Below are 129,726 nucleotides of genomic sequence, written 5' to 3'. Positions count from 1 at the left end.
TATATTATAAAGCTGAATTATACCTATCTCAATATTCTATTAAATTGATGCATTCATGTTTTAGGTTTGTCACACCATCTTAGGCCCTGCAAAAGGCCTGGGGCGTCATGTACAAAGAGTGCGGCCCACAAAAAAAACGTGAGTACGCCACTTTCTACGCTCACGGTCGGATGTTCAAAAAATTATTTGAACATGGAGGAAACGTGATGTCAATAATAAGTTCACTACCACACGTGAATGACACGACAGTCTCCACATCACCAAATAAGTTGCACAAGAGTAGAACTGCAACCATTTCACAATTAACGATGTGGTCTGAACATACAATTAAAGGTAGGAGTGCAACAATGGAACCCGCAAATCACAATGGCAGCCTTGGCTCTGTTAGAGGAACCTGCTGATGCAGGATCAGGAGGCAACGAGTCTTCAGGGACCACACTGACCTGCTGGTCCAGGATCATCAGCTGGTTTAGGTTACCAAGATGATCCTTCGGGATCGTTGCTCTGAACTGGACCAAGCTGCTCTGGTTCAGACCAATATGATGCTTTCTGCGGGAGCTGCTGACAGGTCGGACATCTCTCAGTTGCCAAGACGACCGTATGGAACGACTACTCGAGATAAAAGCCAGATGCTTAAAATATCCCATAACTGTATCTGAACAGACAAACATTAAAATTAGTGCTGTCAAGCAATAAAAAAATTGAGCGATTTATTAATTTAGATCTGTAATTAATTAATCTAATGAATCTATTTTTTAATCTCACCTAAAGATTGTTGAGAAAAGCCCTCAACTTGAGGTGTTTTCCTTTAAATTCATAACATTATTGTGGCAGATCAAAAGTTTGATATATAATAACAAAAAAGGTGGCTTTATAAAGTCATTTATTTATTGTTTTAACAGACTTCATCATTCGCCCCAAATCCCTCACCAAAACCGCTCACAACTTCACTCTTACTGTTGACAACTCCATTCTGTCCCCTTCCACTCACATCCGCAACCTCAGAGTTATTCTGGACAATAACCTCTCCTTCCAACACCATGTCAACCACATCACAAGAACTGCTTTCTTCCACCTCAAAAATATTGCCCGTCTCCGTCCATCACTCTCCTTCTCTGCCGCTGAAACTTTGATCCATGCCACCTCAAGACTCAACTACTGCAATAGCATCCGCTATCATGGCTCATCTTCCAAGGTCCTCAATGAACTCCAATACATCCAAAACTCTGCTCACCCACACCCGCTCCCGTGACCACATCACCCCAGTCCTCCAGAAGCTCCACTGGCTCCCCATCCCTCAACGGATCCATTTTAAAATCCTTCTCCTCACCCACAAAGCCCTCTACAATCAGGCCCCATGCTACCTCAACGACCTGCTCCACCGACACACTCCCTCCCGCAGCCTCCGCTCCTCTGATGCCAACCTACTGTCCCCTCCAGTCAGAACCAAGCACCGGACCTGGGGTGACAGAGCCTTCTCCTTCGCTGCTCCCACCCTCTGGAACTCCCTCCCCCAAACACTGTCTGACTGTACAGACCTCCCAATATTCAAATCCCATCTCAAAACTCACCTTTACAGAACTGCTTTTAATGTGTGATCAATGTTCCGTGTCATGTAGTGTCATCATGTACTGTCCTGTGTCATGTAATTTTCCTATGTGTACTGCTTTTATGATTTTTATACTATTGTAAAGTGTCTTTAGTGTCTTTGAGTGTACTGCTTTTATGATTTTTACTAATGTAAAGCGTGTTTGAGTGCCTAGAAAAGCGCTATACAAATAAAATGTATTATTATTAGGGCCCGAGCACTTACAGTGCGAAGGCCCTATTGTATCTGTAGGAATTCTTATTATTATTCTTCTGACGAAAGGAGGGCCTTTTTGCGCCCCTAAACGTGCCCCAAAAGTCACCAAACTTTGCACGCAAGGCGAAAAAATTTGATATTTTATGGTTTGCATTAATGGGCGTGGCAAAATGGCTCAACAGCGCCCCCTAGAAAACTTTGTGCCTCAAGCCCACAATACGGAAAATCAGTACACACATCATGTCACAACTTTTTTTTTTTTTTTTTTTTATATTTTTATCCCGGTTTTTTCCCCCATTTTATCACCCAGTGCTCCTACCTAAGTAACAGTCCTGGGCATTGCCATCCTCTACCAACCCCGGGAGGGCCCTGCACTGAGCTCAGGTCTCCTCCTTAACCTGAGGAGTGAGCAGGCCGCATCTTTTCACCAGACAGGGTGGAGCTTCTCCGGCCGGACGTAGCGCGTGGAAAGATCACATTATTCCGGCCAGATCCTCCCCACCCCATCTGGCGCCCCTGCCTTTAACATTTTGAATTGTACAACAATTCTGTTTTATTTTCCAATTATATTTGACAAAATGTGTACATTTATTAAAAACAAAACAGTTACTGGCAGATACAAATAAAAGTAAGTACAGAAACAATCCTATCTTTGCTTTATGTAACAGGACTTTCCCAACAGGCTGGCTACTGTGTGTGAGCAAAGGTCTGGAGCGGCTTGCCTGTCTGGCTTGCTGTACATTTGGGATGAAATGCATAACTGATGCTACTACAATTTATTAATAACTGGCCGGTGGGACACCCCCAGTGGCGCCATTGCTTTCTTTACTGACAAAATTCAGAAAATCAGACAGTCAGTCAGTGTTTCTACGGTAGACACAGGATATGTGCCACCTCCATGTCCAATGAGAGAAACCATGACACAATTCTGTCTAATCATTCATAAGAACCTGGCTGACACCATACACCATTTGAATTCCACCCCTTGCTGCCTTGATACTTTGCCAACAGGGTTTTTTAAGAATGTTGAACATTGTATGGCCTCAGGGCTTGTAGACATTGTAAATACGTCTCTGCTTTCAGGTATATTTCCTCTGTGCCTAAAAACAGCCGTCATTAAGCCACTTTTAAAAATGAACAGTCTAGACAGGTTACTTTTGAACAGCTATAGGCCCGTATCAAACCTCCCCTCTCTTAGTAAAATCATAGAAAAAGCTGTTTGTCAACATCTGTGTAAGCTCTTAACACAAAATAATTGTTTTGATGTTTTCCAGTCAGGTTTCTACATCACAGCACCGGACCAGCTCTAGTAAAGGTCCTTAATGACATCGCTCCAATACGGATAGTGGCAACTTTTCAGTCTTGGTCTCACTGGATATCAGGAGCAAAGGGTCTGAATACTTATGACTGTGTGATTTTTCAGTTTTTCTTTTTTTAATAAATTAGCAAAAATTTCCACATTACTGTTTTTTCTGTCAAGATGGGATACTGTGTATATTAATGAGAAATATTTTTTTTTTATTTTAGCAAATGGCTGCAATAAAACAAAGAGAAAAATGTAAAGGGGTCTGAATACTTTCCGTACCCACTGTATATCTTGATTGACCGGTTGAAGTACTGGGTGGGACTTTCTGGCACAGCACTTGACTGGCTGGAGTCCTATCCAGTGGCGATTTTGGTCTGTAAATTTTGGTGGGGCCATGCTGGAAAATCTTATGCAATCAGTATCAAGTGAGAGAAGGGACCACAGCACCTTTGACCACAAAATTGAAGCTGAATAATGCCATCATCACACAAACAGTGCCAATCTAACGACATATATTATCATATCAATAGCGCTACCAAATGGGCAGTGTTCAAGAGCTCATATCAAATACTCAAGATCGAAACAGCAACGTGACAACAATAAAAACACAATGCACAAGCACGACCGTGCACGAGCATGGCGTGTACGGCGCACATGCAATACACAGCAATTAATAAAGCCACCACAGAGAGTATACCACAGCCAAACAACCATTTCAGCACCACAGACAGGTAAACAGCTCCATCAGCGTCGGGGAGCCCACGTGAGGTTGTGTCCCCCCCACACCCACACCCACACATGTATCGCCAGTTGCGCATTACACAAAGTCCACTATAATTCAAAGAATATAAGTACATGGTCAGTTCCACTATAAAAATCTGTTAGACTCACCGGAACTCACAAGGAAAGCAGTAGAGCGCCTTTTTTGACGAGCTCCCGGTTAACCAGAGTTTCCTTTGAACCATTCCTTATTAAATGTCCTGGTTTTGTCTTTTCCGGCTTGACAAATGGTTAAATCATCCGGTCGATGTGGTCCCAAACGTTTTATTTCCAACTTCTGCTCAATTGATAAAGTGCTAAATCGCACACTCACCAAATAATCAACTTCATTCAAATAGAAAGAATGAAACGTCACCTATCAATCAAAGTACGTAGCCGGCGTAAGTCGCGCGTCGCCGCGTAACCTACGGCGTAGGTTACGTAACCCTCGGCGTAGGCTCTGCGTTGGTGTAACGCAGAACCATAAATCAGCCTTTATTCTGGCGCGGTTTGAAAAAGACAAGCGAGTGATTATGTACATTCACTGAGTGAATATTATGAAAGTAAAATATATATTTCTCGCTAGAAATAGTTTTTTTTTTATTCAGTCCGCAAATGACGGCGAAAAGCATTCTGGGAAATTCTGGGAACAGCCAATCACAGAGTGAGCTGTTTGACCGCCGTCTGCTTCAATTCAGAGCAGCCAATGAGAGGCGCTCTGGGGCCCTGAGCTCGCGGCCCCACTGTCCAAGCTAGTGTGTGCGCTGTACACGCGCACGCGCGCGCAGCAGTTCACCAGTAACAACATTACAGGCAGAGGGGCCAGCTCCGCTGAGCCCCACCGAGCGGAAACAGAGGAGGCTGGATCAGGCAGGGGCAGGGCGAACTATTTACACACAGTTACACTACAAAAAGTGTCAGCAGATCAAATTAAGTTGCATCAAATGAAAACTGCGGACATTTCATTGGAGACAAATTTATTATGAACTTATGTTTAATGACACATAATCTTCCCCTGCGCAGCTGCGCACTCTGGTGGGGCCGTGCCCCACCGGCCCCTAATGCAAAGACGCCACTGGTCCTATCTAAAAGACAGGGACTATTTTGTGTCTTTAAGTAACTACAAATGTAAGCTAACATCTGGAGTTCCTTAGGGTTCAGTTATGGGGCCTCTGTTGTTTAAAATATATATAGTCCCAGTTGCTCAAATTATGAAAAAGAATAAAATGTGTTACCATAACTACACAGATGACACACATCTATATAACCATCTCACCAGGAGACTATAATCCAATTCAAACATTGATCAATAAAACATAGTGGACTGCCAAAAGGGCTGGTGAAGGAAAAACACTCACGCACACCCATAGCACACATACACACACAAAACAAACATTTTGTTTGAAGATTAAAATGCATACATATTCTTTAGGTTTTACCAAACTTGGTATTAACCATTGATATATGTGCAGACAATAAAGAGAAAAAAAGGAAAATAGATTAAAGTCAGCACTCAGCCTTAAACCACATTATGACAGTGGTGGAGTCAGTCTATTATAACCTAAAGAACACATTGAGGATAAAAGGGCTGATGTATCAGCAAGACTTAGAAAAATGGTCCATGCTTTTATTTTCAGCAGACTGGACTACTGCAATGCTGTTTGTTGGGTGAGTTTATCAGGAATTTACCACACAGTAGTAAGGAACAGAAGAGGACACAACTTTATTAATCTTCATTTCTTCTCAGTCATCTCATTCTTCCCACAATGCAATGTCTCATTCCCATGCAGTACACAGTGTAACAGCGCCCTCTATAGGTCCTCAAATATGACAGTCAGGCAATTGCAGTGCAGGCATATTATTGTAAGAACTATTCATTGCATGAACACAACATCTTCCCCTCTTCAATAAAGGATATTTCTTATACCATAAAGAGCATTTCAATGCAGGAAAGAACATTTGCGTACTACACTCCGTACTATGTATGGAACAAAAAGTAAGAATAAACTTGAACTCTCACAGATTTATGCATTTCTATTCACTCTAATGTACATTTTCACTTAAATAGAATAGAATAGAATAAAATGTATTGATCCCCCAGAGGGGAAATTCACTTGTGCAGCAGCAAACATACACACTCGATAATTTTTACAAAATATACACGAAAGTATGAAAAGGAATAAAAAAGTACATTCTAAAAAAAATAACCAATAAATAGTTATGTAATTAAAAAAGAGCAATATAAAAAATGAGCAATGTACAAAAGAAATACTAAACCTGAAAAACGAATAATATATACATGTGCAAAGAGACAAAAATACCAGTGAAGTATTAAGAGGGAGAAGATTTTGCACTTTCAGAAAAACAGGTTATTGCACTTGAATTACTAGAGTTGGTTGTTGTAGAGTCTGATGGCTGTGGGGATGAAGGACCTGCGGTAGCGTTCCTTCTTCCAGCGGGTGGAGCAGTCTTTGGCTGAAGGAGCTGCTGAGGCTCCCACAGTGTCATGTAGGGGGTGAGATGGGTTGTTCATGATGGAGTTCAGCTTGACCAGCATGCTCCTCTCACCCACCTCCTCAGCAGAGTCCAGAACACAGCAAAGAACCGAGCCAGCCCTCCTGACCAGTCGGTTCAGTCTCTTCCTCTCTCTCTCCGAGCTAGAAGATAGCAGACGCTACCACAGAGTCAGAAAAAGTCCTTAGGAGCTCCCTGCACACGCCGAAGGACCTCAGTCTCCTCAGCAGGTGGAGTTGACTCTGGCCCTTCTTGGTGTTGTACCAGTCCAGTCTGTTATTGAGGTGAACACCCAGGTACTTATACTCCTCCACCATCTCAATGTCCAGCCCCTGGATGTTCACCGGTGCACGAGGCAGAGGGTTCCTGTCGAAGTCGATCACCATCTCCTTCGTCTTGCTGGTGTTGATGCGCAGATGGTTCATCATGACATGACAAACATAACAAAGTTCTTAGTCCAATTAGGGGTTTCTAGTCCTGGCAGGTCTGAGTGGGGTTCCAGAGTCAGATTCAGGTGGCTTGTCAGTCCTTCGCTCAGTACAGTGTCAGAGTCAGGTTCTGGGGTCAACTCTGGCAGTGCAGATCACCGAGAGACTCTTCCATCATCCAGCAGATAACTGTCTGAACTGATCAAGTTCCCCAAGGCATCTTTCAAACACAAACAATGCTTCATCTTTTATGAATTTAACATTGTGTTCACTTTCCATCAATTTTTCCAAGTCGTTCTTCTTCCTTCTGACTTTCTCCTCTGGGGCCTATAGCCTTTTGTGTGGGCTTTGATGCCCTCTTTTGGTCATCACTCGCAACCGTGCTTTTTTCTGCCATATCGTTTCTTTCAGAAATCTTTCACACAAAAACTGTCACAATTCCTCGAATTATCTACAGCTTCTAATTCTTCTTATGCATCCACAAACACGTTTGAAAGGAGTTTCTCATGTGTGCATGTTTTATTTAATTAAAACTCAATGGCTTTCTGGGCTGAATATAGCCGGTCCAGTGATTTTGATGTGATGGTTGGCGTTAGCATTGCCAAAAGGCTAATAGAGTCAAGGGAGAACATCAGACATTATCCTGGAAAATCTTCGTTCAGACATGCTGACTTCGTCAGACACGCACTTAATGCTAGATCCCATCGGTTAGCCCCATAAGTAAGCTTTGCTGTCGTCTCCTCACTCCGCAGGTCCCCGGCATTTTACAAACTGTCCCCGCAGTTCCCGAGAGCGGCACCTTGCAGAGTCTTTCCACTTAGTGGCAGAATTTTTTTGACTTGTGTGGGTGCAGCAGCTGGCTGCCTCACTAGCTTTGGACCTTAAAGTTCCTTAAAGGTCTTAAAGCAAAGTTCTTGTTTTGTATCTTTACTCCAAAAAGGTGAAAGATTATACAAAATACAGAACCAAATCCTTAACTTTTTTAAATAAAATAAAATATGCTGGTCAAAAGATTGTGTTGCTCTAAGGTATAGTGACTTCTAAAACTTTCACTGAGTTAACGTATATTTATTATACATGCAGCAGCCAATAGAAATGCAGTATTTTGCTTTGTCAATAGTCACTGGTTAGAACAAATATGAACCAAAGGAATCTTACAAAAAGGTATTCATCATTTTAAACATAAATAACATTTATCCAAAATGGCTAAAACAAACAGTGCATCTTCTGTAATTACTTCTACATTAGCTCTGTCTTTCGTTAGGATTTCAATATCCTTCTTTTTACAGACGAAGAGTTTGTGGGAGACCCAACAGGGCCTGGTACAACCAGGAACAAAGGACTCTATAGTCATAAAAATCATCACTTTCATCATCATCATCATCATCATCATCACGCTCTGAGAGAAAACTTTAAGACTGGGATGTGTGAATTAACTTGACAAACCTTCAATGTGACTTCCCATTCTTTGAAATTAAAGTGTATATCTCCAGTTCACCACCATGAGTGAACTATTCGGTTGTTGTTGGTACTAAGCCTTTTTAAATTATATCAGGTCCTTTATTAAGTCACAGGACCAATGTAACCAGATGCCTTATGTGTATTCGTTAAATTATAATAGGCATGAAAACCATAATAATACTATATATTTATATATATATATATATATATATATATATATATATATATATATATATATATATATATATATATATATATATATATATATATATATATATAATGTTTATTTGAACTTGTAATAAATTTCCCTTGAATTGATCCATTTTTTGTTTATTCGATATATTCAGAACAATCCAGATTAGAATCTACATTCAGATAAGAGATTGATAAATACAATGTATAGAATTTTTCATTTGTAACCAAAGGTTGAGCCCCCTAACGAGTTAATTAAATTAAGTAGGAACGCTACATGTGTGTCCTTGTGATAGACTATGTCCTTTCCTTTCATCTGCAGTGTCCTCAAATGGACTCATGACTCGTGCACTGGATTAAGCAAGTATAGAAATTGGTTGTCTGAGTGCATCTCCTAACATCATCCCCATCTCAGCTCTTTCTAGAAGTTAATTTCAGCAGCTTTTTGTGTGATAGATGAAACAAACATTCAGAGACTGAAAGAACCTTACACCTTCCGTGGGATACTGCCAGCTAACCCAACAAAGCAGCACACCCGGGAACACTGCCGCACCAGGATCCCACAACCTACAAGTTGCTGGTGCAAGTTGAGTGTTCTGAAAAAATCCTTTTCAGAATCTGATCCCGATGAAGAGCCACTGTTTTAAACATCAATGCTAAATGTGTGGAGGATTCAGCGGGTTCACATTCTTAGAGACTGTCTGAGTGACCCAGAAGTTGCAGAGGGGATCCTTTACAGACATGGTGGCAAATTACAGTTGAACCACGTTATGGGGGAAGAAGCAGCTGTACCCATTTAGATCCCTGTCCAAGGCACCTCTCAGCAGGAGGGCTTTCATTTCCACGAAGCGAGATGGGTGACAGGAAATCAGGGCTCCACAGAACTTTTCCAGGCACAAGGTATGATTGGAGTTGCTCGGTGGAATTTCCAACGCCTTGTGAGCCTGAAACTTTCATCAGTTTTTAATACAATTGTAATTGTAGAGCTATACAAATTCTCAAAGGAAGTGACAGGACAAGCCAAGTACGGTACTCTGTCTCACTTACATCACAGACTGACATGGAGAAAGGTTTGGACTGCAGTATATGGAGCCTGGCTGCCGACCTATTCTTCTTAATTGGGAGAAGCACAAAGCTCAAAAATTGCCTGTTGTTGGGGAGGAAGAGCATTTCTTATCTGCGTCACCTCCTTCCTGGGAATCAGCCCTTGACCCACCTGAAGAACTTAGGGAGAAACACTGTGCTCACATAAGTTTTATTGTGGTACTAACAAATATCCTCACTCTCTATTATATTACTATATTTAAACTGAATTGTCCAATGTTTCAGGGTAACACCTTTGGTGTTGCTTCCCTTGGCTCACAAGCAATGATTCAGTTCAACTTTTCATCACCTTTAATTTATATGAGCACTGCATTCAGAAAAACAGAAGTAAGAAGGATTAGCTCATCTCTATTTCATCCTTTCCATCAGATGTCCCAACAAATGTAAATGTAAATGTAAATGTACTTTATTTGTATAGCACCTTACATCAACCTGAAGGTGAACCAAAGTGCTTTACATAACATACAACAAAATAAAACAAGAATAAAACATATGAACATATAAAAACATCAAATATAAAAAAAGTGTCGCCACACTACTGGGTATTAAAAGCCACCCTGAATAAATACGTTTTAATTTTAGATTTAAAAACGCCAAGGACAGAGATGGTGCGTAACTCACAGGGGAGCTTATTCCAGAGCCTGCGGCCGGCAACTGAAAAAGCTCGGTCCCCCCAGTGCTTCTGCTTTGAACTGGGCACTTCCAACAAACGTTGGTTGGAGGATCTCAGAGCTCTACCAGGCTCACGCACCGTTAAAATCTCTGATAAATAAGGAGGGGCAAGGCCGTTAAGAGCTTTAAAAACAAACATTAAAAGTTTACAACATCACCACTGCCTTGTGCTGCTTCTCCATGAGCAGCTTGCACAGGTCCCATCAAAGTAGGTGGTCTGCTCTTCGTCCTGGACCATTCCTGGTGGACAAGACCAATCATAAGAAAGGTTATGCCACTGATGCCTTCTGGCAAAGCACCACGGACAAAAATACTTTCTCATAAATGTTGATGCAAAGTATCCTGCTCATGTTCAAATTGCCTCCAGGAATCCCAAAAACCTCCTACACCCCACCACAAAACAGCAAATCTCACGCTATGTGAAGCACATGGCCAAAATAATAAACACAAGTTCATCCATTAACACCAGCACAAAGAAACTTTTGGAGACCCAGCAGCTGTGGCAACAACAAAGTAGCTGGAGTTCTTGTTCTGCACATTCAACATTTGCTCGTCCACCTCCTTCATGGACACGTGGCCTCGAAAAATGGCAGCGACTGTGAGGTAACGGCCGTGGCGTGGGTCACAAGCTGCCATCATGTTCTTGGCATCAAACATCTGCTGGGTGAGTTCAGGAACTGATAGAGCCCTAGAAAAGATAGTTCAATTATAAGTTATATCAAGTTTAAAATGAATTGATTACAACACAAGTGTTAGTGTTGAGCAGCAAGATCCTGCTTTTCCACCTGTACCGTTGACTCCCTCGACTGGTCAAGGGGGCAGAACCTGGTGTAATGACCATTTTTCCAAATTCCAAAAGTTTTCCACCTACAAGGTTTTGTCATTACTTCACAGGTGGGCAGGAGTGAACCAACACAGACCCAAATTACTAATTTGCAGGCAGTGACATATGCATTTAGTTGGTGATTTATTGAAGAAAAGCAGTTTTCTTTTGCAGGTGCAGCTCTGTCCTGTTTGTCTGTGTGATCTGTTGTGCAGTCTGGTGAGAACTGTTTGCCCTCCCCTTCCTGTGCCTCCTCTTTCCTGTCACCTATGCCCTCTATATATGTTGAACTCTGATCACCACCACCTAGTGTCCAAATGATGTAACCAAAACCCAATAATTAAATTAATTAAACTGCCAACAATAAACATAAACATAAATGGCTCCTACACCTGGCATGAAGAAGTGCAGTCTAGGGAAAGGCACCATGTTTATGGCCAGTTTCCTCAAATCAGCGTTGAGCTGGCCCGGGAAGCGAAGGCAGGTGGTCACCCCGCTCATGGTGGCTGAGACAAGGTGATTCAGATCACCGTAGGTGGGAGTGGTGAGTTTCAGTGTACGGAAGCAAATGTCATACAGGGCCTCATTATCAATGCAGTAAGTTTCATCTGTGTTCTCAACCAGCTGGTGGACGGAGAGTGTGGCATTGTAAGGTTCCACCACAGTGTCTGACACCTGAAAGAGCAGAGGGAACAAAAAGACCGATCAAAGGGAAGAAAATTGAATGGCATTAAATGGATAAAGAAATCAGACAAAACATCAAACATTTAATGTTGACTTTTATGTATGCATGGTATAGACCTTGGGGGATGGCACAACGCTGAAAGTGTTCATTATACGGTCTGGATACTCCTCTCGGATCTTGCTGATGAGGAGCGTGCCCATGCCCGAGCCCGTGCCTCCTCCCAGGGAATGTGTGAGCTGGGAACTTCTCACCACATCCAGGACCGAGTCCACCAGCTCAGCTCCCTCAGTGTAGTGGCCTTTGGCCCAGTTACATGCAAATATAGATATCTTTCCTAGCTGCTATACAAGAATCGTCTTTATCTAATTCTTCAGAAAAATCCCTTACATTTTTGATTAAACAGCAGAGTAATTACATCATCAATATTTTCACCGAAGACAAAGTTGTCGGGTTTAAACACCTGTCCAAATGCACCAGACCTCACACAGTCCATTGTGCCGGGCTCCAAGTCCACGAGTACTGCACGAGGTACAAACTTGCCACCTAATAGAGAAAAACAATTTGCTTCATTCCATTTTGGTATTCATGAAACTAGTGTTTTGGAAATACTGACCAAGTAAAGAATCTGTTTTTCAACCCACATCCGTCCAACAAAACAATCTTTCTTTCAAGATGGATGAAATGAAAAAGTGAACCAAGCTGGGTTAAAATATTTGAACTGTTTTGTATCAATTATGAGTCATAATGAAGTTTAAAAGTTAAATGAAGACAGTTAAATATCCAGACTTTTCACTTTTTTTTCCAGACTCAATCACTAATTCAAAACCAAATAGCATGTACATACAGTGGGGCAAAAAAGTATTTAGTCAGCCACCAATAGTGCAAGTTCTCCCACTTAAAAAGATGAGAGAGGCCTGTAATGTTGATGTTATGATTATGTTTTGATTATTGTTTCATTCTGTTCCGTTTGTATTCCCACTAAACCATACATAATGGATGGTTAAAGCAAAATCCATGCTTACTTATAACTTTAATGTAGGCTATGAACATCTCACAAACATGTTGTACTGACCTGCATCACTTTGTCTACAGTGTCAGATTCTCTTCTCTGAGCAGTCTCTCTGTCATTGTAGAGCTATTTGTGCCACACACCATCCTGTCTCTGATCAATGAGTTGCCGCTTTTTAAGGCGGGTTTTCAGCTCATAACCGCGTTTTTTACACCGTTTTGTTCAGCAGGGCGTTCATTTCATGCCCGCTTTTTGGTCCTTCTAGCTTGCCATACCGAAGCAGCAGTATTTGGTATCGAGGCTTCGAAGCGTGTGTCGAGTAGGGGAGGGGTTGCGCAATGAGTGTATCGAAGCTTGCTTCGTTCAGGGTCGGAGCTGAAAATTATGACGTCTGAAGCCTCGCTGTACCACGTGACTGATTCAGGACGTGGTTCTATTTTTTTTTTTTTTGCATGACCAAAAGCAATCAAATCACTCTGTGTATCATTCGTTCATTCGTTTTTCAAAATAAAACCAAAAGTAAGAAAACTAACTAAAATAAAAAAACGAAAATAACGACCTTTTCCCGTTTTATCCATTTTTGATCTGAAGCAAGTTCATTGATCTAGTCTTTTCGTGTGTGTGTGTGTGTGTGTGTGTGTGTGTGTGTGTGTGTGTGTGTGTGTGTGTGTGTGTGTGTGTGTGTGTGTGTGTGTGTGTGTGTGTGTGTGTGTGTGTGGTGAGCCTTTGTTTCCCACACAACTTTATTAACAAATACAGTAAAACAAAAACGGAAACCAATAAATAATATGGGTTTGCACTAAATTTATTCTTCTAGTCGGGTCAACAAAGTAAGCGTATGTGTGCAGTGGATCCATAGATATATATATGTATATATGTTTAAATATATATTTATATACATGTATATATGTCTATGAGTGGATCTACGTGTTGAGCCAATCACTGCCACGTCTTCATGCATGACGTCATATTCAGGCGCCGCATCCTTCATCGTTAGCCTCGTAGACATATCCATGTATATATGTCTATGGTTACCCTGACATGATAACATTTTAGATAAAAAACATTAAGTCGCTACTCTTTAAAGTTTATGACTATATCTGCGCTTTCAAGGCGGAAAGGTGGCGCACACGGGGAGCTGCATCACGAAACGAAGAGCGATGAAAGTGATGTAAGCACGTGTTTACAGGCGGCATTTCTGATGTTTATATAACTAGTGTTTTAAAAAAGAAAGTAACGATAGAGGAGCTGGGAAGATGTCCGGGCAGAGGAGCAGGGGCAGGAAGAACGGAGTCCCAGACCGGTGAGTAGTGACTGCAGGAGTACTCTGATTTCAGGTTAAAGAGCAGCACGAAACACGAAAATTGTAGGAGTTTGGGAACAAAAGAGCTGAAGAACGCTTTTTGTGGACGAAGGAAACACTTGTGTTGTTTATTTCAGTCTCTCGTTTCACCTGCCCGAAACCGACAGTAACAGAACACTGACTGAAAACTCATCGTCATCAGTAATAACTGCTAGATTCTTGTGAATTCTAACCTACTGAAACTAAACAGTGTCCGTGAGTGAGTGGTCACTACAAAATAACATTTTGTGTAGGTACCGATCCCACTGTCAATATCCAGGATGTTATCAGCCAATACGTGATAGCAATCCATACCTGACACTAGGGATGGGCGGTATGGACTAGAAAATGTATCACTATAATTTCTGGCATTTATCCCGATAACGATAAAAATGACGATTAAAAAAATACCAATTCAACTCCACCTTTGTAACTATAAATCTATCACCACATTCAGTCTTTGGAGCCCCAAAAACACTGCTCTAAAAGAATACTAAATGCTACTAAACTACACCAATTAAATGGAATTGATAAAAACTAATTAAATGAGTTGCACCTGTACTGCAAAACTGGAATGACTCAGATCCGCCATGTTTGTTACACAACCACGTATCAACGGGAATTTATCTTTCTTTCTTTCTTTCTTTCTTTCTTTCTTTCTTTCTTTCTTTCTTTCTTGCTCATATCTTTCCTTCCTTCCTTCCTTCTTTCCTGTACGTTGTGCGTCGATTTAACGCTGTCTTCGCGTTACACAAAAACGTCATCAACGGGAATTTATCGTTTTTACTGCGAGATTACATTCCTACCTGACACCGACCTGATACCAATCTAATACCTGAAAACAGTCAGAGGGAAGTCTCGGTTTCAGTTCCTGATAGTTACATATGTCACGTCTTCATTAGTAGAAGTATGTTTGGGCTAGTCTCCGTTTCCAGGAACGGCCTGTGAAAGTGGCCTTGAGGACAGTGGAGCCAGGCAGTTTTCAATGGGGTGGCCAATTCAATTAAATTCAATTTTATTTATTAAAGAAGTCAAAGACATCTTCTGTGAATATTACAAATTACAGCAGGTCCCCGTTTCATTTTAATCCTGGGCGAATGAGGCAATAGATGTAGGCAGTGCATTACAGATAGATTTTTTAATTTTTTATCAGTGTGTTTGTATGAACCTACAGTGACCATATTTTTGCTGTCTCAAATATTTATACTCCAACAAAATAGTCCAGGTACACAGCCGAAGATGCAGGTAAACACAAAACGATAAGATATTGACCACTTTGGCTGTCACTTACTGTCCATCAGGTGGCTGGACTACACGGCCGTAGGAAGAAGACTGGACGGGACTCGGTTCATTGCCTTCAAGGTTCCTCTGAAACAGGTCAGTGGTGGATCAGACCAGGTTTTTGTGAACCAGTCGGTTCTAGTTGTCTGATGAGTTTGTGTTTGTTTCTCTTCAGTCTCTGAAACGTCAGCTCCTATCCTCAGATGCGTTCGGGCCCTGGGACCTCCTGGACACACTGCACAGACATAACCAGGACCTGGGCTTAATTGTTGACCTGACCTTCACCACGCGGTACTACAGCCTGCAGGTGGGCACACATACAGTTGAACAGTTTTGTGCCAACCTTGGAGCCGGCCCACCTGATTAGCTTCTCCCTTTGAGGGAGAGGTGGTGTCCAATCCATAATCCTCAGCTCACAAGGGACCGATGACATTTACCTGTATCAAGCTAATCTGCACCCTAGTACTCCACTTTTTACCCAGAATAGGTCTCATATGGACCTGCTAGCTGAGGTACTTAAACGAATAAAATATGATGATTGGTTTCAGTGAGACACTTATTTAGAATTCCTTAAAGTCAGTTTCACACCTGATGAATAAAAATCCATCAGAAATTAACATCCTACTGTGACTATGGGGCTATGGCTCTACAGGTGATCAGAATAAAACGATGGAAAAATTCACTGAAGAAATTAATGTCTGTTTTTTTTAGGATATTCCCGATTCACTGACGTATGTGAAGATCTTCACCACTGGTCATGAGGTTCCCAGCAATGAAGTCATCCTGAGCTTCAAACGCACCGTGTACAGATTCCTCAGAGAAAACAAGGAGAATGGTGAGAGTGTAGAACCACCGAATGTCAACAGCTAAAGAATCACACAGTTGTCTGGAGGTACTGGTTCCAGTTCAGCAGTTGTCTGGAGGTACTGGTTCCAGGGTTCTGATGTCATTGACAGATGTTTGCAGACCTTTATGTTTGTTGAATCAGGTGTATTGAAGCAGGAAAAGATCCAAAAGATGCAGAAGATTTGCCTCTAGAGGACCAGAACTGGGCTTTACTGGTTTAATTGAAGAGATGCTGCCCTGACCACTCAGATGCAGAATCTTAACAGTAGGACTGCACTTTGATACACAAATTCCAAGCATCAGAAAGTACAGGGGCATTTTCTGAACACTTTCCTAAACTTGACCAAGAATTTTCATTTTGGTCTCATGTGTCCAAAGGCCATTGTTCCAGAAGTCTGCTGGTTTGTTCATATCTAGTTTTGTGGACCTCACTCCTGCTTCCATGTTCTTTTTAGACGGTTTTCTCCTGGAAACCCTTCAAAACAAATCATACTTGTTCGGTCTTCTCTGATTGTGGTGTCATGGATTTTAACATCTCACATGCTCAGTGAGACCTGTAGGCTCTGAGATAGAGCTGTTGGGTTTTTAATCTTGGGGTAGGACGACTGTCTTGAATGTTTTCCCCTTGTGAACAATCTGTCTCACCTTGTTTTCCAGATAAACTGATCGGAGTCCACTGCACCCATGGACTGAATCGTACCGGCTACCTGATCTGCAGGTGTGTACTGGTCAGCTGCAGCATTAAGGGGAACAGTGCGCAGAGACTAACACGCGTGTTGTGACCTACAGGTATCTGATTGACGTTGATGGGATGGACCCTGAGGACGCTGTGAAGTGTGAGTGTCTGGGTTAAATGGGTTGTCTGTGAGGAAGAAAGATTTGAAGTGTTGATGTCCCATTTCTGTAGTGTTCAACTCCTCCAGAGGTCACCCCATAGAGAGACAGAACTACTTGCTGGACCTACAGCATGGACCAAAAAGGAGGTAATAAACGTAATTTCTAAATAAAATCATTGAAATGTGTATTTTTCAACAACTGCATAACTTCCTGAAGCTAATAACTGCTTTGATGACTATCATTCAGGCTTTCAGCCACACCCCAACACGGAGACTGCCCTTGTTAAGGTCTCCAATGACATGGACATGGTCAACCATAAAACCATATTACTAGACTGACTCATAACCCGGGTAGCACTCTGCTGGTACAGTACTTAAAGGGAGACCTATTATGGCATTTAATGTATATTTTAAACAGGCCTTGAATGTCTTAAAAACAATCAAAAGCTTGTTTTTTCTACATAAATCAGAAATTCCGCATGTGGGCCATGTCTCTAATTTTACCGCTTCTAACCTCCTTCTCTATGCTGGATTCTGAGGGGGCGGGGAGGCTATGATAATGAGGCTCTGCGCTGATTGGGTGCCTGAATGACGTGTAGCAGGGGAGGCACAAAGCATCCGGGCAGAAGAGCAGTGGCTGCGTACACTATTAAAGCGATGCGAGCGAGCGTCAGCGACAAAATCAATTCCATTGCTTTATTTTCTATTGGACTGTCCTAACTGGCCGCGAGTTTAATGGTTTCAGTGTGGACAGAAAGTGTCCGATGTCACGCAGCTCGACACGATAGTCGGACGCTCGCATGCATTTATGACACAGTGTTAAATCGGCGCGTACCCTACGCCGTAGGCTCTGTGTTGGTGTAACGCAGAACCATAAATTAGCCTTTAGTTCCCTGACCGGGTCACCTCGTCTTCACACTAATTCACACAGGAAGCTTTAATTGAATTCTAAACAGGTACACCAAAGTTATTTACTCCGATTCCTCATCATTTCATTTCTTATGTTACAAGACAAATGAATCATGTTAACTGTAAAGAAATCACAACACTGAATTTTCACAAATGGCAACTTTATTGTTAAAAAAAAACAAAAAAAAACGTGAGTTGTATATAAATAACATGTATGCACTACTCCTGGTTCAAGGAAGGACCGTGCGTCTTCTGAAGGTGTCTGAACAGCTTCAGGTGCATTGCTTGGAAGATCTGAAACCATAAACGGAAAAAAATGTATTACGGTACTAATAGAGCTCCGGTGTTACCTAACGGGTGAGTGGCTCCATTAGGTAACACCTGAGCCACCGGAGCCACTCACCGGTCCGGTCCGGTGAGTGGCCCCGGTGCTCCAGAGTTAAGCTAAATACTTAGTCCATGCAAAGATCATACTTGTAGACAAATATAAATAACAGAAAAAATTAACGTCACTTACCGCTGACTCGTGGGCAGTCGCCGGGTCCGTACTGTTGGTACTGATCCTTTTATGAGGGTAAGTGTCGATGCAAAACCTAATTTTTACTGTCCCCTCGCTGTGGAAACAGCCACACGTTAACCCACTTTGGAACAATGGTGGAAGCTCCGGCCAGCTGAGTTAGTTGTGGGCGTGGTTTCAGCAGCGGAGGTCGACCTTTGGAAATCTGCTCCCGTTGTGACGTCACGACAGGAGCAGAATCTGAACGGCTCGTAAAAGTCACATGACACAGGAAGATTCATCCGGGCGGGGTGTACAGACACTGCAGAATTTGGTTGCTTTCCTCCTTCTCTGTGTTGGCAGGCTGAGGGGAGACCACTTTATATATGTTAAAGCAAGAAAAAACTTGTTTTTCATAATAGGTCTCCTTTAACTGGTTTGAGTCCAGTTTAAAAGACAGGGGTGTCTTTGTGTCTATACGCAACTATTAATCCGAATAAAACAAAAATAACCTGTGGAGTTCCCCAAGGGTCCATCCTGGGGCCTCTAGAGTTCAACATCTACATGCTCCCGCTCACTCAAATTCTGAAAAACAAAAAAAATATGCAAGCAATTATAACATAAACAATGGCAGGTAAAACACTCCCCTAGTGGGAGAGAAATCTTAAGCCAAACAGTGGCAAGGAAAAATTACCCTTTTTAGGAGGAAAGAAACCTTGAGCAGGACCTGGATCTTAACCCTGCTGCCGAAGGCTCTGGGCATAGCAGGAAAGGGAAAATACGAAAGAGGATGAAGAACAGAGAGAGGAGAGACATAGACAGAATGACTAACTGGTGGACAACTGGGATGACTATATAAACAGATGTAGACAGCAGACACTGGGGTGGTCAGAGAGTGGGACTGCAGGTCAGCATGCAGCTCCTGAAGCTCTGGCCTGCAAACATGTACAGAAAAGAAAAGGTGGGGGCAGACCAGCACAACAAACTACAAGAACAATGATGGTGATGAGATACTTATAATTAATAACTGAGGGTGGATCTGAAGAAAGGAAAGGGAAGAAGAAAGAAGTAGTACAGCACGCTACAGATCCTACCATTCTACTAAGGATGATGGGATGGATTTCAATGAAAACTGAAATATTTTTGTCATCTGATGTTTCCCACCAGTAACAAGGGCATCATGGAGTCTGAGCATGAGCCAATGCGAGGACAGGCAGTCTACCGACCAACAGATGATGAACAGCACTGTGATGAGTCTGGATACCACAGGTGAAGCCGTCCTGCTGCATGAACTAAGCATTTGGAGAAACAAGCAGATCTGTGATGAACTCATGTTTAAAATCTGACCTGAAATTCAGAATTTGTCCAGATGTTCACAATCAAAGAAAAGTAAGACACTACCAGGTTATTAGTTCAAACAAATCAATAATCCAAGATTAATGTTTAAAAATAACTTCTTATGGGCATGTCAGTAGTGGCGATTCAGCATATTTGGCTCAAAGGGCCATAAACCACCCAGCCTGAACCACAACCAGAACCACCTCAGACAGAACCAGAAACGGCCGAAATACAATCAGAACCGCCCTGAACACAACCAGTATCACCCCAAACAAAAGCAGCAAGAAGGAACAAATGGGCAGTAGGGCATGCCCATATCAAAATTTCCTGAAATGTTCTGGTTATTATTATTGTTGGTGGTGGTGGTGGTAACTGTTGTATGTTCCCTAAAACTAAACAAAAACATTCTTTAAGTGTCAGGAAAACATTAGAAAAATAAGAATGACACTTTGTCCATCCTCCTCCAGGTCTCTCCCTCCACGAGGACTGAACTCCCGGCTCCCTCACAACTGGCATCGTCCTCATCATAACAGGCTCCTCCCTTATTCTCCCGTAATCCCTCCCCTCCCTCCGTTGCGTCAGTATCGACCAGAGCCCCCCCTCCTGAACTCTCAGTGGAGGAGACACCCCGGCTGGGAGGATGAATGGTGTAGGACCCCACGATCAGAACGTGGACCTCCCATCCTCCCCCGCTACTCAGCCAACTGGACCACCTCGTCCAACGATGTTGAAGCAGATGATTGGACATGCCCCAGAATGAGACCCTCATTCAGATACACACAGAGACATCCTGACCCGTGACCACCTAGCCCGTGATCTCAGAACACATGGATATGACGACTTTGTCCTGCGTGTGAATAGTTCATCTGATTTTATGCGGCAGAGTTGAATAGTCTGATGGATGAAATCAGTCAGATTGAAGGTCCGTTTCATCGAACACATTGATAGTTTTTAGTTATTTGTGGTTTTAAACACATTGATAGTTTTAAGTTTTTAGTTATTAGTAGTTTTAAAAGACACCTAGAGTTCATTTTAAATGATTTTACTGTAACGATGTTGAAATAAATACATTGGATCAGAACTGTATTCAGTTCTTCTTAATTTTTTTCTGGTGTTGATCTACTTATTTATTTTTTTAATTGAGCAGTGTTGAGTTGTAATCTTCCTCTGCTGTTTTTAAGACACTAAAGAATAATCCATAACTGGCTTGCAACTACCTTTTCCAGAATTTTAGATACAAATGGAAGGTTGAAATTGGTCGATTATTTGCTAAAATGTCTGGTTCAAGAGAAGGTTTCATAAGTAAAAATTTAATTACTGCAACTTTAAAAACCAGTGGCACAAATCCTAAATTTAGGGATAAGTTGATCTTGCCATGCCAGTAAGAGAAAGACATTTTTGTATAGTCGAGTCGGGATGGGGTCTAACAGACCCGAGATGGTCAGCTCAGGGAGGTCTACATGATCGAAACGGTCTAGAGTCAAGTCAAAACCTAAGGAAGTTGCTAAAGCTGAAGAAACTGGAGGCTGGAGATGACTAGAAGTGGCTGGAGCCTGGATCCTGGAAGTTTGAACCAACCTGGAGCTGGCTGGCTGCAATTGAGAGAGGGAGCCACATTTAGGGCACCTAAAGTGGCCATGGTACCAGGGGTGCGTATGTCCAGGGGGCGTGTATTGGCTCTATTATCTGAGGACGGGGTTTTTAATAGTGGGTCCACCAGTTAGAGTGGTGTGGTGGGTAGCTGTCAGGGGTTCCCCACCCAGCTTAAACCCTAGGCATGAAGCTCTCTTTTGGGCATTACAGGTTTCCCCCCGGTCCTGGAGCGAATTATTACATGGCTCCAAAAGGGAGTCCTTCAACTTCCTTGTGGCGCCAAGCCCCAGTGGTCAATTGATGCACTGCAATTTTTCTTATTTCAGCGTTCATTTCAATCGAGAAGTTGGCGGTTATGTGTGACACAAGCTACATAAGGGTGTGGGCAATCCTGTTCTTTGACGCCCGGTGTCCTGCATGTTTTAGATATTTCCCCTGCTTCAACACACGCTGATACAATACCTGTGTCATTAATAAACTTGTGCAGACCTTGATGGCATGCTGACGTTCATTAATTTGATTCAGGTGAGGTGAAGCAGAGAAACATCCCACTCCCACAATACCCACTCATGGGCTACATTCACACTGCAGGGCTTAATCCACAATTCTGATTTTATGCAAAGATTAGATTACATTTAAAATGCTTTATTCATGTATTCATATATTTTAAAAAAATGATATATGTTATCTATTAAATTGTTTATGTATTAAAATGCATATATGCTTTAGGTTTTTACCAACTTGGTATTAACCATTAAATGTATGCAGACAAAAATAAAAATAAAATTTTCATTAAAATAACACAGAAACTTCAGAACCCACAGAAACTGACTAAATGAAGAAAAAAAAACCATACAAACCTGAATGTCGCTTTAAAATGTCAACATCACTACTACGGATCATTTTGTTTCATTTCAGTGAAAAGCCTACAGATGTTAATGACTCCTGTACTTTTTGTAACAACGAAACAGAAAGATCTCTGCATTTATTTTTTCACTGACATCCAAAGGATTTTGGAATGATCTTGAGTTTCATTTTTTCAATGCTGCTAAATCTGTTTATTTACTTAACATTAAAGATATTTGTGGCAGGGTGGAGGAGCCACTCAGCGGATTGGACACAGGTGTGTCCAATCAACCTCTCCACCCTGCCTGCCTTCTTAAGGAGCAGCTGCACTTCAGAGATGGCTCTGCTGGGAGAAGGTGCTGCTGCTGGAGAAGGCTCTGCTGCGCACGTGTGTCTTGGGTGATGGAAAAATAAAGGAGTTCTGCACTGAAACCTCGTGTCCCCTCCGTCCTGTCGGTCGGGCCCCGTAGCACTAGCCCTGCTACACTGGCGCCCAACGTGGGGCCCGACAGGAGGGAGGCACGGAGCGGGAACCTGGAAGTGCTGGCCCATGCCCTGGCGGACCTGGCAGCCCTGCTTCAGGGCCAGGGTGAGCAGCAGCTCGCGGCGCTGGAAGCGCTGGTGGCGCCGCAGCCAGTAGGCCGGGAGGCAGAGGCTGCGGGACCCGCGGAGCGACCCACCCCGGCACCACGCCTGAGGTTCGCCGCGGCAGCGCTGGTGGTGCTGCAGCCGACAGGCCGGGAGGCAAAGGCTGCAGGCCACCAGGCAACGGCTCCTGAGGCGGCGCCTCCGGGTGGAGGAGCCACTCAGCGGATTGGACACAGGTGTGTCCAATCAACCTCTCCACCCTGCCTGCCTTCTTAAGGAGCAGCTGCACTTAAGAGAGGGCTCTGCTGAGAGAAGGTGCTGCTGCTGGAGAAGGCTCTGCTGCGCACATGTGTCTTGGGTGATTGAAAAATAAAGGAGTTCTGCACTGAAACCCCGTGTCCTCTCTGTCCTGTCGGTCGGGCCCCCGTAGCACTCACCCTGCTACAATATTATTTGTTACTTTGATTATCCTAAAGATCATGCTCTTGAACACCTATTGAATTTTATCATTATTTACGCTAAATTCTTTATTCACAAACAAAAATTTGCTGGTGCTACTCTTAAATCTGCCCCTTTTCTACTAGAATTAAATTCTCTCATTAAATCTCTTTGATAAACAACAAAAAAAAGCAATATATTATCAACTATGAAAAGTTTTCCCCTGTATCCTCTGACTAACCTTTTATTTATAACTGTCTTGACATTTCCTTATTGTTTTCTATGCATCTGATTCTATTCCTCATACTTGTTTTATTTATGTATTCTCTATTTATTTACTTACTCTATTATGATGACTGTTACCTTCATTATCTATATTATGACTTCTTATTCCTACTAGATATATAATATAATTTACTCCATTGTATGTGCTGTTCCACACTATTGTATACCTTGTTGGTGTTTGTATAGCAAAATTTGCTAATAAAGTTTAAAAAAAAATGAAAACATTCAGTGCAAAGCCACTAGAGGGAAACAGTGTGAACAGAGACTTGAATTTGTTTTTGCAAGTTGCACCGCAGTCTTCACAGTCTGAACCAAACTCTGTGCTGTGACTTCTGCAAGCGAACCAACACGCGACGCTGCATTTCCCGAAGAAAGCACGTCGTCGTGACTGAAATAAGTCTCAGGTAACGTAGAAAACTTACCATGTGGGGAAGTGCCTGAAATATATGCTAAGCTAAGCTGTTTTCAGACACTAAGGCTAACATTAGCTGTTCATATACTAAAGCAGGTGCAGCTATTTCACATTTATTTTATCCTGGTATTGTTTGCGTTTATATTCCGACGTCTTTCCAAAAATAACCAATTAACAGCCCGTTTCCCCATGAAATTCACTGAGTAAAGAAACTTAACTTTGCAAACCAGAGGTTGTTACCGATCGTGGTAGCATTAGCCATTTGTCATGACATGCGTTTGTTTTCTCATGAGCCACGCACTCCTATTATTGTTCATTTTATTAAGTGATTGTGACAGTAGACTGTATGATAAAGGTGTTTTTATTCATCTCTCATGGCAGGTATCAAGCTCCACGTCTGATTTCTCAGCGGGGGACATAACCAGCTCGTGATGTTTAACCCACACATGCATCATCACCAGCAGCAGCAGCAGCAGCAGCTGCAGCAGCACCTGCGGCAGCTGCAGCAACTTTTCCAGCAGCAGCAGTCGCCGCAGCAGCAGCAGCAGCAGCAGCCCCACCAGCAGCCCCACCATGTCCCGCACCACCACCAGCCGCAGCGGTAAGCTCGTTCACTCGAGACCGGGGATTATTCCGGGCCTTCGGCGTGCTGACGTCTGAGCTACAGCTGCCAAAATTAAAGTTTTGTAAAACTATTAGGTAAACTGGGATTTTTCCATGCCCTGTATGTTATCCTGTAAATTAAAATTAGTATTTCTTGTGTCGTGCAAGATTTATGGCTTCAGATGAAAAAAAAAAACATACACAAATGAGAGAAAAAATAAATAAATTCCGGCTTATGTCATTAAATCTGTACTAGAGCTGAACAGTTCGGAGTAAATTCCCAATTGCTGCTTTACTAACAAACATTGCAATTCAATGATTTGACTGAAGCTTAAATCAAGTATTCACTCTGCATTAACCTTGAAACATCCTCGTGTTCGTTTGTCTGGTGCACCATAAGAAAACCAGTGAAATAGAATCAAAGTTAATACAAGCTTTTATTATATCATGCACAACCAGCCGGAGGTACACTTCTCTCAAACCACATAGGCAGGAGAGAAATGCACATAGTGGTCATCGATTTATACTAAAAAGGGAGGGGTTCTTTGTACATGAACCCCATCTGCCAAACATATCAGACCTTCAGCGTACCTGTTTATTGCTTCCTACTTAAGATGTCAACCCAGATAACGGTTAAGACCCATCAATGTTAAAGATCTGTTTCTCTTCATTGCCTTCACTTATACACACACAATATCTGAACTATTTTAATAGCCTAGTCATAAAACAGGCGCTGTCCCTGCAACTAAAGAAAACAGCTGAACTATAGCTGAACTCCTGAACAGGAGGAACTCTTAAACAATTTCATAAAATCCTAACAGTCCTAAAAGTTTCTAAAATATGTTGGATCATTGTCACATTGACCTGTGTGGTAAGCAGGAAGGTTTGGCTTTCGTAGGTAGTGATCCTTCATTTGAAAGTCATAGTTGATGAAGTGCAATGTATGACGCAGGTATGGTACAGTACACTTTAATATTGTAGATGGGCAATACATCTTACAGTCAGCAATGTTTGACAATTACATTCATGACTCAGTTGTCCTTCTTGAGTGGCACAGATGCCTGGCATGTCTTTTATTCAGAGTTCGGATAAGGTTTTCAAAACCATTTTTACTCTGTGTTGATAAATGGCATGACCTTAGCCAGGAAGTAGTTAGTTGGTTATCTCCCTCTGACTTCATGAGACTTTTTTTCATATGGTGTTACCATAACAAATGACTTGGACATCAGGGTCTGTTTTATCGTTTGGCAAAAAAAACACTTAGTGTTTTTGTTATTTATTTTTCCCAAAATATTTCACTTTTATTTTACACTGGCTCGTGGTGTTGGAAATATTTGGCAGGGTTGCCTCTTACTGTGGCCTTTAGATTGCGCTGCATTTTTCACAGTGCTCTTTTCTGCTGTACATCTATTTATCAAATCAAAAAATACTTCCAAAGTCTTACTTTTCTTTGGACATTATGTTTTATCTGTGCTTTTGGTTTGAAGATTTCCCTGAAGATTACAATGAAATATAATGCTTCTCCTAACCTTCAAGAGCATGGCCATTTTTGATTGATTGGAGTGATTAGTATGTGAGGAGAATGGTCCTCCACATTAGTGGGCACAAGGAGGACATTATGATTTTTATTACCACATTTTTTCTTCCAATTAATTTGTTCAACTAATTGTCATCCCTAATCTGTGTTGTTTGTCCTCTCTCCTTTTTTAATCACAGTTAAATCTCAGAATAATTTATTCTTTAGTTGTATATATCAGATGCTCCACACACTTATCCCACATTTGAGAAAAAGAAAACATTTAGAGTTTTGAAAGAATAATAGAGGCAGTCATTGTTTGCATGTTCAGGGTGTTTGTTTGTGTACTTCAAATTAAATTCAAATTCCAAAATTCTTAATTTCCCTTTGGTGATTAAAGTGTTAATTACTTAATTAACAATTGTCCATTTTAAGTCAAATAAACTATTCTCTTGTTTTTAACTCTACAATTTGATTGTTTCCTTATTGCTAAATCTTATTGGTACATACAATTAAGAATGTAAATGTTTTTAAGAAGAAGGGCAGAGCTGTTTTATAGTTGTATATCTTCAGTCAATGTATGCCTTTTGAGATGATGTTGCATGTTTACTATCGCTGTATATTTGTTCCCAAGGTCCATGCCTGTTCCTCCTCAAACCGCTCCTTCCCCTCGGATGGTCAACCTGTGCCAGGCAACCCAAACAACCATCATCGGACCCAATCCGATGCTGCAGGGCGCTCTACTGATGCAGCAGATGCAGGGTACAGTCTGAATTTGGATTACTGTCAAAAGAAAACTTTCTCTGGAATAGGACAAATAGATTTATAGAGGCAGCAGAAATGGCTGTCAGCTTTTTTAAATAATTAAGAGTAGTAAATGACTAACAAAACTCATGTATTTATCTGCTTTCATGCTTTACTTTCCTCCAGGCAGCATGCGGGGCTTTGGGATGGGTGGGCAGCAGTTCCGACAGTTCTTTGCTGCAGGGACCAGGTCGTCCCTGCTTGGGCCCGTTCCCATGGGCATGAACATGAAGTCCTCCATGAGGGGTTACTCAGCTGCACGACCCTACAACCCACATGCTCGCTACTTCAACACCACCGCAGCCTCCTCCTCCTCCTCCATCTCTACCACAGTAATAACAGCATCATTTTGATAACTAATATTTCCAGAAGTGTACAGTCCAACTAATGTACCTTAGCTGTCAATATGTAATTGACATACAATTTCACTATTAAAAGGACACTTTGCTTTGTTTTTTTAAGATTTCCACGGTGGAAAATTACTGTAATTGTAGTCAATCTGAATCACTATTCTTCAAAGAAATTCAGGGCTTTTTGTGCATAACATAAGAACCTGACATGAACATCTGAATTTCAATTCTTTTTCTTTTTTTATAGCGTCTGTTACAACACAAGTTGTCTCTAGGTGCTTTGCAGAGACCCAGAACATGACCCCCTAGTCATTATTACATAGACAAACACATTTCATAGGAATGAATGTTTCATTGTAATGAAGGGATTTATCATACAAGAGGAAGATGCATTTGGATTGCTTTGAACAAATATGTGTAAACATTAGTCTGACCATCTAGGATCCTAACATTTCATGTCTGTCAGATATAATTTTATTTTATTGTAGTTGTAAATAGAGGACTTACAGAGGACATATTATGGATTTTGATCCTGACTCATTGATTGAACACCACAGTAGAGCAGTTTTACTTTGATAGCAGCTCAGAAACTCTGGGTTTTCTAATTTATCCAATATTTATTCCAATTGTCCAGTCTGGTTACTAGGGATACATTTATGGTCGATCTGTGCTTGGAGTTAGTGGGTCAATAAGCAGATGCAAATTCTGCTTGTGTTAGCTGAAAGTTAATTTGAGCAGAATTGTTTGGAAGCTCCTGGTATAACTAGTGTTTGACAACTTTTATCTATTGCTACCTTTTAAAAAAACATTTAAATTCTCTAAAAACTGGGAATATAACAGTTTAAGATAATTTTGAACCTTTGAATGTCAAGAAAAACTTATGGCCCCTTTTAAATCTATGGTTTCAACCTCATTAGAACTCTTAGATTTGTGTTAATGTTCCAAATTCATCCCCATTTCAGTCTTCTGCTGTTAAAGCCATATTTGACTTAAAAGACTGGTCCCTTTTTTATTAAAGGTTTATTTGGAGTCTTGTGGTTTCTGTGTAGGACACGACGGCTCGTATCCCAGACAGAAAGAGGGACAATGAGCAGATGGCAACAGGAAGCACAGAAGATCAACCAGCAGCAGCAGCCAGCGGCACTAATGAAGATGGTGACAAGACTCAAACTGGTAACATTGCAGCTTAGGCAGCCGAGAGATATGTTGCCTGAATGGACATAGTATAATGGACTTTCTTTTTGTCTGGGGACATACATAGTATCAGTTGAGAATGTATTCATGTGAATACAAAGCACTAAAGAATCCGCAGTGAAAAGTAATATTTTATCTTGATTCTTGCATCAGATGGTGATGTAGGAAGAGTGGATGAGCAGATCTCTGAACAACTTGAAGAGCCTGCAGTGAAGAGGCAGAAGACCGAAGGGTAGGGAAATTATTAAATTACTTCTCAAGTGATTTTTTTTCCCCCCCTTTTCCACTTTTATGGAAGATTCATATTTTAACTGATATTTCTGTGTCTGCAATAACTTCAGACAAAATGGAATTCTTATTAAAACTATGCACCTTATATGCGCTATATCAAAACAATGACAAAAAGAACAGTTTTGTTTCAAGTGTGTAAATATGCATCAAGATTTTAATAAAATAAAGTACCATTTGTGAGCAGTGTCTGGATAAACATGGTAATGTAACGCTTTCTCCAGCTGCACTGCTGCTGTTTTGGTAAAGAAAAAGGGGAATCCTGAAAAAAATGAGTTGACACTGGAAAATGAGGCAGTAGAAGAGAAGCAAATTTCTTCTAATCCACTAAATACTTTTGTTTGCATTTGTCTTTTTTTTTGTTTGTTTGTTTGAGTTCCAAACTTAACCCAGCACAGCAGTCTGCTCCACTTCAGCCACCATGACTTGTAGGAGCAGGGATGTATTGTCTCACCTTGTCACCATAGTGGGTGTCTGTGTGGAGGTGTGTCTGTGTGTGGGTGTGTCACTGGGGCAGAGTGGTTGACTGATTAATATCACCTGCACCTGCAGTAATCAGTTTTGTTCGTTAGAGAGTGAGGGAGTGAGGGATGCCCCATTGAACTGGCAGCACTGGCTTTGCATCTTTTCTGATCGAAGCGTGTCGGACAGATCCCTGCATTCTCTCTCTCAGTGACTAATTCAAGGTTGATAGTCACCAGCAACATGACTTATTCTATTGTATATGTCTGTCATTGCACAAGCTCGATGCCAAAGCTTAAATATACAGACATCTCCAGGGATATTGAGACGGTATTACCTTACTGTTGTAAATACAGGGAAAGCAACTCATGTTATTTGAGTTAAGGGAGAAGAAGCACTAACCAGGAGGACATGGTGGAAACCTCCTTGGGCAGTGATGCTTTGTCGTTGATCATAACTTTATTCTTCTTTGGGTCAGGTCAGAGAACCCCGATGAACAGTGTGTTGTTGAGACTGAAACTACTGCCGCTCCAGAGTGCAACAGCAGCCCTGAGGATATCCCACCTGAAGGTGAAACATACAAACCTAATGACTGATCTATGAAAATATTGTGAGACACCTAGAATATAAAGAAAAATGAATATGATGTTGATGAGGTCTGTACTATTTTTCTGTTCTTCTTTTTATCCAGCCTGTAGCATTCAGGAGGATGAAGGCTCCAGCAGGGATTGGGATGTTGTTGAAGAAGTGGAGGAAACCAGGGGTGATCAGGTGAGAGGAGTGTTTACTTTCCTATGGAAATGACCAGTACTCGAGTTGAGGGGGGATGAGGGGGGAGGGCATCCCCCCTGAAATAAAAACGGTCAAAATCATCCCCCCTGTAAAACTGCCATCCCCCCTTTCCATCCCTTATGTCATTTCATCAATGAATGTGGTTTTACTGCTATTTCAACATTTAGAGTCATCACCAGAAAAATAACTTTTTTGACAATTTTCACCTGTTTCAAGTAAATTTTCACTTGAAATAAGTAGAAAAATCTGCCAGTGGGACAAGATTTATCTTCTAATTGCAAGCAAAAAAAATATTGTTCCCCTGGCAGATTTTTCTACTTATTTCAAGAGAAAATCTACTTGAAACAGGTGAAAATTGTTGTTTTTTCCAGTGATGAGTCTTGTTTTAAGTGTAATAAGATTTTTTACTAAAATGAGACATTTTAACTAGAAATAGGACAAATATTCTTATTTTGAGTTTTTGCAGTGATCCATTTTACTGTGAAGGACAGAGGCTTATTGAGTAGTTCAGATAAATAACTGTTTTCAAATAACTGTTTTTTATTTTTGTGTTTTGATGTATTTGATGTAAGCCCAGTGGATATTTAAAGCTTACAGAAGGCTGCATTTAACTGCTGCTATGTCATTCCTGCAGGTGTTTTGGTCACTGCTATTATTTGTAATATATTATATTATTTGTAATGAGCACAAATTATCTGTCCTCATATGATAAAATCCACCATCCCCCCTGATTTTTTTTTTACAACTCGAGTACTGGAAATGACAGATGCAAAATATGACAAAACCACACAGCTGATAGGATTTTTGTGCAACTAATTGCAGCAAGTGATGCCAAAATGTAAGGTAACATGTCAATCTGATTTTCTTATCCTCTCTGTAGGCTTACAGTTGTTTACCATCCCAGTCACCCCATGGTGAAGAGGACCAGCAGGTAGATTTACTAGCAGAGGAGACGCCACAGCCCAAAGATGCCTCTTTGGCTTCAACAGAGCCTCAGGAAGAGGAAGAGGAAAGTGTAGCAGAGGGTTCAAACCGGTTCTACTGCTACCTTTGTAGCACCACATGCTACAACCAGCAAGTAGGTTGAACGGATACATCCATAATGCACGGCTTTTTTATAGAGGAATTAAATTGTTAGAGGATTCTGTCTTAAGTTGTCTCTTCTGTGTCTGTGTGTGTGTGTATGTTGTAGAACTTCAGAAGTCACATGAACAGCATGTCTCACCAGCAGCGGATGATGGAAATCCAATACATGAGCAACGCTTGCCTAGTGACCCTGCTGCCACGAATACAGGAGTCTCTTCAAGAGCCAAGCAAAGATGGGTCGGTTTAAATGCATACATATATATGTTTTCTTTGTGTTCTTTTGTATTTTTGAATTTAGAAATGTGAGGTTAAAAATATGACATCCATCATGTTCTTTTGCAGAGAGAAAAAAGCAGACTCGAAGTGCTGGTGTGCTACATGTAACACTCACTTTACCTGTAGCGTCATGGACCACCGTCGCTCAGAAGAGCATAAAGTAATCATTCACTTTACGGAAATGTATTATGTCTTGAAAAAGTTTAATCTTATTTTGGTTTGATAATCTGTTCTCCCTCATTGTCCCTTCAGCTTGCTAGTTTAACAGATGTTTCATCCTGTACCATCTGCAAGAAACGCTTCAAGACCTCACAGAATTTTTTGCAGCACTTGCAATCTCATGAGCACAGACAGAAGGTAGAGAAGATGCATCAGCAAGTGTTTTGCCAGATGTGCAGACTAAATATATGTGCTTTGCCACAATGTTGCAACTCACTGATGGGTTTGTCATGGTTTAATAGCTTCAGGAGAAAGGCAGCGGAGCCTTGGCCAAACTGACTGCCATGGACACAGATGGCTTTTCATTAGAGGAGGAAGAGGATGGGGGTGAGGAGGAAGGAGAGGACAGGCAGAGGAGTGAAGGAGACCAAGGACAGACACAGGTAATTTAAATATCTGTTGTTCCTTTTGGAAGTATTTTCCTTTGCTTGTATAACAAGATGTATTAGCCACTGTCAGGTTAATCTAATATACAAAGTACAACTATCCTTGTTACAGGATGGCTGGGCTTCCATTAAAGAAGTGACTCTAAATGACATGGCCAGTGATGAGCAGTATGACCCTGAAACCAACTATGGTTGGTGAATTTTAGTTCATTCTGATTCTTTTTTTTATTTGGTTCCATATGGTGTGTTTTGTGAAAATGTCCTATCTGATTATATTTGACAGGATCCAGCTTTTTAGTTCCAGTAGCAGGTTTCATCTGCACACTCTGCAACAAGTTTTACCACTTTGATTCTTCTGCTTTGCACACTCACTGCAAATCACTGAAGCACTTTGAGAAACTCAGAGTAAGTTTTGATTTATCTTCCTGATTTTCTGTGGTCTGAATATTTTATGTTTATTGCAGTGTTTTTGTGCCGTTGTTTCTCAGGGGTTGGCGAGTCAAAAAGTAGAAGCCGCTCAGTCGTCAGAAGCCGCTCAGTCGTCAGAAGCCGCTCAGTCGTCAGAAGCCGCTCAGTCGTCAGAAGCCGCTCAGTCGTCAGAAGCCGCTCAGACGTCAGAAGCCGCTCAGACGTCAGAAGCCGCTCAGACGTCAGAAGCCGTTCAGTCGTCAAAGTCCATTGTACCATCAGATAGCTTAAGGTCTGCAGCAGCAATTCTGACAGACTCTTCAAGTGAAGATTTGCTCTCCGTTGGCACTGGTGTAGCTGCTGACCTAAACTCCATGCAGCCCACGGTAACAGACACCGGACTGGAAACCCTGAAAGAAAACGAGCTGGAAGAGAACAGAGAGGAAACTGACCTTACCTCGCAGGACTTGACCATCTCAGCAATCAGCTCTGGCAACCTAAATGAAGACATCAGCCTTGATCACAAGGAGGAAGACAACGAATCCAGCACATCTACAGCTCAAGAGACTCCAGTTGAGAGCAGAGAGGAGGCAGACTCAGGGCCAACAGCAACTAATGAGGATTCCAATGAAGACGAGCAGGAGAAAGACACTCCTGCCGGCCAAGGGAAAAGAAAGCCTAAAACCCCAGCCAAACGCAGGTCGGGTAGGTTCACAAACAAACGCTGAGTTAAAGAGATAATGCGGAAAAGAAACCACATCAGAGGTGCTTTAATGGAACTGAGACCAAGAAGTTAACAGCTCATCCTCTCTTCATGATGAAATGTGAGAACTGCAGTAAATGGGAAGACTGGCAGGTGAATCATAGTAGAACAGACTTCTCATAGGAAGGTCAGACATTGACAGCTGGAAATGAACATTAATCACTGTAAGTAAGGCTCTCTGTTTTGGCTCTCAGAGCAAAATGTTTACTTGTGTAGGGCATCCTCATAATTAGAAAATAGCAATCAAAACTTGATTTATAAAAATAATTTCCATGTCGGTCTCCTTAGTCACAACTGCAATGTTATCACCCAGGTTACAAATGCATTTCTTAAATGAAGAAAAGATTATTGTGGTGAATGACCACTTGAAAACAATTACTCAGTCATATTGTTGTGTCAGTTACTTAAAACAATTTACGTATGTAGGTTTGTATGCCCATTGGGGATAAATAAAAAATAAAAAAAATTGTGTTTCAATTTTCCTTTTAAACTACTGAGGTAACAGCAAAAAGGTCATCGTCTTTGATAAACTTTTTTATGCGGGGAATGGAAGTTTGATTTGAGGTAGGGCTGGGCGATATGGACCAAAAGTCATATCTCGATATTTTCTAGCTAAATGGCGATACTCGATATATATCTCGATATTTTTTCTGTGCCTTAATTGGGGTTTCCCCCAAAGCATTATAGCATAGCATCTCTGTTAGCTTCATTTTTTTCTGAGACAAACCCTTAAAAAAACAGTCAGTTTTAATACAAAGCCTCGTGCCAAATGTCACACAGGTACCTTTGTTAACAGAGGTCTGCACAATATCAAAATGTATAAAACAAATGAAATAAAAATAAACTGCCTGCATATATAGAATAAAAATGCTTCTTGAATAAAATAAAACAAATATCCCTTTCCTGCATAACAATTAAATTAAAATACACTGTGCAATTAATACAATGTAGACAGTAACAGGCAGACTTTTCCACTGAGGTTGACAGTTGTGCAAATAACAAAACATTTGTGCAAATCTCAAATAAAATATTCAAGTCAATTTGTCACAAAATAAGCTATATCAAAATCATTAAAAAAAAAAAAGATTTTTATTTATTTTTTTTTTAAATCGATATAAACGATATTGTCTCGTACCATATCGTGTTTGAAAATATATCGATATATATTAAAATCTCGATATATCGCCCAGCCCTAATTTGAGGTATTCTACCAAAGTCATTGGTGTTGGTTCTGGTCCATATAAAATGGTTAGAACTTTTTTCTAAGCTGCCATTTAACCCAAAGCACCACAGTCCTGAAGGGGTGGGGGGGGTTCAGGCCCATAGTATTGATAAATATAGCATCTGCAGAAATGGTAAGACAGTGCAGTTTGGTTTGAAATGACACGTTACTTCCTTCTCCATCGGTGTGTTCTGGAAATATTTCATCCACCCTGTTTTTAGAGGATATTTAAAACCACAAAAGACTGGCATGTAGCAACTCATGTAGTCATGGCAATGAATCTAGAGTTGTGTGGAAAAGTGTTTGCCCCCTTCCTGATTTCTTATTTTTTTGCATGTTTGTCGCACTTAAATGTTTCGAATCATCAAACAAATTTAAATATTAGGCAAGATAACACAAGTAAACACAAAATGCAGTCTTTAAATGAAGGTTTTTAATATTATGGGGAAAGAAAAGTCCAAACCTACACAGCCCTGTGTAAAAAAAAGTTAATGCCCCCTAAACCTAATAACTGTTTGGGACACCCTTAGCAGCAACAACTGCAATCAAGCGTTTGCGATAACTGGCAGTCTTTTACAGTGCTGTGGAGGACGAATTTTGGACCACTCATCTTTGCAGAATTGTTGTAATTCAGCCACATTGGATGGTTTTCGAGCATGAACTGCCTTTTTAAGGTCATGCCACAGCATCTCAATCAGATTCAGGTCAGGACTTTGACTAGGCCACTCCAAAGTTTTTGTTTTTCTTAAGCCATTCAGAGGTGGACTTGCTGGTGTGTTTTGGATCATTGTCCTGCTGCAGAACCCAAGTGCGCTTCAGCTTGAGGTCACGAACAGATGGCCGGACATTCTCCTTCAGGAATCTTTGGTATACCAGCAGCACCATATTTTACCGTTGGTATGATGTTCCTTTTCTGAAATGTTACTTTTGCGCCAGATGTAAGGGGACATACACCTTCCAAAAAAGTTAAACTTTTGTCTCGTCAGTCCACAGAGTATTTCCCCAAAAGTCTTGGCGATCATCACAATGTTTTTTGGCAAAACTGAGACGAGGCTTTATGTTCTTTTTGCTCAGCAATGGTTTTCGTCTTGGAACTCTGCCATGTAGGCCATTTTTGCCCCGTCTCTTTCTTATGGTGGAGTCATGAACAATGACCTTAATTGAGGCAGGTGAGGCCTGCAGGTCTTTGGATGTTGTTCTGGGGTCTTTTGTGACCACTTGGATGAGTCGTTGCTGCGCTCTTGGGGTTATTCTGGTCGGCCGGCCTCCTGGGAAGGTTCACCACTGTTCCATGTTTTCTCCATTTGTGGATAATGGCTCTCACTGTGGTTCGCTGGATTCCCAAAGCTTTAGAAATGGCTTTGTAACCTTTTCCACACTGATAAATCTCAATTTCTTTGTTTCTCATTTGTTCCTGAATGTCTTTGGATCGCAGCATGATGTGTAGCTTTTGAGGATCTTTTGGTCTACTTCACTTTGTCAGGCAGGTCCTATTTAAGTGATTTCTTGATTGAGAACCAGTGTGGCAGTAATCAGGCCTGGGTGTGGCTAGAGAAATTAAACTCAACTTTCCAAAGATACATACAGAAGGGAGTAGATCATTTGGTGAGCTGGAGCACTGGGAGTAACCTGGATCTGAATGTCAACAAGACCATAGAGGTCATCATGGACCCCAGAAAGAATTAGCCTACACACACACCCCTCTCTTCATAGGTGGAGCTGCTGTGGAGATCACTCAAAGTACAAAGTTTCTGGAGGTTCATATTTCCAGTGACTGGTCACTGGAATACAGCCTCACTGTCAAAGAAAGAGGCTGCACTTCCTATGTCGGCTGAGGAGAGCTCACCTACCACCGCCCATCCTCACCACCTTCTATACACGATCGAGAGCATACTGACCAACTGCATCTCCATCTGGCATGAAAACTGTACGTCAGCCAATCGAAAAGCCCTGCAGAGAGTAGTGGATGCTGCAGCCAAAGTCACCAGCACTTCCCTCACATCCATCGAGGACATTGCACACAGTCGTTGCCTATTAAAGGCAAAAAAAATCCTGGCGGATCCCACCCATCCTGACCATGGAGAGTTCTCCCTCCTGCCCTCAGGCAGGTTTCTGAGCGACAGGTGCAGAACAGCCATGACAGTTTTTTCCCCCACTCCATAAGACTTTTAAATAAACAGAACTTGTTCCCTGTATTTCCTCAACAATGTACAATCTACAGTACTGCACCAAGCTCTTTAATCTCTGTATATCCTTATGCACTTTTGAGTACGTAGTGTTTTAGTTTTTAGCCTAGGGTCCTTATTTTTTAGTGTTTAGAGTTTTGAGTGTTTTCTTCTTTTTTTTTTTTGCTTGCTTTGAGCCAGTGGCAACAACATTACGTTCCACTTGTACTTTGACTTTTGGATTGACAATAAAGTGAACCTTGATACCTTGATGTGATAAACCACAGTTAACAGGGGGGTAATCACTTTTTCACACAGGGGCTATGTAGGTTTTTTTTTTTTTTTTTTCCCCTTAATTATAAAAACCTTCATTTAAAAACTGCATTTTGTGTTTACTTGTTATCTTTGTCTAATATTTAAATTAGTTTGATCTGAAACATTAAACAAACATACAAAAAAAAGAAAGGAAGGGGGCAAACACTTTTTCACACAATTGTAAATGGAACGGGAGACAGAAAAGGACATGCAAAGGATAAGCAAACAAAGCTGTATGTTTTCTTATTGTATTTTTATTCTGCTACTGACAAAATGAGATGGGGAAAAAACCCAGGTGTTTTCTAGCTGCTGGAAGTTAAATGTATTTTTGAATGTTTGTTTTCTGTTTGGGAGTAATCTTAATTTATATTAAAATGTCTGACAAATTCCCTGCCTTTTTGATTTTTTCATGGCTTACATTAGACATACACAGACACTCTCCAAACATAATCACTTGTACTAAACAAGATCATAAACATGAACCACACAGAACGATATGTTTTTGACAGTCATGCAGAAAGGTCAGACAATTCAACACACTGACATCTAGAATGATGTATTTCTATCCTCTGGAATAACATACAGTTGTTATACCACAATTATTACAGAGTAAATGTTGAAGACATATGTGTCGTAACATTAACACCAGAAACACATGTCATTATTTCCCTCTCTTTAATGGGGATTTATTCAACCACTTTTATCTTGTACCCCTACTTCATTTGCAAAAATATCTGTCCAAGTCTAAGGTGTGATGAGAATCTTGATCTAGAGACATAGCCTTTCACACCGCAACACATTTGACTTGGGGTATTTTACATCTATAATACAGTGTTGTGATATGCAACTTGTATAGCTGATGTATAGATCAGTTAATGCCAACCTGGTCAGGAAAATGTTAGCATGTCAAACGTTCAAAAGAGCAAAACTGGACATAGTTTATAGAAAATGTAATGGGGACATTAATTCATAAAAGAGACTGGCATACGCTATGGTATCAAGGGTGACTAGTCCAACAAAGATTCAGAGCTGAATCACTAGTCTTGCATATTTCCTTCCCTGCCTATACAAAACACTGAAGTCCAGATGTTTTGTCACTAATTTTGTGAGCCCCCGTTTTCCTCATTTAGGTCTTCCTTGTTGGGTGAGGAGGAGGATGTCTCCTCCGCAGGATGATGCAGCTGCTCCTCCTGGTTTGGGGGCCCAACCAGCTGGGCTCTGAATTCCAGACGGGCTTGCCGATTTGACTCCAGCAGTTCCACCAGTTTTCCATTGAGTGAATCATTGCGATCTTCTATGTCGTCTAGATATGAGTTGATCTGATCTAGCATGGAGTTTATTGCAGTGTACTCTGTGGAGAGATAGCCGATTAGTCTGAAATTTGTTTATTTCAAAGAGAGAGGAAATATGCTTTGTGATTTTTCATGTACTTCAGTGCATTATATAACAATATTGTACATGTGAAAGTATTGCAAAAGTAAAAAAAAAAAAAGGCTAAATTCAGTTAGCAAAGCCCATAGTTGACACTGCCCCAACTGTTTGAAATCTCAATATTAGGCCAGTTTTTGGCTTCATCTCTCATCCATATCACCAAGTCTGATATTCAGACCTAACTAGTGATAAGGTTTTAATCAAAAAGCTGAACAATACTGAGAACTGATTTGGTCTTATGAGAAAGGGGTCCTACATGTTTCAGACAGAAGTAACATGAGATGCTGCAATGTACAACTATAAAACATATACATTCAGACACATAATTTGTATGCTGATAATATCCAGTACTCAAGCTGTAAAAAAAAAAATCAGGGGGGATGGTGGATTTTATCATATGGGGACAGATAACTTGTGCTCATTACAAATAATATAATATATTAAAAATAATAGCACTGACCAAAACACCTGCACGAATGACATAGCAGCAGTTAAATGCAGCCTTCTGTAAGCCTTAAATATCCACTGGGCTTACATCAAATACATCAAAACACAAAAATAAAAAACAGTTTTCTGAACTTCTCAATATGCCTCTGTCCTTCACAGTAAAATGGTTCACTGCAAAAACTCAAAATAAGAATATTTGTCCTATTTCTAGTTAAAATGTCTCATTTTAGTAAAAAATCTTATTACACTTAAAACAAGACTCATCACTGGAAAAAACAACAATTTTCACCTGTTTCAAGTAGATTTTCTCTTGAAATAAGTAGAAAAATCTGCCAGGGGAACAATATTTTTTTTTGCTTGTAATGAGAACATAAATCTTGTCCCACTGGCAGATTTTTCTACTTATTTCAAGTGAAAATTTACTTGAAACAGGAGAAAATTGTCAAATAAGTTATTTTTCTGGTGTTATTTTTCGGGTGTTGACTCTAAATGTTGAAATAGCAGTAAAACCACATTCATTGATGAAATGACATAAGGGATGGAAAGGGGGGATGGCAGTTTTACAGGGGGGATGATTTTTACTGTTTTTATTTCAGGGGGCCATCCCCCTTACACTCGAGTACTGCTGATATCACTATCTAACGCTGTTGTCAGCATGTTTTTGGTGGTTCGTCTTGCAATAGTCACGTGTTCGTCACGTCATGCAGAATGGACCTGCATTAAAACGTTACCATACACCCATTTATTAACTTCAAAGAAAGCGTCAATTTAGATTAAAGCATGGTTTTATGATCCTATTCATAAGTATTATTTTATATTTTCTTGACTTAGGGAATGAGCACAGAATAAGTGAAAACATTACCCTCGTCGCCAAATTCATCGTCGTTTTCGTCGATAATCCCACCATCAGCAGAGATGTTTGGATCCCCATTCGGTCCAGACATTATTTAAATAGTCCCCTTTATTACTACAATACAAAACAGCTGCAGTTAACACTGCCGTAGTAAGCTAGCGGCCAGAAAACTAGTATAAGTCAAGTCCCTCTAAGAGAATGGGGATCTCTAGAGTTAACAATTGCAGCTTTTAATGTTCATCAAATGTTAATTGTAGAATGTCCAAATGAGGTTTGAAAGAGGGATTTCAAACGCGGCTTAAGCGCCAGCTTGACATCCGAAGTCATATATTGTTTACGGAACCAGGAGGGATGGTGGGCGTGGTTAAAGTCTACTGCGAGATGGTTTACTCTAACCAAATTATCTGCAATTTATTACCTCATTAAAAAATATGTTGTTTGATGTTGAAAATAAAAAACTGGAAATACGTTTTAGAATAATATTGTTAATTTACATATTTAGGCATGAACGTATTCATTTAAAGTAAATATGACAGCTTCTCACTAGTCAACTACATTTATGGGTTAACATAATATATACAGAGTGAACACTCTTACTTCTATCACTCTTTGAGCCCCGTCAAGCTGCCAGTCAGGTGACCTGCCTGTGTCTGATCAGAGAAGTTTTATTTGAAACTGATCTGTATCTGTATAGAGCAGGGGTATTCAACTAGATTCGGCCGGGGGCCACATCTGCAAAAGGACTGTATGGAGAGGGCCGCACAATTTGAAAATTTGGGGGTTTTCAAAAGGTATTTTGCACTCAAAGACGAAGACTTATGTAAATATAATACATTTGTATTATACATTTGAATATATCTAGTTTACATATGAATTATGTATTAATTGTCTCCAGATATAGTCATTGTGAATGTGAAATATAATATTCAAATAAAGAAATATTATTTTAAATGCAAGTTCATTTTGAAACCATGCATTGTGCAAACTTAATGAAGTTGATATTGACCAACTTTTAATAAAACACGCCATAATGACAAAGCACCACTTTCCACCAAGATTTCCTTATTTGAATATTATATTAAGCATTGAGCACAAGCATTTCAGTCCATAGTAGCCAGTTTGATGTTATAAATAAGCAACTAAAATATTAACCATAAGCTCCTTTATTAATGACACATCTGTGCATTATATCAGCAAAACAAAACAATCACATGAAATTATAGGAGGCTTAGAAGTTCCATCTGAAATGCAAAGTCCTCACTTATTCAAATGAAAAAAATGTCAGGCCAACCCTAGAAGCCTAATGATGTCAACAAGTCCTCTGTATAACGGAGGTTAATAATAATGTGACAAACATTAACACTGTGCAACACTGGCAAAAAATCTGAAACAAAAAAAAAAAAAAAAAAAAAAATTTCAACAAACAACCCCTTTTTTGAAATATGACCAGGGCAGGGGCCACATAAAAGCTCCTGGCGGGCCGCATGTGGCCCGCGGGCCGCCAATTGAATATCCCTGGTATAGAGTATCTTTGGTCTGATTTAACCCTCCTGTTGTCCTCATTATCATACACCCTGTGTCCTCCGGGTCAAAATCACCCGTCTTCACTAAACCCCCATTATAAGCAGCTTAATTGAATTTTAAACACCAAATTTCATCTTGCTTGAAGAAACAACTTGTCATTCACATAACAAACTATTGAGATAGGCTTTTGTTATTGACCAAATATTTGTTTTCCACTTTAATTTGAAAATACATTCTTAAAAAAATCAGACAATGTGATTTTCTGGATTATTTTTTTTTTTCATTTCGTCTCTCATAGTTGAGATATACCTGTGATGAAAATGACAGACCTCTCTCTGCTTACGAGACATTCAGGTCGGGTTGATCTCTCTCCAAATCACAAAGGCATTGTAGAAGGAAACATCAATGAAAGTGGAAGATGACCAGAGGCCAGCGTGCAGTCATCCTTCTGCAACTGCAGCTTGTTTAGTTCTGCTACTTATAAGTAGCAGATCAATATATTGATCTGACACTGATCAAAGACACCGCAATCCGTGAGAAGAACACCTAATTTGTCTTGTTTACTTCTGCTACTGATTGATCTGAGACACAACTAAAACATAGTAACTGTGGTGTGGAAATAACTGTGACCATGATTTCAACTCTATTTACCTCTCGAAGACCACGTTTGTATATTTTTTTTGTACAGCTTGTTTCATTCTGTTCCGTTTGTAATCACACTAAACCATACAGAATGGACGGTTAAAGCAATATCCATGCTTACTTATAACCAGTACTGGAGTTGAGGGGGGATGAGGGGGATGGCGTCATCCCCCCCTTAAATAAAAACGGTCAAAATCATCCCCCCTGTAAAACTGCCATCCCCCCTTTCCATCCCTTATGTCATTTCATCAATGAATGTGGTTTTACTGCTATTTCAACATTTAGAGTCATCACCAGAAAAATAACTTATTTGACAATTTTCATATGTTTCAAGTAAATTTTCACTTGAAATAAGTAGGAAAATTTGCCAGTGGGACAAGATTTATCTTCTTATTACAAGCAAAAAAAATCTTGTTCCACTGGCAGATTCTTTTACTTATTTCAAGTGAAAATCTACTTGAAACAGGTGAAAATTGTTGTTTTTTCCAGTGATGAGTCTTGCTTTAATTGTAATGAGATTTTTTTTTACTAAAATGAGACATTTTAACTAGAAATAAGACAAATATTCTTCTTAAGATTTTGAGTTTTTGCAGTGATCCATTTTACTTATCCTGTGAAGGACAGAGGAATATTGATAAATTCAGAAAACTGTTTTTTATTTTTGTGTTTTGATGTATTTGATGTAAGCCCAGTGGATATTTAAAGCTTACAGAAGGCTGCATTTAACTGCTGCTGTCATTCCTGCAGTATTTCTGGTCAGTGCTATTATTTGTAATATATTATATTATTTGTAATCAGCACAAATTATTTGTCCCCATATGATAAAATCCACCATCCCCCCTGATTATTTTTTACAACTCGAGTACTGCTTATAACTTTATTGTAAGAACGTCTCACAAAACATAGTACTGACCAGTGTTACACTCAAATGTGTCCCCTGGCCACCTTAAACTAGGAACCACAATCCTGTTGTTACACAGCTTACATGGTAATGTGAACAAAAGCAACATTTCACTTTTTATACTGTTGGGGCAAATCTAGAAAAAAACAGAAAACTGGGTCTCTTTCGTCTCTGTCTCCTCTTCTTCATATTGATTTAATTGCATTCTCACGTATGACAAAGTCCGATAATAAAGCGCCACCCTTTAGCTGCAACACCTTACTTTGATCAGTAGGTGGCTTGTATATAACGCTGCTACGGAGTCTGCGCAGTCAACCACGTGTAGGCAACATCGTACAGTGGCAGATCGATTAATCCAGGTCTGGATAGACTGTGGATATGGAAGAATTACCTGAAGAAATCAGAGTATTCCTTATCAATCACCCGCTTTTTCAGCTGACAGGTGACAAAAAGGTTAGTGAGCAAATTTGTCATATTACACGAAATGCACATACTCCTCCAACCTGCTAGCTGTGTGCTAATTTACTTCCAGAGACAAGTATGATATATGTAATTGTGACTGGACTAGAAGGTTGGCACTTTTAGCAAGGCATCAAAATAAACTACACAATTACTACCATGCAGTTCAGCGTACATGTCTCGACTTTTAAAATGGTTTTCAGATCAAATGCACTCTGAATGGCCATGAGCTTCCTTGCGACCTGGGGGAGCTGCAGAGTTACACCGGGGGGAAGAAATATCAGAAACTGAAGGCAGCAGCAGAGTTCAACTTCAGCCTATATGAACCACATCTTGTGCCGAGCACGAAGCAGCCGTAAGTAGAGCATTGCTTTAATTTAAGTGTTTCCTGACCACTTAAACGAGATAACTGCAACTGTTATGCCGTATTCAGCACCCCTGCCGTGAAAAGCACCCCCTCAATATATATATATATATATATATATATATATATATATATATATATATATATATATATATATACACACACACTCACATGAACACATACTTAGGAGTTTATATTCAATGATAAGTAGACCAAGAAAAAAAACAACACACTGACACTTCAATATATTTATATATACACACTCACACAAACACATACTTAGGAGTTTATATTATATATATTTACAAATATTATGGAAGAAAACACAGTAAGCAGGCTATTAATTAATGACATCAATAACCATTTACCCGATTTTTGTTATCTGTGACTGTGATTGTGGGAAAGTATGACTATTGTGGAATCCATGAGTGCAACAATTGGGCTGTTCTTTGTAATACATTGTTTAATCTTCCTTGTCTATTTTCTAGTAATAGGCTCTTCTGTAAACTGTCCCTCCGACATCTCAACCGGGAACCGCACCAAGTTTTAAAACACGTCAGTGGGAAACGCTTCAAGAAAGCCCTTGCTGAATGTCAGTGCATCACTTCACTCTTTGCATGGATATTTTGTCACGGAATATTAGTGCATTTCCCCATAATATTAACTGGTTTTCTGCTACATCATTAACTGTAATCTGACATATTATTCACAGTAATGTTCAAACACAATGGTCTTAAATTGATAAATTCCAGTCTCTGTTGGTAAGTTTTCCATCCAGCACTTTAGGAATTGAATGGGTATGTTGAAAAAAAATTAATAATAATGATTGTGTGTGTAATGTCGGTGTATGCACATTGTCTACTTTTGTGACTGAGATAAATATCAGTTCACATTTAAAGGAAAATGAATGTGGATAAGCTTTTAATTCCAAAAGTTTCATACACTCTTGCCACTGTATATTAATAATGGAAAAAATAATTTTGTACTCGTACACGTACATTTGGTTCTACAGTTTGGAAAGTAATTTTTAAGTTGAACCGGATAACTTGAGTGGCATCAGCACACATGCAATGTCCAGGTGTCGTTATCGGAAAAGTGACTGAAATATTATGATTAGCCCATCCCTCTTTATTGGAGAATTCAATTTTGACTTGAGTTCTAATATGACCGTCTACATTTTGCTCTAGATGAGGAGTGTGTGAAACAGGGGATTGAATTCGTTCCAGCCAGACTGAGACAGAAAAAGCCCAAACACAGAGAAGAGGATTTCAATCGAGAGAAGGTGTCGAAACATTCAAAGAGCATGTGGGCACCGAATTCCAGCGATGAAGGGAGCAGTGACTCGGATGACAGCATGAGTGATCTTTATCCTTGTAAGTATATATCGAATGCATACACTTATCCAATTAATTCTTTTTTAAAGGTCTTTGTGGCACTATTGGCCTTTATTGAGAAACTAAGTAAACAGGAAACGGGTAGAGAGAGGGGGGAGACATTGCAGTATTGAGCGACAGGCCGGGACTCAAACCTGTGCTGCCCACACGAGGACTATAGCCTCTACAAATGGTGCCTGCTGAACCCACTGAGCTGTCCACGGCCCCTTTTTATAGAATTATTTCTGTCCACTTCTGTTTACCTGAATCAGCCATTCCATTGTACTGGAGTTAGGGATGGGAAGCGAGAACTGGTTCTTGTTCAGAACGGGTTCCCAGTGTTTCAATTCCTTGGAATTTGTAAACGATTCCCTTTTCCATACCAGTGGGAACGGAACGTATGACGTCTTCACTTGCCTTGCGTAAGCTAGCAGCAGAAGCTAGCAAGTCTGATTACATTTCAGGCTGTCCTGGCCTGGATAGTTGGGGGTCCTGCTCCAGGTCTGGATAGTTGGGGGTCCTGCTCCAGGTCTGGATAGTTGGGGGTCCTGCTCCAGGTCTGGATAGTTGGGGGTCCTGCTCCAGGTCTGGATAGTTGGGGGTCCTGCTCCAGGTCTGGATAGTTGGGGGTCCTGCTCCAGGGTCATTTTTTTCCATTTTACATGAGCTCGGGCTAGGAATGGGCGATAGTTTACCGTTCACGATAAACCGTCAAAAAAATTCCCCACGGTAAGAATTTGTCATCTTGCGGTAAAAACGATAAATTCCTGTGGATGACGTTTTTGTGTAAAGCTGATTTATGGTTCTGTGTTAAGGTACGAGGAAGGGAGGAAGGAAGGAAGGAAGGAAGGAAGGAGCCAGAAAGAAAGAAAGAAAGATAGATATGAGCAAGAAAGAAAGAAAGAAAGATAGATATGAGCAAGAAAGAAAGAAAGAAAGAAAGAAAGAAATGAGCCAGAAAGAAAGAAGGATAGATATGAGCAAGAAAGAAAGGAGCCTGAAAGAAAGAAAGAAAGAAAGGAGCCTGAAAGAAAGAAAGAAAGAAAGAAAGAAATGAGCCTGAAAGAAAGAGAAAGAAATGAGCCAGAAAGAAAGAGAGGAAAAAAATGAGCCAGAAAGAAAGAAAGGATAAATTCCCATTGATGACGTTTTTGTGTAACAAACATGGCGGATCTGAGAGCGAGATAGATTTATAGTTAAAAAGATGGAGTTGAATTGTTTTTTTTTTTTTTATCGTCATTCTTATCGTTACCGGAATAAATGCCAGAAATTATCGTGATACACTTGTTTAGTCCATACTGCCCATCCCTAGCTCGGGCCCAGATAACCCAGCAGCGTTTCTGGATGTTGTTCATAAACGGCTTTTGCTTTGCATGGTAGAGTTTTAACCCGCACTTACTGATGTAGTGACGAACTGTATTTACTGACAGTGGTTTTCTGAAGGTTTCCTGAGCCCATTTGGTGATATCCTTTACACACTCATGTCTGTTTTTAACGCCGTCTGAGGGATCGAAGGTCACGGTCATAGAGTCTTGGTTTCCGGCCGTGGCGCTTACGTGCAGTGATTTTACCAGATTCTCTGAACCTTTTGATGATATTATGGACCGTAGTTGTTGAAATCCCCTCTTAAACTGTTCAACTATTTTCTCATGCAGTTGTGGACAAAGTGGTGACCCTCGCCCCATCCTTACTTGTGAATGACTGAGCATGTTTGGGGAGGCTCCTTTTATCCCCAATCATGGTACCCACCTGTTCCCAATTAGCCTGATCACATGTGGGATGTTCCTGATAGGTGTTTGATGAGCTTTTCTCAGCTTTCTCAGTATTTTTTGCCACCTTTCCCAACTTCTACTGGATGTGTTGCAGCCATGAAATTCTAAGTTAATTATTATTTGGCAAAAAAACAATTAAGTTTATCAATTTGAACATTAAATATGTTGTCTTTGTAGTGTATTCAATTGAGTATAGGTTGAGAAGGATTTTCAAATCGTTGTATTTTGTTTTTATTTACATTTTACACAATTTCCCAACTTTAACCGAATCCGGTTTGTAGATGCAGGTTGGTTATAATCCCCCCCTGCGTTTTAGCATGCTCTAACCCTCCTGCATGTTGCTGCAGCCTCCATGTTCACTTTAAAAAATCCAGAAGAGGAAACTGTAGAAGGTGGTGGAGATAAGGAGGAGGACGACTTCCAAACAGACGAGGATGAGCAGATGGAGATGGAAACACAAGAGGTACAGAAACGCAAAAAGGTATGTGTAATGGATATCTGAATTAACATTTCTGTTTAGAAGTTTGGTCCCCCCGCTTAAGACGTTGATGCTTTGATTCTTATGTCCTTCAGGTACAAGGCCGTGGATTTCAGAAGAAGTTCAGAAATGACCGGGGACAATCCAGACTCAACAAATGTGGAAAAGTTTATGGAAAAAATGGAATATAAAAATTTGAAAGCATCCGATTCTGATTTTTGTCTGTTATCTGTGTCCCGCACACTGTGTTGCTGAGTTACAGCAAGGGTTCTTTACATACAGTGCATCCGGAAAGTATTCACAGAGCTTCACATGTTACAGCCTTATACTTAATTTGATTAAATTCATTTTATTCCTCAAAATTCTACACACAACACCCCATAATGACAACGTGAAAGGTTTTTTAAGATTTTTGCAAATTTATTAAAAATAAAAAAATCATATATACATAAGTATTCACAGCCTTTGCTCAATACTTTGTTGATGCACCTTTGGCAGCAATTACAGCCTCAAGTCTCTTTGAATATAACCCCACAAGCTTGGCGCACCTATCTTTGGGCACTTTTGCCCATTCCTCTTTGCAGCAGCTCTCAAGGTCCCTCAGGTTGGATGGGGAGGCGTCGGTGCACAGGCATTTTCAGAGTTTCAGAGTTGTCCTTTCACTGCTTTGAAATCTTGCCTGTGTGCTTAGCGTCGTTGTCCTGCTGAAAAATTAACCGTCGCCCCAGTCTGAGGTCAAGAGCGCTCTGGAGCAGGTTTTCATTCACGATGTCTCTGTACATGGCTGCATTCATCTTTTCCTCTATCCTGACTAGTCTCCCAGTTCCTGCCGCTGAAAAACATCCCCACAGCATGATGCTGCCACCACCATGCTTCACTGTAGGGATGGTATTGGCCTGGTGATGAGCGGTGCATGGCTTCCTCCAAACATGACGCCTGCTATTCACACCAAACAGTTAAATCTTCGTCTCATCAGACCAGAGAATTTTATTTCTCATGGTCTGGGAGTCCTTCAGGTGCCTTTTGGCAAACTCCAGACGGGCTGCCAGCATGTCATGTGAGTGGGCGTCGTGCTGTGTGTCTGGATTTAAGATGTAGACCTTTGTATTTGTGGTTGAGGTTTTTGGAACCCTTGTTTTTCTTACTTTTACAATTGTTCATGTTTTAAGGAAACCATTATCTGGAGAGTAACTGAATATATCTACGTTGCTTGTCAAATTATTCTTCTGACGCAGAGTGTATACTTTACATACTTCTGTCAATCTGCCAATAAACTATTTGCACATCTGCCGTCTTTTAATGATAAATCACCACATCCACACACGTAGCACTTTTGGTTAAGTTAAGTGCAGATGACGTTTCTAAGGTCGAAATGTGCTGATTATGCTGACCCTTTTCTCAAAACAAAGTTTAAACATCACACCTTTGCTTTCTCACTTGTTTTACTTTTGTTTTAGTAATTCTGGGAGAATAAGTTCTGCTTTATTGGACAACATCATTTAAAGACTGAACATCAGTGCTATTTTATTTTCTTGTGTATTTTCCAGGCGTATTGTTTTATTGTCTTTAAAGGAAAAGTTGAATACTTAAGTTAATTTTCTGTTTGATAGTGAGTTCATAACGGATCACTTTTATTGAACTACAGGAACATTTGTTCGCTTCGTACAATAAAAAGAAGACGTGAGGAACATTTTTGATGGGATGAAAGGTTCAACGCATTTAAAAGAAGCTCTCTTTGAACTTAGGTAATGGTTTATGCACAAGCTCAAAAATAACCCAATTACATATGAGCCTGTTAGAAACGGCTCTCAAATCCAGCTACTCAGCACAAATACTGGGAGCAGACGAAAACAACGGGTTGAATTTGAGCAGTTAAAATGTACCTGTCAGCGCCTCTAAAATCAATAAAACAACCAGATACCGTTGCCTAAGTGAAAAGTCCTGATAGAGGCAGTCAAAACTAAAGATATGGCTCTGAAAACACTAAAAACATTTAACGGGGTTAGAAAACTCTATACTTAGAAACTGTAATTATTACTTTATGTTTGTTTAAAGAGAAAAAAAAAGGTAGTGTTGGCGCCCATGATGAATACTTGCTCATTTGTGGCCATTCTAGGTGCAATGAAACAATGGCGCCAATTTTATTAAGTTTTGAAAAAAAGTCTGATATGTTTCGGTCAAAATACAGTGAAAGGTTTATTATTAGAGCACAGTTCAACAACAAGGTGATTCAAAGTGCTTTTACTGAGACGTTAAAACATCCATCCATTCATCCATTAGGCTATCCATACCCGATTTACCCTTTGCAGGGTCAAGGGGGTCAATGAACCTACTACGTATGTTTTTGGACTGTGAGAGGAAGCCGGAGGTCCCTGGAGGGAACCCACGCAAGCACGGGGAGAACATGCAAACTCCACACAGAAAGAGTCGAACCGGGGACCTTCTTGCTGTGAGGCAACAGCACTAATCACCAAGCCACCGTGCTGCCCTAACGTTAAAACGTCACATTTAAATAAAAAAAAAAAAAGAACAACAGATAAAAACCCCAGTTAAAATATGATCAAGTTGTGAAACTCCAGCCTCAAAGTAACAAATTTGGAACTTCATTCAGATGAAGCTGCTGAGAACAGGTGAGCCTTCAAGCTGGATTTAAATAAACCGAGTGTTTCATATACATACGGTATATAATATGTATATATATATAACTGATGCTGCATTGTATTTTTGTTTAGTTTAGTGTGTTACTTATGTACTTACAAGTACTTATGTACATTGTTAATTGTGTTTTTATTATATATTGTATTTGCCTTTGGAGGGGACAATGGTTAAACAGTCATCGGTTCTTGTGCTTTTTCTGTAGCAGAGAACTACTTACATGAGCGCTCCGCTCAGATGATGGCTCAGGGAGCTCTGACACCTTAAAATGAAGACTTTCTAGCAACTTGTCATTTTCTTTTATCCTGGAGGTGAGTTCAAATGCTCCTTGCTTCACTTTTTCTAACCCCATTGTCAAGTTTCTCATCTCATCGAAGGATGGCACGCAGGTCTTTGCATAAATGGACTCCATCTCTCCGTCCGCCCTGAAGGACTGTTGCAAATCTGCAAGCAGGTCGTTACAGTCACTGAGCTCTCACAGGTTTGTCTCAGGAAAACATTTTTAAGTTACCTTATTGAGAGCTGAACTAACTAAACAGACTTCCATACAGCGGGATTTACTCTTCAGGTCGGTAGATGGCGCTCTAGCGCTTCTGCGGGTCAGACTAGATGGCCGGCCAGCTCTAGGAAGAGTCCTGCTGGTTCCCAGATTCTTCCATTTACAGATGATGGAGGCCACTGTGCTCATTGGAACCTTCAAAGCAGCAGAAATGTTTCTGTACCCTTCCCCAGATTTGTGCCTCGAGACAATCCTGACTTGGAGGTCTACAGACAATTCCTTTGACTTCATGCTTGGCTTGTGCTCTGACATGCACTGTGGGTCTGGGACCTTATATAGACAGGTGTGTGCCTTTCCAAATCATGTCCAATCAACTGAATTTATCAAAGGTGGACTCCAATTAAGCTGCAGAAACATCTCAAGGCGGATCAGTGGAAACAGCATGCGCCTTAGCTCAATTTTGAGCTTTATGGCAAAGGCTGTGAATACTTATGTGCATGTGATTTCTTAGTTGTTTATTTTTTATAAATTTGCAAAACTTTCGAAAAAAAACTTTTGTGTGTGTGTTTGGCAGCTAGAGTTGTTTTCTAATTTGCAGTCAAATGTGTTTATAAAATAAAACTATTTGGATTTTGCAAATATTGTACCTTTTTTTCATCCATCACTGTAACCATCACTAATAGAAAAGACATGATATTTGTATTTTGATCTTGGATATTTGACATCCAGATATAATAAAATGTTTATTGTTACAGAATATTTTTATTAAAAAAAAAAAAAAAATTCGGCAGTCAAACTTTTCCACCATGAAAGAGAATTAGACCTAAAAGACATTACTTTGTAACTCATTTATAGTATTTTAATGTTTCAGAATCCTTATCAGAGAAGATTAAAACCACACCATGAATCAGTTTAGCAAGTTCAAACAAACTAATTGCATTTTATTAGCCCGTTTATTGGTCATAATAATATGCATATACCGTAATCCAAATTATGTTTGATAGATCAGTTGTCACAAGACCAATGGGGAAAAAGTCCCAATGTAAAAAAAGCCACAAACTGATGCTAGCCTTGAAAAATGATATCCAAAATAACGACGAGCGACTGTCTTTCATTCTTATTAGGATAACCTGGGGGGGGGGGCTTTTACACATCTGCCCAGGAGTTTGTACTATCTTTTATACAGTCCACTTCAACTGATCTTTGTGCAGCTGAAGTCGTGAAAAAGGTTTGGTCACATTTTATACAACTGCCAAGAGAGTAAATATTTTCATCAATAATAATAATAATAATAATGATTGGATTTATATAGCGCCCTTCAAGGCACCCAGAGCGCTTTACAGAAATCATTATTCATTCATACACATTCTCTCCGGTGGTGGTAAACTACATCAAGAAGGGACTATCTCTGTCCAACATCAGAGCAGCTCGGAAATATCAAGTACAATATTTAACTGATATATGATTGTTCCAATCTGTCACACAAATAGTTAAAATTAAAGAAATGCCCCCATTTAAACTGAAATGAACCCTAATGAAATTTACAAAGTCTATGTTTTTTTTAGTTTGACTCCAAAAAATGAGGCGGTTCTCAGTCAGCTTCTGATGTCACAGACTTCAACAGAGGATGCTCCAGTGTCACGGCTCCAGCTGTCAGATAAATCCACAGCCTTAACAGGTATCATTTTGAGCCGAATTGAAAGAGTAAGGACAATACTGACCACCACCGTCATAAAAGAAATATTGAAAATCACAGATGTAAAAGGAGAATGTTAGTCCAACAGGTCATGATGTCTGATTATGTCAAAACTCTGCACTTATATGCAGGGTTGGATTTGAGGCCATTTTGAAGAAGCATTTTGTTTCACAATAAAAGTTATTCATAGTCTTCTAAGGTCAGATTGTCATGTTTTATAATCAAACTGTTCCAGACAGCAAGAACTCTTTTTTTTTTAACTCAACTATATAAAGTAATTCATTTAGGCTGAATTTCTCACAGTAATAGGCTATGAGCAGTGATAGAAAACTATCTATCTTGTTATTGTAGTTTTGTGTAAACAAATTCTGTGATGTTTAATGTGGAAGGAAATGCACACACTCCCCAAAAACTTACCATCTTTGAAACTTAAATGTGTATTTATAGAAATATATAAAGTTGATGGAGATTAGAAAGTGAAGCGCATATACTGTATGTCCTGAACACTACTGATGATGCGTCCAGTAAATTCAATTCTTCCTGCGAATCGCCACAGCAACCAGCGCAAGCCCTGCCACAGCAGCGGACCACAAGCTGCAGATATGTAGCTGGGGATGGAGGAAAATAACATCTTTTCAGGGTCTGAGGATCTATCAGGGAAGGAAAAGGTGCTTGAGGGAAGAGAGACAGGGGCCTCGGATTGACTACTTCCTGCGGAAGGGGTCAAATCAATCGAGTGAAGCTCATGAAATGGATGAAAACCATAGTTTGGAGGGCATCAGCAGCACCCCCATCACGGAAGAATTAGTGGTGGAACCCACCCAAACTTGACCAGCAGTCAAACGGAGACTTCCAAGCTACAGACTGTGTGTGAAGTGGCCCAGTGCAGTGGAGAAAAAGCTGTGGGAAACGGTGAATAGTGATGAGACCCTGTCCCTTTAACAACTTTTAGTCACTGTGGAGAAGAAGTTTGAGTAAATGGGAAACATCATCTATCAATATGGAGCAGAACGCTTTGGTGTACTAGAGGCGAAAGTCGCTAAACAAGCAACAGAAAATCAAGTGCCTTGTTCAAGGAGGAGGAGACAACTCAGGAAGCTTTGGAAGAAGGCCTTGGAAGTGGAAAAGGAGGGCATAAGCACCCTCCAAGCTGATATTAATACACGTCTGGTATCCCTCCGCAGAGCAGAGAATCGACGAAAACACCTGCAAAGAGCAGCATCTGACAGTACTGCATGATGTAGTCCAGCAAATCCAGAAGAGTGTGCTCATGGTGACCACTCCTAACACAAGAGTGTACTTAGATAGACCGAACAGGTCCCCAAAGGTGATGCTGAAGGTCGTGAAAGTCCTACTTCATAATGGAGATCGAGTACTAGAGACTAAAGGCAGAGTTATGGTTCTGCGTCAAAACAACGCCGTGCCTACGGCGTGTGGTACGCGTCAACGCGTAGCACACACCGTCACTGACGCCGTCACTGACGCCATCACTGACGCGCACCTCCCAAAAATTGTAACTACGCGTCGAGGCAACGCAGAGCAAATGCAGACGAGAGGGCTGTGATTGGTTCGCTTGGTAGCAACGCATTTCCGGTTTCCGGTTTGAAGCAGTCGTGAACTTTCAGCGCTCTTTTCTTCGTGTATGTGTGATTTTTTTTGTTTTGATTTTTTGCACAATAGTTAATAAACCATTCAGGAAAAGATTGTGAATTAGAAAGCCTGAGCCTGAAACACTCAACCTTTGGACTGTTCACCAAGATGTAGTGCAGCTTCACGGTGCTTCAGTTGCATTTCATGGGTCCTCCCTGCCTAAACCTGGTGAGAAGTATCACATACGTCAGGCACTTACATGTGATACCCTGGGTCTCTCCTACTCTACAACGGAAATACAAACACCTCCGCAACTTACCTTTACCTCATGTGGATCACGTCCAACCCCTTCTGCTTATTGGATCTGACATGCCTCATCTCCTGACGCCTATAGAGCTGGTACGTTTGGGCCCACCAGGAGGACCCATTGCAGTCCACACCAAACTTGGCTGGTCTTTTCAAGGTCCCACCAGCACTGACCAAGTTCCGTCAGAGCAGCAGTGTCTGTTCACCTTACAGACCAGTGAGCTCTTCAAGAACGTTGAGCGTCTTTGGCAGGTCAATACGCTGCCCTACGTGAGCGAGAAGCAGGTAACCCGATCGAAGCAGGATCACCAGGCCTTAAACCTACTCCAGACATCCACTGTTAGGGTCACTGTTGATGGCACACAGAGATACGCTAAACCGCTGCTTCGTCGAGCCAATTCCGCAACTCTCCAGGCTCCTATGGAGGCAGTGTTGCCGAGCCTTCTAAGTACAGAGCGGAGACTCGCCAAAGACTCTGACCGTGCCAAAGTATACTGTCAGGAGATCCAGAAATTGGAGAAGATGGGCTATGTAGCGGTGGTGCCATCTGAGATAGCTACAGCAACCCCAGAATCGTGGTTTATACCTCACCATATGGTGCAGCATAACAACAAAGACAGGATTGTCTTTAATTGCTCTTTCCAGTACAAAGGGACTTCCCTCAATGACATTCTTCTCCTTGGACCTGCCCTAGGTCCATCGCTGCTAGGCCTCCTCATTCGGTTCCGGCAGTATCCAGTTGCTGTGAGAAACTGGAGGTATGTGGAAAGCGTGAACAATCCTGCTGATGATATCACGCGGGGCAAGACCTTGAAGGAGCTGTCTCGACCACACCGCTGGCACCAAGGCCCGAAGTTCTTGCGTCACACTGAGGATCATTGGCCAGCTAGCCCGTCAGCCTATCCAGAGCCAGAGGATAGCGAACCGAAGAAATCAATTTTCTGCTGCCACGTGACAGTCAATTCCAGTCCTCAACTCCCTGATGTCAGCATGTTCTCCACATGGAAGGACCTCATGCAGGCAACAGCACGATCCCTACATGGGATGGCCGATCCAAGCTCTAGCTCACCTAGTGAAGCAGCTGATTACACCAAGGCAGAGAATCTCCTTCTAAACCAAGCGCAGTCCGAGTCATTCCCGGAGGACGTCAAGGCATTCATGTCTGACCGATCCCTACCAACCAACAGTCGTTTGGGATCCTTATGCCCCGAGTATGGTAAGGAGACAGGACTCCTCAGAGTCGGAGGGGGACTTCGACGAGCTGAGCAGCTCAAGTCGGATGCCATCCACCTGGTCGTATTAGACCCAAAGCATCCTCCAAGTAAGCTCATCATCCAGGATTTCGAAGAGACTCTCCTTCATCCTGGACCAGAGAGAGTGCTGGCTGAACTGTGTCGCCGGTTTTGGATTCTGTGGGGAAGGGAAGCAGTCAAGAGGTGTCGATTGTTTCGCCCCCTTTACTGTCAAGATTGGACGTCAGACAGAGAATCGCTGGGGCAGAGTCTTCAAATGCATAACTACTAAATGTGTGCATTTAGACCTCCTAGAAAGCCTCCAGACTGCGGCCATTAAGGTCAAGGATCGGACCTACATCCGACCAGTAGCTCGCTTAGTCCAGCTCCCTAAGCTTGAAGATGATGAAGTCGGGGATACACTTACCTGAGTGACCTTTCAGACTGAGTGTCCATGCAGACACTCGGGGGCGGCTGTGTTAGAAAGCCCACACTGTTTACGTTGTTACTAGTTCATAGTATTTTATATAATTCATTTTTCCATTGTGGTTTGAATTGTCCTACGTCACTGAACTCACAGGACCTTACCAACGGTCCCTGAATGCACCACAACCGTTATGTGCCGACGCCGTCGAGTGAAGGCAGTTTACTTTTTCCTTCATGTGGCTGCAGATAGATGGTGCTCTTTTCTTTGTCTGTTTTAGCCATCTGCCTGTGTTTTGAGTTTATTACTGTGTGTAGATGCCTAAAGGTGAGCTTATTGACATTATAAGGTGAACTGAACATCAGCAAGTTTATCCATTCACACTTTGTTTAAGCCACAGTTAAATAAATTCATCTGACCTGGAAATCCGTATCCGTGTCCTTTAAAGGAGCTTGAGGCCGGATTGTGGCAGGATTTATGAAAAAAATTTGTATACATTTTAAGTTTTCTAGTAATAATGTCAGATGAAGCGTTCCAAACCCAAAAGAATGAGCCCTCTAGTGTATCTCTCCTTTGCCTTGAACAGGCTGTGTGCTGCAAAATGTGCTGCAATTCGGGCCCAAATTTCCCGCGCTGGGCTGCGGATGTGACGTCACATGACGCTGCATGCACGTTCTCCCCCGTTCTCCCGTGCCGGCTTCACTGTTGGCTGCAGTACCCCCGACGGCCGTCGTGGTGAAAGGTGGCGCTAGAGTGTCTCATTTCTTAAAAGGAGCCTCATGCTCCTTTAACTTGGACACACATCCGTACCTTGCCGCTCTAAACCTGATATTTCCTGGAGACCCCAATTCTTCTTTTTACCAGCATTCGACCCCCCAAAGCATCAATTTGAGTCCTCCAATGTGGAAAGAGATGAAAAAATTGTCCACCGGGCGCCAACAGCCTCAGCTCCCGGGTCAAACGGAGTCCCATACAAAGTGTACAAGAATGCACCAGCAGTTTGTAGGTTCCTTTGGAGCCTCATGAGGACAGTATGGCAGATAAGAAAATACCCAGAGTGTGGCATAGGGCAGGTGGGATCCTTATCACCAAGTAGAAGGACGCAACAAACATTGGCCAGTCCTGCCCCATCGCCGTGTCCCCCCAACGGTGTGTCCTCTTGCCACTGCTCTTCCTCCTCTACACCAACAACTGCACCTCAGGTTTGCTTCTGTGAAGCTCCTGAAGTACGTGGACGACACCACCGTCATCGGCCTGATCCGGGAGGGTGACGAGTCCGTGTACAGACAGGAGGTGGAACCGTTGGTCCACTGGTGCAGTCAGAACCACCTGGAGCTGAACCCGCTCAAGACTGTGGAGATGACAGTGGACTTTAGGAAAAACAGCACTGTCTTCACCACAGACTCCTTCAGGTTCCTGGGATACACAATCTCTCGGGACCTGAAGTGGACAACCCACATTAACTCTGTCCGGAAAAAAGCTCAGCAGAGGTCTTGGTCAATATCTGTCAAGGTTTCACAAAATTGTCTTTGGTATCATTTTAAAGGTGACCTTTAAAGCATTCATTCAAGCTAAGATGTGCATCTTTCTGACCAACATAGAGGTCACTGCAGCTCTTTAAACTATAAACAACACACATTTTTACACAATTTTCACCTGAATGATATACTATCTTTTAGCCCTGTGTCATCTAGGAACAACAGAGACACAAAATACAAAAACTGGAATACTCACAGGACCCCTTTAAAATGATACCAAAGACAATATTGTGAAACATTGACAGATATCCTGTACATGAGTCTAAACCAGGATATGCACCAACATCTTAGACCATCTGCCTGGAGGAGATCAAGGCGTACTGGCTTCCCATCTCCTCCTGGACAGAAAACAAAATCTCCCTGCTAACTTACCAATGCGTCCATGGCAACGCACCCCTTTACCTCAAGGAGCTGATCCATACTCAGACCCCCACCCGCATCCATTAAGCAAACAAGAACAACCTCCTCAAACCCACCAAAACTAAACTAGTCACTATGGGAGACCGGGCCTTCTGCTCCGTTGCCCCTAACCTATGGAACACCCTCCCCGCCCACCTGAGAGAACCACAGTCAATTGACTCTTTCAAGAGTAGACTCAAGACCCACCTTTTCAGGAAATCATACGCTAGCTATGATCTATGATTTGCCATTGATTTTTATGATCTTTTTAATGACTTTTTTACCTTTTAGTGACGATACTGCTGCTTGTGTTGAGTTTCTTGCCTTGAATGCTGGGAAGGAGAAGGAGGGAACGATGGAGCGTGAGATTGACAGACGGATCGGCGCAGCGTCCGCAGTTATGCGGTCGATGTACCGGACCATCGTGGTGAAGAGGGAGCTGAGTCGAAAGGCAAAGCTCTCGATTTACCGTTCAATCTACGCACCTACCCTCACCTATGGTCATGACCTTTGGGTAGTGACCGAAAGGACAAGATCGCGGATACAAGCGGCCGAGATGAGTTTCCTCCGCAGGGTGGCTGGACGCTCCCTTAGAGATAGGGTGAGGAGTTCGGTCACCCGGGAGGAGCTCGGAGTTGAGCCGCTGCTCCTTCACATTGAGAGGAGTCAGCTGAGGTGGCTTGGGTATCAGATCCTCCTGGACGCCTCCCTAGGGAGGTGTTCCAGACATGTCCCTCCTCCCTAGGGAGGTGTTCCAGGCATGTCCCACCGGGAGGAGACCCCGGGGAAGACCCAGGACACGCTGGAGAGACTATGTCTCTCTGGCCTGGGAACGCCTCGGACTCCCCCCGGAAGAGCTGGGGGAAGTGTCTGGGGTGAAGGAAGTCTGGGCATCCCTGCTGAGGCTGCTGCCCCCTGGATGGATGGATGGATGGATGGATGTATGGATGGATGGATGATGGATGGACCAACAGGTAGATGGATGGATGGATGGATGGATGGATGGATGGATGGATGGATGGATGGATGTATGGATGGATGGATGGATGGACCAACAGGTAGATGGATGGATGGATGTATGGATGGATGTATGTATGTATGGATGGATGGATGTATGGATGGATGAATGGATGGATGTATGGATGGATGGATGGATGGATGGATGAATGCTGTAGCACGTTGAGATTCACTGAATGGAAAGTGCATTATAAATTAAATTTATTATTATTATTATTATTATTATTATTATTATTATTATTATTATCTAAAATGTAATTTTCTGAAGGGGGTGGGTAACTTCATGAGCTGATAACTATGATACAGCTGCCACTCAGGAAGGGTTATCATACCAAAATATCATCTATAGACATGGATCTTTTCAAAAATTATAAGCAAGTTTTGTCCCCTTGAGTGGTGCTGCTATGTGGACTGTGGGAGCCCGGTCCCCGGTCCCTGCTCTGTGCAGCCTACGTGGCATGCAGCGGTTCGCGGCCCCGCGGGCTCCGCTGCGCCTCGTCAGATCGCGGGGCATTGTGGGGCGGAGGCGGCCTTTCCCTGCTCGCAGATCTTCAAGTAAACACCGGGGGAGGATCAGCCTGCACGCACCCTGCAGAAACGAGACAAGAAAAAAACACCAACACCCAGAAACAAAATTGTCTTTAACCTAGCGTGTGATATTACAAACCTTAATATTTCACAAATAATGGGGCAGGAGGATCTTATGAACAAAGCCGAAGACGTGGCAGACCAGGTGAGTTGATTACGCTAGCCTCGGTTAGCATGTTAGCCGCTAACTAGTTGGAAGATTAATCAAAGTTCAGCTTTTGAGGGATTCATTTAACCTCCTTTCTGTGTGTGTGACGGGTTTCAATTTATTTCCACAGTTGGTGTGAACACAGCGGTCCATCGCTGTTGTTTGACTGGTCCTGTCATGTGTCTTTGGTTTGGTAGCATTAAGAAACAGAGACAAGACCATTTGTTTTTAGTTGGCAGTAAACACATTAAGTTGCTTGCTCGTTAATGCTCGCATGTAGGCTTATTTGTACCTGCTTGGTATATTAAACCGTGTCACAGTCTGCAGTTGTGAAATCACTTCGATTAGTACACAAGTGTGTGCCAACATGTTGCTGGTAATTCTTCAAACAAATGTCAACTTGTCTTCACTTCGTGCCACTGTGGCTTTTCTCAACGTAGACTTGTATTTCTTTGGCTTTTTCAGAATCAGAAGAATCAGAATCATGTTTATTTGGCCAAGTCAGGTCAAACAAGATTAGGGTTGCCACCTTTCAGAAATAGAAATAAGGGACGCCCTGATTTCAGCAGCACAGGAGCCAAAAAAAAGCCCCAAAACTTCTAAACTGCATAAAAATGTGTTTATTTTATATGAAAAAAACAAAATGCTTTGAATTAAAGTTTAAAGTGCTATAATAGCATTGAACTTGTATGACTGTATAGATAGCCAAACATACTAGCAACTGAAATATCCTCCTATTCTACGTACGTCCACATCAGCCAAGATATATAATATAGTTACAGGGGAAGAATATGGTGTAAAAGTTAATTTATTTCAATAATTCAACTAGAATATGGTGTAAAGGTTAATTTATTTCAATAATTCAACTAGAATATGGTTTAAAAGTTAATTTATTTCAATAATTCAACTATGGTGTAAAAGTTAATTTACACAAACAAAGATTTTGCTGGCCTTAATGTTTCCTGTGTTTTATTTTGTTCATTATTGTTAAATTTAGTGTTGATGTGTGTGTGACAGACGTGTGTATGGGGCGTTAATAAAAATACGGGACAAATTGTGTCCCGTATTAGTTCAATACGGGACGCAACATTTTTTTTCTCAAATAAAGGACAATTCCGTATTTTACGGGACGGGTGGCAACCCTAAACAAGACAGGGAATTTGACTCGGTTATTTTCGCTCGCTGTACAGTAGATAGGTAAATGACAGCTCTTATTAACATGCATACATATATTCTGTCATTCATATATTCTGTCTTCTTTTGGGGGAGATTATAGCCCATTTGGGGATGGGCTGATTCTTATGTTCGTTGTTGTGCAGATCTGGAAGTTTTCATGAGATTTGTTTCCACATCCTGTGCCTTCTGTTAATCCAGTGCTTCTCAATCCTGGTCCTCGTGGGCCCCTGTCCTGCATGTTTTAGATGTTTCCTTGCATCAACACACCTGATTCTAGTTAAAGGTCCTAATTAGCTTGTCACCAAGGTCTGCACAACTCTGTTGATGACACAGATACTTGTATCACGGTGTGCTGAAGCAGGGTATTATCTAAAACAAGCAGGACAGGGGCCCACGAGGACCAGGATTGAGAAACACTGAATCTAAGAGTTACTAGTTCACAGGGGCCAACTGTGCTATAGTTTTGTGTTTTTATATTAATACCAAAAAGAAAAACAAGAAGGCAGCAATAATGCCATTATCTGCTCTGATGGGAGTACTGTGAGTTTAAGCATCAAGCCATGGAGTCACCTTTTTATATGATGGTAGCAGATGAGTTGACTGAATTCAGTTCACATGTCAGGAAAAGCAACAGCTTTCACCTGACTCACACACACAGCTCCTGTCACGAGTGTTGCAGAATCTAGAAATGTAATTTGTGCTTAAAATGACATGAAGATGGATACAGAAACGTTTGCTTTGGAGGGCTCATCCTTCACTAATTGCTACTGGACCTGCATTTTAACACCTTAGAATTGTCTATTTCTAGACTGTTGCAGGAACCCTGGGCTTGTACGGATTGGCCCTGAATGTGTCCATTCATGTCTCTCAGAGCAGTCCTAGTAAGATTTGGTGGTCGCTGATTGGCTGTTAGGGTCTGACTGCTGACGTGGACTGCTAAATGGGAGGAGCAGAGGGCAGGGCCCCAGAGCTCTGTTGAGTAGTGTCAGAAGAGTTTTGCATAATAGAGGGTCCTAGGGTGGTGTAATTCTTTTGCACATCTGCCAAGAACATTTTTTCTTTCATTTTTGTACTGTCTATACATTTTGCAGCTGTCTAAAAAAAAAATCTAGGTTTAAAACTTTGCTTAGGGCTATTCCACTACAGAACCCTGCCCACATTTTGCTTTCTTACACATATTCTATCCAATTGCTGTAAAATTATTGAGAGTTTTTATTTTATACTATTATTATAAACAAACCTATAATCTGATTTTTCATTCACAGGGAAGTTTCTGAACTTCCTGTTTTTTTCATGACAAATATTATAAATGTTTAAATTGCAGATTGCCTGACTTATATGTATGTTTTGGAATTTATTCGGTCAGTTGGGATTCTTTTTTTTATTTGCAACTCTGTGAAACAAAGCCAAGCCAATATTGCTGCTTTTGCAACTGTTCAGAGGCTTTTGATGAAATGTTGCTATGGGGATTTTGTGCGTGGTATTGTTTCTTTTTGGTTTTCAGTATGGCAATCACTGCAGCAGCAACATCCTTTCATTATCACACTTTCAAGGCAGTCCTTGATGCAATATACATTTACTTAACATGTGATTAAAGTTGAGCTTTCAGTTCCCATATAATGTTGTACACTTTTGTTATATCTTTTGGATAAATTATGATGCTGTGTCCAGAATGTACTTGACCTGAGATCACCATGTTCAGACTGAATGAATGCACCACTAATCTTTCAATCCACCCACTATCTATCCTATCTTGGGTCTGTGCAGTCTGTTGGAGCGTAGTGCAGCATTTATAGATTCAAAATTATGGTTGTTTATTTATTTTTTATTTTCTATGTTGCATACCAGCTTTTATGCAAAATAATGGTATGTATTCAGGTGTCCTCGTATTATTAGTGTGATTATGCAGAACTCGGTTATACTAGATTTTTCTCTAGTTTAAATTATAATTTTTTTTAAATGCATTTATTCTCTTTGTTTGCTAGTTCCTGCGGGTGACCAAACAGTACCTACCCCATCTGGCACGTCTGTGTCTTATCAGCACTTTCCTTGAAGATGGGATCCGCATGTGGTTCCAGTGGAATGAGCAGAGAGACTATATTGAAGCTACCTGGAACTGTGGCTACTTCCTGGCTACATGCTTTGTGCTCCTTAACCTCATCGGACAACTGGGTGAGTGAAAAGGAACTGGGATTGAAGTGGTTGAACAGAGAGGTTCCAGATCATTTCCCAACTTTGGCAGTTCACTTGTTGAAGTATTGTTGAGCAAGATACTGGATTCTCCACACACAAAGTAGTGAAGAATTACAAGTGTTATTTTTGGACAGTTTTTCATGCAAACGAATCCCAAGGTTTGCAACAGTATGGGGGTTGTCATTTCCGCAGTTTGGACTTTAAAATTCTCCACACATTGTTTTGGGGACACATCCGACCGGGTAGGGAGGCATTAAGGCCGGAAGTTGATTTCATTATAGAGGGGTCTGATGGCTAAAGGCTCTGCCACCATTTCTAGCCCTACAGACTCTTGGAATAGCAAGTAATCCTGCATTTAGAGAGCTGAGTGTTTGCTATGACAGGATGGAACTATGAGGTTTTCCAAATACGTTGGAGCTCTATCGTTGAAGGCTTTTAATTAGGGTTGTCCCGATCAGGATTTTTTAGCTCCTGATCTGATCCCGATCACTTGAGTTTGAGTATCTGCCGATCCCGATTTTTCCCGATCTGATCACTTTTTTTGGCTCCCGATACATTTCCAATACTTTTTCCCCGATAAGACACATTTTGGCAATGAATAAAAAAAAAAGAAGGAAAAAAAAGAGGACTAAAACTAAATTATCCCAAGTTTCTTTTATTGTCCATTGGAGAACAACATGGACATATATTTGAACAAAGCTTATCAGCACTGGTGCCACAAAATGTAAAAACATGAAATTGTAAACTAAAACAAAAAGTGCAGAATAGTGCAATAACAAAAATAAATACATTTAACTTCAAAAGAGGTAATTGAATAACATCCAGTCAAACTCACAAACACAAGAAAATTAAAATACTTTTTGGCTTAACCTTAGTGCAACATTCTGAATGGCATGAAATGAATAGCAGCAGCTTAATGCAGCATGAACATACCTTATATAAAATTTCACAATTCAAACATGTAAACCATGTTAGTTTCGCTTACTTGGTCAGTGATGCCGGCCGCCGACTGGAAGTAACGTTAAATGCAACGATATATAAAACGATTTAATATATATTAAAAACATTAATAACTAGGTATGTCCCGATACTTTTTTGGCCGATACCGATGTTTTGAAAATGCTGTGATCGGGCCTGATCGATCGGGAAAACACTACTTTGAATGTAAGAAGTCATATTTTGAATTGGTGAGTCGTGATCTCGGTTCCCACTTATAGTTAGTACTCATGCTGCAGCATTTTGGACCAGTTTAAGGTTTTTAACATGACTATACAGCAAGAAAGAAATCTATTACAATAATCCAGCCTAGAGGTAACAAGGCACGCATTTATTTTTCCTCTTAAATCAGGATGTTTGTAGTTTTCCTATTAACCAAATGAGAGAAAGCTAACATGATCTGATTTATATGAGAATTAAAAGACAGGTCTTGATAAGAAATAGCACAATGAGTCCTAACAGCAGAGCTAAGGACATGTGGTCACGATTATCTGTACAGCTCAGCGGTGCCTCCTCGAGTTGCTAGAGATTAATTACGATAACTGCAGTTTTATCTGAACTAAGAAGCAGGAGATTAAGTCATCCAGGTCCTCACATGTTTAATGTATGCATCCATTAAGGCTGTTGGATCTGCATGACAATGAAAGTTGATGTTGATAATGGCGTCCGTATTAATGGTGCCATCGGTCTAAACCGGAGTCAAGTTCTCTCGTCTGATTTATGTCTGACCTGGCAATAATGCTTTTTCTGATTCTGATGTTGTATTTCGTAATGGTGTTTCCTAAAGGCACCATATATGAGGAGAAACATATCAGTCTAAGAACAGAAACCTCTTGTACTCCAACTGACCCCAGTACAACTCGAACAATCATTTACATGGACAATCTAAAATGAATCTGACCATTACGACTTGGAATAATTTTAATGCCGTTCCTTTAATTCCAACAACCTGCTCCAATCTACTAATGAGAATATTGTGGCCTGCTCACTCAGGTTACATCAACAATCTTCCTTGGTGTAATTATTCATGAAAGTTTAAGCTGGAAAAACCACATCAACCATGTCTGTAAAAGAAATATCTAAATCTAAAAGAAAATTGTCTCCCAACTCTTTATTATAGCTTGATATATCCATATCTCACTTACTGCAATATTATTTGGCGAGCTACCTATAACACACATCTTCATAAACTTCATATGTTGCAAAAAAGATTCTGCAGGATTGCCACACATAGTAATTGGTCTGCTCATTCAATATCTCTCATAATGATATTTGTAGATTTGTTATTTTTTCTTTAATCATGTAGATACCATGTATTCTATTCATGCTGCTGTTTATTTGCTTTGTTTTTGTTTTTAGACTGCAATCATGTATTCTGCATATTTTAAATCTTTGTACAATCTTTTGCTGTATTTTACATAGGCAGAGGCCTCATATAAGCCCCTTGGGCTTTTTGCCTCAGCCTAGGACATTACAAATCACTCTTTTACATTTGTATTTTACTTGTTCTGTTTTTTATACCATGCTGAATAAATACATCTAAATCTAAAATCTAGTAGTGTCAAATGCTGCACTGAATCCAAGAGAACAAGAACCGTGACCAATCCACTGTCATAAGCCATGAGAAGGTCATGGTGACTATGACCAAAGCAGTTTCTGTGCTGTGATATCCAAATCCTGATAGAAGCCCATTATTGCATTACACATTCATAACACAACTGAAGTTTATCTAAGCGTTTTCTGCAAAAAGAGTCAAATACAGAACACATTCATTCCTTTCATTCATGTAAGAACCAGATTCTGAACCTGGAGTGACCACATTGTTATCAATGAATGCTTAAGACTGTTTTTTTGTAAAACGTATCCTGGGGTTCGTGTGGTTTAGCCTGAGACATGTTGGAGCACTGAGAAACAACTTTTGGGGATTTGGGACTGTATCAAAGGAAATCTTCAAGAGTCAAGAGCCAGGCCATTTTAAACATTTATGTCATCTTTTTCTTTACAGGTGGCTGTGTCCTCATCCTCAGTAGAAATTTTGTACAATATGCTTGCTTTGGATTATTTGGCATCATTGCGTTACAGGTGAGAACACCTTTTATTACTGGCACTTTAAAGTGTGAAAGCATCATGATTTTTGGTCTAATTTAATAATGCTTTATGTTTCCCACTAGACTGTTGCATACAGCATTTTATGGGACCTCAAATTTTTGATGAGGTAGGTGTCACTCAGCTCTCACTGTTCAATACGCAATAAAACAGTTTGTTCAAATTTGTCTTCCTCCATGAACTGGACTGTGTTTTACACTGTAGCCTTAGCCTACCATCTGACCCACACTCACACATGCGTAGTAATGCATCTCCAAATTACTGTTCAAGTTATGTGATTCAATTGCACAAATTATAAGTGTTGAAATTCTGAAAGAGTTGGAGACAGAGGGCCATTAGCATTTGGATGACTGTGATTTAACTGTGGCAGTGTTCTGGTTTTCCTAATCTACTCCACCAGTAATTACTGTGATCAAGACCTGTGAACATCAACAAACTTGATGATTCATCTGTAAAATGCAGATCAGCGTTTCAGTTCCTCTTTTAGTGTGTGCTGTGGGCTTAAAACAGATGAGGTATTCACTGTTAGCACGTAGTTGCAAATTTACTTATTACTTGACAGTCATAGTTTTATGGCAGCTCGGTTGTATTACATGAATGACTGGGGAAAATTACCTTTTTTTTTATCAAATAGGACCCGCACAGCTTCATTTTAGACTGAGATCATTATCAGATGATTAGTTTGGTAAAGTGGCTTCTCCAACCAATACCTGTGTTTTTATCAGATCATGCTAAAACAAAAATCATCTCTTCCCTCCCACTAGAAACATGGCCCTTGGAGGGGGTTTGCTCCTGCTGCTCGCTGAGTCTCGTTCGGAAGGAAAGAGCATGTTTGCTGGAGTTCCTTCCATGGGAGAAAGTTCACCAAAGCAGTATATGCAGCTAGGTGGCCGAGTACTGCTGGTGCTCATGTTCATGACCCTGCTACACTTTGACTCCAACTTCTTCTCTGTGAGTCCTGATACAACCGAGTGATAAAATGTGTTCTGTTGTACCACATTTGATTTGATAGGAAAGATCCAAGCCACCTTGAAATGACCTGTTAGGACTTGACGATGACTAAAGTCTTTAAGCAATTAAGATCTATACAAGTAGCTTGGTGTGTTTTAGCCAGTGACTTATAAATCAACATTGTTGGTTAATATTTGTCTTTGGTTTACTTTTGTTCAAAGTTGGCTGCATACTGTGTACATTTAGCAATCTAATGCCCCCTTAGCTGTGATTTTAATCCCATCTGAATGCGCCATGTCTGTTATTTGTGAAGTAAAAATTCCACTGCAAATTACCTACCTATTTCACTAAACACTGAGGTCATGAGATAATTTTAATCTCTCTTACGGTGCGTAATCTCAAGGCTTCAAAGAAAATACAGATTACGTTTAAGTGAAGTTTACTGTTACCATGGCAACTTAAAACGTAGACTGATGAGTGATCTTCCGATTTTGTCACTTGTCAAAATGTAAAGTGTCCTCACTTAGATCTAACTCTTGTCTGATCAGATGTTTTTAACTTAATGTTCAAATTTAATGTTAAATCAAAAGTAATAGGTTGATAAAATGCAAGGCCTCAACAGCACTTGTGGGAACAATGACTGTCAAACACAGACTTTGCCTATCCAGCACGGATGGACTGAGCTAAATACAGAAGTCAGGGTGTAATTTCAGAATTAGTGCAGGTCCTACAGTTAATTTTAATTCAGTACATCAGTTTCAACTGCAATTAGGATACCTACAGGGTTTTTATTTTTGTATAAATCCACCTAAAAATGAACATTAGTGATGGCTTTGGCTGTCTGACACTTATGGTGGCTGGCAGTTTAATTGCCTTCTAACGAAGCTAATGATAAGTCAGTATTGGGGTTCAGATTCCAATAATTGACAAAAACAGAGGTAATTGGATCTGCAAGTATTTGTCTGTGTGCAATTTAATACACAGTTTTTACCAACAGAAACCAGTTTATTCCAATGTTATTTTACACTGGAATGCTCATCATGCAAGGCTGTGGTTTCTAGAGGTTGGAAAACGTTGCTACATGTAACATGAGCACCCTTATTTGTATTTAATGAGCTATCAGGTGAAAGGGCATAAGTTGTTTATAAAGTCAAAGGGGAGGACAGGGGTACCACAGGAGCCAACTCTGGAGTTGGCTTTTCAAAAACTAGAGAAATTTCTCACGGAAAACAACAGCAATAATAAGCAAAACTGTACAATTCGTTATCCTGGAAAAGCCCCTGATTGTCAGTAAAAACTTTGCATTTTACCCCCTAATTGAACACACAGTTGGCAGGTTCAGAAAAACATCTCTGAAACTGTTTTTTTAACTTTACCAAACAAGACTGTTACTGAACAAATGGCGTGAATTCAGCTTTACTATTAATATTTGGGCCTCTGACATAATTTCTGACTGGTATCAGAACAGTTCAGAATATCAACTGATACTCCAAGCCCACATATCAGAATCATATCAGAAGGAAAATGTGGTATCAGAACATTTCTAGTCCATATCAAACATTTATAAAATGTTTATTAAGTAATTTGACATTTTGTTCTTCTCTATATTACCGTATGTGGTACATGTAATATTTGCCTGTTCACACTGAGGATTAACATGCATAATGGCCGTTTTTCCATTAAAAGTGAACATCAGTAATTATAATTGTGATTGCACCTGAAAGATATTTAGCTTGCACTAAGATTACACTGATCTGGGTTTTATTTTTATGAACTTTAAGCTGTCAGTTTTTGAGCAAATCACACAAGAAGTACAATAGTGCTAGTTGTGACAAATGCCTGAGTTCATCTTCATAGATTTACCAACTGCATTCACTCACTGTTTTTTTTTTTTTTTTTTTACCATTTTCCACAGATCCTGCAGAACATGGTGGGGACTGCTCTCATCATCCTCGTGGCCATCGGCTTCAAAACCAAGCTTGCAGCCTTGACCCTCGTCGTGTGGCTTCTGGCCATCAATTTCTACTTCAATGCTTTTTGGACCATCCCTGCTTACAAGCCCATGCACGATTTCCTCAAGTACGACTTCTTCCAGACCACCTCAGTCATTGGTGGCCTGCTTTTAGTGGTGGCACTTGGACCTGGTGGAGTCTCTATGGATGAGAAAAAGAAAGAGTGGTAGGTGAAAGGCGAGAGAATCGCTCTGCACCACTAATTTCCCCCCACCAACTGGGACACAAAGACCTTCCCTCTCTTCCAGTTCTGCTCCACCAGGGTACATGGGCCTTGTTCGTTTTTTTTTTTTTTCTCAATATATACATATATCTATATCTATTTGGCCAAATCCAGAAAAAAATACTTCAGCCATCAATGGACAATTTGTTGTCGTTTTGTTTTTTCCTAACTGCTAACTTTCTTTCTGTTTATTTTTTGTTTTCATTTTAGTTTTTTTTTTATAACTTTTTTTCATGACAGCAAGAACATTAGTTGCCCGTTTATTTCAAAACACAAAGAGAACAGATGCAAAGCTTTTTGTTCTGTGTGCACAAGAAGAATGAAAATGATTCATTGTACTTTACAGGTGTAATGTAATAAGTTATCATAGATTAACTTTCATATTTTTTAAATAAACGGGCAAGTTACAGTGCAGCCATTTGTGCATCCCTGATGGTTGCAAATGATTTCATCCACTGGGTTCTTGGAGTGTCAGAGACTCGACTCAGTCTTTTGACCTTGGGCACTGATTTGACAACTCGCCTTAAAATCTATAAGTTATGTCTCTCCAGCTATATAGCGTCCATTCAATGGGTACACTTTCAGTCTCAACTGACTGGCAGCTCATGTTGGTGGGAAATGAAATCTGGGTATGTACTTCAACACAGGTCAACGCGGTTATTAAGTCCAGATCTCCTTATTAGGCACTTTTGCACTGTTCATCATCGGCAAATGCCTAACTAGTGAACTATATGTTATAATTTTTTTTTTTTTTAAGGGTAATCATAAGAGAGGTGGAGTCTCAACAGATGTGAAACATCATATTTGCATTTCTAGAAGAGCAAAGATGGCTAAGCACTCACTGGCCAACTGGACTTGCTCAGTGCTTTTTGCCTGGTGTGAGAAAATCAGAAAAAAAAGAAGAAAAAAAGTATTCAGTGTAATAATTTTCAGAAGTTTATATTGTATTTTTGATCATGTTTTTTTTTTGATTTTGGAAGTTCATGGCGAAGAAATAAATCTTCAAAAATATGAAAACACTGGCTCATAGTTTTTAATGCTACGCTTTCAAAGGATATTGAAGAACAAGAGAACAACAAACGCATTCAAGTGTAAGCATACAGTGCGGTTTAAACAATGTTTGAAATTGTCCAGCGTCTAAGAAAATGTCAATAAAATGAAATGACTGTAAATGATTAGTGGCATTATGTTGGATAGATGGTGGTTTCAAAAAGACTCAATACTCAACTTTCCTAGACTGACTTGGCAAAACAGCGATGGAGAAGTTATTTTCAGGATTGCTCAGGTTTAAAGGTTTTTTTTCTCTCTAGACTTTAGCTTTTTCCAAAGATGTTCAGTAGGATTTAGACCAGTGCTGATAGGTCACACCAGATTCATCCACTGTTTTGTTTTTCACCATTTGTGCACAATTGGTTATTATCCTTTTGAAGGACTATGGCTCTGCAAATGAGACCAAGCTTTCTTACACTAGGCACCACATTTTGCTGCAGAACGCCTTGATGATTTAAAGATTTCGTCGTCCTTTTTCAGCACATCCAGAAATGTTCTATTTGGGCTCCTCTGTTTGTTTGCCTGATATCTCCATCTTCAGTATCCTTCCGCCAAACCATCTCAGACTAGCCTATCCAACCCTGACTCTTCCTCTGATGTACTTGACTGTAATTTTTGAAGATTAATGGAAGAAAACCTTTATTTGTCCCACAATGCTGAAATTGATTTTCAGCAGGAATAGAATAAGAATGCCAAAAACTTGCAAAATGATTTAAAACAAATAAGAAATTAAAAATATTAATACAATAAACGTATATCTAAATATACTTTGAGAATGTGCCCATAGGTGTGTATGACATGGACATAAAAATATCACTAAAGTGATTACGGTATATTGAACTTGTGATGATTCACATTATAATACAGTACAGCATGATTGCAGCAGACGGATGGTGGACATATGTACAGTGGCAACAGTGTTCATCGTAGAGCCCGACAGCAGCAGGAAGGAAGGACCTGTGGAATCTGTCTTTTACAGAGTGAGGGTGGATCAGTCTGACACTGAAACTGCTCTCCAGAGCAGACGTCCTGCAGGGGCTGTGACTCGAGATCCAGCATAGACGTCAGTTCGACCATGACCCTTCTGTGACCCACCTCCCGGAGTCCAGAGGACTACAGTACAGCCTAGGACAGAGCTGGACTTCCTGATGATCTTGTCCAGCTTCTATCTCTCTCCCTCTCTGCTGCTCCAGCAGACCACACCTCACAGGATGGGTGATGCTATTACAGAGTTAGAAAGTACTCCGACGTCCCAAAGTACACCTTTCTCCAAGCCATATAGAAGGCTTGATTTAAACTGCCATTATGTAAACTTTTCCCCCTGCTGTCAGTGCTCTTCTACCACAGAAAACTCCAGAGTTTCCATATACTGCCCCATGCCTATGCTCTCTTCTTTACCTCCATTCCACACTCCCCATGCTCTTTATTATTAGAAAAAATATATAAAACATGCATTCTGCAACTAAACTAACAAATGTTATGGTAAATGTTACATCCTGGCTTAACAACTGTTACAACTGAATGTTTCTAAGACTGTTTGTACTGTATGTTCTTTTCCAAGGTTCATAGTCATGTTGTAGAACAGGATGTTCTCATCTTTGGAGAGAGACTACAGGTTGTCTCAGAGTACAACTATTTAGGAGTACACATTGATGCTAATCTCAAATTAAAAACCCACATCAAAAAAGTCTGCAATAAGGTAAAGTTTAGTTTATCAAATTTCAGGTTTACCCGAGACTTTCTTTCAACTGAAGCACTGATTTTAACTTGCATATAGATAACAAGTTTGACCCCATTTCTAATGAATTTTTAAACCTTTTAAAGGTATAGTCTGTGATCATATTCAAAAACATTTATTGTTATACTGGGTGAAATGGTCCTTCCATCCTGAGAGTAGCCAGTGAATAATGTGTTCAGAAAAAGGAAAGAAAAAAATCCGACCTCTCTGAGAGCTTTAATCCTGTGAAAACTCTGACCAATCTGTTTTTTGCGCACCGAATGGCACGGATTGGTCAGAGGACCAGAGGATTGGCAGGGGGGAAAGAACCAATCAGATGCCTTCATTTTAAGTCCCGCCCACGCCCCCCTCTGTCCCATGCGCGCACTCTGCTTCCAGCTGCCTCCAGCCCCCGTGTCCACTTCCCACGGGTCCTCCTCGGCTCAGTGTCCCAGTGTAACCCCCCCCAGTATGGGGGTCCGTGGGGATGGAGGGGTCTCCATCCCGACGAGGGCGGAGAGCGCCGGTGTGGGTGGCGGTTCGCTGCGCTGACAGTGCAGGCTCTGTTGCCATGGCTACGCCGTAGGGTACGCAGCGACGCGCACCATTCTGCGTTGGTGTAAGGCGGAACCATAAATCAGCCTTACGGCGTACCCTATGCCGTAGGCTCTGCGTTGGTGTAACGCGGAACAATTAAATTCAGTGTGTGCTCTGTGTGCTGTTCTGAACTCTTCTCTGTTGCGCTCATTTTGCTGGGATGTCGGGTCCCTCCGCCAAGACAGAACTTTTGCGGTATGCGTTCATTGTTGTGTCTAAAAATGATGCGCAGTGCTCACCCAATCAGAAACGATACAGATATTCTGTGATATTTTTTTATATTTATAAAAAAAAAAAATTATAAAAAAAAATGATAAAAGGGCAGCACGGTGGCTTGGTGTTTAGCACTGTTGCCTCACAGCAAGAAGGTCCCTGGTTCGACTCCCAGGCCCGGCAGGGTCTTTCTGTGTGGAGTTTGCATGTTCTCCCCGTGCTTGCGTGGGTTTCCTCCGGGTACTCCGGCTTCCTCCCACAGTCCAAAAACATGCATGCTAGGTTAATTGATGATTCTAAATTGCCCGTAGGTGTGAGTGTGAGTGTGCATGGTTTGTGTGTATATATGTGGCCCTGTGATGGACTGGTGACCTGTCCAGGGTGTAACCCCTGCCTCTCACCTGAAATGAGTTGGGATAGGGTCCAGCAGCCCCCCGTGACCCTGCAAAGGATAAAGCAGGTATAGATAATGGATGGATGGAAAATGATAAAAAAAATAAAGGATCCCCATAACTTTGATTGGGTGGGCAGGACGCCATTTTTGGTACTGTATCCAGTTATATAATAGATCCATGGGTAGCATGGGGTTTGTTGAAAATGTGCTGTCTAAAAGGTCCTGGAAAACTCGAACCCAAAGTTTGTGGGGGCGTGACTTTGGACGGAGCGCTGACGGGAGGGTGAGGAGGGGGCGGGGCTTAGAGGAAGTGCCACTTTCAAATCTTGCTAGCTCTCCAACATCACGGACTATACCTTTAAACTGCCTGGATTTTAAACATGTTACACAGCCCACTCACAACAGAGGACGCAACCTGGACTTGGTCATAACTTACGGCCTGTCCACTGGTGTGCCCTCTGTTGAACCATGTAATTTAATATGTTTGGCTACTTAATCCCCTTGTTTACTATGAGAAGTGTTTAGTTATTAATCTCAGTCGCTTTAATTGTGTACCTATACAAGCTAAATATGATTGTATAGGCAGCTGTCCATGCTGAAGCACTGTCAGGTGGGAGTCATGGGATGCCATTTTAGTTTGGAGGTTTCATTCACTAACTGTGGTTTTGTGTGTTTTATATGCATGTTGTTTGGTCTTCCATTTGCGATGGTTTTCACAGGTGATGTTCTGGTTGCTGATGCACCATGAGTGAGAAGATTGTAGCAGCTAAAGATATATCTCTGTGTTGTTGTTGCACAGATTGTCAATCAAGTTTGATTGTCCAATTTAAATAAAGTTTGATTCTCCAATTTAAATAAAGTTTTGAGTTGAACCAGTCAGCTCAGTCAGTCTGAACTTAAAACGAGGACAGAAGATTTTACTGTCTGATGAATATCACATGTGAAGAACTATTTATTATATGTCCTCCACAGTCCAGGATATTCAACCTAAGCGTGATTTGACACACTTTGTGAAGGATGGGAGGTCTTCAAGAATCCAGGATTACTGACTTTCTCAACAGAATCTCCACCACTGTGTGAATGGGAAACAGTTAATTGGGCTTAATTTTTACTGGGTATTTTATAATAAACTTCTTGATGTTTCACAATCAAACAAAGTTGGTGATGAACCTGTAAATAGCAAATAGTCCAGAAACAGTGACAATGAATTTCCAATTCCTGACAGTTTACCTAGATTTGTTGAAAAAAAAATCACACTTCTAATCTTGGAATTGCTGCTCACAAAATGTAAAGAATATGTACTGCTCAAAAAAATAAAGGGAGTACTTAAACACAACAGTATGAATAAAATGCAAGATTTTATGGAAAGAAAATGTATGGAGCTAGAACAATCTCAATAATCACAAAGATTTGCAAATGCACAATACAATTCTAACGTGCGTAGGACAAGATGCATAATTTTACCTGCACCCTATGATTTTATTTTCGACAATTTTAACAGTAAATTCAAATCAAGTCTCGACTTAGTGGTTCCACTTTTAACGAAAATTGTAAGAAACAAACCAACACCCTTGTGGAGAAATGACAAAATTAAAAAACTGAAAAGAATCTGCAGGAGCGCTGAAAGGAAATGGAGAAAAAGCAAACTTACAGTTCACTACGAGATACTTCGCAAACAACTCATAACCTACAATAATGCAGTTAAACTGGCAAGAACTTCCCACTTCATAAAACTCATAACCGATCATAAAAACAACCCCAAAATCCTGTTCTCCACCATTGATCTTTTAATTAACGCTGATTTTAACAAGTACTTCATAGTGCCAACAGCTTCCCTATGCGAGGACTTTGCAGACCACTTCAGGAGCAAGATTGATGATATTAGATCAAGTATTTTATTACAACAGACCGCAGTATGTAATGCACCTGAACAACTGATTTTACCTGAAGAAACACTGGAGAGTTTTGTTTTGGTTGACGCTAATATGTCTCTATATCTCTTTAGACAGGTGTCTTTCCTGCTGCCTTCAAAACAGCAGTTGTGAGGCCCTGTCTGAAGAAGAGTAATCTAAATCCCTCTTAATAACTACCGACCAGTATCGAACTTACCATTTTTAAGTAAAATCTTAGAAAATTTGTTTTTTATCCAACTCAGTGAATTTTTAAATAGTAATAATGTTTTAGAGAAATATCAGTCTTTTTTTAGGACCAACCACAGCACCGAGACGGCTCTGTTAAAGATTGTTAATGATATCAGGTGTAACATGGACTCACAGAAACTTTCAGTCCTGGTGCTACTGGACCTAAATGCTGCTTTCGATACAGTAGATCACCTCACTTTGTTAAGTAGACTCAGAAACCTGGCGGGCCTCTCTGGTACTGTTTAAACTGGTTCAGCTCCTACCTCAAAGACCGACAATTTTTTGTAAGCATGGATGCATGCTCCTCAGGAACCTACAAAATCAAGTGTGGGGTACCCCAAAGTTCGATTTTAGGCCCAATATTTTAAATGTATATATGCTTCCGCTTGGGGATGTAATCTGGAGGCACGGCATCAATTTCCATAGTTATGCTGACAATACACAGCCGTGTCTCCTGAAGACACAAAACCAATTGATACCCTTCTTAGCAGTATTTTAGATATACATTCATGGATGACAGAAAACCTTCTACAGCTCAATCAGGACAAAACAGAAGTTTTAATTATTGATCCTGAAGCCAAGAGAGAGAAACTTTTACCACAAATACAAGATTTTAAATCATCACATTGTGTAAAGAACCTGGGTGTTATTTTTGACTCTGAGCTGAATTTTATTCCTCATATCAAAAACACAACATAAATAGTTTTTTATTACCTTAAGAACATTTTATGTAAAGCGCTTTGCGTTGCATTTTTTATTTTGTACGAAAAGCGCTATACAAATAAAGGTTGATTTGATTTTGAAGTTAATTATTTCATAACTACAAGAAAAAAAGCTGTTTTGTAAAGTGTTATCAAGCATATGGTCACAAGGCATCTCGACAAATGTAACAACTGTGTTGAGCTTAAAATGTCACATGGCAACATAAGGTGACCTGATGTCTCAGCATGTGCCACCAGGGTTTGTTAAGCAGCTGCAAGCGAAAGCAACAAAATAGCACCTGGTGTATGGAGTAAAACATTTTTCAATTATATTTGGCTGATTTAACCTGTCTTTAAAAGTCAGATTACTCAAGATAACATAAATTATTACATATGAAATAAAATGATTGAATTATTAAAATAAACAACCAAAACTACAACCACAACAGCCACAACTACTACTATTACAACTACTTTTATTATAAGTAGTAGTAGTATAGTTATCTTTAAAAGCCAATATAACATAATCATATGCCAGAAACATGCTCAATTGCTGGTGAACAATTTCTGCAACACTACTTTTGTCTTATCTACTTGTCTTTGTCCGTTGTTGTTTTTCGCCGGGAAAACGAAGTGTTCCCATTCGGATTTGAAGTATGCACAAAACAAGCCTGTTTATCTATCTATCTATCTTTTAGTACAGAAATGTATTTGAAAAGCATACTATTTTTTGTTGACAAAAAAGATCAAATACTGTATATGGTACAGATGTACAGTATAAATACAGAAATCAAGTATATCAAAATATATTGTAATATATATTTACACCACTTAATTTTAAGCCCTAGGGGGAATAAGAGTCTATATAAAGATTTTGAATACATTGCAAGCAGAGATCTTTTGATGACTTTTGGTTTGTTGAATTGAATGAATATATTGTTTTAACTACTTTTCAAAAAGCAATAAATTACGGTTTCTTACCAGTAAATTTAAATTCATGGATAAAGAATTTTGCCACTATAAGAATTAGATTGATACAGTAAATACAAGTGTTTTTTTTCCCCTTTTAACTGTTTTCCAGGAGACCAAACAATACATTCTTCCACCGCAACACAAAAACGTCATCAGAGTGTTCATTTATGAAAACACATAGGTATTGCCAGAATTCTTTTACTTTTCTTTTCTTTTACTTTTCTTTTCTATTCTTTTTAACAAGGCAGTGTCAAAATAAAATGTATTACAGTTTCTGGACATACAGAACAAAACTACAATTTGAATCAATTAAAAGTAAAAGTAAGTAAACTGTATTTATAAAGCACATTTAAGACATATTTAAGATATTACCGACCAAAAGGGCTGTACATGATAATAATCATTAAAAAAAAAGAAAGAAAGAACATTCAGTGACAACAAATAAATCACAAATTTGACCTAAAATCACAGATACAATAAATTACAGGATTAGGGGACTGGGAAAGCTAGTGAATAGAGGTGAGTTTTTAATCTAGACTTAAAGGTGGAAATAGTGCGGGCACATCAAATGTCTGATATCGGTAACTGGTTCCAGCCACAGCAAAGGCCCTATCACCTTTCAGTTTCAGCCGTGACCGCGGCACATGTAGTTTTCTTTGACTAGACTAGGACCTCAGGGAGGGAATCATTGTCTTTTTGACTCTATTTCTGATGTAATATTTAGCTGGGTAGAATTTATGAATGAGCTTAAAATAAATGTCATTTACTTTGTTTGTCACAATTTGTATATTTGTATATGTGCACTATTTTTATTTTTTTTATTTTTTTTTATTCTTCATTTTCAATGAATATTGTACATGCGCTCTAACTATAGCCACTCACCCTTTAAACATGCCTTTGTGGAACCACTTCTCAAAAGACTTAGCCTAGATCCCACCGATCCAAGTAGTTTTAGGCCCATATTAAAGCTCCCATTCCTGTCTAAAGTAGAGAAAGTGATTTCTGAAGAATTATGTAACCCAGGTGCTAAATGAGCAGTTATTTCATATTTATATTTTTTTATATATATTTATGTTTATATTTATAAACTCATTTCCAGCTCATTCAGACCCCGTCAGTGTGACGTCATGTGACTAGCGTTCAGCCAATCAGCTGAGCCGCTCCGCTATTTACAGGAAGCAGATGCTCTCATTGTGGATGAATGGGGGCTGATGCACGGAGCGGAGCGGCTGCAGGTTAGTAAACGGTTGCTGGCGTTTTCACAATAAAGTGTTATATGACGGTTAACAGCCACTTTGTTGCCAACTGCAGATTGTCCACTGGCTGTCGGGAGGTTGTCGAAGTCTGAAACCTGTGAATACTTGATTGTCTGTCAGAAACCTGTTGAATACTTGACTGCCTGAATTGGTGAGTTGTGTTTTAAGTTTAGTCATTTAGTTTTTTTCCGAATGACTGAGTTACCTGAACTTTAACACTTCCAGTAAGGCATGTTTTGTTTTGGTTTGTTTTGTTTAATTACTGGGTCTTTTGTTAAAATGTTTGTTTTATGTTGACGCAGCGTGTCAATCAGCTGATTGGTAACAGCTGATGCTGCGGTGAGGAACGCACATTCAGTGCGCAAGTACTGTTTAGTTTAAATGCTTGAACTATTTAATCAGTACATTTATGGATGATAAGATGACCAGCAAATAATTATTTTCTGTGTTAATGATAACCTGTAATAAGAGCTCTGGCCTTATGTTTGACCAGGCCAGGTTTTGTGATCCCGGATGGTGAGCTATTCCAGAATCCAGTGATCAGGAGTCCACGTGGAGGAACCAGGAATCATACTCAACAGTAATTGTGTCTGCCACAGCGGTAGGCCACTGCAGCAAAACTCCCCCCCCATTCATCTCTTCTGCCCCATTCACTCAACCAAACGCTTGGACCCAGCACCCAGATTGACTAATTGACTGACTGACTGACTGCTTTGACCGGTGCTGAGGACCAGAACTGTGAAGAACAGAACTGTGAAGAACAGTGAACTTTATTTTTGGAGTGGGGAACCCACATTAATTTGTTTACGTTTTCGTGGGTTGTTTTGTTGTTTTTGGGATGGTTTTGAGTTGTTGTATTTTCTTTATTTCCACACTTGAGTAAACAGTGTGGAACAGAACAGAATTGAAACTAATGGTGCACCTGACATAAGCTAACTAAGCTGAAGTCATTGTTTATATTTTTTTGTTAATTTGAATTTCAATTACTTGAAGAAAGTTTATTTTTTTACGTGGCCATATTTATTTTTCAACGTTTGAGTAATTTAATTTGTGTTTTTCTAATACACGGTACCTAAACTGAAGCCATCTGCCTCTGTGTCTTCATTCATTGTGCATCATACGTGTTCTCCTCGGCTGAATCTAGTCTTCTGAGGTTACTAGCCTACCTCTAGCTATTTGCTACATTTTTATTTCAGTAGTTACAGCCAAATATATGCTACACAATTCTGGTGAGCTAGCCAGGAGAACCAGTTATGATGTGCAATGATCAAGATACCCTCACAATACAGTTATGAATAAGCACTAAGTTTATTCAGTCAGAACACTATCAAAAGATGGAGGTATTTGACAACCTTGGTATTAAAATTCCTAATGCTGTGTTGGTCAGTGGAAACACTAAGGATCTATCTGACGTAGAAGAGGTCATAGATTTTCTGAAACAATATGGGGTTATTGGTAGAGCAACAGTAGTGGATGCAATAGAGTCCGACTTTCACGAAAACTGGGTTGTAGAATACAGTTCAGGAACTGCTGTTGTAACCTTGGAGTCCCTACTACCATACACATTTGTCACTAAAGATGGGAAAAATACTTATCAGATCAGAGACCTGTCGAGTATGTATGCTGAGAGGGAAGGAGACAAAAAGACTCAAGCATATCTTGAAGACCTGAAGCAACTAGCTAAAGTCAGTGGCATGAACTATGCTGAAGTTCTTAAAGGCATGATGTCTCACATCAGTAAATCCATCACTGCTCTTGAACCTGCCATTACAGCTGAAGAGGAGGAGGAGGAGGAGGGCGGCGCCCCAGAGATAAAATCTCCACCCCAGTCACCCTGGAAAATCTCTCCCGGAAGTGCAGCCCATCCAGTCTTCAAGCCCTTGCCCAGAGCTCAAAGTGCTGGGATAAAATCTAACACTATCGCTGCTGATGACGTCAATCCACCCGAAGTCCAACGGTATGTCGTTGAGCACATAGTAAAGAGCGAAGATACCTCTATGCACATGCTTTCATCCCAGAGACTTCGAGTTTTTTCAGGCAAAATACAGAGGCCTCCACAGGAAGCAGACTATGATACATGGCGTTCTAGTGTTGACTTACTTATGAAAGATCCTGCTGTATCAGATCTTCAGCGGTCTAGAAAATTGCTTGAAAGTCTTCTTCCACCAGCCGCTGATGTTGTCAAGCACTTAAGTCCTGACACTTTGCCTGCTGTATATTTACAGCAACTTGACTCAGCTTTTGGCACAGTTCAAGATGGTGACGAGTTGTATGCTAAATTCATGGATACATTCCAAGATGCAGGTGAAAAGCCATCAGTCTATTTGCAGCGTCTGCAGGTAGCTTTGAACCTTACTGTGAAAAGAGGTGGTGTACCTGTGAGGGAAGTTAATAAACATCTGCTAAATCAGTTTTGTAGAGGCTGTTGGGATAACTCACTCATCTCAGAGCTTCAGCTGAAGCAAAAGAAAGCAAACCCCCCTTCTTTTGCTGAACTTTTACTGCTTCTCCGAACAGAAGAAGATCGTGAAGCAGCTAAAAATCTGCGCATGAAGCAACATCTTGGTGTTACCAAGCAGAAAGTAGCATCTCATCGTCATGTTGTTCACGATGATGAAGAGGAGAAAGGAGCCTATGCTGCACTAACGACACTTACCCAGCAATTGGCAAAGCAAATGGCAGATATTCAACGCCAGTTAGCAGCTCTTACAGCTAACCAGCACAATGCCAAACCTGCTTTTACTTCAAAATCACATCCTAAGCAGGTTGAGAGACCAAAAACTGAAAAATCTGCAAAACATGTGCCATTATCCCAGAAAACCCCAACTTTCAGACCAAAACCAGGTTACTGTTTCAGGTGTGGGGAGGATGGCCACATCAAACCTCAGTGCGATGGTGAGCCAAATCCTGCATTAGTTGCAGAAAAAAGAAGAGAATTCAATGAAAAGTGTCGCAAATGGGATACTCAACATCCCTCAGCTTCCAACAATGCTTTAAACTAACCACAGTTCCTATTACAGGACGAATGGGGACTGGAACTGATGAAAAATGTCCTGCTAACCGTCAGCACAAGCGCTGTGCTAATAAGCAGTCGACGGTAAAACACCCACTTGTTAAACTGCCTAAAGGTTTAGTTGGTTCAAGATGCACAGCTGTCATTAAAATAGCTGGTGCTGACCGCAACTGCCTTTTGGATACAGGTTCTCAAGTCACTACAGTCCCAGTGTCTTTTTACAACCACTACCTGTCAAGATCAGCCAGTAAAACCTCTTAACAACCTGTTAGAGGTTGAGGGTGCTGCTGGACAGTCTGTGCCATATTTGGGCTACGTGGAGCTAACAGTTGGCTTTCCCAAAGACTTTCTGGGAGCAGATATTGACGTACCAACCCTTGCTCTTGTGGTCCCAGATTTGCGCCCTGAAACCCCATCTCAAGTCTTGATAGGGACAAACACTTTGGATGTGCTCTATGAGCAATATCTTGATGGCGACGCTACACATCAGCAGCCCAGTCTTTATGGCTACCAAGCCTTACTAAAAACGCTTGAATTACGGCACCAGCAGAACAAAGAGGGCAATGTGGGAGTGGTGAGGATGCTGAGCAAGACACCGATACTCATCCCTGCCGGCCATAGTGTCATCCTTGAGGGATTAGCCAAAGTTCATACTCTTGTGACAGACCGGTGGACGGTGGTGGAACATCCCACTCAGTCATCCTTGCCTGGTGGCCTTTGTGTCAAAAGTTGTCTTGTTACTTTTCCTTCTACTGCACCATACAAAATACCTGTTATGGTCACTAATGAGACAGAGCAAGCAATTACCCTTCCATCCCTCAGTGTCATTGCAGAACTTGGAGCTTTTCACAGCATAATATTGCAGCATAGTGTCACAAACTTGCCTGCTCCTGAGAAACCCTTAAAGCCAGACTTGAACTTCCACTTTGGTGACTCTCCACTGCCATCAGAATGGAGGGAGCGTATCACCAACAAGCTCCTTGAAATGCCTGAGGTATTTTCTCACCATGACTTGGACGTTGGGTGTACAGATAAAGTAAAGCATCACATCAAACTAAAGGATGACACTCCTTTCAAGCATCGGGCCCGGCCTATTCATCCTCATGATATTGAGGCAGTGCGTCAGCACCTTCATGAGTTGTTGGAGGCTGGTGTCATAAGAGAGTCAGAGTCACCCTTTTCCTCACCCATCGTAGTCGTGAGAAAACGAAATGGAGCTGTACGTCTATGTATAGACTACAGAAAGTTGAATCTGCAAACAGTAAAAGATGTCTATGCCCTACCCAACCTTGAAGAAACTTTCTCAGCATTAACAGGATCCAAATGGTTTACCGTGCTTGATTTAAAGTCTGGATATTACCAGATTGAAGTGGAAGAGGCAGACAAGGCTAAGACAGCCTTTGTTACTCCACTTGGCTTTTGGGAGTTCAATCGCATGCCACAGGGCATAACAAATGCACCTAGTACGTTCCAGCGATTGATGGAAAAATGCATGGGAAAATTACACCTGAAGGAAGTGCTGGTCTTTCTGGATGACTTGATCATCTTCTCTGACACTCTAGAGGAGCATGAAATCCGGCTGATGAAAGTACTCACTCGGTTAAAGGAGTATGGATTGAAACTGTCGCATGAGAAATGCAAGTTCTTTCAGACGTCTGTTCGATATCTAGGGCATGTGGTTTCTGAGAATGGGGTTGAAACAGATCCTGAAAAAGTCAATGCTTTAAAAACTTGGCCAATTCCCCGAAACTTGAAAGAGCTGAAGTCCTTCTTAGGCTTCTCGGGCTACTATCGACGGTTCATTAAAGACTACGCCGTCATAGTTAAACCCCTTAACGAACTCACTCGTGGTTATCCACCACTGCGAAAAACTGCAAAGGTTAAAGGGACAAGCAATCAGTATCATGATCCGAAGCAGCCATTTGAAGGTCGGTGGACCTCTCAGTGTCAAGATGCTTTCTTAACTCTCATTGACAAACTCACCACTGCTCCAGCCCTTGGGTTTGCAGACCCAAAGCAACCGTACATCTTGCATACTGATGCCAGTACTACTGGGCTGGGAGCCGCCTTATATCAAGAGCAGGACGGAAAGCTGAGAGTTATCGCTTTTGCCAGCCGTGGTCTGTCTTACAGTGAATCACGATATCCCGCACATAAACTTGAGTTTCTGGCACTCAAGTGGAGTGTGACTGAAAAGTTTCATGACTACTTGTATGGAGGTCAGTTTACTGTAGTCACAGACAGTAATCCCCTCACATATATACTCACCTCTGCAAAGCTAGATGCAACCAGCTATAGATGGCTGGCTGCTTTGTCAACTTTCAACTTCAAACTTCAGTACCGCGCTGGAAAACAAAATCTTGATGCTGATGGACTCTCTCGGAAACCTCATGGGACTTATCTGGATGATAGCCAGTCTCAGAAAGAGCAGCATCGCATAAATCGCTTCACTCAGGAACACCTGGCTGATGCCAATTCCACCGAGGTGCTCTCCTCAGATGTTGTCGATGCTATCTGCCAGGGTTGCCTGGTCAGAACTAATCTTGATTCTGTCTCCAGTCAGTGCAGTCTTACACTGGTGGAGTCTCTTGCTCTTTCTGCAGCAGCAATTCCGGACAGTTATGTCTCGGAGGATCTGACTGGTTTACCTGTCATTCCATCGTTATCCCATCTCGACCTCAAAGAAAAACAGCGAGCTGATCCATGCATTCGTGAAATCATCTTCCAAATAGAATCTGGAGAAAAGATCCCTCCAACTGTAAGGACAGAACTCCCCGAACTTCCACTTCTGTTGAGGGAATTGAACAAGCTTGAGTTACAGAATGAAATTCTGTATCGGCGAAGGCAAGAAGGGGAACAAATATCTTATCAACTGGTTCTACCTGAAGATCTGAGAGCACTTGTCTTACAGAGCTTACACAATGACATGGGTCACATGGGCATAGAGCGAACTCTAGATCTTGTCCGAACACGTTTCTTTTGGCCCAAAATGGCAGCAGCTGTGCAACACAAAATCAAGACCTGTGATCGCTGTATACGCAGGAAAGCTTTGCCTGAGAAAGCAGCTCCACTGGTGAACATTAAAGCAACCCGTCCTTTGGAGTTGGTGTGTATGGATTTTCTCAGTCTTGAACCCGATACCAGCAACACTAAAGATATTCTTGTGTTAACTGATCATTTCACCAAGTTTGCAGTAGCTATTCCCACTCCCAACCAAAAAGCAAAGACTGTAGCAAAATGCTTGTGGGATAACTTTATTGTTTACTATGGTATCCCGGAGAGGTTGCACACTGACCAAGGGCCCGATTTTGAATCTCGCTTGATTAAAGAACTGTGTGAAGTTTCTGGAATACAGAAAGTTCGAACCACCCCATATCACCCTCGGGGAAATCCCGTTGAAAGATTCAACCGAACATTGCTCAATATGTTGGGGACTTTGGAAAATAAGCAGAAATCAAAGTGGCGAGAGTTTGTGAAGCCCTTGGTCCATGCCTATAACTGCACTCGTAATGAGGTAACTGGGTTCACTCCTTATGAGCTCATGTTTGGACGATCACCTCGACTTCCTGTTGATTTGGCTTTTGGTTTACCTGTGAGAGATCAGCCCAAATCTCACTCTCAATATGTGCAAGATCTCAAGAGCCGGTTGCAAGAAAGCTACCAACTAGCTTCTCGGAATGCTCTGAAAACAGCAGAAAGAAATAAAGTCCGATTCGACAAAAAGGTGACTACTTCAGAACTGGATGTGGGTGACAGGGTCTTGGTCAGGAATGTGCGTATCCGTGGCAAACACAAACTTATGGACAAGTGGGAGGCTGACATCTATGTTGTGATCAAGCGGGCTGGAAAGCTTCCAGTCTACACTGTATGTCCGGAAACCAAAGACGGCCCTAAACGCACCCTGCATAGGGACCTTCTTCTTCCTTGCGGGTTCCTCCCTGTGACAACAGCAGAAGAACTCTCTCCGCCTACGCCTGTCCGCCGGCCACGCACACGTCGTCATTCAGCCAACTATGAACCTGACACTGTTGATCTAGACTTTTGTGATGACGAGACTTTCAACACTTGGGTCTCTAGAAGTCATTTTCAGCCGACAGCTAAGTTTACTGTGGGAGGGCATTTCGATGCTGAAGAGGAGATTAAGACCCCCAAAGCTGTCGACCCTGCCTCTCTATCATCCAAACTTTCATCACCGTCACCCTTGGGCCCTCCGCCCACAGCGGAGCATCTGCCTGAACCCATTACTGTGGAGGAAACCATCTTACCTGGATCTGTGGAGGAAAACAACTTACCTGGATCTGTGGAGGAAAACAACTTACCTGGATCTGTGGAGGAAAACAACTTACCTGGATCTGTGGAGGAAAACAACTTACCTGGATCTGTGGAGGAAAACAACTTACCTGGATCTGTGGCGGAAAACAACTTACCTGGATCTGTGGCGGAAAACAACTTATTTGACTCTGTGGAGAACTTTCCCACTGATACCCTACTCGACGAAAACCTACCTGAACATGAAGTGCCTGGAGAACTAGTATTGGACCCCGCTGACATGTCTACTGAACCTGTTACAAATCCAAGTGACACCCCTGAGACTGAAAGCTCCCTCAGACGTTCACAAAGAGACAGAAAACAACCAGAGAGGTTTCAGTACCATCAGTTAGGCCATCCTTTAATTAATATTGTACAGTCTCTTTTCCAAAGTTTGTCTTCAGCCTACGCTGAAGCCTTGAGTGACAGTAATGGTTCCAAGTCCTTTCCTACTTCAAAGATCCATGTAGTATAGCCTCTTAGCATGCAACGGGACGTGCATGGATTTAGAGGGGGAGGATGTAACCCAGGTGCTAAATGAGCAGTTATTTCATATTTATATTTTTTTATATATATTTATGTTTATATTTATAAACTCATTTCCAGCTCATTCAGACCCCGTCAGTGTGACGTCATGTGACTAGCGTTCAGCCAATCAGCTGAGCCGCTCCGCTATTTACAGGAAGCAGATGCTCTCATTGTGGATGAATGGGGGCTGATGCGCGGAGCGGCTGCAGGTTAGTAAACGGTTGCTGGCGTTTTCACAATAAAGTGTTATATGACGGTTAACAGCCACTTTGTTGCCAACTGCAGATTGTCCACTGGCTGTCGGGAGGTTGTCGAAGTCTGAAACCTGTGAATACTTGATTGTCTGTCAGAAACCTGTTGAATACTTGACTGCCTGAATTGGTGAGTTGTGTTTTAAGTTTAGTCATTTAGTTTTTTTCCGAATGACTGAGTTACCTGAACTTTAACACTTCCAGTAAGGCATGTTTTGTTTTGGTTTGTTTTGTTTAATTACTGGGTCTTTTGTTAAAATGTTTGTTTTATGTTGACGCAGCGTGTCAATCAGCTGATTGGTAACAGCTGATGCTGCGGTGAGGAACGCACATTCAGTGCGCAAGTACTGTTTAGTTTAAATGCTTGAACTATTTAATCAGTACATTTATGGATGATAAGATGACCAGCAAATAATTATTTTCTGTGTTAATGATAACCTGTAATAAGAGCTCTGGCCTTATGTTTGACCAGGCCAGGTTTTGTGATCCCGGATGGTGAGCTATTCCAGAATCCAGTGATCAGGAGTCCACGTGGAGGAACCAGGAATCATACTCAACAGTAATTGTGTCTGCCACAGCGGTAGGCCACTGCAGCAAAACTCCCCCCCCATTCATCTCTTCTGCCCCATTCACTCAACCAAACGCTTGGACCCAGCACCCAGATTGACTAATTGACTGACTGACTGACTGCTTTGACCGGTGCTGAGGACCAGAACTGTGAAGAACAGAACTGTGAAGAACAGTGAACTTTATTTTTGGAGTGGGGAACCCACATTAATTTGTTTACGTTTTCGTGGGTTGTTTTGTTGTTTTTGGGATGGTTTTGAGTTGTTGTATTTTCTTTATTTCCACACTTGAGTAAACAGTGTGGAACAGAACAGAATTGAAACTAATGGTGCACCTGACATAAGCTAACTAAGCTGAAGTCATTGTTTATATTTTTTTGTTAATTTGAATTTCAATTACTTGAAGAAAGTTTATTTTTTTACGTGGCCATATTTATTTTTCAACGTTTGAGTAATTTAATTTGTGTTTTTCTAATACACGGTACCTAAACTGAAGCCATCTGCCTCTGTGTCTTCATTCATTGTGCATCATACGTGTTCTCCTCGGCTGAATCTAGTCTTCTGAGGTTACTAGCCTACCTCTAGCTATTTGCTACATTTTTATTTCAGTAGTTACAGCCAAATATATGCTACACAATTCACTTCCTTTTTTGGAGAAGTACAACATCTTTGACCCTTTTCAGTCTGGTTTCCGTAAGCATCACTCTACAGAAACTGCCCTGTTCAAGGTATCTAGTGACATTATGATGTCTGCAGACGCTTGAAATGCACTGTTCTGATCCTGTTGGATCTTTCCTCGGCATTTGACACTGTCAATCATGAAATCTTGTTAACAACACTGAGGGATTTGGTTGGAATGTCTGGACCAGTTCTATCCTGGTTCATTTCCTATTTGTCAGGTAGGAGCTTTAGTATTTCAGTAAAACAGTTCCTGTCTGACTCTGCTGATTTGCTGTGCGGAGTACCTCAGGGTTCTGTTTTGGGTCCACTTTTTTATTATTATATGTTACCCCATTGGGTTAGAAAATCCAGGAGTTTTCTGATGTTTCATATCATTTATTTGCAGACGATATCCAGCTGTACTGCTCTTTTAAGGCCTTTTAAGGGATTCAGAAATTGAACTCCTAGATTGAGTTCCTTGTACAAATAAAACAATGGCTCGGAGCAAATTCTCTGCAGTTGAACTCAGATAAAACTGAAGTGCTTGTCACTGGCCCTGTATGTCATTCAAGCTATCAGCCAGTTTTTATGTGATTTGAGTGTCTCATTTTAGTCAACCCTGTTGTGCAACTCATAGGTAGCTTGGCTGTCCAGTTATCAAGGCTAATGATAATTCTATTAAAGAATTATTAATAATTAATAAAGTTGACTATTTATCAAATTGTATTATCAAAAATGATAATTCTCGTAGGGGCACCACCGCCGGGGCCTTACTTCCGGTGGGATTCGATAACTAACAGCAGAAAATCAGTCTCATTATGATTTGAATTATCCTGCAGAACAGCAAATCTTACAGAATAACAGTGAAGGCGTGATATCCGAACACTAGGCTCTGCTTAAACAAATCAATTTGTGACCAAATCTTGCATGAAATAACACAACCACTCATAAAGAAATCAATCAGAATTTATTTACATACGGGTGTCAAAAGATGATACACGCAACACCCATATAGACCTGATGGCAGAAATGGCTTAAGTATCATAAAACAATTAATTAACTAGAAAAACAACAATCAATAAAATGAAACATAAACGTTAAATGCATGGAATGAAAAAAAAAGAAGAAATCAAGCAATAATAACGAAGATACAGAACATCTACAGTTCAACGGGGCTTCTGTGGTCTTTTAAAGATGGACGCGCCCTCTGGGCCACGTGCAATCGGACCGGATGGCGAACGCAGCATTTAAAACATGCCTACGGCAGAAAACAACGACTACCAAATAATCAAACATGATAATGATAACAATGATGATGTAATCTCAACTCTGAACACAGATTTAGCTCTGTAACACGTTCTTAAGTTACTGATAAACAGAGATCCCGACTTCACACAGTTCTGAACCGTTCTTAGTCCTACTGATCTACCGTTCCCGGGCTCACGTTTCCTCGGGGATCCGGATCGGATGCCTGCGGGTTCGTGACTGGGCCGTCCCTTCCCCTGAAACGGATTAGACAGCGGCGGGGCCGCCTCGTGCCGGGCCGTGGTTCCGGACCAAACGGAGGCTCACACGCATTCCTAGGCGCGGCGGGGGGACCGGTCTCTCCTTGCCGTGCTTCCCTCTCTGCGCCGGTCGCCGACGCGCGGCCGTCCGGGCCCCGGGAGAGCTCACGCCGGGCGAGACGCCGGCCGTCCGTCCCCGATCCCTGCGCCGGTTGGCAGACAGGGGCTCAGAGCGGGGAGGGGGGTTCGGTCTGAGTCGCAGCTGTGTCCCGATCTGGTTGCCGGGAGCGCGTGGGCGTCGGAAGCTTGGATCTGTGAACTTAGAGGACAGAGTTAGTGGAAGCCGGAGGCTCCCCGGGGGACCGCCGCTTCAACGACCGGACCCCGCAGGGCCCGGTCCGGTGCGGGCCTCCTGCCTCCCCCCAGCCCGGGGGGAGAGAGAGGAGATGGGATCCTTTGGCCTGGCCAAAGATCCAGCGCCGATGAGATGAAGTTGAGAAGAGCGAGAAGAGGAGCAGCGGCTTCAACGGCCGGACCCCGCAGGGCCCGGTCCGGTGCGGGCCTCCTGCCTCCCCCCAGCCTGGGGGGAGAGGAGGTGGGATCTTTGGTCCTGCTGCTCAGGAAGAGAGGTTGATCGGAAGAGAAGAAGAGGAGCAGCGGCAGGGGTTTTGATCCTACACGCGCTGCGGTGACGTCATCGGTGCCTCATTGCGATTGGATGTGCGCCGCTTGTAGGCGCCACCCCCCCCCCCGCAAGGCATGCTGGGGGTTGTAGTTCAGGCAACGGCGCCATTTTATGAGGCACATTAAAGCGGAAAAGGGGGGGGTTCAAAGAAGCAGTACCATTTTGAGGTCTGGTTTTAGGGCTCCGCTGGTCCCGACCCCTGCTTAGGTGTCATAAAAACCCCAAGGAAGTCTGTTTTCCCTGGCAGAAACCCTGCTGGGTCCTTGTTTTGATCTCCGGCCATGCCGTGGGGGTCGTAAACGGACTATCTCGACCCAGGCCGAGATAACCAGGAGTTAGCAGCAGGGGGTCGCAGGACTTCAGGAAGAAGGGGCAAAGTCTGGTTTTACAGGTCCTCATAATCACAAAATATTCATACATTTATAAGTCCAGATGATCACTGGGTGCGGCCCAACAATCCCCCCTTTTTAGATTTGATGAAGGACTGCAGGGTCCGCGTCGGAGCTAAAACAAACGGTCAGTCCATGTGATCATCAAACTCTGAGGGCTTGAGCTGGCCTGGTTAGTCCACTAGGCGAGCAATGCACAAAAATACGAAAAGAAAAACATATTTGAAGCAATAACATCATTCATTTACCTAACACAGTGATATCACTCTTAAAGTGCAGTAGACGAAAGATAAAAGGAGGGGTTAGTTAGGTTTCAGGATGTACACTGTACCTAAAATCAAAAGCCAACAATTTAACCACTCTTTGATTAATTGCTAGGCGACAAAAACACACAAATTAACTTATGTCGGCTGTGGAAGCCTGGAAATTGTGTGTAGGCGTGAATTTTCTTTAACGCCCCAAAGTATCCTACCCCCCTTTCAGGTGTGGAGCGGACTTCCACTTCTGGGTCAGAAAAATTGTGAGGGGGCCGCTGCATACAAGGTAATGCAGCTGTTCAGTGTTCTTTTGCTAAAAGGTCAACCGTGGGACCCCCCTCGCTCTGAGGTACGGCGTCTGCGCCTTGGTTGTTCTTCTCTGGTTTACTTTAAGAAAACGCTGAGCTGCTTCTTCAGCGTCAGTAACAGTGAAAACTGGGAAGGGCCGCAGCTCCTTTCGGGTAATTAATTTTTGGCTTACTCACGGTGGTGTCTGACCAGGGGGCTCAGGGGGATGAGATGACCGGGCTCACCACTTTTGGGTCCAGCCTAAGAACAGACTTGCCTGTCGGTCCATCTCCATCAGCCTGGTCACCTCTGCTGGTTCTCTGTCCACTGCGATGAGCTCTCTGCCATTAATAACCACACCTCAGCTCACGGTCCAGGCCCCAGCGCTTCGCTTGGGATTCTGGCAAGAGATTACACTTATTAACGAAGTCAGCTCACGTTATCACCCAGATTAGAAGAAATTAAACCGATAACAAACCCTGAGAGACTGGGGTATTGGTTATAACCTTAGAAGCAAGAACCAACTGAAAGGAATTAATAAAGTGAATAAAAAGGGAGGAATCTTTAAATAACTTTAAATTAAAGATTCAACTTAAAACACAGTAGAGATTAATCTGAGAAGATTAATAACTCACATGGGGTAATCAGCAACAGTTCAATTAATAGAATTAAAGAAATTAAGTCAACCATTAGTTTCCATGGAACCTGGTTGCAAAAGGAAATTACTCAAACAGATTCACAAAAATTGAGTGGTAGAAAAAGTTCAGGTTAATAAAATTAACAGAACTTAAAGCAAACCCAACCATTACCTTCAGTGAAGCAGTAGCATTAGCTTCAGTGAAGTAAGGTTGCAGAGGAAATCAATCACAAGATTAATAATCGTGTGATGAAAAATAAAAGTTCAAATTAATTAAATTAAAGAACTTAACAAAGCAACCAACCCTTAGTGAGGCGAGGTTGCCATTAACAGGTTTTAAAATACCCGTAGGAATCAGATAATGAGAGGGGAATAAAAATAGAAATATTTTCTTTCCCGATCAAAATTTAATGTTGTTATTTCATACAACCTGGTCACAAATATCGTTATTATCGAGAGCCTCGCACGGGGGCTCCATTTATGTTGTGCAACTCATAGGTAGCTTGGCTGTCCAGTTATCAAGGCTAATGATAATTCTATTAAAGAATTATTAATAATTAATAAAGTTGACTATTTATCAAATTGTATTATCAAAAATGATAATTCTCGTAGGGGCACCACCGCCGGGGCCTTACTTCCGGTGGGATTCGATAACTAACAGCAGAAAATCAGTCTCATTATGATTTGAATTATCCTGCAGAACAGCAAATCTTACAGAATAACAGTGAAGGCGTGATATCCGAACACTAGGCTCTGCTTAAACAAATCAATTTGTGACCAAATCTTGCATGAAATAACACAACCACTCATAAAGAAATCAATCAGAATTTATTTACATACGGGTGTCAAAAGATGATACACGCAACACCCATATAGACCTGATGGCAGAAATGGCTTAAGTATCATAAAACAATTAATTAACTAGAAAAACAACAATCAATAAAATGAAACATAAACGTTAAATGCATGGAATAAAAAAAAAAGAAGAAATCAAGCAATAATAACGAAGATACAGAACATCTACAGTTCAACGGGGCTTCTGTGGTCTTTTAAAGATGGACGCGCCCTCTGGGCCACGTGCAATCGGACCGGATGGCGAACGCAGCATTTAAAACGTGCCTACGGCAGAAAACAACGACTACCAAATAATCAAACATGATAATGATAACAATGATGATGTAATCTCAACTCTGAACACAGATTTAGCTCTGTAACACGTTCTTAAGTTACTGATAAACAGAGATCCCGACTTCACACAGTTCTGAACCGTTCTTAGTCCTACTGATCTACCGTTCCCGGGCTCACGTTTCCTCGGGGATCCGGATCGGATGCCTGCGGGTTCGTGACTGGGCCGTCCCTTCCCCTGAAACGGATTAGACAGCGGCGGGGCCGCCTCGTGCCGGGCCGTGGTTCCGGACCAAACGGAGGCTCACACGCATTCCTAGGCGCGGCGGGGGGACCGGTCTCTCCTTGCCGTGCTTCCCTCTCTGCGCCGGTCGCCGACGCGCGGCCGTCCGGGCCCCGGGAGAGCTCACGCCGGGCGAGACGCCGGCCGTCCGTCCCCGATCCCTGCGCCGGTTGGCAGACAGGGGCTCAGAGCGGGGAGGGGGGTTCGGTCTGAGTCGCAGCTGTGTCCCGATCTGGTTGCCGGGAGCGCGTGGGCGTCGGAAGCTTGGATCTGTGAACTTAGAGGACAGAGTTAGTGGAAGCCGGAGGCTCCCCGGGGGACCGCCGCTTCAACGACCGGACCCCGCAGGGCCCGGTCCGGTGCGGGCCTCCTGCCTCCCCCCAGCCCGGGGGGAGAGAGAGGAGATGGGATCCTTTGGCCTGGCCAAAGATCCAGCGCCGATGAGATGAAGTTGAGAAGAGCGAGAAGAGGAGCAGCGGCTTCAACGGCCGGACCCCGCAGGGCCCGGTCCGGTGCGGGCCTCCTGCCTCCCCCCAGCCCGGGGGGAGAGGAGGTGGGATCTTTGGTCCTGCTGCTCAGGAAGAGAGGTTGATCGGAAGAGAAGAAGAGGAGCAGCGGCAGGGGTTTTGATCCTACGCGCGCTGCGGTGACGTCATCGGTGCCTCATTGCGATTGGATGTGCGCCGCTTGTAGGCGCCACCCCCCCCGCAAGGCATGCTGGGGGTTGTAGTTCAGGCAACGGCGCCATTTTATGAGGCACATTAAAGCGGAAAAGGGGGGGGTTCAAAGAAGCAGTACCATTTTGAGGTCTGGTTTTAGGGCTCCGCTGGTCCCGACCCCTGCTTAGGTGTCATAAAAACCCCAAGGAAGTCTGTTTTCCCTGGCAGAAACCCTGCTGGGTCCTTGTTTTGATCTCCGGCCATGCCGTGGGGGTCGTAAACGGACTATCTCGACCCAGGCCGAGATAACCAGGAGTTAGCAGCAGGGGGTCGCAGGACTTCAGGAAGAAGGGGCAAAGTCTGGTTTTACAGGTCCTCATAATCACAAAATATTCATACATTTATAAGTCCAGATGATCACTGGGTGCGGCCCAACAACCCTAAGAAATCTTGGTCTTGTCTTTGACAAAGACATATCATTAGAATACCACTCCAAACAGCTGATGATGAACTGTTTTTACCATTTAAGGAATATCTCCAGACTAAGAACAGTTGTTTGAAAAAATTATCTTGAGCTAACTCTCAGCAGTCTGACCAGCACTTATCCAGCTGGACCCTCCTAAGTGATTTTGTGCTTGTGTTGTTCTCTCAGATGTAAGTCGCTTTGGATAAAAGCGTCTGCTAAATGACAGTAGTAGTAGTAATTATTCATGCTTTTTTGTCGTCACGTTTGGACTACTGCAACAGTTTGTTTTCTTGCTTAAACAAGAAAGAACTGTCTCGTCTTCAGCAAGTCAAAAAAATTCTGCAGCAAGACTGCTGACCTGCTCTAATAGAAGGGTTCACATCACCCCAATTTTAAAAACTTCACTGGCTCCCCGTCGTTTTCGTTTTAACTTTAAAATCTTGGTCCTGACTTTTAGAGCTCTGCATGGTCAGGCCCCCTCCTACATCAAGGACCTACTATGCCCCTACACTCCATCTCGGAGGCTGAGATCATGTGACTAGAGCCTGCTCGTGGTCCCTCGTACCCGCTTTAAGACACAGTTTAGTTTATCACTAAATCTGCCTATTACCACCTGAAAAACATTGCTGGAATTAAGGGGTTTCGGTCTAAACAAGACATGGAAAAACGTACTCATGCATTCATTTTCAGTAGGTTGGATTATTGCAATGGCATCTTTACAGGCCTTAACAAGAAATCTATCAGGCAGCTGCAGCAGAGTCCTTACAAACACCAGGAAACTGGACCACATTACACCGGACATGAAATCACTACACTGGCTTTCTAGTGAGTCAAAGGACAGAGTTTAAAATCTTACAGCTGGTCTACAAAGCACTAAATGGTCTTGGACCAAAATACATGCTCCATCTGTTAGTTCCTATGAAGCTCCCAGACCCCTGAGGTTCATCTGGATCTGGTTTGTTGTGGTTCCCAAGAACCAGAACCAAGCAAGGTGAGGCAGCGTTCAGTTATTCTGCTCCTCACCGGTGGAACAAACTTCCTGTAGACCTGAGGTCTGCTCCAACTGTAGATCAGGGTTAAAAACATTACTTTTTACTGAAGTGTACTCTTAAATTAAATACTTATCTGCTGTACTCTACTGCCCTTACTTCTTTTTATTATTTTACCTCTTTTCTTATCATTTTATTTCATTGTATTTGTTATTTACTGTTTAATTGTCGCTTGCCACGTTTAATTTTGATGTAAAGCACTTTGAATTACATTGTGTTGAATTTTGTTATACAAATAAACTTGCCTTGCTCCTTCCGGGCCGTCGCAAAATTAAAACCCACCTGTTTCTCTGACCTTTTAAACATTAGTAGAAAGGGTTGTTTTATGACCATGATGTTAATTTTATGTACTTTTATTTTAGGATTTTTTTTATCGGTATTGTATTGTTTTTATCGCATTTCTACTTTCATTGTAGTGTTTTATTCGTGTTATTATAAATGTTGTTTTATTTTTTGTGAAGTACATTTTACTTACTTTACTTTTTTTTTTTTCAAACTTTATTTAAAAGTTCCAATCACAGTCAGAACATTGACCGTGGAAACAGTCAGGCATCAAGGAATTAAATCAACAAATACAGTATGAGACATAAAGTGGATGAAGTGCATAAGTCATTATAAGTAACATAAATATAATAAAATAAATGAAATTAAATAAAAAGAAAGAAAATGGCAGGACCTATATTATATTTCTCCAAATATTTCTTCAATTATGTTAACAGTGTGTATACATTTTTTATTATCAATTCTTTTAATACATTCAAGGTAGTTATTGAAATCAATTTCAAAAACAGGAAAGAAAGGTCGACCTTTGGAAAATTTGGTTTTATGTATGTGGAATTTTGCAATTAGAATAATCAGATTAATTAAGTGTTGCATTTTCTTATCTTTATTATTATAGTATAACAGTATATCTTTGGCATTCAAATTAATTGGTATGTTGGAATGTGATGTGATGTAAGCTTCATTTTTTTTTCCAAAAAATCTGGGAAAAATGACATTCAAAGAAAAGGTGCCTAATCGTTTCCACTTCAGCATTACCAAATACACAATTGGCATCAATATTGACAAATTTTGACACAAATTTGTTAGTGGGGTAAATGTTATGTGTAATTTTATATTGAACGTCTTTAATTTTATTGGAGATAACAAATGTATGTGTTTTACTTACTTTACTAACTTATTTGAAACGTCACACATGACGTTGCGATTGTTGTGGATTACGCAACGCCGCGTGGGGAGGAGTATTCAGTTCCTGCAGCTCTTCACACCACGCTGGACCCACGGCAGCCAATATTGTGCATCGCTCCTTCATTAAAATACCTCTGTTGTGAGTACATTTGATCTTTACCTCTGTAAATGAACATGCACGATTATTGTAAATCACGACATCATGCTCTGGTTTGTATCCCCGGCGGTTTCAGATGTCGTAAATGGTAGCAACAGTTGCTGCAACAACATGCTGTTTAATATCGCAAACTTAAATCAGTATAAAGCTTTACTGTGGCTGTGTTTTAGTGATTTGATTTAGGTTTCTACGCCACTTGGGTAGCAACAGAAGCAGCCGCGGTCTGTTATTATATTATATTATAATTATATTAAAAGGGCGTTTTCTTCCGCAGAATGTTCTGTAGCTGCTGCAACCTGTGGAGATCCATCCTCTTTTCCTTTTACTACGAGCTGATACTAAATGACAATACTGTCTTTTTATTACAATGCTATTAAATGATTTACCTGAGCCTAAGAAAATTATGTTATAAAATGTACACAAATCCAATATAAAAAGGAAAAAAAACTTTGTGTTTAGTGGCTAAATTAGCAGAAGATCCTTACACCAAAAGTGACGGTTGAATGTGTTGGTCAGTTAAGAAATTATTTTAGCAGAAGTGTCAACTCCTTACATAAACAGTGACTTGTTTATAAGGTTGTTATTTGGGCGCAGCTCTTTTTTCTATTGCTGATTTAATATTATCAAATGTTTTGACTTGGGTTATGTATTGACTTTAACTTCCCTGTAAATAAGTGATGGAGCTGACTCCCTGCTGTCATTTCTTCTGTTGTTTTTCTGTCTTTTAAAGCTGAAAGGGATCATCATGTCTAAAGGCACGGTGGTTCTGGCCTACAGCGGCGGACTGGACACATCCTGTATCCTGGTGTGGCTCAAGGAGCAGGGCTACGATGTCATCACATTCTTGGTAAGACAAATGTGCGCACAACAGGTGGCTTATCTGCCTTGTCAAGCAGCTGCTTTTGGCAGTTAGGTGTATCTGAAGTTTCATGGTTTGCTGGGTTCAGACAGCTTATATAATTTCCCATGCAGGTCAGGAGGTAATGATTTTCTAGGGGTTATTCCCCCAAAATAAAAAACTGTCAAAGCAACAGAGTTTGTTATCTCTCATCACAGGATTTGGTTTCATAATGCCAGCGTAAATCTAGCTGGATTTACTTTTTTGCCACTGGGCAGAAGAGAACTGCAAGGCCTGCAGATTTCATTGCAGAAGTTCATTCAATGGTTTTGTGGTTCACTGAGGGGGGATGGGTGATAGTTGAACAGAGCTGATCGTGCAAAGAAGGATGCTCGATAAAATGGAAAACTATGCATCCTCTTCACAATATAGTGATTTTAAACAGTGTCTTCAGTCAGAGGCTTCTTCAAACCTGCTGCTCTACAGACCGCTACAGATATAACCATTCACAACAACTCTTTGCAGAGACTTAAATAGTGACAATTGCAAAATACCATTTCCCATTTGGTTATTAGGTGAGTATAATTGATTTGAATGCAATGCATATGTTCATGATGGATCATATTTAGCATTTTGTCTAATTTTGCAGATTTATATTTGAGTGCATACTTGTAAGGAAGGGTTCTCTCTGATATATTCTAAATGTTTCATTAGAAATATATATATATATATATATATATATATATATATATATATATATATATATATATATATATATATAACTTGTGATGTTATAAATTACAAGTTTAGTGTTATTTTTTTTTTACATTTCAACATTGAGTGTGTTTCTTCTTAAAGCTATTTGTGTGGAATGGATTATTGTGAAAAGCAGGAGGGATATTAATCTTCTTTATGTCCTCCGTTCTTAGTTTCAGCTGTAATAAGGTTTTCTACAGCCGTGATGTGAATTTTAAGATGGTGTGTTGTCAGATATAACACTTGCCTAGGCATGTTCCTATGTGTTTATGCATTTATTAGTTTCTCTGAAATAAAATGGCCATATTACTTTTTTTTTTTTCTTTTTTCTGTAGGCCAACATCGGACAAGATGAAGACTTTGAAGCTGCACAGAAGAAGGCAGAAAGCCTTGGTGCAAAGAAGGTGAGGGACAATGAAGTAGTGTCCTTGGTGTGATTATGAGAAACATTTCATCCAGACCTTTTCTTATTTTTCTTAAATGTTTGATTTACCAGAAGCTCATGACAAATAGTCCTTTCTTTCAGTTCATCCCCAAAGTTCAGAGTCTTGGATGTCGAGACTTCCTTTAGTGGTTGAATTATGAAGAAAATGGTCTTTGTTGCCAAATTTGCCATAATATAATGATTGCAATCCCACTTTTATTGCATGATGAAAATCAATAACATCTTCTCTATAGATATTTTTTTTTGTTTACATTTATTTCACAAAGTCCTATTTGTATCTTTTTTTTTTAAAGGGAAAATGTCCTAAATGATTCACTAAATATGCCTAACATCTAACAGTAAAAGACCCAAAGAGGTAACAGAGTTCTGCCCTCTGTCCGTGCGTCTGTTTCTCTTTAGGTTTTCATTGAAGACCTCCGTACAGAGTTTGTGGAGGAGTTCATCTGGCCTGCAGTTCAGGCCAATGCAGTCTATGAAGACCGGTACCTGCTGGGAACTTCTATAGCAAGGCCCTGCATTGCTCGTCGTCAAGTTGAGATTGCACAGAGGGAGGGTGCCCAGTTTGTCTCCCATGGTGCCACTGGAAAGGTAAGCTAGACAAATGACAATGTGACTACGCCCTGCTAGAGAAGAACATTAGGAAACTGCTAATGCTTATGAATTTTTCATTATATGAAATGATTTTTTTTTTTTAAATGTGATAGCTATGATAGTTAAAGCATCTCCTAAAGCTTAAAAAGATCAAAAAGTGTTTTGTGGATTAAAATGAAGCCCGTACATTAGCTTGATCCACTTGTAAGAAGTCCCAAATATCCTTTTTTAAACACAAACAATGTAACTAGGTCACTGGAGAATCTGGGATACAGGTTTTTAGGGTTGAATATTAACAAACTGCATCAGAATGTTTGAAATCTACCCTGCCTCTGCTGATGTTCATAATGCTCCGTGGACACAAATTTGAACCCACTTTAGCAAAACCATGCAGATCATCTGTTGCTGCTTTAATACCACTTGATCATTCGGAAATTGAACTTTTCTATGTCTTATGCCAGGGTTAGAGGCTGGAGCTGACCAAGCGCCAGCATTCCAGCCTCCGGGGTTCTTCTTATGCAATCTACAGTGGTTGTGTTCTGATATAATAAAAAGAAATATGAATATGATACAATTATAAGACATACATATTTTAATAAAGGAAATATTAACCTAAGCTAATACTTTTATTGCAAAACCTATGTAATTTGGGCTTGTTATCATATGAGTCAAATTGGCTCGTGTTTGTGTCAGGGTGAGGCTAACGTCACATACCTCGGCTACACAACCCATGACTGAGAGACATAATACTAATGCCATGCCGATTGGACGTAGCCCGGATTAACAAGGCCCGGATCAATTGTTTGGGGACAAAGGCCCACTGATGTGAAATGGGCGACTGGAACAAGAGATACATGTCCCAGAGAGGATAATATCAGAAAGCTACTACACAAATATATATGTGTGTGTGTGTATACACTCATATTTACACTCCTATTTAGGTTCACCGCTTTATTAGGAGTTCACTTTATAGTTTCCTTTATAAGTGTACATAATAAAGTGGCCGGTGAGCGTATATACAGTGTATATGTTACATTGAGACACTCATTTTTGTTTTAAATGCAGTGTCTGCCTTTTTCCTGCAGATGGGGACAAATACCACATGATACAAAGATATTCTATTTAAATTTCCAAAAGTGGGGCTTTACTATTGTTTTTGAGTGAATATTTCTGTAACTTTAATTAAGGAAATTAAGCTATCACCCACATCTTTTTATCAGTTCCCTCTCATTTTAGTGATAACAGAAAAAAGCAGCACATTTCTGAATGGACATAAATTATGTTTTTTTCTTTACCATGAAAGGATTTAACTTAAACTCTTTATATTACACATGGATATAAAAAAATGGAATTCATTTTTATTTCATATCTTTCAGGGAAATGACCAGATACGATTTGAGCTGACATGTTATGCTCTGTACCCTGAGGTCAAGGTTAGTTTGCTGTTTCACCGTGTGAAGAGTCTGTCCTTTAGGGTTAAGTAATATTACTGAAGCTGCCTCTGTTTTTGTTCAGATCATTGCACCATGGCGGATCCCTGAGTTTTACACTCGCTTCAAGGGAAGAAAAGACCTAATGGAATATGCACAGGTAACATAACTTATCAATAGTTTTTTAATATCCAAATATTGAATAGTATAGAGTATTGGATATAATCTCATTTATAAATCATAGAAAGTGATATATTACACTGTAATTATTTATTTCATAAAAACTAAACCACAATGCAGAAGCAGTATCTGAAAAAAACACAAAAACATCCGTACTGCTTCAATATAAATTAGAAGGGTTGCTGTCAGTCAAGTGCTGCTCATCAAATCATTTGGTTAATTGATTGTCAACAAGTGTCACCATCTCTATAAAAGCAGACATTTTGGCAGTTTTCTGTCCTGAAGCATTAAGGCACGTGTTAACACAATGCAATGGTGGAATGACATCAGTAATAATCTGAGAGAGGCAATTGCTGATGTCCATTAATCTGGAAATACTGTAATGGTAAGAACATTTCCAAACAATTTGGCATGTCCATTCTAAAGTATTAGATCGTGGGCTGCCCCCCCCCCCCCCCCCAATACACATCCCGGTGCCTCAGCAGAGCAAAGTCCATCACCAGAGACAACACCCATCCTAACCACCACCTGTTCGACCCGCTCCCCTCTGGCAGACGTACAGGTGCACCAGAACTAAGACAAACAGACTCAAAAACAGTTTCTTCCCCAAGTCCACCACCTTCCTAAACACGCATCTGACCACCATACCATACCAAATCTTCTGGTCATTAAATACATTTTTTTTTTCTTATCTTGCACTTTATATTTATTTATTTATTTATTTATTTATTTATTTATTTATTTATTTATAGTTTACTTATCTTTTACTTATATTAGGACCAGCACCTGTGATGAAGCACCTGTAATTTTGTTGTTATGAAATATGAACAATGACAAATAAAGAATCTTGAAGTATTACAAAAAATTCAAGATCATTGCAGATGTTCCCAGTGGTGGACATGCTACCAGGTTCACCCTAAGGTCGGACTGTGCAATGCTCAAGGAAGTAAAGACAAACCAATGGTAAAATCCCAGACATCAGCTGCCTTGTCATGTTTGGGCATCCGGTGTAAAACCTAAGAGACTGGACTTGGAACAAGGCCAACCTCTTCCTCAGTCCTTTCAGCCTTGGTGTCTCCATTTAATTCAATTTTATTTATACAGCGTCTATTGCAATAGAAGTTGTCTCTAGGCACTTTCCAGAGACCCACAACATGACCCCCAGGCAATTATTACATAAACATAAACAGTGGCAAGGAAAAACTCCCCTTTAGGAGGAAAGAAACCTTGAGCAGGACCTGGATCATGAGGGGGTCCCTCCTGCCGGACACCGGCTGTACAGTGCAGAAAAAGAGAGATCAGACAGAGAGAATGAAGAACACGAGAGAAAGAGGTCATGCTGAGCACTAAGGTGAAGGTGCCTGCAGGTTTTAGATGTTAGATGATTTAAAGCGATGGAGCCACTGGGACCAATTGACTTGGCAACTACCACGCCATGCCACCTGGTGGCGGTTGTGCACCACTGTACCTGTTTGCCAGAAATAAATAACAGAAAAAGAAGACTGCAAAGACACCAAGGCTGAAGGAGTTGGGATGGTTTCTACATTTCCATTTCCTGTTTGCATACACTGCAATTAATGAATTAATGAACAATAAGAGACAACTCATAACCGAAAGGGACATTGAGATGGTTGAACAACATCATGTCCTGCCCACAGCTTATTTCCATCCAGTAGAGGTTCCCTGAAAATGTTTATTGCATGGCCGTTCCTGGTAGTGGAGACACACACCTATGATTTAGACCCCATACAACTACCCCAGGCCCCTGCTAATGGGAACAGGCTTAATGTAAGTACTAGTTTACATATTAGAACTTGAAATTCATGATAATAACATTTGTAAAAGACTGAACAAGTGTGAAAGATTCTTCTTCTAAGAAGGAACATAGCGGTATGTCAATGTTGGTTGGTTCTTAACAAACTTGACTGCTGGAAAAAAAGTGCTTTGCAAGTGAAAAAATTGGGCCATAATGCACAGCGCCATCTTTGGTAGTATATAAAAAAAACACTGGATACCAACTGTCAAGCATGGTGGAGGAGGAGTCATGGTTTGGACTTGTTTTGCAGCCACAAAGTCTTGAGCACCCTGCAGTTATTGAGTTGAGCAGGAACATCTCTGTACACCAAAATATTCTATGATCAAATGTTAGACTAAAGGCCAATCCCAATACACCCCCTACTTTCTACCACTAGCCCTAAAAATAGGTAGGGCCCTTCTAATCCTCCCTAGGGATTGGGACACCACTTGCTACGTCACTGCGTGGTCACGTTCAGGTACGTATGCAACTGCGTAGTTACGTTTGCACATACGTCACACCATATAAGGAAGCCGAGAGCTAAAAGCAAGTTTTAATTTCCGCTGTAGCGCTGTTATTATGCCACTTTATTAAGTTTTAATATTTTTTCAGGCGTAAAAGTAACCGTTAAGATCCCCAACCTGGGCTCAGTTTATCCAAATTAAGAAATGTTTTAAGAATTGAACTGTTAAGAAATTTGCTCCGATGTTTTCGGGCGATGAGAAAAGCCGCAAGCTCAGGAGCTGATTTATGGTTCCGCGTTACACCAACGCAGAGCCTACGGCGTAGGGTACGCGGCGACACGCACCGAACGCAGCGCGTCACTGCGTAACCTAGTTAGCTAGTGAGCATCTGAAAACCCTTGCTCTGAAGGGCTAGATTGATATCCACTACCACTCGATATGGCCACTAGCCTAGATGCAAAGAGGAATTGGGACACGACTACCATCACGGGAACGCTCAAAATTTAGGGGTAGTGCTGAAAAGTAGGGGTAGTGGGAGTATTAGGACTGGCCTTAAACCTGCTCAGGGATTAAATCAGTTGAATTGAACTGTGGATTCATTTCCATTAAATCTTTTGGCTTCCTGGATTTACCATGGATACCATGGATTTAATTAAATGAAAACAGTGACTTTCATGCCACAAATGGCTCCGAGATCGTCACAGCAGAGCACTGCTTTCTGCACAGTAATTTGTCAAGTGTTTTACACCTGACGCAACACGCATGCACAGGGAGAGCAAGCAAACCTCCAGAAAGTTCCCAGCTGGATTTATTTTTGATATCACTGGATTACATTTGATTGAAACTGACTTTATTTTGTAGAACTTGTTTATTTTCTATGTAATCTAACCTGAGACAACCTTTGTTGTGAAGTGGCACAATATGAATGAACTAAAAACCTGAATTGATAACATCAGATGCCTAACAGTTCAGGTTTCTGCTACTAAATAGCATTTTACAAGCTGTGTTGTGGTGTTATATGTGGTGTGCTATTGTTCAGCTGAGGTTCTAAGTACCTAAGTATAAGAAATAAGAAGTACCGGATGATTCTTTTATTATATACTGATAGGTAAAACTTTTAAATTGTACTTCAGCATTTCAGAATGTATTCTATCCATATTGTTACACAATCTTCTTTGGATTAAGGTGGTTGAGTTTTTGTTCCTCTTCCACATCTGGTTGTCTCCCGTGCTTTTAAATGCCCCTGTATTCCACGTTAAGATCTTTTCTACTTCCTATCTGAAATATAATTTCACCCATGTGCATTTCATCTTTCTAGGATTACATTATGCAAACCACACACATTTCCTGATTATCCACACAGTTTTATCTGATCCTGGCCAGTTTTTCCCACTAGAGGGTGGTCATGATGTCGTGACATTTCTCTATTGCTGGCTTGTGGATTGCTTGTGAAATAATGCAATCCTAAAACACTGACTGTTCCTTCAAAGATACCCAAAAGTTTTGATGTTTGTTTTTCTGTTTGCATTGTGGAAAAAAAAAGAGTGAAGAGGAAATAGATGCATTATGGTTACACAGTACATCAAAAACCGGCTGAATGAAATAATTTCTCTGTTTAGTTGTATAGAGAACTTTCTCATATAAGTATGGTTCAAATCAGTTGTGTGTCTTTAATGTACAGTTATAGTTCAACAAACAAAATGTAACATATCATCTCCTTTGTAGAAACATGGTATTCCAGTGCCTGTAACTCCACGAGCACCCTGGAGCATGGATGCCAATCTCATGCACATAAGGTGGGTCGAACTTTTGTCTGTTAGATGAATGAAATTGTAACTTTATTAATATTTTTTTTTCTTTTACAGCTATGAGTCTGGCATTCTGGAAAATCCCAAGGTAAGGTCACAACTGTGTCAACAGATAATATATTAACTTACCTGACCCTTCCTCATCTTTTCATACTTGATCAGAGCAGGGTTATACAGTATAGGCTTGTAAATTAAATCCCAGAGACATAATGTTCAATTCAATTTTATTTTATGTATATAGTGTCTATAATTATAACACAAGTTGTCTCTACGCACTTTCCAGACACGCAAAACATGATCCTCGAGCAAATATTACATAAACAATGGCAGGTAAAAGTGTGTAGACATGACCAAATGAATCACACTAAATTTAAACACCACTGATAGAACATGATTAGAAAGATACATCTGTCTGTTGATAACAGTACATTTCAAGACCCCCTTTTCAGGCAAGAAGTAGAAGACCAAGTATTAATTTTTTTTTATGAAATGAAATGCATCATACTTTTGGAATGGCAGAGCAGCAAAACTTCTCTCTTTTCTGCTGACCCATGGCAGATCCAGACGGGACAAACACAACTCTTTCTCTAACAGTACCACGGGTTAGACATGAGTTTGATCTCGGCGGAGGTCAGAGGTCAGTGCTGTACATACAGGTTGCCCCAAATGACCTCCGTAGCTTCCATCCTTGGGTCAATGTGTCTGTGTCTCTTTCTCTTGTCACCCCGGGTCCTCGCCGGGCCCTGGGAAGAGCTTGGGACACACAGACACTGACTTGTCGTCAGCAACGCTTTGACTAATTCCCAATTTCATGGGAGCCGGGGAGGGGGGAAGGGTTAGGGCGTTGCACCCAGCTGGGGCCTTCTAAGTTCCAGCCTCAACTCCTCGGGACTTCATTGTTCCACTTGTTGCGCTGCCGCAGGCTGCAACGTGGGAGGGGAGCCACTTCATCATGACACCGTGACACCAAAATGTCATCAGTAACAGTAAAGTACAAAGACAGTGTGCCAGACAGATGAGTCCCCAATGCACAGGGTGTCATGGAGAGAAGAGGGGTCCCGCACTGCTCGATAGGAGATGCAAGGGCAAGGCCACTGTAACTCACAGACCTCTGTCACTCACTCAGTCTCTCTCTCTGTCCCTTTCCCACCCCTTCACTACCTCTTTAGTGGTTGTCCTGTGAAGAAATGTTTTGAAAAGAATGAGACTCCTGAGCTCAAAAGCATAGCGATGTATGATTGTATTGCGTAACTGATTTCATTCAGGGTTTTGTATTGGACCATTTACTCCAATATTGAATCCATTAATGGCATTAAATACAATAAAATATTTATGGTGCAGAGATCTGAAGTGGTAAACGGATTTAAATACATTACAGGCACAAAATTGTATTTTGAGCTTTGAAAGAATTTGAATAAGTTAGGGAATTTCATTGGCCACAACCTCTAGTGGTACTGTTTATTAGATTTGTTTTTTCAATCTTTCATTAAGATTAGTACACAGCCAAGATATTGAATTTTAAAACTTCTTACCTCTTCTTTAAAGTATCTTAATATGGAGCCCTCTAGGGGACACAGTGGAGAAAAAAATAAGTAACTTTTGCGATATATTGCAACATATCTCAGATAATGCAAATATTTTTGCGATATATTGCAAAAGTCCCCTTTTTTCCCACCGCGTCCCCTTGAGGGATCTGTATCTGAGTGTTTGGGGAAAAAAGGAAAAACAATTACTGGTAAGGTTTTCTATTCATGGCTGATATAATTTCTCATCTTTTACATTAGACAATAATTTTTTTTTCCAAATTCATGTCATGCCACATCTTTTTAGTGACTAACAAGTCTGGACTTTGGTATCATGTGATATGTGCAAAATGTGGTTTTGTGTTTCCCTGATGGAAAACAAAAGATGTTTAGTGAAAATCTGTTTCTCTGAACTCTGTAAGTACTGTTGATTATTTTTGGTGCCCTCACAGATATGCAAGTTACCAACCAGTGTTTCACACAGGAATACACTCCTGCAACATCAAGGACATTGGGTTTTTTTTTAATTGTGGGTTTTTAATAAGGCTCAGACATGCTCTCTATTTACACTTTAACCCAAACAATGTAACATTTATGAATTCCACAATATATATTAATTTCATTGCTGAGACAACAAGTCTTTTTTTTCCCCCACTTTGCCTCAATCAATCTTCAGTCCCTTAGTCCCCTTTTAATTTTAGTAATTTTTTTGTTATTATTTATGATGGGAGATTATGCATTGCTTCTTCAATAATTTTTCTGAATATATTCAGTAATAACTCTGTAGGATCATGTCTGTTTTTTTTAATACTGTGAAGTATGAGGTTAATCTAAAGGTCACAGTGATTTTAATACTGATATTTTCCCTTGTCTCTCGGGTACAGAGACTTTTGCAGAATCTCAACATTTCTTTATTGTTCTGTAGATGATTACACCCCCAAATACTTTTATATCAGTTTTATATCTCTTTGGTCAGTGTTTCATCCAGTGTAACCCCCTTCCTATTGTTAGGTCTAAAGCCTCTGTGGTATATTCTTATACATCATCTTATTACTGACCTGTTGCCAATTAACTAAATCAGTTGTGAGATGTTCTGAATTTCTTTAAGCTGTATAGGTTTTCCTTATTGTTTTCATAAGATTCAAAATCAGCAATTAAAACAAAACAAAACAAGACAACATTTTTGGAGACCACTGGACCTGAGACAATAATTTTCCCTATTTGATATGCTGTCTTTGGACTTTTTTCAATAGAATATGGTGTTTACATGCTATAAAAAAATCCAAAATGAACTACTAAAACATAATAAAGTCGATTTCTCGCTAGCATTTTCAGACTCAACATATCAGATTTTGATCTATCTTGAAGGGCATCTGAAAGAGGCCACCTTGTCCTTAGTATCTCCTTGGTGTATCAGCCTCTGTCTCCTCTCTAGTTACAGCCCTAAAGGCTAAATCAGACCTCGACCATTCAAATGCCGCTCTCCCCCCACCTGTGATACAATGGTCCCTCTTTGCTCAACACTGTCAGATTAGGAAATGTCTAAATGGTCACTCATATGTTTTCCTGTAGATAAGAGTCAGTAGAGTTCAGGTTACTCTGTGATTAACACTGTATCCTTCCTGATGACCCCAAACCTTGTTCTCTTTGCCACAACTGCCTCAAGACTTGTATTTACTCATCTCCATTTGAAAGCATTAACCTATGTGAAGACATGGACTCAGTAATACTTCAGCTGCTAGATTTGTCAGGGATTCATTCATAAGAGTAGGCAAAAGGCAACATTTTCAGAAATCATTCCCTAAGAGAACTCTTTCGATCATATTAAGTATTGCTACTTTGTTGTAAATGTCAAATTTTGATCAATTTCCAGTAGGGATGGGCGGTATGGACTAAAAAATGTATCACGATAATTTCTGGCATTTATCCCGATAACGATAAAAAAATACCAATACAAAAACGTCATCAACGGGAATTTCTTTCTTTCTTTCTTTCTTTCTTTCTTTCTTTCTTTCTTTCTTTCTTTCTTTCTTTCTTTCTTTCTTTCTTTCTTTCTTTCTTTCTTTCTTTCTTTCTTTCTTTCTTTCTTTCTTTCTTTCTTTCTTTCTTTCTCTCTTTCTTTCTTTCTTTCTCTCTTTCTTTTTCTTTCTTTCTATCTTTCTTTCATTCTTTCTCATTTCCTTCTTTCTCATTTCCTTCTTTCTCATTTCTTTCTTTCTTTTTTCTCTCTCATTTCTTTCTTTCTTTCTCATTTCTTTCTTTCTTTCTTTTTTTTCTTTCTCTCTCATTTCTTTCTTTCTCATTTCCTTCTGTCTTTCTTTCTTTCTTTCTCTCTCATTTCCTTCCTCTCTTTCTTTCTCTTCTCTCTCATTTCCTTCCTCTCTTTCTTTCCTTTTCTCTCTCTTTCCTTCTTTCTTTCTCTCTCATTTCTTTCTTTTTCTCTCTTTCCTTCTTTCTCTCTCTCTCTTTCTTTCTTTCTTTCTCTCATTTCCTTCCTTCCTTCACGTACGTTTTACATGGATTTACCACAGAACCATAAATCAATTTATGGAATTTATCGTTTTTACCGCGATTCTTACCGTGGGGAATTTTTTTGACGGTTTATCGTGAACGGTAAAATATCACCCATTCCTAATTTACAGTAATTTTTATGTTCTGGCATTCATCAGTTGGGATAAGCGCTATGCCAATTCTTGGACATCTCCCTGTCCTTAACTTTCCTCCATACATATATTTCCTCCACATAGCACCAGTCAGTTTCAATCCTTAGGCAGCCTGATACTTGTTTTGACTTATCAACATATCACTTCTGTCTTACTTATAGCCTCTGTCAGTGAGTTTCCTCAGGCCCACTTAGTTCTTTGATCAGGGAGGTGACGGGCCACCGCTCGCGTTGACCAGAGGTAAGGGAGCGAAATAGCACTGAGCCTCGACTCACCTAGAGGAAATGAAAACGTGTTTGCTGCCGGTTTGCATGACTTGGTGGAAAGATGGATGGTCAGAGAACAGCCTGTAGGGGTAGGAAGTGAGCTTGTAGGTGTATGTAGACTTGTGAATGTGTGCTTTGAAGCAAAGAGGTCAGAACTTGTCATGTGCCCTCGGTGCCCTCAGGCCTGATAGGCTTGACCTTTGATACTTGGCAAGTGCTCTCTGTGTCCATCTCAAAATTGCTGCAGCTTTGTCTGCTATCTTCATTAAATTCATCTGAAGCTCTAGCATTAACTCAGACGCATCGTTTTTAGGAATATGAATATCTGTCCAGCGTATCATGTGTATATTGTTTTATTCTCAGCTCAGTTTGCCATTTTTGCATTTTAATAAGATGCACAGACTTGAACATAGTGATTTAAGTGTTATTTCCAATCCGGTGGGCCAAAGATGTTTTCACCATTTCCGTCTTTTTACTCCTCCTCCCCCTCTTCCCTCCTGCTACCTCTGCCTCTTTTTTGGACCTTTTGGGTTTGATTGAAAACCAATGAGGCAACTAATAAGTGGAAAGATAGAAATCTACTTGCTTTAAGTTCATGCGTCAGCCTTCTTTCTTGCTGTATGGGGCTCGTTTAGCACAACAATATCACAGAAGCAAAGACTGCCAAAGGAGCTGCTCCACGCTACATGATGGTGCGCTTCACGCCCCATTTCCCACCAATACCCTCGGCCCCCCGCCTTCTCTATCTTTACCTTTTCCTCTTTTTCAGGGCCACGGCTTTGGGACAGGTCCACCTGCAGGGGGTTTGAATTGAAATGCATTGATCTCCTGCTAACTGGAAACAACCCTATTCCCTTACGTTTCTTTCTTTTCTTTGCATCCACCAGTCCATAAGTTTGAGCATTCACCATAGGAACATCCATGAGTTTTTGCGAATTACACAATGTGTACGTTTAAAAAGGTGTTTTAAGACTATTCTTTTTTTTCCTTGAGGGGCCTTTTCAAGCTACAATGGATTTACGGTGTATTAATTTATTGCAAATGAAGCTGCTCACTCATAGGATTCAATGATAATTTAAACTGTGAATTTTTTGCAAAAAAGTCAAATGAAAACTATAAGTCTTCCCTTTATGCATTTTGACATGATTACCAATATAGAGGTAAAATATGAGAACTTTCTTTCAAATATTGTTTATTTCAAGAGCTCCAGTGTGCTATACTGTGTTTTATTTGAACATTTGAAAATCTAACTACAGAAAAATATAATAATTGTGTCTTTTCTGGCTGCACAGAGTATGCATCAAAAGGCTTTTTAGAGTCGTCATTTTGTCCCTCTTCTGTTCACTCTCATTTGGCATCTTTCAGGGCACTGAGGCAGAAAATAAAGGAGAGGGAGACGGGCGCTTTCCCAGTCAATTTTGGTGTTTAGTTAAAAGGAAGGAAAGCGATTGCGGTGCTCGTTTTCTCCCCACTGAAAGGCAGCGACCAGATGCCGATTAGTTATTGTAAGATGATTTGGCGTCTGGTAAAGCTTTCCATTTAAATGCACCCAGTAGTTATTTTGCAAAGTCTCCCCTGCAATTTGCCTCAGCTCAGGAGGCATTGGCCATCGTCTTGTCCTAATGCTGTGTAATTGTTGCCCCAGCACGATGGTGGATGGACTTGTCAAAACGTCACGCTCTTTTAGGCACCAAACATGACTGACTAAAATCAGGTACAGCTCCCAACAAAAATGACAAATGTATGTCAAACAGTACATAGCCTTTTTTTTTTTCCCCTTTTTCTTTCAAGCTTTCCTGTCTGATGTCCATATAGGAAAGTCCTTTATTTAAAAATGAATCAGAATCAAAATGTCACTCAGAAAGTAAAAACTTGAAAATTGTAAAATTGGACAAGGTGAGGACACTATTCCACTTTACACTTGATGGAAGTTCTGTCATAGTCCCAGGTGCTTTGGGACTTGTCAAGTTGACATTGCTCTTGGGAATCTGATGGTCACTGTATCCGGCTTTAACCCATCTTGTCCAGTAGTGAATGGACTCATGGGAAAAATTAAACCAAAATACGGGGGTTCCCTCAACTCTTGTTGTTTTTTTTTTAGTTTTATATGATTACTGTTAATAGTATTCTTTTCCCATTACCGATCCTTTGGTAGAACCACTCAGAATTCCTTGTTAATTATCAATGGATACAAAGAGTGTGAAATGGAGAGAATAAGTGTGTGTCTTTGTTTGTTTTTCAGAGTCATGCTCCAGCTGACCTTTACCTGATGACCAAAAACCCAGAAGATTCTTCAAATGTCCCAGATGTGCTCGAGATCGAGTTCAGAAATGGTTAGTATGTTAGCTGCATTTACCGCGTGTTGTTTCCTCAGTCAGTCTGTGTTTGTCATTAACCTGCTCATTTCTGAAAGTTGATTCGTCATATAAAGTCAAATGAAAAAGTAAATTCACAGTTTCAGTTAGAACATTTTACATATCACGACATGATAAAAATGATAACCTGGTCTTTACTATGTCTTAATATACGGCAAATCCTTTAGCAAATACATTCCAAAATTTGGCAAATACATGCTCACATATAATACTTTATCAATATTAACATTAACAAAATTAAGCCATAGAGAAGCAGTGTCTGAACATTCAATGGACTGTACCCTGTAGACAGCAATAACTTGAAGTAACAATCTTCTTTTTGAAGTTGTCAGTCTCTCACATCATCGTAAAGGAGTTGTGAGTCACTTTTCTTTTTACACAAATCTCTACATTGGGGTCTTAATGCCACTTCCAGACAATTTGGAATCCTTCTACAGTGCTAAAGATTATATACAAGGGATATCATTAAGAACACACTGTTACCTAATTTGTAGAAGTAAAGGACTGATATATTAAACTGTGAAGTTGAAAGTTAACAGAGAAAAATGCATTTTAAAAATCATGTAAGTTTGGAAGTAATATATTTCATTTGACCTCTATTGTATAACCCTCTAAGAACACTTTATAATAATAATATAATATTATAAAGAGATGCCCAACCATTTCCTTTAAGAAAGTTATGTATTTTACATTTAAGGTTGAATTAAGTCAAGATTTTAGAGCAGATTGAACTAAATTCTTGTGTTTTACTTTAAAACCATATTTCATAAACACCAGCTAAATTGTCAACAAGTCAGTAAGATTACCTGCAACACAGCCTAACATAAAGTGACATTAAGTATTGAATGTAATTTATATTACAATATTGCAAAGACGTTGCAGATAATCTACAATACACAATATAATTTCATCGTTCTGAGAATTCAACATTTCTAAGAAATGTCTGTACACAAGATACAAATGTTCCAAATCAGCAAGAGCTGGCTGTTGTCTCTGGAACCTCAGGCAGCGCTGCATTCTTTAAATACAACACAATTCTGGAGTGGACATCACTGCATGGGCTGAAATGAAAAATTTAACATTTAAAAGAATCCAGGAATTGTACTGTCTTCTCTGGGGCATACAGTACCTTCCTTAAAACGAACTGAGACAAAAGTGAAAAACTGTCCTTAGTATGAAATATCTATTTCAAATCTCCACACCATATTCCTTTGACTGAAGAGAAGAGAACTCAACTTGGTTTTGGAAACCTTTGGACCTCCAGCATTTGTGAGACAGCAAAAAAAAGAGAAAGAAGGAAAGTGGGCAATACTAAGCACCCCCACACTGCTTTCAAGGGAGTTAAGGCTGAGGTATGGTTCTGCGTCACACCGACGCAGAGCACACGCCGCAGCCGTGACGCCGTGCTGAACCCTTCTGACTTCTCCGTCTCTCCATTTGGTCGCGGTGCAGTACCCCCCGCGGCCACTAGTTAGCGATCTTTTTCTGAATGGTTTATCCGACTTTTTCCGGTCACAGTAAATCAAAGAAATAAGGACAACTATTGTGCAAAAAACAAAAACTAAAAAAATCACACATAAACGAAGAAAAGAGCCCTGGAAGTTCACTACTGATTCAAACCGGAAACCGGAAATGCTTCGCTTTCAAACGAACCAATCACAGCCCTCTCGGTCTGCGAGTGGACGGCGTCTCCTCGACGCGTAGTTACAATTTTCGGGAGGTGCACGTTAGAGACGGCGCAGGTGACGGCGTGTCCTCTGCGTCGATCCAAACCACACGCCGTAGGCACGGCGCCATTTTGACGCAGAAGCATAACTGAGCCTTTATGAGTATGAATGTGGAATAGTATCCAGCTGCTGCTAATCATTAGTCCTGAATGAGGTGTAGGTGCGCAGACACAAAAATGTGCTCTTTGAATTAATAGGTAAGACTAAAAAGAAAGGCTTGACTCTGTCTAGGATTAAATCAGATTTAGTTTGCATGCAAGGGGTTGCATCCATACAGTGAGCCAGATGACTTTACAGAAAATATACCCAAGGTCAGAATCAACAGGCCTCGCTGACTATGGTAAAGTTCATGAAAGCACATTTAGAAGAAGACAAAACAAGTATAGCACATTTAGAAGAAGACAAAACAAGTACCATTTGTTAGGAAGAGTTACGAAGAGAAAACTCCTTCTGCCTAAAAAGAACATGGAAGCACAACTTCCGTTTGTTTGTTTGTTTGCATCTGAACAAACCACAAGACTTCTAGAAATATGTGTTATGCACAAATAAGATCTTCAACTGTAGTGCCAAAAACCAGACACAATATTTCAGCACCTCATAACCACTGTAAAGCATGACAGTGGTAATTTTTTGGGGTCCTTCTGCAACCACAGGATATGTGCATGTGTATGCCGAAGTATTCTAGAGGCAAAAGGGAGGTCTGCTAAAGCTTGCTCAAAATCGGTTCATGCAACAGGAGTCAAGATTTTGGAATTACCTGGTCAAAGTGAAGACCTCTGAGAGTTGTGCATGAACTGAAGCAATGTTGTAAAGAAATATGGGCCAGAATTCCTTCCCAACGGTGTGATAAACTGAACAAGTTATGTGTGACAGAAGTTTTTTGCTTAATTTTTTGTTAAATAAATAATGGCACAGTCAAAAGATTTAAAAAAGTTTTATACATCGTGTTTGTACTATTTAAGGTTAAATGTAGTGTTTAAGTGTTTATAAACCTTCCCACTTTGTTATGTATTTATGTAAGGGTTATAGCAGTATGAATCTATTCTCACTCATCATCCAGAGCTGTCCGTCTCTTATTAGTTAACAGAGATGGTCATAGACATAGTCTTAGAGCTTTAAGACTGACCCCCTGCACTTTTTATCACCACTTCTGACCACCCAGACTCATCGTTAAACTCTCATCGTGTTGCTTGGTCCAAAGCTGCCATGTTTGGCCTGGGGGCGCGCACACAGGCCGGAAGCATTAACTCCAGCTAAAACACCAGGCCCTGAGGGGCCAGAGAAATGCTCATTAGATATGTTGCCGCAAGGCTTCAGGCTGAATAGTGGAAAGTGTCACATGTTTGTGCAAAGAGAAAATGGCAAGACACATCCAGGCCTGAGGCAAATGACAGATGTCCCTTCATCCACGGTCACCAGGGGAGGCTGAAGTGCAAGAACATCAATCGGCTCCTGTGATCACATGGGTGAGAGGGGCTGTTTTATGAGCCACAATTGTAATTTCAAGGAAACTCCAAAAGTTTGACAGAAGATGTGCTGGGAATAACTGCAATCACAAAAGTATTATCAAATCAGTATTATCTTAGAGTAAATTAAAATACTCTGTACTTGTCAGTGTTGATCTGCGACCAAAAGGGGATTTGGATCCCTTTACCAGTTTCCCAAAGAAAATGTTAACTATGAAACAAATTGGTTGGTGTCAGTTCAGTTAGAGCGGAGATGTGCTTTTGTAAAACAGTGAAGCACTAGTAAAGCCTTGACTGGTTTCGCGGGTTCTTTGCATCCCTGCACTCCATTTTCACACATATTCTCTGCTCTTTTATTGAGCACCCTATGACAAAAGCTGTTTTAGTTGTCCACACAAAGGCCCAAGCCTACTCCTCCCTCTGAGCACAAGATCAGCACAAGAATGTTTCATTTCATTCCCCCTCCCACCTTTTCATCCCTGCCTTTCTCACCAAAGTTTTCTCATTGATTAAAAAAGAATATTTAACAACAGGAACCTTTACCCCCGTCAAACGCTCTATTCCCTATTACTCTCCCTTTTTTAGGAAAAAAATTCATCCCTCCCTCCTGTCATCCCAAAGGAGTGAGGAGGAAAAAGAGACGGAGAGGAAAAATGTAAAGCAGTAATTTTTCCTACAACTGTGTCTGCGCTCCCATTGTTTGCACTGTTAGGGTGCAAAAAAACTGAAGAAAAGGATCATGAGTGGAGAAAGAGCCCTCAATGAATGATAGAATCCGCAACAAGGGCAGAGGGAGGAAAAAAAAGTGCACAGGGACGAAAGGGCAGCCCCTACACTCCCACGTTCAGACACTCAGCTAATTTATTGAAACTTTTAATCTAATTATTAGATATCTGTAAGGGGGTGCTGTTTTTAGCAAGCACCATGCACTCTCCTGCACTGGGAGCTACATATTTTTCCATGGGAGCCTTCATAAATCGCTGAAGAAGTCAAAACTTGTCCAGAAAACTTTGTCAAGTCCTGCACATGTCATTCCTGTTCGAGCTTTGTAAATGCTCGTTCAAAAGGCAACCAGAAGTGCTCCTCTTTGACGAATGCAAGTGTTCTTCAGTATTTGTAGAACCCAGCGATGGATGGATGGATGGATGCATAGTGGAACATGTTTCCTCTCATTTCCTTCTTGTGTAGACTTAAAACGCTTTCACACGTGCCTCTGATTGTTTCTTCACCTTCTCCTTTCAAAGGTCATAAAAAAGCAGGTTTGTGGCATAGATTGATGTGCACTTATTTCAAGTGGTATTTGAGAGGAAATATGCAGAATGAATGTGGGTGTATTTTAAAAGAGACATTTTTCGGAGTGTTGGAGGAAAGGTAATAGAAAGACGGTTGATGGATCTGCCAGTGGTTTTGTCTTCCGCACATGCGCATGAGCACGCAAGCACTCTGGCAATAAAAAAAAAGAAAAAAGAAAAACGTCAGCGCTAAAGAGAGGATAGAATACAAAGCTGCAGCCTGTGTAATTGAATTAGGTAAAGGCCAGCCCACAATTTCACAGCTTTCAGATGAGGAGAGTGTTTGAATTTATTAGCCTGTCTCCCCATTGCCTTTTGTAAAGGTTTACACTTTGAGCTGATGAGTTTTACTGTTTCTGACTGAGACACGGAGCACTTGTCATCAGATTTGATCAACTTTCAGTTTTTTTTGTCTTTTATTCAATTTCGCAGAACACTGTGTTCTGTATTGAAGGTTTTGTTTCCCAAAAACTGTTAACCTAAGATGGATAATGTTTTTTTTCCTGTATTGTGTTATATGTTTTTATTGTTTTTCTGCTCTCAGTGGAGATCATCTGTGTTTTCCACAATTCAATTTAGTTTTATCAATTTATCAAGTACCAAATCAAGAGAAATGTCATCTCAAAGCCCTTCAAGAATACAGTTAACTAGTGGTTCGCTAAGGAAACCAACAGGTTCCATCAAAACCTTTCGTCAGCATAATCTCCCGTCCTGAGCACAATATCTGTGGCCAAATCCTTTGCAAGCAATGAAACTTTCTAAGCACAGGAAAAAATGTTTTGCAAGTGCAACACATTTAAGAGCAAAGAATAGCTCTAATAATAGATTTCTGCTAACACTCAACTCTCTGCACACTCACTAAACATGACAGAACATTAATATGCCAAAATTAAAAAAACGAAACAATTACAGGCTGTGATTGCTGCTTCATCTGTAGTGGTGAACACCAAAGGGAAGCACATTCAACCGTGGGATAAATGTTGCAGGACAAAAAGTGGCAGAATTCAATTCAATTCCAAAATAATGTATTAATCCCAAAAAGGAAATTAATTATTATTGCTGTAGTCAGGATTTAAGTCTCTTCAAAAAGTCAATATGGAGGTTTATGTTTATGTCAGCAAGAAGGATTTCCTGTAGTGGTCTGTGTTGCAGCGGATCTGAAGAAGCCTCTGACTGAAGACTTTGTTGCTGAATCACTGTTTTATGAAGCGGATGCGTGTGGTTGTGCATCATTGTCTTCATTTCACTAAGTATCCTCCTTCGTACAATCAGCTCCAGGAGCACCAGAATTCTGTAATTTCACAAAGCTGTCACCACATTCATTGTGACATACTTACTGCCCTTCACTTTGATGGAATCTAGTAAATGTAGGTACAGCAGGCAATACTCATCAGATACTTTTGAAGATTATGTTATCCTCTGTGTTATACCAAACACTGGAACAGAGAGAGGCATACGGGATAATGTTACTTTGTTCAGTGTGCAGGACACTGTAAATTGTTACATCAACAAATTAGTTATGTTAAGCCACAGCTATATGTTAACACTAAGAAATGCCCAGCACAAACAACAAGGCTGGAGCAAATGGAGTTTGAGACAAAGGAAATCCAAAACAACTCGAGACCCCAGCAAGCTTTGCACCTTTTATTACACCTACAGTAGGTGCAATGTGATCACCCCCTCATTAGTTAACAAGCCTTTATACTTTATAAACTACAACCGTAAACACATTGATTTTCTTAAATAAAAACTAGGATATTTTGCGGTAGGCCAAGAGAGATGTCAAAATTCTCAATGACATTCTTATCACATACAGTATATAACAACCGTTCACAGATGTTAATTTGTGGTCATAACCAGATAATGTTTTTTTATCTCTCACTTGCTCTCTTTTTAAGTCTTTTTTTTAGCTTCTGATAAACATAAAGTAATTAAACAACCTTTTTTTTTTTAAGTTGAAGTGTTTTTTTTTTCATTTCGTTTATATTTAACTTTTTTCCCCCTCCAAATTATAGAGATGTGAGTATCATTAAGTATCAGTATCAATAGGCAGCATCGGTATCAATAAAATCCTAACGATGCCGATCCCTACACAGAATGAGCTTTTGTGTACTCAGTTGGAGGTGCTCTTTGCGTGTAAGAAATATTTTCAAAATATAATGTATGTTCTTCTAAACTACATACTGTATGTAAGTTCTCAGAGAGTTTAATTGCTCACGGTTCAGGATTTAGGCTCGGATAATACGCTGTAGTGTTTTACTCTTCTTAAAGAGGATTTCTGGTTTCATATGTCTTTTTTCCTACAGTTGTTGTGTCAGAATGAATATGTCAGTTGTTGGTAATGAAGGTGAAGAGATAATGGTACACCAGTTGCTTTTTTAACCTTTTTAATCTGATACTTAAAGTGCTGTAAATCACAATGATGCAGTTTTAACAATAACAGATGACTTAGTCCCCTGAAAGTTTAGTAAGTCATATAAATCATTGATTTCCCTTAAGGAACAACCCCCCTAGAAATAGGCCTAATATTTAATAAATCTAGTCAAAATTGTCTTGTTTTAAGCTAAATATCTTTGTAATTGGAGTAAGCAAATATGTCTTTAAAAATACTTTGTCTGCTAGTGTAACATTTTATTTCTTTAGGAGTACCTGTCAAGGTGACCAATGAGAAGGAAGGCAAAACCAAAGACAAGCCACTGGAAATATTTTCATATCTCAACGATATAGGGTATGTATTTTTGTATGGATTATATTAAATTGTATCCACCATGTATTTTTTTTTTTTTTTTTTTTAAGAAAAAACCTATCCATGAGTGACCTATTGAAATTCAGTGCCTCTATCAATTATAATTACAGAAGACATACAGAAATGGGGATAACACAGTGCATGTGTACCATGCACTTTTGCCTGATATAATTATTCTTATTCATGTCACATGGCTAAACTGGAATGGATGATTAAGGACAACATTCTGAATTGCCACAATTTGTAATTGAAAATCTGGATAAACAATCAGATTTTTGTGTTTTCAAAGCCCTGACAAAATCTGATACAGGTCGTGTCAGTGGAAAAAACAGATATAAGTCACTTTAGGCAGGTAGTGTGGACGTAGGCTTCATCTAAACCTACAAGAAGAATTTATTCTTGTCTTGAAACCCTGCGGGCTTGGTCAGCATACCTGAAGTGACTAATAAACCATCATGATGAATGGCATAGCACTCTGGTACACCATTCATCACAGAATGCTGCAAATATTTGATCATGTCATGCTGCCTTCATTACACATCTTCTGCAGGGATGTGATGAATTCAGGGGGAAAGTTTCACATGGAACATTAAATAGCTGTGGGCTGCAGGTACTGAGTCACTCATTTATAGTTTAATGAAATCTGATCAATACACGTGTTTTGCGTTCAATACAAGAAATATATGTTTCTATTGATCAATTTTAACACATTTATTGGAAGTATAGTGTTTTATTAAAATGGTTTATATGCATTTGTAAGTATTAACCCAGTTTTTGTGAATGTGAGTATTAAGTTTGTTCTTGCGGATAAAATCGGCAGAGTGATTGCAAAAGGCCAGAAAATTATATGACTCTTCCTTTCCTAAATGCCACACAGAGATATGCATTTCCAGAAATCCCCAAGCTGTTGGTGCTGGAGTTGTTCAGGGGCCTTTTATCTTTAAGGCTCTTTGTGCAGGCTAAGATAACTGAAGCTGAAAATAATGTGAAATTGTGTCAAGTGAACCTGTCTATGTGTTCCAGAGGAAAGCACGGAGTTGGACGAATTGATATTGTAGAGAACCGCTTCATTGGCATGAAGTCACGAGGTAACACATTTCTTTCTTTCTTTTATTTATTTTTTGTTTTAATTATTGTATTACCTTGCTTCGTGTCAAAAAAACCTTGAAAAGCATCTTCTGTTACTCAAGAAGTGATACACTTGATATAATCGTGGTTTCTGTCTTAAACCTTTAAGTATTTTGGGTTTATATCATTTCAACGCCTTCCTTTCAGCATCCAGGGCTTTCATGCATGTTGTTGTTATTTTACATGAATGCTTTTAAGTGTCCCACTCGCTATTTTGCTTGCATAAAAAAGGGCTGGATGACAAAAGCACTCTATACTTGAGTTGTGTTTGCCTCTCACTTACTGGAAGTTACTTCCATTCATTTATGCACACACACACACACACACACACACACACACACACACACACACACACACACACACACACACACACACACACACACACACACAGATAGACACCTTAAGCTGTGAAGATGATGATGTTGCACATGCTTAACTGAAAACATACAAATGCTCAGTCAATCACAGATTTGTACACATGGTCACACGTGCATGTTTTTATGTGTTTATTTTTGGCATTAACAAACAAGTCGAAGAGTTTTCTGTTAGATCTCTACGTGTGTTACCACAGCAAATGTACAAGGCCAGTGTGCCGTCCTGGCCTGCCATGACACACTCACACAGACACCCATACTGTGGACTCCTCTTCTCCAGAGACACTATGTGCTGTGATTGGCAAATTGACTGGCCGGCAGACTGGGGCTGTGGCGCAACTTGGCAGGTAGAAATTGGAAAATGGGAAGCCCATTTTTCTCTCCCTTCAGCTGAACAAAAGATCAAAGCTGTTTCCACTTCTGACGGCAACAGGAAGAGGTGGAGGACAAGGTGTCCGAGTGGTTGAATAACTACTATCGAGTGTACATGCTGGTCCTCTCTGGAAAGGCAGTTGTGTTGGCACAATAGATGATGGGAGGGACATAATGGGAACATGTCATACTTATTTGTGTTGTGTCATATTTATTTCTGCGAGGTCGAGAAGGCGGAGGGGAATGAAATGGTTTGTCAAGAATGTTTTCACTCTGCTACATGACATTCAACAACCTGTATGCCAGACTAATGTTTCCTACCTGTCACGGTGCTGTCAGACCTCTGACTTCTGCACTGGTGACGGCCTCAATAGAGCTGCACCGATGAAAAGCAATCAGAAATAGCTTCCATCTTCTGATGAACAGGTGGCCTCATGTCAAACTGCTGTAAAAGTCCAAATGATTGCCTAGGAAGTAGTTGTCAAAAGCCTCTCTTGTGCATTTACTTTCATTTATATCCATTTAAATCATTTACATATATGTTCCAACACTAATGAGCAAACTACTTAATGTCAGGATTCTTTCTGCTTTTTGAGATTTGTTTTTTTGTTTACTGGTGTTGCTTGTTTTTTTTTCTCTGATCTAACAATTTGCCCAAAGGGTCAGAGGGGATAAGCTCAAGAAGAATTCATTCCTGTCTTGAAGCCCTACAGGCTTGGTCAACATACCTGAAGTGACTGTATAAAAGATTAAAACTCAAAGCACTGAGGGTCTTGTCTCTTCAAGCCTAACTCAACCGCCACTGTCGGAGCTTAACCAGATAGCGTTCCATTGTGTGTTTTCCTTTCTGTTAAGCTAGTTCTCTTAGAGCAGTTAAGCCAAGTTGCGTTTGAGGGGAGTTTTAACTCATTTATCTGATAGAGCCAACGGAAATGTCCCTACGTGCCCTCTGTAACCCAGAAACACCAAAAGGCCACGAGCAGTTCTAGCTCAGGTGGCAGTTCTTTTGAAGCTTTAGACAATTAGTGGCATCACTAAGCTCCATCTTCTTGCCCGTCAGCACAAAGTAAGTGCCTCTCCTTTTTCAGATCAGAACCAGTGCTGGAGTATTAGAGTCAGTGATGATTGAGCTCCACTGCTCAGAAAATTGGAGGAGATTAAACTGCAATCAAATGTCAAATTTTGTCAAAGAGATTTTGAATCAGAATCCTGCCACGTAACCCTATGGCAGTATTGTGTTTGCTGTAGTGACGTATGTCTGTTTTTGCAGCTTCTCAGCTTATATCAAAAACCTGTTATGAAGTTATGATGAGGCATGAACTTGATGGGGAAATGGCAGATACTTTTTCAAAATTTCAATCTTTACATAAATGGATTTCATTTATTGAACTATTTGTTTCCCCATTTTCAGACCTGTCCTCTTTTTGCTTTATCTGACAGTTAAGTGACAGCTTCATTTCTCCCGTCATGTACCTCATCTTTACTTCTGTCACTAGGGGTGGGATGGTGGGATGGTGGGAGGGGGGTGAGGGAGGTAGGGGGCGAGTGGTTGGGGGCAAATTGCAGGGTAGACGGAGTCCTGGTCCAGACTCCAGACTGGCAGGGGCCTCCTACCCTGTCATTTACCCAGGACAGGCTTGTCCATGTTTTGTGAGGACTGTGAGGACCTGTCTGTCAGATGGCTAATGGCCCCTAGAGCTGTTTGATGTTGTGTGCTCAGTTGAACAAGGTTTGCATTTAATAAAATAAATAGCATTTGAACATAGAAAATAATGGCACAGCAACTGGCTGTGATAGATTATACGGTTTTCTTGTTTTTTTTAAGTGCGAAACAAAGATTAACATTTTCATCATTTCGATCTCAAAAAGGTGGTAACCAAAAGAAAAATCATGAGAGTGACAAAATCTGAATGTTTTAAGTGGTCACCATTCAGGCTGGTAAAGCAAACATGCATCTGCTTAAAGCTTTTTGTTAACCTCTGCTTAAATTGCTGTTGTTGCTTTTTTAACCTTTTTAATCTGATACTTAAAGTGCTGTAAATCACAATGATGCAGTTTTAACAATAACAGATGACTTAGTCCCCTGAACGTTTAGTAAGTCATATAAATCATTGACTTCCCTTAAGAAACAACCCCCCTAGAAATAGGCCTAATATTTAATAAATCTAGTCAAAATTGTCTTGTTTTAAGCTAAATATCTTTGTAATTGGAGTAAGCAAATATGTCTTTAAAAATACTTAACTTTTTGTTAACCTCTGCTTAAATTGCGGTTGTGGTTTTTGCAAATATAAATGTGTTTTGCAGATTTTTTTTTAAAATTGTATTTACATATCCTAGGGATCTATGAAACTCCTGGAGGAACAATCCTGCTGAAGGCCCATTTGGACATTGAGGCATTCACCATGGACAAAGAAGTGCGAAGAATTAAACAGGGACTTGGTATCAAATTCTCTGAGTTTGTCTACAATGGTAAGTGCCTTCATTTTTTTCATTTCATTTCATTTTTATTTATTCCATATCATGGAAATAGTTCACATATGTTCCATTCCATGATGGAAAAGGGGCAAGAAGAAGAAAGCCTTATATACCAAGCCCCTTTCTCAAAAAAAAATAAAACAATTCATATGAAGATGGTCTGTCCGTCTGTTCAACAATCACTACTTATATAATACAAAAGAAATAATGAAAAAACAAAACAAAAAAATAAGAAAACATACACACTAACTCACCAACAATATAAAAACAAAAACAACAAAATATATTTTACCCGTTAAATTCATATTGTCTAATTGTGTGGTCTTTATACAATTTCTTGAACTGGTGAATATTTTTACAATCCTTTAAATCAGTTGTTCAGGAGTTCCATAATTTTACACCACATACTGAAATACACATTTGTTTTAAAGTATCTTAAATGCATTATATTAATTACACATTTACTTATTATTTGATTTGAATTTTTGATTTTTCTTTACCAGTTCATATAAGGGAAACATAACAAATGCGTAGAGCCCTGCAGGTTCAGTATGTTTGCACATGCGTGTGAGCTTTTTCAGACTCTGTCTTAATCCTCTCTACTGTCCAATCTACAGTCATCTGCATCTTCATTCACATAATAGGATCAGTGCCGTTCTAGATTGACTGCTAGGCAACTTCATGTATACCCTCCAGATACGGGAAGATAAGCACACACGCACACACAAATAAAGGTGGTACCTTCAGGAGCAGGGCAGAGACTAAACCCACTGTGGGTTTAAATCATTAATACCTGCAGATGGCAGATGAATGGTGGGAGCTTATGTTAACAATCCACCTGCCTTGCATTTAGTTACAACACCATTTACCCATAGACTGTATATAGAGACCCTTTAAGCAGATAAGTTGCTGCCATGCAGGGTGTGCACTGATTTGATCGTGTGAACTGGTCTAGAAACCAGTTAAGTAACTCAAGAACCATTAAAATGATGGCTGAGATTTGGTTAGTGAACATGGTCATCAGGATGGGCTTCCCCTTTTTTAAAAAGACACACCTCTTTTTTTTCTCTAAAAAAAATGATGCTTGTCCTCTTCTCATAAAACTGACACACGTACACAGATTCAGTGACATGAACATAAACACAACAAACAGGAAAAGGACGTCAAATTGACAGGATTCCCTAAAGAAGATGGTGGCCTGTAAGCTATTGCTGAGTCCAACACTTTGTGCCAATTCAGGGGGAATAAGAGAAGGGGAGCATTGTGTCTTTGAACATGGACAGACGTTGAGGTGGAGGTCAGCCGCTGATGAGTGGAGGACCCCTGCTGAGTGGGGTGTGCCTGACCTCTGAACATTTAGACACATCCCTTGCCCATCTGTCTCACAGACTGATGGTTCAGGTCAAAAAAAATGTGGGATAAGAAAGGAGTGCAGGAACAACACCTGGGACAGAAATGACACTGAGGCGGACTGAGTTGTATCTCATAAAATTAAGTTACTCTCGGTATCAGTGTCGACCCAGACAGGATTTGCTGACATTATTTTTTGTACAATACAGTGTTGTGTTTACTCTTGTACAATTAAGTTGAAAGTGGTTTTAGGCACCTTAGGCTGAAGCATTTCCCCATCTCACTTTATATTTCCTTTATCTGTTTGAAGTTCTTGAGCCTTAGTGAGGTGTTACTTCTTGACGTTTAGTCTACAAAGAGAATAAATTCATCACACTATTATACTAGTATTACACTATTTCATTCACCTAAATAAAATGTGTTTGTGATTTTACCCAGACTGCATTTTGTTCACTCTGTTACCTCACAGTAGACGCAGAGCATGAATGTCTCATAAATAGAGCAGTAAATTAAGTGATGTGATCTCTTGATATGAAGACACAAATACTTGTAGATTATTAAGTTTGTTTTTTATTTAGGAAATGTATCACTTGTATCTTTAGGATAATATATTTTTCCATACAGTCTCTTTAGAATATCCACAATTTTGTAATTTGGAAAGTTTTTTTCAAGGATATTAACCTCCTTTTCTGGCTCCATAATGTTTTATTTCCCAGCAGTGAAACGAATATGCCTTAACACATTTATACATTCCTGTTTGGCTGTTCAGACCAGGGTTATAATAGTTTTGAATTTTTCATTTTAGTTTAGTTTTATTTCGTTTTGACTTTTTCCTCCTTCAATTCAGTTAGTTTTAATTCGTTTTTAGTGTGGGTTTGCTAGTTTTTATTAGTTTTTATATTTTCAAAAATGCTTAGTTTTAGTTTAGTTTTTATTAGTTTTAGTTTTAGTTTTAGTTTTAGTTTTGACGTCACGGCCCGTGAGGCGTTCAGGTGCCGTAGCTGCCAGTTGGAGATAAACGGCCAGAGCAGAATAAATTGATCAATCATACCAAGAGGCTTATATTGACAGGGACGAAAACGGAGGAAATTATATCTATAATTTCAGTTCGTTTTAGTTAGTTTTCTAAACACGCAATATAGTTTCAGTTAGTTATCGTTTTTGTCTTTTAATTTTCGTTTTTATTTAGTTCAGTTAATGAAATTGTTTTTTCAATTTTAGTTTTCGTTATATCGTTTGTTTTCGTGAACGATAATAACTCTGGTTCAGACACAACATTTTTGGTTCCGTAGTCTTTCCTAAATTCGGTCTTCTGTTCCAGGTTTCTGGTACAGTCCAGAGTGTGATTTTGTGAGGGACTGCATAGCCAAGTCCCAGGAGAATGTGGAGGGCAAAGTCCAGCTATCTGTCTTCAAGGGTCATGTCTACATCCTGGGACGAGAGTCTCCCAAATCTCTGTACAACGAGGAGCTGGTCAGGTACGTGGAGAATAAAACAAAAGCCCGCATGGTTGAAAACTGTGTGTCAGTTAATCAAAGTCTGAGCTTGTTTTAACTTGACAGATGTGTGTGCAGCTATTCCACATGTTGCTTGAGTTCTTTGATGAACACCACATCAGCATCCCAAACTGACCTTGCCCGACAAAGACATCAGAGAACTGTGACACTGGGTTCCTACAGGGTAGCCCCCCGATCGTAACCCCAGCACCACACACCCACGGCCTCTTAGCGGTGGTAACAGTGGGTTTGTTCAGGAGACTGACCTCCGATGCCCTCTGGGCAGGCTAAGCACCAACCAAAGGAAAACCCCTCCATATGGCTCTCCAACTCCACTTAAGTCACACACACTCCAGTTGTACCCTAGAGTCAGAGAGCTAATGGTGTTTTCAGCTTGAGAAGAAGGTGATTTCACTGGGCTTTTAAGAGGAAAGAACCAGGGTGTCATGGTAGTTAAGCAGGTCAGAATGAGGGAGACAAAAACACACAGTCACCCATTCTGTTCCTGAGAATGATTTAGTAAGTGGGAAAGCCAGTAAAACAGAATCAATACAGCTTCTTTTGTGAGTCCGAATTAGATAAACTGAGATACTGTACTCAGACCCGGCATTTATTCTGTTCTTTCAATTCATGCTAGTTCATTACAGTTGTGTTTTGACACTTTATTTTCACTTCAGTGAAACAGACTATTGAGTCACTCTTGTGTGTTGACAAAGGCTCTTTTCTTTGACCTAAACTGGAAGAGATGCTGGGCCCACACATCTGTGTGACAGAGTGTTGTGTTGCAACATCACAAAGTCCTTGAGGCCACTGACAGATGGGCCCAAAGGTTCCCCATGAAGAGGCTCGTCACAAACATCTCAGGAAAAGAAGGAAAAGAACAAAAAAACAACAGCACACACACACAAACAGTTTTGTTTAAAGCCAACAACCTCTTTGCTTAGCTGTGATTGGTTGAATGTTCTCCAGTATTCACACGCTGATATTGAAGTAGAACCTTACTTGAGTAACTAAGGTGGTGACAAATGCTTGTTGAAATTTCCTAAAACAAGTGACTTTCAGACAGTTACAGTAAGAAGAAAAACCAGAACCAGACATTTAAGACGCCAAACCCAACATGTTTGATATTTGACTGAAAAAGTAAATGAAAATGGATTATTACAATAGTTGTTAGTAGACATGTGATTTATTGATCTGCAGATAAATTAACTAATGTTATATATGTGTGCATAGTTCAACACCACTTTGTCTTGTAGACGCATGAAAGACCAGACTCAACTTGAATAGTCATAGAAATTTAAATATTAACACTTCTTTTATCTTTTAATAAAGAATAGACTAGAAAATTCATGATAAATATCGATCTGATCTTGAAAGCAGTTGACTTTGATATTTGATATTTTATACTCAATTTACAAGTTCACCATTTCCATGAATAAAGATTATAATAAATTCATTTCAAAGCAAAACAACGTGCATATATTTCGAGTAAAGAGAGTTAAGACCACTCAATAGTTAAAATGTACACACTACTCCATGTTTTTCCAGTCACAGGTCCGTTTAAGGGTCTTTTATTCATCTTAAAAGTTTTTTGCATGTGGACGAAGCAGGCCTGTTGATATTGATGAGGGAAAGTCACCCATGACTGACACGGTCTAAGTCCTGATTACCTCACGTCAGATCCACAACTCTGGCTGAACATCATCATACCCTAAACCTGTTCCTCTGTGTGTCAGTCAGCTCCACCATAGTGAAAACATGTCAGAAAAAAATATATTTTCAGTTCTGGACCTCACAATTTAGTAGCTGTCAAAGGATTTTTGAACTAACTGAAAAATGGAGTGCAGCGAAATGATTCCTTGTCATCAGATTTCTCTGACTAAACAAATTAAAAGCATTGGTTAAAAAATATGAACCAGTTATTTAAAGAAAAAAAAAGACCAGAGTTTTATATTCCACAAGTATTTATTCTTATCGTGTTAAATGTAACATTAGTATATTTAAAATAAGTTATTATAATGGAGTATAGTAAAGATTTAAATGAATTAATAAAAACGCACTCATCTCTGTCAATATATCGATCATACATCCTTTGATATATCAATTAGACTGTCCAAAATATATAAAGAAACTATTGAATAAGTATTTCACGAGGGCCTAGCGTGTGTTACTCTGCGACACATACTGTACCTGTACCTCACACTGATTCACCTGAAGTCTCTCACACATTCACAATATGAAAACCTCCGACAGTCACATGCACATAAAAATACAAACCAGATTAGACATGAAACCCCCCACTGGCATTCTGTTGTCTCTCTACAGGCAAGAGTAAACGGCGTCATTAACGCAGTGGTAATACACCCTGTCACCACACCCATCTGAGACAGAAATGTCACCCTTCCAGCACTCGGCTGGGTTCGTTCTCAATTAGACTGCAGGGTTTCTTTGAGGAATACACAACCACACGCTTACACACACACGCACACACACAAAGTGACATATTCTTTGTAGCCGCTCGGTCGAAATGGTTTTCAGGTGCCGGGCAGGGAGCCTTGTATTGAGAGTTGATGATTTAGTTGTCGGCCTTTCTTTTTATAATGTTTATCCTATCATTTGTTGGCAATTTCCTCCTTTGCTAAGTGCTTTTGAAGAATGAGTGCAAGCTGTAGATCAGGAGTTGGGGGTGTCATAGGGAGGAGAGGACTCCGTAAGGGAGTGTATTAAACACTGCAGGTAGAAACTGCTGTAATTACACAGCACTCTTTCTGTGAGACACACATGCACATCAAGCAGAGGTGTCTACACAAAGAGCAGCCTCAACATGGAACACGCACAAAATAGAGATTTACTACTTTTTTCAGAGGAAGTGAGTAAAAACTAGAAGGCAAACATCAGATTACAAAATCATTTCAACGCTTAGCTCGGGTCTGATATGATGGGACTGTTTTTAAATGAGATTTGTGCATCTTTTCTGCACTCATGTACACGTACGTGTTTTCATTCGTTTGTATCGATCCTCCATTTTTTCAGGACAAGTAGCGCCAAACAAGAACATTTAGAAAAAAATCAATGAGAACATGATTTCTAAAGAGAAATCATCAATGATCCAGTTATCCCAGGAGTTGAAAAGGCTCCATGTTGCTTCTGTTTTCTGCAGTGATCTCAAACATTTCAATTAGTTTTGTTCCTACAGCATAGCATATATCCCTTTTTTTTTTTTCAGTCTTGCTCTGGAGGCATTTTTTCCTCTAACCCAAGATTTGTCTAACTCAACTCTTTCTCAACTTGTTTTGGCTGCAGCATGGACGTGCAGGGAGACTATGACCCATGTGATGCCTCTGGATTCATCAGGATAAACGCCGTTAGGTTGGAAGCGCTTAAATTCTAAAAATACTTCCCAAACGCTGTGCAAAACTCTGAAATTATTATTAAAATGCACTCATCTTCATTACCTGTCTTCTTGTTTGTCCTCAGGTTGAGGGAGCATCACCGTCTGCAGGGTGTCGCCGGCAAAAAGCAGTGATTGCTGCAGAATTGTTTTCTTCACTCTTCTCTCCAATATGTCTTAACCACTGATAGGCTTAAACTTTGTACCTGTATTGTTTACCTTTTGCCTTATTGTCTAGTCTAGTGTCATTTGTATTAGCATCAGGGTATAAACACAGCAAGCACAACAGCCTCACAGTTTTGAACCTTTTAACAGGTGGAGAGAAGAAGAAATACATAGAAGATGGGTAGCATCATGACAGCAGTGTTGTTTGAATCAAGTTACTAGATCATTTAAAAAGTGATTTCTGAAGTTTTACTGTCAAAGTAGGAATAAATAGGTCAATAGAAGAAAGAAGCTATGAAAATAAAAGGAGTGAAATGCTTTTCCTGGCTGCTTTTTTTAATCTTTCATGAAAGAAAAGATGAGCATTCATCAGTTTAAATACAATCACTATGATATGCATTAGAAGCTGTCAGCATGAATGTGTTTATTAGTTCCTGTCTTTGGCAGGCAGTCCATTTATTAATGCCTGCCTGTTTAACTCATGGCCATTGAAGTGGAAGTGATGAGACCATTTCTGAGTTCAAATGGCACAAGTGACATGGAAGAAAAAAAACAATCAGCGCAGATAGGTATATTTCACTGATGGGCACGCGGCCCGCATATTTAGAGAACAGAAGAAAGCATTTACGAGACAAAGACGCCGTGTTGTGAGACTCATTTAAATCTTTTTTTGAGGGACTAGTACACTTGTGGTCCTACTATATGTAGGAAGTCAATTTTACAGTATTTTGTCTGCCAATGACAGT

The 129,726-nt window shown here is 40.5% G+C and overlaps 8 protein-coding genes across 8 annotated transcripts; 6 read left to right on the top strand and 2 right to left on the bottom strand.

Moving 5' to 3' along the window:
• Positions 1-10,592: 10,592 nt before the first annotated feature.
• Positions 10,593-12,910, bottom strand: LOC133454444 (tubulin beta chain-like). The gene is made up of 7 exons (XM_061733174.1): positions 12,821-12,910; positions 12,164-12,283; positions 11,865-12,086; positions 11,456-11,738; positions 11,026-11,065; positions 10,731-10,928; positions 10,593-10,623 (listed from the first exon to the last, which is right to left on the bottom strand). Exons 1-7 carry the CDS (start codon positions 12,824-12,826, stop codon positions 10,593-10,595), a joined length of 900 nt encoding a protein of 299 aa, XP_061589158.1. The 5' UTR covers positions 12,827-12,910.
• An 817-nt stretch (positions 12,911-13,727) lies between these two features.
• Positions 13,728-21,004, top strand: LOC133455216 (RNA/RNP complex-1-interacting phosphatase-like). Its single transcript, XM_061734142.1, has 9 exons — positions 13,728-14,060; positions 15,401-15,476; positions 15,556-15,687; positions 16,092-16,215; positions 16,884-16,944; positions 17,016-17,062; positions 17,134-17,209; positions 19,635-19,736; positions 20,273-21,004. Exons 1-9 carry the CDS (start codon positions 14,014-14,016, stop codon positions 20,604-20,606), a joined length of 999 nt encoding a protein of 332 aa, XP_061590126.1. The 5' UTR covers positions 13,728-14,013; the 3' UTR covers positions 20,607-21,004.
• A 2,820-nt stretch (positions 21,005-23,824) lies between these two features.
• ciz1a (cdkn1a interacting zinc finger protein 1a) lies at positions 23,825-36,360 on the top strand. Its single transcript, XM_061734139.1, has 17 exons — positions 23,825-23,959; positions 24,349-24,568; positions 26,721-26,848; positions 27,017-27,222; positions 28,290-28,413; positions 28,588-28,666; positions 29,663-29,754; positions 29,876-29,955; positions 30,857-31,054; positions 31,169-31,299; positions 31,405-31,498; positions 31,591-31,695; positions 31,800-31,940; positions 32,056-32,134; positions 32,227-32,348; positions 32,432-33,678; positions 34,317-36,360. Exons 2-16 carry the CDS (start codon positions 24,399-24,401, stop codon positions 33,077-33,079), a joined length of 2,397 nt encoding a protein of 798 aa, XP_061590123.1. The 5' UTR covers positions 23,825-23,959; positions 24,349-24,398; the 3' UTR covers positions 33,080-33,678; positions 34,317-36,360.
• Positions 36,361-37,054: 694 nt separating this feature from the next.
• On the bottom strand, positions 37,055-39,880 carry bbln (bublin coiled coil protein). The gene is made up of 2 exons (XM_061734141.1): positions 39,557-39,880; positions 37,055-38,167 (listed from the first exon to the last, which is right to left on the bottom strand). The coding sequence occupies exons 1-2, from the start codon at positions 39,636-39,638 to the stop codon at positions 37,914-37,916; spliced, it is 336 nt and encodes a 111-aa protein (XP_061590125.1). The 5' UTR covers positions 39,639-39,880; the 3' UTR covers positions 37,055-37,913.
• Positions 39,881-42,915: 3,035 nt separating this feature from the next.
• surf2 (surfeit 2) lies at positions 42,916-47,264 on the top strand. Its single transcript, XM_061734140.1, has 6 exons — positions 42,916-43,067; positions 43,277-43,428; positions 43,926-44,029; positions 44,625-44,810; positions 46,930-47,063; positions 47,156-47,264. Exons 1-6 carry the CDS (start codon positions 42,993-42,995, stop codon positions 47,249-47,251), a joined length of 747 nt encoding a protein of 248 aa, XP_061590124.1. The 5' UTR covers positions 42,916-42,992; the 3' UTR covers positions 47,252-47,264.
• An 11,666-nt stretch (positions 47,265-58,930) lies between these two features.
• On the top strand, positions 58,931-69,826 carry surf4 (surfeit 4). The gene is made up of 6 exons (XM_061734138.1): positions 58,931-59,149; positions 62,314-62,500; positions 65,523-65,599; positions 65,689-65,732; positions 66,388-66,574; positions 68,490-69,826. The coding sequence occupies exons 1-6, from the start codon at positions 59,102-59,104 to the stop codon at positions 68,754-68,756; spliced, it is 810 nt and encodes a 269-aa protein (XP_061590122.1). The 5' UTR covers positions 58,931-59,101; the 3' UTR covers positions 68,757-69,826.
• A 13,715-nt stretch (positions 69,827-83,541) lies between these two features.
• Positions 83,542-86,510, top strand: LOC133455211 (uncharacterized). The gene is made up of 3 exons (XM_061734137.1): positions 83,542-85,908; positions 85,985-86,080; positions 86,423-86,510. Exon 1 carries the CDS (start codon positions 83,790-83,792, stop codon positions 85,644-85,646), a length of 1,857 nt encoding a protein of 618 aa, XP_061590121.1. The 5' UTR covers positions 83,542-83,789; the 3' UTR covers positions 85,647-85,908; positions 85,985-86,080; positions 86,423-86,510.
• Positions 86,511-95,718: 9,208 nt separating this feature from the next.
• ass1 (argininosuccinate synthase 1) lies at positions 95,719-129,299 on the top strand. Its single transcript, XM_061734136.1, has 15 exons — positions 95,719-95,846; positions 96,595-96,711; positions 97,794-97,862; positions 98,303-98,491; positions 99,871-99,927; positions 100,010-100,084; positions 104,089-104,159; positions 104,229-104,259; positions 110,866-110,956; positions 118,127-118,211; positions 119,253-119,317; positions 122,441-122,572; positions 125,250-125,406; positions 128,728-128,793; positions 128,902-129,299. Exons 2-15 carry the CDS (start codon positions 96,610-96,612, stop codon positions 128,948-128,950), a joined length of 1,239 nt encoding a protein of 412 aa, XP_061590120.1. The 5' UTR covers positions 95,719-95,846; positions 96,595-96,609; the 3' UTR covers positions 128,951-129,299.
• The last annotated feature ends 427 nt before the right edge of the window (positions 129,300-129,726 follow it).

This window comes from Cololabis saira, chromosome 11, assembly GCF_033807715.1.
Source record: "Cololabis saira isolate AMF1-May2022 chromosome 11, fColSai1.1, whole genome shotgun sequence".
Taxonomy (NCBI): domain Eukaryota; kingdom Metazoa; phylum Chordata; class Actinopteri; order Beloniformes; family Belonidae; genus Cololabis; species Cololabis saira.
The sequence above is the reverse complement of the archived record's forward strand: the minus strand, read 5'-3'. Positions and strand labels throughout refer to the sequence as shown.

Excerpts from the sequence above, each read along its gene's own strand:
- LOC133454444 (XM_061733174.1), bottom strand. Across the intron at positions 12,087-12,163 it reads TCGGTGAAAATATTGATGAT|CTAGGAAAGATATCTATATT; the intron begins GTAATTACTCTG and ends CTTGTATAGCAG. Across the intron at positions 11,066-11,455 it reads ACTGCACTTCTTCATGCCAG|GTTCTGCCCCCTTGACCAGT; the intron begins GTGTAGGAGCCA and ends TCATTACACCAG.
- LOC133455216 (XM_061734142.1), top strand. The coding sequence starts at position 14,014 with ATGTCCGGGCAGAGGAGCAGGGGCAGGAAGAACGGAGTCCCAGACCG. Across the intron at positions 17,210-19,634 it reads CAGCATGGACCAAAAAGGAG|TAACAAGGGCATCATGGAGT; the intron begins GTAATAAACGTA and ends GTTTCCCACCAG. Across the intron at positions 19,737-20,272 it reads GATGAGTCTGGATACCACAG|GTCTCTCCCTCCACGAGGAC; the intron begins GTGAAGCCGTCC and ends ATCCTCCTCCAG.
- ciz1a (XM_061734139.1), top strand. The coding sequence starts at position 24,399 with ATGTTTAACCCACACATGCATCATCACCAGCAGCAGCAGCAGCAGCAG. Across the intron at positions 24,569-26,720 it reads CACCACCACCAGCCGCAGCG|GTCCATGCCTGTTCCTCCTC; the intron begins GTAAGCTCGTTC and ends TTTGTTCCCAAG. Across the intron at positions 32,135-32,226 it reads TGACCCTGAAACCAACTATG|GATCCAGCTTTTTAGTTCCA; the intron begins GTTGGTGAATTT and ends TATATTTGACAG.
- bbln (XM_061734141.1), bottom strand. The coding sequence starts at position 39,638 with ATGTCTGGACCGAATGGGGATCCAAACATCTCTGCTGATGGTGGGATT. Across the intron at positions 38,168-39,556 it reads CGATGAATTTGGCGACGAGG|AGTACACTGCAATAAACTCC; the intron begins GTAATGTTTTCA and ends ATCTCTCCACAG.
- surf2 (XM_061734140.1), top strand. The coding sequence starts at position 42,993 with ATGGAAGAATTACCTGAAGAAATCAGAGTATTCCTTATCAATCACCCG. Across the intron at positions 43,068-43,276 it reads AGCTGACAGGTGACAAAAAG|ATCAAATGCACTCTGAATGG; the intron begins GTTAGTGAGCAA and ends AATGGTTTTCAG. Across the intron at positions 44,030-44,624 it reads CAAGAAAGCCCTTGCTGAAT|ATGAGGAGTGTGTGAAACAG; the intron begins GTCAGTGCATCA and ends ATTTTGCTCTAG.
- surf4 (XM_061734138.1), top strand. The coding sequence starts at position 59,102 with ATGGGGCAGGAGGATCTTATGAACAAAGCCGAAGACGTGGCAGACCAG. Across the intron at positions 62,501-65,522 it reads TAACCTCATCGGACAACTGG|GTGGCTGTGTCCTCATCCTC; the intron begins GTGAGTGAAAAG and ends TTTTCTTTACAG. Across the intron at positions 65,733-66,387 it reads GACCTCAAATTTTTGATGAG|AAACATGGCCCTTGGAGGGG; the intron begins GTAGGTGTCACT and ends CCCTCCCACTAG.
- LOC133455211 (XM_061734137.1), top strand. The coding sequence starts at position 83,790 with ATGGGTCACATGGGCATAGAGCGAACTCTAGATCTTGTCCGAACACGT.
- ass1 (XM_061734136.1), top strand. The coding sequence starts at position 96,610 with ATGTCTAAAGGCACGGTGGTTCTGGCCTACAGCGGCGGACTGGACACA. Across the intron at positions 96,712-97,793 it reads ACGATGTCATCACATTCTTG|GCCAACATCGGACAAGATGA; the intron begins GTAAGACAAATG and ends TTTTTTCTGTAG. Across the intron at positions 125,407-128,727 it reads TACAACGAGGAGCTGGTCAG|CATGGACGTGCAGGGAGACT; the intron begins GTACGTGGAGAA and ends TTTTGGCTGCAG.